General features: G+C 44.1%; 1 protein-coding gene across 2 annotated transcripts; it reads left to right on the top strand.

The window, feature by feature from the left end:
* The first annotated feature begins 35085 nt into the window (after positions 1–35085).
* On the top strand, positions 35086–135188 carry PTGFRN (prostaglandin F2 receptor inhibitor). 2 transcript variants are annotated; one of them, XM_073304627.2, is made up of 9 exons: positions 35086–35252; positions 76981–77346; positions 78461–78880; positions 85584–85967; positions 90785–91210; positions 103627–104046; positions 115716–115823; positions 123958–124263; positions 130185–135188. In XM_073304627.2, the coding sequence occupies exons 1-9, from the start codon at positions 35207–35209 to the stop codon at positions 130349–130351; spliced, it is 2643 nt and encodes an 880-aa protein (XP_073160728.1). In that variant the 5' UTR covers positions 35086–35206; the 3' UTR covers positions 130352–135188. The 2 variants fall into 2 exon arrangements, with proteins under 2 accessions (XP_073160728.1, XP_073160738.1); XM_073304637.2 differs by lacking the exon at positions 115716–115823.
* Positions 135189–144179: the final 8991 nt, after the last annotated feature.

Raw genomic sequence — 144179 nt, 5'->3', positions numbered from 1 at the left:
CTCACTGCAGGATCAGGGCCTATGTTTGTAACTTGAATGCTGTTGTAATGTAGTTATTCGCATTTAGTATTTCCATATTTGCTTCTATAAATATAACGTATCTATGCTTTAAGATTTAGGATGTCAACTAGCATAGGAAAGTTTAACGAAACTAGAAGGTAGAATTTCAAGTCAGCACCATTTAACAAGACAAAATTGATGCTTGTTTTTTTTCTTCCCTACTTAAATGTATCCAGACTAGGCCAATGTTTCCTTCTTGGTCAGGGAATCTCTGAGGTTATGACTACATGGAAAGTTTGACTGGCTTGAGTGTACAGCCAATTTTTAAAGGCAGCATTTGTTGAGAGCTGAGTAATTAGAATATAAATCTGAAATATATACGCTTAGCTGCTTTGATGGGCAGTGACAAAGCGCTGTGTGTGTGTGGGTGTGGGTGTGTGTGCACGTGCGTGCTGAAGTATGCAAGGATTATACCCTTGTTAACGAAAACAAACGGACTTAATGCAAAGTGCTGTATTTTTAAACACCACTTACTTAAGGTCATGTCACAAGTGACAAAAGCCAGGTGAGATTCTGCGAGAAGATTCCCTCTGCTTCCTACACTCTATAATAATAAATCCTTTTATAGGTGCTTTGTATCCTGAAGAATCTTGAAGGGCTTTATAGATTGTATATATGAGGATGGTCTGCCCAGAAGTGAAATGCTGGTTCCTCTAGGGTGGAATGAGCTAGCTACTCTGTACATCTACACTACAGGACAGTTTTGAAAAGAAGTGAAAATAATGCCCCTTATTCTCCGCTCCCTTTGCACAAATGGGTGGGAGCGGAGAGCCGGTTGTGTCTCCCTAATCCAGAGCTGTGTGGCCCTGTTGCAAGTTAAGACAAGGGCAGCTCTAATTTTACACGAGCAGAGGATTGGGTGTGGCAGAGTTCTGCCCTGCCATGCCCCCTCCAGTCCCCTGGAATGCCCCTAACATGCCCCTTTCAACTTCTTAGCTGTGGGAAAGGAGAGGTAGCTGGTGTAGGAGACAGTAGAACCACTTGCAGCAAGCAGCAGCTCTGCTGCACGGGGAGGATTTTTCTCCCGGTATCTCTCGCTAGTTTAAGGCCACTTTCTGCTGCAGATTGAGAATCTAGCCTAAAGTCTCCAATGAAACTGTGTGGGGAATTTTTGGAGGCAGATCCTAATTACCTCATTTTGGAGTTTAGCCAGAAGACCAGAGCTAACGCCCCAGTGCTTGGAGTTACTAAAAGTCTCTGGCACTTTCCACTAGTGGCCAGAAGTTTGGGTTTAGGTTTCTGCTGAAAGAAAAGAACTTATGCTGCTTTATCTGAATACTGCAGTGGCTCATCTGCTGCATGAGATCATGTGTTACACAGAATGAAGGGAGTTAAAGGGGCAGTAAAAGGCTTAGCTCAGTACTCCTCTGTAGGATGGAACTGGCTTGGTGATCTTGCAGTAACCCTACACTGCCAGGTGAAACAGGGGAGAGACATAGACATGCTTCAAACCCTGTATACTCCTGGATTAGATCTGGGACCAGTGAGGAAATAGTTTCAAGGGTAGACCTATGTTGGGAGAGATCCTTTGATGTATGTTTCCCTCCCCTGTCCCACCCATCTCAGGGTCCCAGTTCAGTCATTTTATTCTCTCTAGTATCTTAAAAATCCATTCTCTCTTCTCCCTGTCCTCGATGAATTGCTGAAATCCCTTTCATCACGCTGGCCTTCTCTCACCTTGACTATGTTAGCCTTCTCCTGCCTGGAGCTTCTCACATCTCCCCCGCAAATCTGTCCAAGTGCTGCTGCTGACATTTTCTCCCCCCTGCTCCGACCATGTTCTCACCCTCTTTAAATCCCTCCACGACCTTCCTGATTCTTACTGCACTGGATTCAAGTTCCTCCTCATTTCATAGCCTTACATAATCAGGGTCACTATCTCTGTTCTCAATTCCTCTTCCTGTTCTCGCTCTCCCCCCCAATACTCCCTCCTTATTCCTCCCACTCTTGCCTGGTTGCCTTCTGTTACCTGTGCCTGAAACATTCTCCCTGCCCTCATCCACGAAGGGCCCTCTTTCTCGTCCTTCAAAGTCCTCCTCAGAACTCACCTCTTCAAGCAATCCCTCCTCTCTTTTTCTCATCAGTTATCCCCCCGCACTTCCCTTCTCTTGAGTTCTTACCTTATTCAGAGACTGTAAGCCTTTTGGGGCAGGGAATGTGGCTTATTGGCGACTGCACATTTCTGTGTATATTTATAGTCCTAAATAAATATTTTATAACCATAAAAACTCAACTTTGCCATTTAATGGCTACGATGGGAGCTCTGCCCAGTACTCCTCCATGGGAAAAAGGAGGTTTAGGGGAAGGAAAGGTGGTAGTGTGGTAGTTGGGACTGCAGCTAGTGAAAAATAACACTGAGTTTCCCTGTTGCCCCGTCTGTTTCTAGACATCTTTTTTAAAGCTTTGTGTTTCCACAGAACACAATCTTTAAGGGCATGGGAAGTACAGCCTGCCCTGTACAAACCCATCAATTACATGAATCCTATTATTTGTTTCCCCTTCTCGCCCAATCTGGCCCACCTGTTTGTCTCCACCAACCTGGTAAATCTCACCTTTTAGACTGTAAGCTCTCTGAGGCAGGGGTTGTCATTTATTGTGTGTTGATACAGAGCCTGGCACAACATGGTTGAGGCTTTGAGGTGCTACCAACAATATAAATGTCTGATGATGTACTGCAACCCTGATCCAGAGGGAGTACTTACAATGGAAGGAGGAACTGTGGTCTCCACGGCCTATTCAGTCTTTGGCCTCTGGGCTGTGACCACCCAGAAGTGGTCAGCTGTGATCGCTGGTTCTGTGTTGTGAATCATGTCCACTAGGAATGGGATTGAGATCATCCATCCTCTTCCCCACCAATTCGTGCCACTCAATGACCCACCAGACAGCCAGAAGATGGTAATAGCTCTTGGTTGAGAGGGCTTATGTTTAAAAAGACAAGCAAAACCTGATGTCTTTTACAACTAAAAGCTAATTGATGCAGCCCTAGTGTATCAGTGAATCCTTAGATCACTCTGCTTGATATTCACAACACTTTCTTCATGGGAAAACTGCTATGATTATTCACCAGACACCTAAAAACATTCAATATGCTCTGATTTTTAGAAACATTTTGCTATTTCATTGTCTCTAGTCAGTGAATGCTGCTGGTCCTCTCTGAAACTTTCTAACAGGAGCTCCAGTATGATGTAGAGCAGGACATGGGAAAACCAGCTTCTATGTAAATGCACTACAAAAACAGGAGACGTTCCAAGCTGTTGGAAAGGAAGGTTTTCTACATTCTTTTTAATTGCTCTGTTTAATTTACTACTCATAAAATGACCAAACACACTGTTAAATTAATCCAAATAGGAACAAAATGCGGATGTTAAAAATACTCTATTTTACCAGGTTTCAGAGGAACAGCCGTGTTAGTCTGTATTCGCAAAAAGAAAAGGAGTACTTGTGGCACCTTAGAGACTAACCAATTTATTTGAGCATGAGCTTTCGTGAGCTACAGCTCACTTCATCGTGAGAGTCTTCTGCCTCTTTCATGCCTGTATCTTGCTGAGCCTCATACATGGAGTGCAACTCTACATCATCAGACTGCCACGACGGTGGATTCCAATATCACTGTTAATGTTTTTTTTTTTTAAATGACATGTCAGACACTTTTCAGTAAATCTCAATGGTTTCCAATGCTCCTATATTATGGCAGTGGTGACTTGTCAAGGTGGGTGGTGGTGGTGATGACACTTATTCTAACCACTAATTCCCATTACAAATATCTCTTCTGTTTTACAGGGGGAACACCTGAGCACGCCATACCCAGGACAATAACCCCCTAACAGAAAGTGCTCCGGATGTTTTAGTGACCACAGATAATAAGGCTTCCATTTTAACCAGATGGTTAGTAAGAAGGCACCTCCCAGCACCATACTGAGGTATGAGTTCTGTTAAAATATTCTTTGCCATTATATAAGAATATCTTACAGCAAGGAACAGTTGGCAGGGAGGACCTAACAGATCTTTACCATCTTTAAATTCTCTGATTTTTAATAGAGCATGTTTTGAATGTGGCATTAGATTGCAAGCTCTTTGGCGCAGGGACCACATCTTACACGTTTGTGCAGCACCTAGCGCAACAGTGCTCCGGTGCTGGCTGGGGCTCTGAGCGCGATCTCAGTACAAAAGAATAATGACAATATCTTGGCTGCTTGCAACTTGAAAAGGGAGAGATGACATGCTGAGACCTGTAGTCTCTGTAAGCCACAGATTGTATTAAAATTAATGGTGGCTGCAGTTTGTTCCAATGTATGCAAATTAGCTGCATCTCACAGGCTGTTGGAACGCTGCCAAAGTATGGTGGGTTTTGCTTTGTTTTGTTTATTTTTTGGCTGGACAAAGTTTGGGCATCATTAAAATGGCATTTCCTTTCCCCAGTGCTACACTGAGGGCAGTTTAAGGCTGGCTTTCTCGCAGTATCATTGTACAGGATGCTTACAGTGTATTTGTGATGTGCACTTTGCAGGCAGTTCAGCAGCTTGCTGCTCTCACTCAGAGAGACAGCGGGGAAGGATCTCGGTTGTGTGTCATGTTTCTTGCCGACAGAGACTGTATTTCTTAACCTGTCCAGGCATGCTAAGGTGGCATTTGTGTGATCTGACAAGCCCATCCCACAGGAACATAAGAAAAAAGCAAAAGAGGCAGATGGAAGACAAAACATCCTTTTAGAAAGATCAGAACTTCTAAAAAATTAATCTAGAGAATGTCTCCCTGCCAATGGGATTTCACTAAACCATTGATCTGAATCATGCTGCAGATGGTAATGTCTTTCCAAGTGTTAGGAAAACACAGGCCTCGACCCTTAGTTTCCTTGCATCGCAATTTCTGATCCAGAAACATAATGAGCCCAAAAAGGAAGAGCATGTAAAAGCTGCTCTTCAGCAGCATTGCTATTAGAGATCTGAATAGCTGGCTCGTAGATAGGAAAATTGCCCCCATTTTGTTCAGCACAGCAGTTTGAACACGTTCGCTGAGTAAAATGTACAAGGCACTGCCAACAGAGTGTGAAATCTATAACTCTGCATTTAAGGTTAAGATTCCAATTGACATGTCTCCGCGTAGTGCTAGGGTGACCCAACTGGATAGAAGGTGAGCCCAGTTGTGACGTCGGCAGCAGTAGAGCTCCAACTGTAAATCAGTCTGCAACCAGTTTGAGGCTAAGTTAGATGTTTTCAAGAAGAATTAGAAGTTTTAAAATTGATTTTTAAATATTAAATTAGGTGCTTTACAATGCTATCTATCATCCTTCTATGGTCTCTGAGCACCTCTCATTTAATGTATTTATCCTCCCCAATCCCAGGGCCCGTGTGACATAGGGAAGTGCTATTATCCCCCTTTTACAGTTGGGGAACAAAGGCACAGAGAGACTCCGTGATTTTCTCAAGGTCACACAGGAAGTCTGTGGCAGAGCAGGGACTTGAACCCAGGTCTCCCAACTCCAATGTTAGTCCGTAACCATTGGACCATCCTTCCTCTCTAGAGCACCCATTTGTAATTCCTTAATAAAGATGCTCAACTTAGTAAAAATGTTATACACACAACTACATTAAAAGGACATTGTTAGAGTTGGAAAGTCAAGCACTCCGACATTGGGAAAATGCCAGAATTGAGGTTGCCCATGCAACCTCAGTTCAGCCCCCTTGTGTGTATGCATTATGATAGTCTTTAAATTACATGATTACATGTTTTTCCTCTACAGGACCCCTGCTTTGTTCAGTGCATAGGATTGGCCTGCTCTGGGCATGACTCAGAGTTGTGTGGTGAAGGAGGAGGCTGTCTGGAAGACCCCTACTTTGTTTCTTGCAGAATTTGGAAGGTGTGCACCTGTTGTGGTTGCTGGGAGACAGTGGGCCTAAACCTGTCCATAGCTAAAGCCCATCCTCCCCTCAACTGAGGGGGAGGGACCAGTGGATACTGAGGACAACAAATAAAACAGGGATGGGAGTGAAGGTCATAGGGTCTAAAGGGACACAGAGCAGAGAACCCCTGACAGTGCCCACTGCTCCTTAGAAGCATCTGAGGAATCAGTGGATGCCACCCAGAGGAATCCGCCAGCAGAGGCGATTGAACTAGGGAACAGAAATAGGTCCCACAATTGCAGAGCAACCTCACCATCCAGCTTCTTCCTCCTGGTGTGATGAATGTCTGTCTTGTCCAGCACCAGAAGGAGGAGGTTGATGAGGCGGTCTCGCAACTTTGTGGGGCCAGGAATGGGATGTGTGAATGAGGCAGGGCATTGCAGGAAGAGAAAGGATGGTCTCATGGCTAAGGCAGGTGAATGCTGCCCTGGAGAACTAGATTCTATCCCTTCCTCTGCCACAGAGCTCCTGTGTGATGCTGGACAAATCACTTAAACCAGACTTCTCCTGGATGGTCACTAATTGTGTGTCCCTCGTTTTCTGGGTGCTCAATTTGAGACACTGGGGTCTGATTTGTAGAAGTGCTGAGCATTCATAGTGCAACTGAAATCAATGGGAGCTAAGTTTTGAACCCATATAATCCTAAATACACTGAAAAATGAGGTCTTAAGTGTCTCAAATTGGGCATCCAAAGTTAGTGCATGCTTTTGGCTTTATGTCCTCTGTTCCTCAGTTACCCAACTGTAAAATGGGGATAATATCTCACAGGGGAATGATGGAAAGTAATTCAAGTCTAAGAAGCACTCAGATATTTATAGTGATGAGCACCATAGAAAAGCCCATGTGGAAATTAATAATGCTGTTTCCAGAGCAGAAATAGTGTGCAGTAAACAAGGCCTGGGACCATATATTGAACAATGAGGATTAAACGAACTATTGAATAGTTGATTGTTAGATGAGCACGGTCCATTCTGTGCACTGAAGGAGGCAGGAGTCTTATGGAAAATATAGTGTATGATCAGGTAATTAAAGACAGTATCATAATGCATATGCACAAGAGGGCTGAATTAACGTTGCACAGGCAATCAATTCTGGAATGTCCTAACTTTTGACTGCTTGACTTTGCAATCTTAATAATATTCTTTTATTGTAGGCTGGTGTGTGTGGAATTTTCTAGTGTATTTTTTTTTAAATAAAGGAAGCTGAGAAAATAAATCCAAGTCATGTGGCATCATATTGCCACCTACATAGATCATCACCAGGGTTGGAACCTCTAGGTCCGTTGCACGGACCTCTGCATTTGAGCTAATAGAGTAACTGATAGCAGTAGTAGGTTGTCATCTTCTCTGTGGACCAGCACTAGGGGAGGATGGGGCAGTTTGGGTTCCACAGATATTTGCTGACATCAGAGGAATGCTAAAACTCAGGAACCAAGGGTTACATTTCAGACTCTAGTGTGCTGTAGTGGGGACTGAATCTTCTGCCCATTTCCTCCAAGTATGACCCCTTCTGCTCTGCCTCCTCTAATCTGTCCTTGTCCCAGTACCATTCTCCTCACCTCTCCAGTCCTACTCTCCATTTCTCAGGCTTCTCATCCTAGACCCAGTTTCCTTGCCCAGCCAGTCTCTGTTCCCTCCCATGACTCCCCATCTGATTGGTCTCTCTCCCCCAGCCTGGCCTTCAGTTGCTTCTTTCCCCTGCCCACACTTCCTGTCCTGGCTGGCTCCCAGTCTCACTTTTCCTCCCCAAGATCCTCCTCCAATCTCAGTTCCCCACCTCCTTAGTTCCTTGTCTCAGTCTTTTTTGCCCAGCCAGTGCCAGTTCTCCCTCTGAACCCTGGCAGATCTGTCTCCTCTTCCCCCACCCTAATGGTTCTCAGTCCCAGACTCTTTGCCCAGCCAGTCCCAATCTCTTCTCTCGCCACAACTCCCAATCTCTGTTTCCCTTCCCCTTCCCCTCCACCCCCAGGCTCACTGTCTCAATCTACTCTTCACCCCCCCCCCCCCCACATACACACTTGAAAAGTGGTCTGTGATTTTGGGTGTCTCATCTCAAGTTGAGCACTCCAACTACCTTGGGCATCATTTTCAAAAGTTCCAAGCGCTTCCAGCTCTCGCTGAATTGAACGGGAGCTGCAAGTGTTCAGCACCATTGGAAATCAGGCACTACGTGTCTCAAATAAGGCACCCAGAAAGTGAGAGGCTAAAATCAGTGGCTGCTCTTGAGTTGTTGGGTTTTTTTTTTGCCTCAATGACTTGGCCAAGGCCATAGGCGTCAGTGAGTGCTGCAATTAGAGCTTAGGAGTTCCTGGCTCCAGCTCCCTGTGCACTGACTATTTGACCATGTTCCCCTTTTATGAAACCCTTTCTTGTGACTGTTAAACCAGTCTCTCAAAGCACATGGGAACTCTGGTCCCCAGTCTCTTTCACAGGGCTTGCCTGCTGTCAGCATCTCAAATAACATCAGTTTCCAGCAAGAGGGCTGCTTCTAGACTAAGTGCAGCACTGCCATCAATTGGAATTAAAAACGTTGTAAAGTGCACTTGAGTTTATCATCTAGAATTCGAGCAGAAAAGAAACAATCTGACAACAGACTGAGTGAGTGAGGGGCTGTTTTTAGGAGAGCAGACACCGGAGAAGAGATTACAAATATCATTTCACTTGGAATTTTTATAAAAGTGGCCTGAGGAAAATGCACTTTTCTTCAAACCACATAATACCTGGCCGACTTACAGCATAGAGAAAGTGGATGTTTCTGTTACTGATATCATCCTTGGTCTTACTCAGCTACCAATGATAGAAAAATGCATTAGCTGAGGAAGCGTCCACCTCCATTTACACACAGCATGGCTGTAATTACATTCAAAAAGATCTGATGATAAGTTAGGGCTTGAGCCAACAGCCAACGCCCTTTCAAATCCATTAAAAGACTCCTGTTGACTTTAGTGGGCATTGGCTCAGGCGCCATAACCTACAAAAAAGTATGAATCACCGGAATCCCCTATGGAGTTGCATGAAAGGGCAGATGCTGTTCCCTGTTAAGTATTGGGAGACTTGGCCCTGATGTTGGTGGGAGCAGAATCAAGCCCCAAATGCAGTGAGTAGCAGGAAAAGAGCTCTGTCAAAATCGCACCCTGAAGTTCCTGGTTTACATTGTTTTACTTAATTTGCAGATCGAATGTGTGGTATACATATAGCTATATGACTTACCTACCTACTGCACCTTCGTGTTTCTAAGGCATCCGTCTGCCTGCAAGGGCAGCTGCCATTGGTGTTCAGTTCAGAAGATACCGAATTGTTAATCGCTCACTTTCTTCTTTGGAGACTTCATATTTGTTCTTTTTGGTTGCTGTTTCTTTAATCTGAAAATATGGGCCAGATTGTCAATCATTATTAGTTTGCATAGTTCCCTGGACACCAACGATTGAAACTAGCTAAGGAGCTGGCCCCTTGTCTTTTGCTCTTTGTGTTCAGGAAAAACAACAATCCAAGCTAATTTTTGTAACTGGCAAAGCTGCAAATTTTAATCTAGCTGGGATCTTTCTATCTATTACAGACTGAATGAAATAGAGATTCTGCTCTTGGAATTGAGCTGACAATATTGTTGCACAAACCTGAAGAGACTCCAGTTTTGTGTGTGTGTGTGAACGTGAACTGTGCCGGCTGTGTGGAGCCACAAGGAATTTAAAACATATTGAGTCATTATGAAACTTATCTTATGTCACTGAGCTGTTGTGATTCCAAGACTCACAATTAACAGAAATGCCAAATAAGGAAGGGCCATTATTTTGCAAAGTCACTTTGCTGGCTGTAACCACACTTGAATCTGGGAACACTTTAGGGATTTGAGTATGTAAGAAATTATCATTTTTTAAGAAGTAAGAACTGTTAAAAATAAACAAAACAGCCTAAGGTGCTTTTTGTGTGTGGCATTTGTCTAAGATTTTAGATTTAAAATCTATAATATAGTAAGTGATTAGTCCATAATTTGACAAATTGCTTAGATATGTTGAAAAATATAGATTAAAAATGGTTGTAACCTCCCATTGTCCAGTGCTTCCTTCCTCTTTGTTCCCAAAATGTATCATGCACAGTGACTGTGTGTGAGCAGAAAGTGGGTTGATAGTGCACTTAATCCAAGTAGAAACCCATGAATGGAGGTATATTTCTATCACACTTCAGCATTTACAGATTTGCTAAGCAACCCCATTTTTTGACAAATGCCTAAGTCAACTTTCTCAGCTGACCTCTTTGGAGCACATAGCATGTTATCTGAAGAAGAGGGTACAATCTAGAAAACAGCAGCAAGCTGTCTGCTGGGCAAATAACACAACCTTCTCAATACTAGTTGGCTACTGCAGGTATATAGTAGTGGTGAAAGAGGGGTTGAAGATTTAGTTCCCACAAGTTTGCTGATTAGTCGATAGTTTCTTCAGCTGCATGCAGGGCCTTGGATGACTATCCGAAGTTAACAAAATTAAGGTCCCCCTGGCTCACAATGTGAGGATTTCTTCCTCCTTTAGGTTCTAGGCCTCAGAGTTCACCTGGATCCATAATCTGAACACGAAGCAGTGATGGGTGAAACTCAAAATATTTGAAGCGTCAGTTCAAATAAATAAACTTAACTTTTGGGGTATCTGAATCTGCTGCGTGTGCAAAACTGGACTAGAAATGGCAAGTGAACAACCTGTTTCATGGTATCCTACTACTTTCTCTGTTGGTCCTGGCTAGACCCCAGCAATGCTAAATCAAGTATAATATTGTCAAGCCTCTGAAAAAAGGTCAGATTGGGCTTGGTTTAAGTTTGGGGGAAGATAGAAAGGAGAGAATTTGGAAGACGGATTATTTTATCCACATCAAGTTCCCCATTTGTTATAAAGTATTTGATAACTTTAAATCCAAATTCTACTTAACTTTTGAGCTGAAGTGGCTCCACTGAATCAGAGAGGACATAACCTTTACAGATGTTTTTTGTGCGTGTTTGACACCAGAGCAGGAGGAAGGGCAAACTGATGTCTATTTAACCTGGCTCAGAGTTACTGGATACACTCCTGTGCTTCCAATCTTTGTCACGTCAGGCTTCCTTTTTGGAGATGCAGAAGGCAGTTGCCTGGATTTCAGCTCTTTTGGATTTTTGATTTGCTGAGGTCATTTAGACAGCAGCATTGTGAGCAGGACTGTCAAGCAATTACAAAATTTAATCCCACTGTTAAACAATAATAGAATACCGTTTATATAAATATTTTTGGATGTTTTCTACATTTTCAAATATATTGATTTCAATTACAGCTCAGAGTAAAAAGTGTACAGTGCTCACTTTCTATTTATTTTTAATACAAATATTTGCACTGTAAAAAACAAAAGAAATAGTATTTTTCAATTTACCTAATACAAGTACTGTAGTGCAATCTTTTTATCATGAAAGTTGAACTTACAAATGTTGAATTATATACAAAAAATAACTGCATTCAAAAATAAAACAATATAAAACTTTAGAGCCTACAAGTCCACTCAGTCCTACTTCAGCCAATCGCTCAGACAAACAAATTCGATTACATTTGCAGGAGATAATGGTGCCCACTTCTCGTTTACAATGGAAGTAAGAACAGGCATTCACATGGTACTCTTGTATCCAGCATTGCAAGATATGTACATGCTAGATGCGCTAAAGATTCCTATGTCCCTTCATGCTTAAACCACCATTCCAGAGGACATGCGTCCATTCTGATGATGGGTTCTGCTCGATAACCATCCAAAGCAGAGCGGACTGATGCATGTTCATTTTCATCATCTGAGTAAGATGCCACCAGCAGAAGGTTGATTTTTTTTTTTTTTGGTGGTTTGGGTTCTCTAGTTTCTGCATCGGAGTGTTACTCTTTTAAGTCTTCTGAAAGCATGCTCCATACCTCATCCCTTTCAGATTTTGGAAGGCACTTCAGATTCTTAAATGTTGGGTCAAGTGCTGGAGCTACTTTTAGAAATCTCACATTGGTACCTTCTTTATGTTTTGCCAAATCTGCAGTGACAGTGTTCGTAAGTCAAACAATATGGGCTGGGTCATCACCCGAGACTGCTATAACATGAAATCTATGGCAGAATGTGGGTAAAACGGAGAAGGAGACGTACAATTCTCCCACAAGGGGTACAGTCACAAATGTAATTAGCACACTATATTTTTAACGAACATCATCAGCATGGAAGCATGTCCTCCGGAACGGTGGCTGAAGCATGAACGTTTAGCATATCTGACATGTAAATACCAATGCCGGCTACGAAAGTGCCATGTGAACGCCTGTTCTCACTTTCAGGTGATATTGTAAATAAGAAGCAGGCAGTGAGTTTTTCTTTGCTGTGGAGACATACCCTAAAACAGTTGTTCTCAACCAGGGGTACGTGTACCCCTCAGGGTACGTAGGGGTCTTCGAGGGGGTACATCAACTCATCTAGATATTTGCCTAGTTTTACAACAAGCTACATAAAAAGTACTAGTGAAATCAGTACAAACTAAAATTTCATATAAATAATGACTTGTTTATTCTACTCTATATACAATACACTGAAATGTAAGTACAATATTTGTTTCAATTGATTTATTTTATAACTGTGGTAAAAATGAGAAAGTGAGCAATTTTTCAGTAATAGTTGCTGTGACACTTGTATTTTTAGGACTGATTTTGTAAGCAAATAGTTTAAGTGAGGTGAAACTTGGGGATACACAAGACAAATCAAACTCCTGAAAGGGGTACAGTAGTCTGGAAAGGTTGAGAACCATTGCCCTAAGAGGCCCAACCGAGGATGGGGTCCCATTGTGCTAGGCCCTGTACATACACATGGAGACAGTCCCTGCCTTGAAGAGCTTACTATCTAAGTCAGTGATACTCAGACTGAGGCTCAGGAGCTGCAAGTGGCTCTTTAATATGTCTCCTGCGGCTCTTTGCAGGACATAATATTAAAACACTGTGTGGTTTAATTATTAACCAATCAGGATGCTTTTACTATGTTATTAATCAATTGTAGAATACTTGGTCAGTCATTCTGCTGTGAGAATTATATATAAATACAAAAATAGTAAATGAAACAAGGAATTCACACTATTGTGGCTCTTTGGGGTAATGCTAATCACCAGTTTGGCTCCTGAACCACTGAGGTCTGAGTATCACTGTTGTAAATTGGCAAGGCAGATGAGGAGAAAGGAAGGCGTGTCATCTCCATTTATGGGGAACTGAGGTGCAGAGAGATTAAGTGATCTGGGAAAGGTCACACAGGAAAGGGTCAGGAAATGAACTCGGTCACCTGAGTCTCAGCCCAGTGACTTAACCAGTCCTTCCTGTCCTGCTACAGTGCAGCGGTGGTGGAAAAAACCCAACACACACAGAAAACGGCATTTTAATTTGTTACTAAATAAAACCTGTCTCTACGTTCTCTGCAGTAGTAGGGCAACTGGCCCCTTGGTGGGCTACATATCAATTTACTAGTGTGGCTTCTCCTTAGTAATTCATCACTCAGGCAGAAACACAAAGAAACAAATGAAGGGGGGGAAAACCAAGAGTTCAATATTTCATAATAAGCTCTCTCTGTTGTAGCAGCAGCTGCAGTTTCTCCTCTGAGTTCTCTTCTGTTTTTTTGTCTGAAAGAATCAGCAGCTGCTTAGGAAATATTCCAGAAAGATTCACTGAGAAGTTCCTAGTTGCTCTTCAAATGTGACTTGACAGAATCAAGCTCTTTGGAGGCAGGGACTACCTTCTTTCTTCTACATTATATTCGGACAATATGCTCATCTAAAAGTATGTAATAGGGAGAAGAATAAACCCAGAAGGTTATAGAAGACTCAGAAACCAGTTTTTCATGTTATAAGGGGGGAAATAATTTGTTACTTTAAGGGGCCTATTTAATTTACTGAAAATTCCCTGCTAAACCATGCTGCTTTCCACCTTGGAGTATGCGGGAATGGTGGTACAGGTAACACCAATGGAAGGGTCAGTTTGGAGAGTCAGAATTCAGAATAGTCTAAAAGTCTTACCTTTAGGATGGATTAGCCAATGACATTCAGTTCTGATGAAGGAATACTTCTACTTGGTATTTTATTAGTTGTGTGGTGTCAGCTGATATCCCGTTGGAAAGTTGGAGGGGGAGACTTCTTTGGAAAAACACAGAATCGTCTCTCGCATGCTATTCTATTATTCTCATTCACCTTTGACCCTTCATTATGATTACTACCAAACAGGAATGTCTCTACCGCTACTCAGGGCCCTGGCTGAGAGAGATGCCAGGCCTGACTGCAATGAGAGCGCTTATGAAGAATCTTCCTGTTGTACAGGCCAGAGGAGGAGAAGTTGGCAGTATTTTCAGAGAGCATGATGTCCCCATGGCAGCTTGGAACTGTCAACCTCAAGAGTGAGTTTTACATGGATGGGAGACAGAACTTCTCCGCAACTGGCTGTGGACCTAACTTCCAGAAGCAGAATTCATTTTCCCACTTCTTAGGATCCAATTTATTATAACCATTCATATGCAAACTTAAACCAAAACAAGTCTTCCCCTGCTCCACAATATCTTCAGCCCTTTGCTGGGCTGAACAGTTCTTTCCAAACGCTCAGGTTCTGCTACATGGGATTTCCTAAAGACTCTCTGCTTCAGGTTTCTGCTCCAGTCCATCACTTCAGGTAGCTTTAGCTGGGTTTTTTCACCTTGCTGGTATGGTGAGTCCCTTCTCCAGCTCTCTTTGACCTTGGGCCCCTTCTGGAACCTCTGCGCTAGCGTTCCATAAGTCTCTCTCCTCGGTTACCCTTGTATTAGGGCTTCACCCCCAGCTTGCTTGCTGTTTGCATCCCAGATTCTTCTGAACAGGGGAACTCAGGCCCACTTGACAGTTTTCTGGAAAGCCCTCCCGCAAACTCTTCCTAATCTTTGATCTCTCTCGCTCTCCTATGGAGTAGGCTCCCCCTTCTAGGAAGCCCTACCCTGGGTTACCATCATGTAATTATTGAGTCCATGACCAGTTTCCAGCTGCATCACCTATGACTGGATGACAAGGCATGGGTAAAGCTGAGCCCAATCTCTTAAAGGATCATCACCCTGTGACAACCGCTGTGATGCTGGCAGACCACGTGCCAGCTAACGTCAAGGCTCTGAAGCCTCACTGAACAATGACAAATGCATAGCTGGGAATGAGTTTGACTCATCTGTGTTAGCATTGTTAAAATAGATGTTAAGTGAAAAGAATGTGTTGCATGTTTAGACTTTATGAAATGCTTGTATATTGCCGCATGCATTAATCTCACTTATAATATCTGTATTGTATGTTATAAGATAATAGTTAAGTTTTTGTAACTATAAAAGTGTTTGCTCTAAAACTGTAGATCTCCACTGTCAGGAGAGAAGCATTACCAAGTATGGAGGTAGAAGTTTGCCACACGAGGTATCCCCTCCTGCTCAACAGAAGAAGACCTACAGACACCAGACAAACTATTGTTCGACATCAGTGCATAAAAGGCTTTCATGATTTCTCCCACCACCACCACACATGAAGAGGAGAAATCCTTGTTACATCAGACTGAGCTCTGGGGGAAAGGGATAAAAATCCCTGTAAAGAAAATGTATCGCTATGCTGCTTGGAATTTGGAGAGGGCAATATTTCTGAGCATAAGCCAGTTTAGGTTGGGTTAGCCCCAAAGGACATATAGAGCTTGCGCATTAAAGCAACTTCTGTTACTTTTTGAAACCTCGGACAGTCCTAGGTTTACCTGCTATATCCTTGTAAACCACTCTCATTTCTTTTTCCTAGTTAATATATCTTTAGTATGTTTCTTACTGGACTGGCTACAAGCGTTGTCTTTGGTGAGAGATCTAAGGTACAATTGACCTGGGGTAACTGACTGGTCCTTTGGGACTGGGAGTAACGTGAATATTGTTGTGGATTTTTGGTGTAAAGGACCACCTATCACAAAGGCAGGCTCACCTAGGGGGCATGATAGATGTCTGGAGTGCCAAAGGGGATGGTCTGTGACTCCATGTTAAAGCTGTTAATGTGCTTTAGGAGTTCACACTTGTTACTTGGTTGGTGAAATCCATTAGAGAACATACCACTAGTCTGTGGTTTGTGCCCTGTTCCTTTGACAGTGTACCCTGAGGTTGGCACTCATGGTCATGAGCTACTCTACACAGCTTGACATCCACAAACCTCAGTGTGTTCAGAACTAAATGCATTTCTTCAATATAACTTTCCCTTGATAACCTTGCCAAAATAAGACTTTTCTTTAGATAACAAAAAAGACCCCCCCCCTCCCATTATCCTGTCAAGCCAGAGATGTAGGATGCCAGAGCGCTTTTCATACACCTTTGCTCTGTTTCAGCCAGATATAAGTGAAAATGGACAAGTTGGCAAGTCGCTTGGTTTGTGTTACATGGAAAGAAATCACTGGCTTTTTGGTGCCCAAAACTCCGGAATCTTGTATATTAGGGTATTTAAACTCTAAGGAATGTGACGGCGAGAACTTGGGGATAACAGCTTCTGCTACTGGTGCTCATTTGTAAGCAATGGAAAAATTCTGACTCTTCCTCCGTATTGGAATGTGTCCAACAGGCCTGGAACCTTGTGATTCTGTGCAGATCAGCACAGTTATAATCTGAGAAGGCGTACATATTTGTGCACATGTGGCATGCTTGTGCCAAATTATTTTAACAAAAACAAAATAAGACTGTAAACTAGAATGTTCCCTCAAGAGAAAAGTTGATGAACTTATTCCTTTCCTTTATTTTCTCTTTCTTTTGTTTCATTTTTTTCTGGTTTCATTCATTATCTGCTTAAGTGTTATGTTGCCATTTATATTACTGTACGGAAAATAACACTCTTACTGTATTTTGTCAGCTTTCATTCATGAAGCTTTCTATTATTTTACAGCAATAAAAATAAAATCAACAATAGAATCTCCATCCCCAAATAACACAGTAAGATTCAAAGATTTGCTTGTGTTGGCTTTAATAAGTATGATGGGCGTAATCTAAAAAGATTAGATACATTAACTAATTAAACAGGAGCTCCCTGATATCTAAGATGTTTGTGAGACCTTGTTTTGCCCAGCCTGCGCCTTTCTTTTCTGCCATTTTTTCTTTGAGCCCTTTCATTTCTGAGACCCCAGTGACAAATTGTTCTGAGGATCCATGGATGTAACTTGATAACCTGCTTCTGGATTTATGATGGGTAGAATGTCTGTAGAACCAAATAAATGACACTAGAATTCTTCCTCTCCTGTGCCCTCTTAGCTCACTTGAGCTATAGTTATTCAAAGGGGATGTAGTGGTTTACAGAAAATATAAATGGGAGAGTCACTGCCCCAAATGACAGTCTAGCTCAGACCAGTCATAGCCAGGGAACAGCTGTTCAGGTCTGAAAAGGTGCAGACGTAATCACAGAGGAGATGAACGTAGGAAAGCCTTTCAAAATAAGCTGGTTTTGAGGAAGGATTTGTAAGACAGGGTGCTGGGAAGTGGGAGGCTGTTCCAACTGAAGCGGGGCGGGGGAGAGGGGGTGTGAAAAGAGGTCTGTAGCCAAAAGTGGAGGAAGGAGTTTTAACCTTTGGAACTAGACTCCTCCATTCAGTGAGCTCATTTGTGAAATGCCAACATTTCCAGACCTTTATTCTCGGCATTAGGAGCAACTCTTCCAATGGCCAAGCGTCTATTTTAGTTGTGAGAATTATTATTATGGCCAGGGAAACAGTCATCACCTCTATGTTCGCACTTCCAGATCCAAACATGTCCTTGCAGCAACTCCCTGCTCGTTCTGTGCAGGTTTACAGCCTGGGATGGTCACCATCTGAGCATGCCCTAAAGCAAATCTTCCCAGACAGAGCCTCCTCCTGACTTATTTCACCCCAGCAAGCACAGCACCTGCTTACTGGCTGTTAAGAGAGAGCTAGAAGCCCCTACAATTGCTGTCTGGGAAATCACTGCTGAAAGAAAAGGCCTGCACCTTCCTCTCTACAATGACTATTCCTCATCAAACTTTATTCCAAGAATGGAGAGACTTTCTGTTGCTGATCATCTGGACTTGTCACATGACTCTGTGTAGAGTCTAACTAGAAAGAGCCAGTTTCCTGAAGGCTTTCACACATGCCAGTAATGATCTCAGACTCACATAACTCCTCCAAAAATAGGGCCTGATGCTCTCTCATAGTAACCAAACCCCCATAACAAACCTACATCCCTTGTCTCAGTGGCTGCCCAGCTGGCCTGATCCCCCATGACAAGCTCTGGATGTTCTAAGGTGTCAATCCCTTCCATCTCATGATTTGACAAGTTTCCAGCCCCCTTCCAAGGGGTCAACCCTTCTACTCCCCACCCCATCCCTGTGGCAAACACACTGTTCCCCCTTCCCCTTCTCAGCTAGAGTCAATATTTCAGAACCTCACTTTTGTACAGGATAGAGGAACAACAGCCAATCTAAAGATCCCATGGCCTGAGAGCCTTCCTGGAGGTATGAATTGCAAGAGAATATGGGATAGCAAAAGGTTCCTATATGTTCCAATGATTGAGAGAAAGCTTGGGCCTGATTCTTCTGTCCATTTGTACATTGTAACTTCATTTAACTTGAATGGAGCTCCAAAAACAATGTAAAGGAATAATGATTCCTTGCCTGTAGCTTCTGTGTGCAGACCTGAACTTTACAGCTTTTGTGATACACTCCAAACTGTTCAAAGGGGATTGTTTAAAACAATGTTAACATTATTTATTTATTTGGATTCTACAGACCAATCACCTTCTCTCCTAAAACAAGTAACCCACATCTTGGATTGGTGTGTGCTAACCATTCCACAATGATATTAATTTTGATGCCTGTGATATGTGCATCCCTTTGAGGCTTTTCCTATCGCAGTATAGTCTCTCTTAGAGCTAAATTCTGCCATGGTGTAAGAAGGCCACAGGCAGAGTTGGTTGCTCAACTAACTTGGGCATACAGTATTAAGGCCTTAATGTGCCAAGAGCAAGACCTTGAAATGAATCTCTTTTCTTACTGGCAACTGGTGCAGATCATAGCGTGGGCACTTACTCCTCTGCCAAGCTCACTCACAGTATATTTTATCTTATGATAATGCACCGTCCTTTTTATACCTAATAATTTGGCCTTTTGGACTCTCTCAGTCACCAGACATGCTTAATGTTCTGCCAAATGGCCACATTCGAAACCAGTTGTTGAAGTGGAATACAAGATTTACAAAAAGGCACAGCTGCACTGGCCAGTATCATAAAGTTCTGCAGAATTCCCCAGCAAAAGGCTAATTGGAAGGATTGGTAACGGATATGGCTACAGTGAGAAGTGATCGTGCAAGCTGCCTTTCTGAAAATTCTCCAAGACTCACGCCAGAAATGTTGGATGAGCTGACAAGGCTGCTGCATCGTAGATACCCAAAACAGCTGCAGGGTCAAGAGCAAAATGCCAGACTCTGGAATCAATGAGTCCTTATGCAAACACTCAAGAATGACATGCCAACCAATAGATTTGCAGGGCAGCCTGCAATAGCTGTTATCAAATGCCCCCTGGCAGTGAAGACTGAGACATCTGCAATTCCTGACCCATTTTCCTGCTGGCTTGATAACTAGATAATTGGTCACCCAATAGGGAAGCAAAATCGAGAGAGAGGCACCAAATCACAATGAGCAAGAGATGCCGACGCATGAAGAGGCACCTAGAAAGAATTGAAGGGAAATGCATACACAGGTTGTCTTGTATACTGTTGTTATTTAAGCATCACACTCTCTGGGTTGCTGCTGGAACTGTGTGAAAAATGGAGGTTTCATTTTGCCATGTTGTCTGTGAATCTTTGTTTTTATTTTGCATGCATTTGCATCCTCTGTTTTATGTACTTGAAGTTTCAAGTTAAAATGAACCTAAAAGTACATATCAAAACTCCACCAAAGCTGCCAAGTTTTCCTTAGTTTTCATCTGAAACCAGAAAGCTCTCCTTGGCATCCCCTCCTCTGGTCTCAGCACAGAGGGAAGATCCCCACAATTCTGGTCTCTGGAGCAGCCTTTGTAACAGGATCTCTGCTCTGCAGGGTGCAGGGTTCGTAATGACCCTGAGCTCCACTCCATTTTCTTTTGAGGCAGAAGATGACCAGTGGTCCTCACCTCCCCCTACCCACACTGCAGGGTCAGACAAGATGCCTTTTAGGTTCCTGGCATGCTTTGGGGCCAGCCAGCATCCTGACATTTGTGTCTGTAACCTGCATGTCTTGAGCTATTATGGCTACAATTTATTTAAGAGTCTACATATGGATTTAGCAGTGTAATTTTAGACACCTAGGTTTTAAAATTTACACTGCTAAATCCATGTGTAGACACTTAAATTTAGGTGGCTTGAGTTTTCAGAAATGCTGAACACTAACACATCCCATTTAAGTTTGCATGTTTGAATATCAGGCAATTTATATTGAGCTGTCTACATCTAGATTTAAGAATGGGTATGTCTACACGACAAAATTAGGTCGAATTTATAGAAGTCGGTTTTTTAGAAATCGTTTTTATATAGTCGATTGTGTGCTCTAAAATGCTCTAAGTGCATTAACTCGGCGGAGCGCTTCCACAGTACCGAGGCAAGCGTCGACTTCTGGAGCGTTGCACTGTGGGTAGCTATCCCACAGTTCCCGCAGTCTCCACCGCCCATTGGAATTCTGGGTTGAGATCCCAATGCCTAATGGGGCAAAAAACATTGTCGCGGGTGGTTCTGGGTACATGTCATCAGGCCCTCCCTCCGTGAAAGCAACAGCAGACAATCGTTTCATGCCTTTTTTCCTGGGTTACCTGTGCAGATGCCATACCATGGCAAGGATGGAGCCTGCTCAGCTCACTGTCACCCTACGTCTCCTGGGTGCTGGCAGACGCGGTATTGCATTGCTACACAGCAATAGCTCATTGCCTTGTGGCAGCAGACGGTGCAATAGGCCTGATAACCATCGTCATCATGTCCTTGGTGCTCTTGGCCGCCTTGGTAAGGTCGGTCAGGAGCGCCTGTGCAGACCTGGGTGCAGGGACTGTAATAGGAGTGACTCGACCAGGTCATTCTCTTTAGTCCTGCTAGCAGTCCTATTGCACCATCTTCTGGTGAGCAGCCAGGAGATGAGGCTGGCTAGTAGTCCTGTTGCACCGTCTTCTGCCGAGCAGCCAGGAGATGAGGATGGCTAACAGTCCTACTGCACTGTCTGCTGCCAGCCAAAGATGTAAAAGATCAAAACAAGAAATAGACCAGATTTGTTTTGTATTCATTTGCTCCTCCATCCCTCCTTCCCTCCCTCCGTGAAATCAATGGCTGACAATTGTTTTGGTGAGGTCTATCAGTGGCACCTTGAAAAGTTTAATGGAGATTCAGTCCTGTCTGGAATACCAGGGGGAGGGACAGCTCAGTGGGTTGAGCATTGGCCTGCTAAACCTAGGGTTTTGAGTTCAGTCCTTGAGGGGGCCATTCTGTGTGACAGTTGTTTTTGTTTCTCCTTTATGTAAAGCCACCCCCTTTGTTGATTTTAATCCCCTGTAGGCCATTCCGATAAGCTATGTCATCAGTCACCCCTCCCTCCATCAGAGCAACGGCAGACAATCGTTCCGCGCCTTTTTTCCATGCAGACGCCATACCAAGGCAAGCATGGAGCCCGCTCAGATCACTTTGGCAATTAGGAGCACATTAAACACCACGCGCATTATCCAGCAGTATATGCAGCACCAGAACCTGGCAGAACAATACCGGGAGAGGAGGCGATGTCAGCACGGTCACATGAGTGATCAGGACATGGACACAAATTATTGGACACATTGTTATTGCTGCTTGCTGTGCGCTCCACAATCTCTGTGAGAGTAAGGGTGAGATTTTTATGGCGGGGTGGGAGGTTGAGGGAAATTGCCTGACCATTGGTAACGCGCAGCCAGACACCAGGGCGGTTAGAAGAGCACAAGAGGGCACGGTGCGCATCAGAGAAGCTTTGAAAACCAGTTTCACGACTGGCCAGGCTATGGTGTGAAATTTCTGTTTGTTTCTCCCCGATGAACACCCCCCCAGTTCACTCTACTTCCCTGTAAGCTAACTACCCTCCCTTCCCCTCCCCCCCTTTGATCACCGCTTGCAGAGGCAATAAAGTCATTGTTGCTTCACATTCATGCCTTCTTTATTAATTCATCACACAAATAGGGGGATAACTGCCAAGGTAGCCCGGTAGGGGTGGTGGAGGAGGGAAGGACAAGGCCACACAGCACTTTAAAACTTATTGAATGCAAGCCTTCTGTTGCTTGGGCAATCCTTTGGGGTGGAGTGGCCGAGGCCCCCCCACCGCGTTCTTGGGCGTCTGGGTGTGGAGGCTATGGAACTTGGGGAGGAGGGCGGTTGGTTACACAGGGGCTGTAGTGGCAGTCTGTGCTCCAGCTGCCTTTGCTGCAGGTCAACCATATGCTGGAGCATATTAGTTTGATCCTCCAGCAGCCTCAGCATTGAATCCTGCCTTTTCTCATCACGCTGCTGCCACCTATCGTCTTCACCCCGCTACTTACTCTCTTCAGCCCGCCACTTCTCCTCGCGTTCATTTTGTGTTTTCCTGCACTCTGACATTGTCTACCTCCACCTCCTCGTCTGTGCTCTGTCAGTGTGGGAGGACAGCATGAGGTCAGAGAACATTTCATCGCAAGTGTGTTTTTTTCACCTGCTAATCTTCGCTAGCCTCTGGGAAGGAGAAGACTCTGTGATCCTTGAAACACATGCAGCTGGTGGAGGAGGAAAAAAAAAGGGACAGCGGTATTTAAAAAGACACATTTTATAAAACAGTGGCTACACTCTTTCAGGGTAAACCTTGCTGTTAACATTACATACATAGCACATGTGCTTTCGTTACAAGGTCATATTTTGCCTCCCCGCACCGCGGGGCTAACCCCTCCCCCCCACTGCGTGACTAACAGCGAGGAACATTTCTGTTCAGCCACAGGCAAACGGCCCAGCAGGAACGGGCACCTCTGAATGTCCCCTTAAGAAAAGCACCCTATTTCAACCAGGTGACCATGAATGATGTCATTCTCCTGAGGATAACACAGAGAGATAAAGAATGGATGTTATTTGAATGCCAGCAAACATATGCTGCAATGCTTTGTTTTGCAATGATTCCTGACTACGTTCTACTGGCCTGGCGTGGTAAAGTGTCCTACCATGGTGGATGGAATAAGGCTGCCCTTTCCAGAAAGGCTTTGGGAGTACATCCAGGAGAGCTTTATGGAGATGTCCCTGGAGGATTTCTGCTCCATCCTCAGACACGTTAACAGACTTTTCCAGTAGCTGTACTGGCCATGAATGCCAGGGCAAATTAATCATTAAACCCACTTGCTTTTACACCATGTATACTATTTAAAAAGGTACACTAACCAAAGGTCCCTTCTCCGTCTGGCAGGTCCAGGAGGCAGCCTTGGGTGGGTTTGGGGGTGTACTGGTTCCAGGTCCAGGGTGAGAAACAGTTTCTGGCTGTCGGGAAAACCGGTTTCTCCGCTTGCTTGCTGTGAGCTATCTACAACCTCCTCCTCATCATCTTCCTCGTCCCCAAAACCTGCTTCCGTGTTGCCTCCCTCTCCATTGATGGAGTCAAAGCACACAGTTGGGTAGTGGTGGCTGAACACCCTAAAATGGCATGTAGCTCATCATAGAAGTGGTATGTTTGGGGCTCTGACCCGGCTCTGACCCGTTTGCCTCTCTGGTTTTCTGGTAGTCTTGCCTCAGCTCCTGAAGTTTCACGTGGCACTGCTTCTGGTCCTTGTTATGGCCTCTGTCCTTCATGCCCTGGGAGATTTTGACAAATGTTTTGGCATTTCGAAAACTGGAACGGAGTTCTGATAGCACGGATTCCTCTCCCCATACAGCGATCAGATCCCGTACCTCCCGTTCGGTCCATGCTGGAGCTCTTTTGCGATTCTGGGACTCCTTCATGGTCACCTCTGCTGATGAGCTCTGCACTCACCTGCAGCTTGCCATGCTGGCCAAACAGGAAATTGAAATTCAAAAGTTTGCGGCTTTTTCCTGTCTACCTGACCAGTGCATCTGAGTTTAGAGTACTGTCCAGAGCGGTGTACAATGGAGCACTCTGGGATAGCTCCCAGAGGCCAATACCGTCGAATTGCGTCCACACTATGCCAAATTCGACCAGGCAAGGCCGATTTCAGTGCTAATCCCCTTGTCGGGGTGGCGTAAAGAAATCGATTTTAAGAGCCCTTTAAGTCAAAAAAAAGGGTTTTGTCGTGTGGATGGGTGCAGGGTTAAATTGATTTAACGCTGCTAAATTCGACCTCAACTCCTAGTGTAGACCAGGGCTAACTTTAGGCACCCAGATTTGAAAATTTAGTCTACACGCTGTGTCAAGGAATCTTGTAAGGAGTCTAGCATGTCGTTGGTCATGAAGTCTGAGAAAGAGTTTATGAAGTAATTATTCCTGCAGAAAACGTCTGCCTGCTTTCCAAGGACCAGGGCCGGCTCTACCTTTTCTGCCGCCCCAAGCAGTGAAGCAAAAAAAAAGAAGAAGAAGAAGAAAAAATAAAAAAGCTGGCACCGAAGTGCCACCGACGAAGGAAAAAATAAAAAAAACAAAACGCTGGAGTGCCACCCCAAAAACAGCCGAAGCGTCGCCCCTTCTGATTTGCCACCCCAGGCACCAGCTTCCTTAGCTGGTGCCTAGAGCCGGCCCTGCCAAGGACCCAGACTTCTTCTGAATTCATAATACATTCCTGCCTTGCAGAGCAGCTGGGACACTAAATTCATTAAGTCTGTAAAGTGCTTTGAGAGCCTCAACTGGAAGGCGCTAGAGAAGTAAAAGGTATTCCAAATTATTACAAGTATTATTTTATTACATTGGGCATTTTTTCCAAATATAGAATCTATTCTATGGTTAGTAATAAACAGCACTTAGGCCCCAATTCAGGAAAGCATTTAAGTACAGTATGTACCGGAGCTTATTTTACTGAGAAGGGGAATGTTGGCCAAGTCTAGTGCTGTTTGAATAATATTGTCAAATTGTTTATTTGACCACTTTCTTCTGTAAATTTTCAAATAAATCATTCACAAATATTTTTCTTCATGATTTGGCTAACTACAGATGGTTGAACAATATTTATTAAACAAATTACTCACACATTTTCCCATCAGTCAGCAATAACCTATTCCAAATATTTTTTTTATACACTATCTGGCCAGCTCTAGCCAGGACAAATCAAGGAAATCCCTGTTCTCTTTATCAAATGCCAAGATGACTTTATCATGGACAGCTCAATAGAGACAAGTTTTAATGTGTATTATATAGTGGGAAAACTGAGCTTTTCACAATTTTTTGTGAACTGTCTGCTGTTCCCCATCTTTCTGTTCAGCTACTGAGATCAGAATGTCAACAGGGGTATGCATTTTTCATCCAAATGGATACCAAGCATTTTACAAAACTGATTGTAGAATGTACTATATGTAGGAATCATGTCACCCACTACTGAAATGCAGCAACCTCTGGGGTTGAAGATGGAAGCTGTTTAATATTGCGTGGCAACACTACAGCAGTTTAGGACAAGAAGTGAAGACTACTGTACTCAACTGAAACTACAAGGGGAACTAGAGGAAGAATGCAATCAACTAAAATGGAATTTGGTCAGTACAGTGGAGGTCATCCCTCCAGCTCTTGAGAAAAATGCCAAAGGATGTTTAATGATCAGGCATGGTGTCATAAATATAAAGGGAAGGGTAACCACCTTTCTGTATACAGAACTATAAAATCCCTCCTGGCCAAAGGCAAAACCCTTTCACCTGTAAAGGGTTAAGAAGCTAAGATAACCTCACTGGCACCTGACCCAAAATAACCAATGAGGAGACAAGTTACTTTTAAAGCTGGAGGTGGGGAGAGGGGGAACAAAGGGTCTGTCTGTCTGTGTGATGCTTTTGCCGGGGCCAGAGCAGGAATGCAGTCAGAACTCCTGTAAAGGGTTAATAAGCAATCTAGTTAGATATGCGTTAGATACTGTTTTGTTTAAATGGCTGATAAAATAAGTTGTGCTGAATGTATATTCCTGTTTTTGTGTCTTTTTGTAACTTAAGGTTTTGCCTAGAGGGATTCTCTATGTTTTGAATCTGATTACCCTGTAAGGTATTTCCCTTCCTGATTTTACAGAGGTTTTTCTTTTACTTTTTCTTTAATCAAAATTCTCTTTTAAGAACCTGATTGCTTTTTCATTGTTCTTAAGATCCAAGGGTTTGGGTCTGTGTTCACCTATGCAAATTGGTGAGGATTTTTATCAAGCCTTCCCCAGGAAAGGGGATGTAGTGGTTGGGGGGATATTTTGGGGGGGAGACGTTTCCAAGTGGGCACTTCCCCTGTTATTCTTTGTGTAACACTTTGGTGGTGGCAGCTTTTAACCTAAGCTGGTAAGAATAAGCTTAGGGGGTCTTTCAGGCAGGTCCCCACATCTGTACCCTAGAGTTCAGAGTGGGGAAGGAACCTTGACACATGGTCAAAACCAAGACAGCACTTCTACCTGTAATGTATCTTCCTGTACAATGGTAGGGCCCTGGTTCAGTATGGAGTCAGTGCGAAGAGTGGCAACTAATGAATTGCCATCTCCACTTCCTACAGCACCGTGGATTTGGTGCAGAGGTCTTTGAAAATAAAGACTTTGCCCAGAACAAGAGCAAAATGTAAAAAAAAGCCACAAAATCAACAACAACAAAAAAGAGAAATTTTTCACATGAACAGTTTTCAAGAAAAATTGAGTTTTGGAAGAACTTAAACAGAATTTTTGAGCTGTCTGGCTGGAAGGCTCTTGTCAGTTTCATGGGCTCTCTGCTTCTGCAGCCCCAGACCCGGGATGTGGGGGTAAGAGCCAGGGAGGCTTCTGCAGGCCCAGACTGTGGGGCGCAGGTAAGAGCCAGGGAGGCATCCTCCAGGAACGCTTTTGTCAGTTTCACTGGCAGAAAGTGAAATTGACAGGAGCTTCCCAAACAAGCAGCTGGTGAGCTGTCATTTGGAGTTTTCTGATGGAAAATCGAATTTTTTGGCAAAACTGAAACTTTCATGCAGAAAATTTTGGTTTTTCAACAAGAGCATTTTTTGTTGTAAAATCATTTTGATAAAAAAAAAATGTGACCAGCTCTATAAGATTTGTGCTGAGGTAACAAACTAGAGGGACACTTAGTGAGAGCTATAGCCTCTTCAACTATTTTTTCCCTATGTGCCCTCCATGAACTACTACAGAAAGGGATTTGCTGGGGAACGGAGAGTGAGTTGTTTGAATGTGTATGTGGGGGTTCTTGTTTCACTGAAGATGAATGAGTGCTGTTTTTGCTGTGTGGGAATAAATGGGGCTTGGTTTAAGGCAGGGATCAGCAACCTTTGGCCCGTGGCCCGCCAGGGTTACCCCCCTGAAGGCTGGGCCGGTTTGTTTATCTGCTGCATCTGCAGGTTTGGCCGATCGCGGCTCCCACTGGCCATGGTTCGCTGTCCCAGGCCAATGGGAGCTGCGGGAAGCGGTGCGGGCTGAGGGATGTGCTGGCCACCACTTCCTGCAGCCCCCATTGGCCTGGAGAGGTGAACTGGCGAACTACGGCCAGTGGGAGCCGCGATCGTCTGAACCTGCGGATATGGCAGGTAAACAAACTGGCCTGGCGTGCTAGGGGGCTTACCCTGGTGGGCCGCAGGCCAAAGGTTGCCGCTCCCTGGTTTAAGGTGTGTATATGCAATACTGTGAAGCCCATGCATTCAAACATCATGAGTCAGACCCCAGTTAGGGGACAAGAGCTGAGGAAGCGTTGTTCTAAGTTAGCCATAAAATGTTGGCATACTGTGGGGCCATGCGGGTACCCATAGCAGTGCTGCTGATTTGAAGGTATACATTGTCCCCAAATGTAAAATAGTTATGGGTAAGGACAAAGTCACAAAGTTCAGCCACCAGGTAAGCCGTGACATTATCGGGGATAGTGTTCTTGATGGCTTGTAGTCCATCTTTGTGTGGAATGTTGGTGTAGAGGGCTTCTACATCCATAGTGGCCAGGATGGTGTTATCAGGAAGATCACCGATGGATTGTAGTTTCCTCAGGAAGTCAGTGGTGTCTCGAAGGTAGCTGGGAGTGCTGGTAGTGTAGGGCCTGAGGAGGGAGTCTACATAGCCAGACAATCCTGCTGTCAGGGTGCCAATGCCTGAGATGATGGGGCGCCCAGGATTTCCAGGTTTATGGATCTTGGGTAGTAGATAGAATATCCCAGGTAGAGGTTCCAGGGGTGTGTCTGTGCGGATTTGATCTTGTGCTTTTTCAGGGAGTTTCTTGAGCAAATGCTGTAGTTTCTTTTGGTAACTCACAGTGGGATCAGAGGGTAATGGCTTGTACTGAGGAAACTACAATCCATCGGTGATCTTCCTGATAACACTATCCTGGTCCCACAGTATGCCAACATTTTTATGGCTGACTTAGAACAACGCTTCCTCAGCTCTCGTCCCCTAAACCCCTACTCTACTTGCGCTATATTGATGACATCTTCATCATCTGGACCCATGGAAAAGAAGCCCTTGAGGAATTCCACCATGATTTCAACAATTTCCATCCCACCATCAACCTCAGCCTGGTCCAGTCTACACAAGAGATCCACTTTCTGGACACTACAGTGCTAATAAACGATGGTCACATAAACACCACTCCAAACCGGAAACCTACTGACCACTATTCCTACCTACATGCCTCCAGCTTTCACCCTGACCACACCACACGATCCATTGTCTACAGCCAAGCTCTACGATACAATCGCATTTGCTCCAACCCCTCAGACAGAGACAAACACCTACAAGATCTCTATCAAGCATTCTTACAACTACAATACCCACCTGCGGAAGTGAAGAAACAGATTGATAGAGCCAGAAGAGTTCCCAGAAGTCACCTACGACAGGACAGGCCTAACAAAGAAAATAACAGAACGCCACTAGCCGTCACCTTCAGCCCCCAACTAAAACCCCTCCAATCAAGGATCTACAACCTATCCTGAAGGATGACCCAACACTCTCACAAATCTTGGGAGACAGGCCACTCCTTGCCTACAGACAGCCCCCCAACCTGAAGCAAATACTCACCAGCAACCACATACCACACAACAGAACCACTAACCCAGGAACCTATCCTTGCAATAAAGCCCGTTGCCAACTGTGCCCACATATCTATTCAGGGGACACCATCACAGGGCCTAATCACATCAGCCACATTATCGGAGGCTCATTCACCTGCACATCCACCAATGGGATATGTGCCATCATGTGCCAGCAATGCCCCTCTGCCATGTACATTGGTCAAACTAGACAGTCTCTACGTAAAAGAATAAATGGACACAAATCAGATGTCAAGAATTATAACATTCATAAACCAGTCAGAGAACACTTCAATCTCTCTGGTCACGCGATTACAGACATAAAAGTTGCGATATTACAACAGAAAAACTTCAAATCCAGACTCCAGCGAGAGACTGCTGAATTGGAATTCATTTTCAAATTGGATACAATTAACTTAGGTTACCTTGCATAATGACTTAGCCACTCCCAGTCTCTATTCAAGCCTATTTCCCCTTGTTTTTTCCTACCCTCGCCCCTCCCCGTTCCTCAGACGTTCTTGTTAAACCCTGGATTTGTGCTGGAAATGGCCCACCTTGATTATCATACACATTGTAAGGAGAGTGATCACTTTACATAAGCTATTACCAGCAGGAGAGTGGGGTGGGTGGGGGAGAAAAAACCTTTTGTAGTGATAATCACCCATTTTTTCATGGTTTGTGTGTATAAAAAGTCTTCTGTACTTTCCACAGTATGCATCCGATGAAGTGAGCTGTAGCTCATGAAAGCTTATGCACAAGTAAATTGGTTAGTCTCTAAGGTGCCACAAGTACTCCTTTTCTTTTTGCAAAAAAGTTCAGTGTCGCATGTTTGAGTGGGCAGAGACAGTGAGTTTGTTTCAGGCTCCAGAGAATGTGCATCGAGGCTTTTGAGGGATTGCTTAGGGCTTGGGGGCGAGGCTGCCAAGTGTTAGACATCTCAGAGGACACTCACACTGACAGGGCCCCCTCCCCTGGGATTCTCACGCATCCAGCTGGGAGGCAACAGGTATTCTCCAGAAGCTGCTCCTTCCTGCTATTGGTAGGCACTGTGGTGCCTGCTGAACAGGTGGCTAAGCATCTCTCTGTCTCTGTGGTCCCTGTTCCCCCTCAGAGTTGGTAGCCACCACAGAGCAGCTGCCAGAAGCAAGCTGAGCAGAGCAGATGCAGCAAGACAAAGGGCCAGGCGAGGGATTCCCCTACCCAAGGCTCTCCACCACCTTCTCCTGCATTCCCACCACTACTGTGAACTTCCCCTCCCTTACCCCCCCAAGCTAGGTTTGCTGGATGCTTATGTGCATGGGCCCTTCTGCCACCTGCTTCTAGGGAGTGTTGAGCTTCCACTCACACTTGCTCCCAATGCTCTAGGTGAGTTTGTATGTATCTACACCAGTGGTGGGCAGCCTGCAGGCTGCATGTGGCCCATCAGGGTAATCCACTGGTGGGCCATGAGACAATTTGTTTACATTGACTGTCTGCAGGCATGGCCGCCCGCAGCTCCCAGTGGCTGCAGTTTGCTGTTCCTGGCCAATAGGAGCTGCGGGAAGCGGTGGCCAGCACGTATCTGTGGCCCGCGCCGCTTTCGCAGCTCCCATTGGCCAGGAACAGCGAACCGTGGCCACTGGGAGCTGCGGGTGGTCGTGCAAATGTAAACAAACTGTTTCGTGGCCCCCCAGCGGATTACCCTGATGGGCCATGGGCAGTCCGTGTTTCGCAGGTTGGCCAACACTAATCTACACTGTCCCTGCCCTCTATTACTTAGGTGGTGAGAATAACTGACTCTTGTCCATGCAAAATGTTATGCATGGGGCTTTACCAAACTTGGCAATTGTGGAGTGGTGTGAATGTGGAGCCCTTTGTCTTGCTGCATCTGCTCTGCATGTGTGCATGGTGCTTCAGGATCACTGGATGTGAGTGTGTGCGTGTGTGTGGTGTTTCAGGATCACTGGATGTGAGTGTGTGTGTGTGCCTGTCTGTCTGTCTGTCTATCATTTGCAAATTGGATACTATTAATTTAGGCTTAAATAGAGACTGGGAGTGGCTAAGTCATTATGCAAGGTAGCCTGTGTCCTCTTGTTTTTTCCTACCCCCCCCCCCCCAGATGTTCTGGTTTAACTTGGATTTAAACTTGGAGAGTGGTCAGTTTGGATGAGCTATTACCAGCAGGAGAGTGAGTTTGTGTGTGTATGGGGGTGGGGGGGGATGTGAGAAAACCTGGATTTGTGCAGGAAATAGCCCAACTTGATTGTCATGCACATTGTGTAAAGAGTTGTCACTTTGGATGGGCTATCACCAGCAGGAGAGTGAATTTGTGTGGGGGGGTGGAGGGTGAGAAAACCTGGATTTGTGCTGGAAATGGCCCACCTGATGATCACTTTAGATAAGCTATTACCAGCAGGACAGTGAGGTGGGAGGAGGTATTGTTTCATATTCTCTGTGTATATATAAAGTCTGCTGCAGTTTCCACAGTATGCATCCGATGAAGTGAGCTGTAGCTCACGAAAGCTTATGCTCAAATAAATTGGTTAGTCTCTAAGGTGCCACAAGTACTCCTTTTCTTTTTGCGAATACAGACTAACACGGCTGTTACTCTGAAACCTGTCTGTCTGTCTGTATACTATAACCTAACCCTCAAATCTGGACACTTCCCTAAGATATGGTTGGATAAAATAAGAGATGCCTTCAGCCCAATAATTACAGAGCACTCGGTGTTTGAAGAAATGTCAGTAAACTATTCTGCAACAGCATCAGTGAAAGAATAATACAGTATCTAACCAACAACGTAACGCATGAAAGTCAAATTGGATTCCTTCCTGAGAAACAAACCACTGACCACATATTTACTCCGCATGTCATAAATAAATATGTAGAAACAAACCAACCAACCAGCCAAATATGGGAAGATATTTGTATGCTTTATAGACATTTAAAAAGCTTTTGATTCAATCTGGCTCTCAAGACTGAACCTTAAGATGCTACAAAATAAAATCGGTGAGAAAATTTGACATATTTAAATCCAAGTAACAATCCATCAAAGGTGAGATAAAAATAAACAAGCAAACAATCTTTCAAGCAAAAAAGAAAAGTAAACCTGGGAAACAAACTCAGCCATGCTCTTTGCAACTTATACATCAATAAACTATCAATCTCATGGACAGAGTTCCCAAATTCAGGGTTTCCACGAAATGCAAAGTTAAAGGATCTGCATCTTCAATGCCTTTCACCTTGTGCAGTCATTTACACCTCTGCAAAATGAATGTAATGTACTAACAAATCAGAATGGCAGTGTTTTTCACTTCCTGTGCACTGGTGTAAATGACTACACAAGGGATAGGGCAATTCTGAATTGGGCCTTTGCAGCTGGGCCTTATAATAGATGCCTTTGGAAGTTTCAAACTGGCTATTAAAGTATCACATGGAAAAACTATTCAGGCCTCCTATGACATAATGAAACCACAACTCTGATAAAACTGCTGCTAAAACTATTCAACAGTAGAATTCAGGCTATGAATCAGTGTTCATCAGCTAGAGATGGAAATAGAGACACAAAGCACAGTGAAAACTGAGATCCCGATCCTGCAAATACTGGCACACATGAGCGTAATTTTATGTACATGGCTAATCTCATTGAAATCAGTGGGACTGCACATTCAAGTAAAGTTAAGCACATGGGTAAGTACTTGCTGGACCAGTGCTTGAGAGAGGAACGACTGTTAAACCAATGTGACAGAGGACAGTGGAGGTAGAGAGAGATTTTCTAGTCTGTTTTCCAAAGTACAGGAATCCGCAAATTATCAGATTAAAGTAATTGATTAGGGGGGAAAAACAGCATAACCCCAAGAGAAAGGAAAGCTACAGCAGAGCTAATCAGGAGTAGGCAGTAATGACAGATGAACATGGGATAATATCTTAAACATACTGTGAAGTCCCATCCTGGATAGCCCTTCTTCAGACAGATTTTTGTGGCTTCTGTCTTATTTACACTTTGGAAGCACTGGGTTAGTTTGTCATGTCAACAAATCATTGTTCAATTGAACTGAAAAATTCTCTTACCCAGAAGCAAAGTCTGGAGCCCAACTTTGCCAACCAAATTCACTAAATGGGACTAAAAACCCAACAGAAATTGGACACGTACAGTTCTGCAAACACATTCTACATGTGCGGAGGAACCCAAGGTATACTGGTGGCAGGGCAGAAACAGCATAATTCACCTTCCTAATCAATTTACAAGAAGAATCCATGTCGGCCAAGACAGCAAATGCTCCTTCCACTGCAAAGCACTAAAGGATTAAAAACTAAACCAAACTAAAACAAAATCCATTCCTATAATCACGCCCAGCTCTCAACAATGTCCTGAGCAGAGAAGCAAACCCTTTGGCACCAAACCAAAGAATACTCAAAACCTAAAACACCAATTGATTGTACAAAGCACTGGGAAATAAAAAACAAACCCAACAAGCCAGACTGCTGAAGATCCTTGCACAGTCAAACTTGCAAACCTGAGGCAGGCTCCTTTTACCAAACAATTGATAATCAGTAACCCAGGTGGGGATCAGGAGGCATAAAGCATAATTGGAAGAGAGATGAGAAACAACTTGTAATGTGGCAGAAGAACTGAAACAGAAGATAGTGTCCAAAATACTAGAGTCCAAGAAATATTTCCTCAATCAGGTTTCCTCAATAATCCGAAATGATCAAAGGCTTTCCATTACAAACAAACCAAACCAAAATTTAAAAAAAAATTAACTAACCCAGGGAAAAAGGAGAGAGACAGCAGAGATAGCACTAGGCTGTGCAGAAGTCTGTCACTGAATCTGCAGGGAACCGTCAAAGTACTGATTGAACTCCCAAAAGACTGTAGAAGCTCATGAGGAGATGCTTGGTGTATGGCAGGGGTTCTCAAACTTCATTGCACTACAACCCCCTTTTGACAACAAAAATGAGTACACGATCTCAGAAGGGGAAACCGAAGCCTGAGCCTGCCCGCGCCCCGTGGCCCCAGGCGGGGGAGGGGTCAAAGTCCTAGGACTTCAGCCCCAGGCAGGGGGCCTGTAACCTAAGCCCCGCTACCCAGGCTAACGCCCTCAGGCTTCAGTTTCAGCCCCAAGCAGTGCGGCTCGGGTTTTGGCAAGACTAACGCCAGCCCCGGCGCCCCCATTAAACAGGGTCATGGCCCACTTTGGGTCCCGGCCCACAGTTTGAAAACCGCTGGTGTACGGTGTTGGGGAATAACCCGCAAACACATGGTGAAGTCCTGTCCTGCGGGGGCAGATTCCTGACAGCTGTCACAGGGAGCGGAGGGTCTGTCACGGTGACACTTCTGTGGCTCAAATATTATGGAACGGACCAATGCACTGTTTCAGACGTGGACACGTTTGGTGAGAGGAGGGAGGATGGGGACCCCTCTGCGACTAGGGGGTGTCACTCAGGGTGTGTGTGTGTGGAGGAGGAGGGAAAGTTCTTTGAGATCAGGGAAATTCCTCTGTGTGTGTGTGGGTGGGACGGGATGAGTGTGTATTCAGGCAGGGGGAGGATGTGTGTGTAGGCAGGAGGAGGAGCACTTCCCACTGACCAGGGTACATGTCTGGGACCAAGGGATCCGACTCCCCTGTTGCTGTCCCTTACATGGGAGCTCCCCCATCATGTCCAGGGACGTGGGGAGGAGAGGAGGAGGAGGAATCTCTCAGTGGAGCAGGATTTCCCTTCCCCTCATGTGACCAGGCCTCCCCCCGGGCAGAGGTTACCCCGGCGGGCGGGGAATCTCCTCTGCCGGAGCAGGGCAGCCCCCTCCGGGGTGGGCGGGGATGTGTTGCGAGCGGGGGCTCCAGGGCGGGCCGGGGGCCGGCTCTCTCCTCCCCTTTAAGGGGGCGGGGGCCGGGCCGGACCCCAGCGCCTCCCCCCGATACCTGCGGGAGGGGGAGCGGGGGCGGGGGCTGGCAAAGTTTGTCTCTGTGGTTGGCTGCGCCGCGCGGCCGGGCGGCTCCCGGGCGCTCCCAGCCAGGGCAGCGAGCGAGCGAGCGAGCGAGCGGCTGGTGCGCGGCGCTCTCGGGTCGGCGGCGGGTCCAGCAGCTCCCCAGCGCTGGGGCCGGGCGGGGGGCTCCGAGCCGCATCTTCCGCCCCGCACGCAGCCCGGCCAGCATGGGGCACCGCGTGGGGAGCGCGCCCCTTCTCCTGCTGCTGCTGGGTGAGCCCCGGCGCGGGGGGAGCGGGCAGTGGGGCGGGGTTATTGGAGCAATGTAGGGGCTGAGGGAGGGGGTTATTGGGGCGGGAGCGCTGGCTCCCCATGGGGATATTGCACCCCCCCCCGCCGTGTAGCTGCGGGGGAGGAGGTGCCCCAGCCAGGGGGGCTTCGGGCGAGGTGCCCTCTGGGGAGTCCCGGCTCCTTGCGGTGGCCACAGCAGCGCGGAGTGTCCCCCTCCGCCGTGGGCTCAGCTGTGCGAGGCAGCACATTTGCAGCGCCGAGGCACTTAGCCTGGATTTGCTCTGCAGCTGGAGCTGACCCCCTCCCTTTCCCAGAAAAGCGCACAGCCCCGAGAAGTTAACCCCCCCACCCCCCCGGTTTGTATCGATTCATGTTGCTGAGAGGGCGTCTGGCTTCCTCTCCCGCCTTGCATGTTGGCAGGGCCTGAGGGACGCTCACCTTGAGCCCCTCCCTTTGGGCTAGGGAGCTTGGCACGGCTTGGCCTGTAATCGTTTACCCTGCTTCCCAAAGGTGCGTCTGTGTTTCTTGGAAGGGGTGGGGGTTAGGAAGTCCCTGAATTTCGCAGTCTCTTGTTAGTCTCAGTATTGTGGCTGAAAGTAAAGCTGTTGCTTCAGTGCGTTCATGCCCTGTGCACATGGCTATGATTCAGCCCTCCATAACCTCTGCCAGGTTCCTTTCTCTCATTGTTTGGTTATTGACTCTGCCATGGCAATGTCTCCAGCAGTTGTTTTTACTCCACTTTGCTATGACAGCTAGGCTAACAGAAATGCAGAATCCTTCTACTGGAACCAGCCAAGGTAACAGTAGAAAGGGCTGGCATAGCTCAGGAGGGAATCCAGCTCCCACCCTGGCATTCAAAGGCTCTCTGGCACTAATTTTAGCCTTGTTAGCTACCATTCTGAATGTACCAAACTGATTAACTCTTGACACATCTGTAATTACTTATTAAAGTATAAATCTCCTGAGTAGCTATGCTAGGTATGGGTGACAGTGCTTCTAGACAAGACAGGAGGTGTAATCTGTGCTTGTGCCCTGGTCTCTAAATGCTGTGCTGTGTTTTCTCTGTAGATTTAATGACACCTTTTTAATTGTCAAATAAGGTGTGTGTGAGCAAATAACCCCAGAGCAGTTAATTGGGGTCAGTAATCTCTAGCTGTATTGGCATTTTAAAGACGAGATAAAATGCTCCCTATGACTCTTACAGCTTCAATAAAATAACTGAGACAGGCAAAGTACTGCTTTTTCCTCCTCTTTAAAAAGAGACTGAAATACCACTTCACACAGTGGATAGTCAGCCTGTGGAATTCATTTTCATAGGAGGTCAGGGATAGAGAGTGTAGCTGAATTCATAAGGAAGTGGGATAATGTTGACATTCTAGTAATACTTTTCTATAGCCTAGTAGAATTGGTATTATCTGTTCAAGATAAGGGTAATGAAATCTTATACTTCAGAGTCAGGAAGAGATTTTTCTCGTGTACAAGCGCCGTTGGCAAGATGCATTATAGGAGTGTTTCAAGCTTCCTCTGAAAAGCTGGATATTGGCTACTACCAGAGCCAGAATGCTGGACTCGATAGTCCAATGATTTTGTCTGATACATCAAATGTTATGTTCCTCTGTTCATCTGTAACAACATATGAGCTCCCTGGGAGGTTCGTTAACTTACATTTTGTAGCACTATTTTTTCTTTTCTTTCACAGTCTATCACTAACAGTGGGCTAAAATGAAGATGATTCCTGCCTTGAAGATCATACAATCTAAAAGTATTTTTCTGCAGATTAAATATGTGTTTTGCAGCTGACAATAGTATTGGAGTAGGGGTATATTTAAGTAGAGACCAAAGATTGCTCAAGTAAGAACAGAATTACACACACTATTTAAATGATGCTGCATTATATCCATTTAATTGGATAGCAGTACTAGAGGTGTTGCTGCATTGTTGTTATAGGCAGGGTGTGAATAGTCTATTTCATTAATTGCTAGTAGCAAATGGGTGCTAAGGCATCAATTTTTACAGAATTTAACATTTCGTTTAAACAAAACAAATTTTCTAGCCTTCATGGCTGCTGAGTTAACCTCCTGAATGTAAGCTCTTAGTTTTGCCTTCCTGAGGCTGCGGACAGAGTATGCTCCGCATTACAAGCAGCTGTGGTGTCGGCTGGGCTTCTCAACAGGCTATTGTTTCCGGGCCTCAGAGGGACTCCCTACCCAAAGAGATGGAGTCTGGGTTTACCAAAAATAAATAAATCCCTGAGTGTAACACTGAATTTACATGGTGCTTTAGGAACTAAATCTTAGGTTAAGATAAGCCCCAAAGGCTTTCGAAGGGTAGTGTTACCCTTGTAGGAGATAAAACGTGAATGAAACATCTCCTTAAAGTAGGGGTGGGCAAACTTTTTGGTCCAAGGGCCACATCGGGCTGTGAAACTGTATGGAGGGCCTGGTAGGGAAGGCTGCGTGTCCCCAAACAGCTTGGCCCTGGCCCCCGCCCCTTATCCACCCCCTGACTGCTCTCCTCAGAACCCCCCACCCATCCAACCCCCCCTGCTCCTTGTCCCCTGACTGCCCTCCGGGACCCCACCCCTGATCCTCTCTCCCCCCCCCCCCCGAACCTCTGCCCTATCCAACTGCCCCGGGACCTCCTACCCCACATCCAACCCCCCCAGCCCTGAGTCCCTTACCATGCAGCTCAGAGCAGCATGTCCGGAGCCGCGCTGCTCCACTCTGCTGGAGCCAGGTGCGCTGCCCTGCATGAGCGCACAGCCCCGCTGCCCAGAGTGCTGCCCGTGTGGCTGCGGGGGAGGGGCTGGGGGCTAGCCTCCCCAGCCAGGAGCTCAAGCTGGGCAGGACGGTTCTGCGGGCCGGAGTTTGCCCACCTAATGGCCAGCCAGCAGACTAGAAGGCTGTGTTCGTAGCATGGTTTGCTTGAGTACTCTGGGTGGTTATAGCTGCTTGTTGATTTTTCCCTTATGTTGGGGATTGTTCTATTAAAGCTACAAATGCTGCTGTTACCCAGAAGCTCCTGAGCCTGCCAACATTGCCTGGTGAGAAGGTATAAGTGTTTAGGCTTGGTTTTCTTCTGGTATAAACTACTCAGAGCTGAGGTAACTTAGAGCAGGGGGGGAGCTGGGCTTCACTTGGGGAAGTGCATCTCTTCATACTGGGATGAACAGAGTCTGCTTTCTTTAACCAGTTGTGCATTTTCAAGCAGTTAAATGTGTAACAAATCCAGGTAACTTTCCCCTGCGCCAAACAACTGTCTTTTAAAAACTGTTTTTCTGACATTCAGTTTGTTCAGTGAGAGCTTTTGTGTAAGGGGGATGGGGAAAGGATTTTGGAGTTAAGCAGTGAACAACTTTTCTGATGTGCCCTTCATAGGGGTTTGTACTGTGCTCACTGGGGTAGTGCAGCTCAAGATGTGTGTGGCTGAAGCACTTGTGTGTCAGATTAGGAATAACTCTTATATTCTTAGCAGAGCCAATAGCTATTTAATGAAAACAACCACCATCACAGCTGCCATGGAGTGGCCTATTAGTGCCAGTCTCAGCAGAGAGGCTGTGAGGTCTGAACTCTCCTCTCTCCTGGCTTAGATCTCTCTGGGACAGTGGGAGGGGAAACTTGCTCTGCTGTTGCCAATGTCTTCAATCTGCAGGGCTGTCAGGTGAACACATTTGGTCAGTATGAAAATCACTCAGAAAAAAAACATCCAGGATAGGACTCTGTTTTTAAAAATAATGATCTAGTGATTATTTTATTATTGCTGGCATATGGTGTGTATTTAATCAGCAACCCGAATAACTGCCTTCTTTTTCTTCCTTATTATTTAAAAGTATCATAAGTATTTAAACTTAATTTAAAAAACAAAGCTTGCTCTTATATGAGTGAGAAGGAACTTGGGAGAAGCAGACAGAGACAATAGTCAGGTCCCATTACTGGCACATCTGCTCTGCCTCCAAATGTACAACGTTCTTCATTGGCACAGAAGCCCTTGCAACAGCTTCTCTCCTCTGTAATTCCAGAGATCTGTCCAGCATTACAGATCCTTGCCAGAAACCTTCTGGTATGGACTTCTCGGGTTATTTGTTATGACTTTCCTCTGAAATTGTTTGGTTTCTCAGGTGCTAAACAATTAATATTTTTTGAATCAAGGTTTAATTCAAACTTGGCAATTAAAGGCTTCCAATAATTAGTTGCCTGTATATTGTTGTTGTCAACCTCAAGCCTTTTCTAGTCATTTTCGGCAGCTGCAGTTACACTACGGATAGCATTAGAAAAAACAGAAAATGGTAGAATCTTGAGGTTCTAGGGGATGGGATGGCAGAGGTAAGAGGGATACAGGGCGGGGAGGAAGCTTACCAAACATAGTACAGTGAAACCAGCACTGAGTTCCCTAATCCTCCTCCCCATCACTGGCATGCTTCTGTTGGCAGGCTTTTTATTCTACCACATGGAGTAAGAGAGCGGGAAAGGGCTGTTCCCTCACTGGTGTTTGGAGGGGTGGGAGACATCAGTCCAGGTCCTTTCCTTTTCCCCCCAGAGGTGGATGAAAGTCCCACCAGGAGGGGAGTATCCAGCCCAGTCTTTTGCCATCTTTAGGAAGGGGAAGTATTTTCCATATAATCTTGTCAGTCTGATTTATGTTCTTGGAGGGTGGAGTTAGGGAAGCAGGGGTGGAAGGAAGAGATGGGAGGCACAGCTGTTTTTCTTCATCCCCCTTCCACAATCTGCCCCAACAGGGTTGTAAGATGTTTCTTCCTCTGTACTCCAGGCTGACTTTCACTGGGGCCGGGGGGGGAGTGCTGCTTTCTCCCATATCTGCTTATACCCTCCCACCCCACCTGACAGGCTGGCAAATAGTAGCTTATCCTCATCCTTTCTCCAGCCCTTTCCCATCCTTGGTGTGATGTTTCTCAGAAGTCTATTCAAAACTTCAGCATGAAAGTAGGTAGCACAGGTGTTTGTTTTCTAGAATTCCCCCCTCCCTCCCATGCCACTCTTGATTGCTGCTCTTTGAAGCAGCAGTTTGTTGTCTTCAGGCAGCTACTGCTGTGTTTGACCCAGTGCCCTGCTGTTGATGATGTATATAAGCCTGCCTGAGCAAGAGGTAGGATAAAAAGTGAGGGTCAATTTTAAAAAAATTGCAGCCATGCTCTACAGAAATAAACCCCTTTAAAAATGGTACATGTGCATGTAAAAGTCAATTTTTCTATGATTTGTTTCATGGACTTTACAGAACTCTGTAGATGCTGTTGAAGGGCTATATTTTCTGCAGTACCTCCTTAATGTTCGTAGGCATTCATAGAGTTCCCACAGGTTCCAGGTTTCACCTCTAATAACTCTAAAAATTTTCCACCCAAATCAAATAAAATAGTCCTGGTCCATAGTTCTTGTTAACCACAAATGTGTGAAACAGATTTTGGAAGTTTTCTTTACAGAGATGCAGTTACAAGACCTCATTTTTAGAAAGTGGAAAATTTAATTGTCTTTTCAATATTTGAGAAGTCTTTTAGTGCTTTTGGTAAAGTTGCATATTGGGGGGAAGGGTACAGATTATTCTGATCTGTCTAGACCAATCATTAGAAATTCCAGTCAGAAATAATTTATATATATTAAGCTCGTTGGGTCAGAATCAGGCTTATAATGGAGTATTTCATAATCTTAACAGTTGCTACTTTCTAGCTCAATAATTCCCCCAAACCAAAACAAATGGACAAAAAACCCCTACATTAAAATGGAGTTAAGATTAAAAATATGTATCAGTAATTTAAGAGTAAAAAAAAAAAAGAGGGCTGTTGCAATTATACCCAAACTTATAAGAACCAGGAGGGGTCCACAGGAGAAGGCATGGAGTTTATTGTCGGCACACTTTGTAAGACAAAAATGCTTATGGATGCTGAATGTTTCATTTTGGTAAATTGTATTTCTTGAGCGTTTTTGGTGGCTGGGGTGGTTTAGTGAAGGTTGTCATCTAAACTGCATTAGCACTCCAAGAGTACCAGGCCTTTTGCCAATACATGTGACACAGTTCTGAAGAAAAGTTATAAAAAGACACCCCAAAATCAACTTCTTGGACATCATGATTAGCTTCAACAATGGAGCTCTACAGATAACTATATATAAGAAACCCACAGATCACCACACTTACTTTCACAGGTTTAGTAACCACTCCAGACACAGTAACAAATGTTATCTATGGCAGTGGTTCTCAGCCTTTCCAGACTACTTGTATCCCTTTCAGGAGTCTGATTTGTGTTGCGTACCCCCAAGTTTCACTTCAATTAAAAACTACTTACTTACAAAATCAGATATCAAAATACAAAAGTGTCACAGCACACTGTTACTGAGAAATTGCTTACTTTCTCATTTTTACCATATAATTATAAAATAATTGGAATATAAATATTGTACTTACATTTCAGCATATAGTGTATATATGCAGACAATGACTTGTTTATATTGCTCTGAAATTTTAGTTTGTACTGACTTTGCTAGTGCTTTTTATGTAGCCTGTTGTAAAACTATGCAGATATCTTGATGAGTTGATGTAGCCCCTGGAAGAACTTTGCATACCCTCAGGGGTACACGTACCCCTGGTTGAGAACCACTGATCTACGGCTAGGCACTCGGATACCACAGAATATATTCCAAAGAGAAAGTCTGGGATTCACACTTAAAACCGCCTCACCAAAAAAGGATGCTCCATGGGAGAAGTAGATCACATCATGGAACGGGTCACCCAAATACCCTGAGAGAACCTGCTTCTATACAGAAATAAAATCCCCTCCCACTGCATACCCCTACTTGTCACCTACTGCCCCATCCTGGAACCTATGCGGGGTATCATTAAACAGTTACAACTCAGACTCAATGGGGAGCACATCCAGTAAGAAATCTGTCCCAAACCCTCTTTTCTGGCCTTCAAATAGTCCCTCAACCTCACCAAGCTCATCATCTGAAGCAAGCTCCCCACAGACCAGGACCCACCAATTCAAGCAGCTGCAGGCCCTGCCACAAGAACAGATGCAGAATCTGCAGACATCTCTCTACTGCTATCATGATCAGTACCACCCACAATACACCTTTCGAGATCCATAGGTCCTACACATGCTTATCACAGTATGTGGCGTACCTCATCCAGTGCACTAAATACCCCAGTAACAACTATGTGGGTAAAATGAGACAATCACTATGCTTTCAAATGAACTCTCACAGAAAAATAAGACAAAAGCACCCTCTTTCCTGTGGGCAAACGCTTTTCACAAAATGATCACTCCATATCTGACCTCTCAGTCCTCAGCGTGAAAGGAAACCTGTACAATGCCCTCAAAAGATGAGCCTAGGATCTTAAATTCATAACTCTACTAGACACCAAAAATCATGGTCTTAATAAAGGCAGTGGATTTATAGCTCATTACAACAATCTGTAACCCACTAACTCTCACTTTGTCCTCTGACTGTAGAGGCGTTAACTGACTGCTTCACCTTGAATGGTCTCTTGCAACATGTTAACTCCTTATCTGTCCACCTTTATTACCTCTTCCATCTTGTCTCCCTTATAAAAAGAAAAGGAGGACTTGTGACACCTTAGAGACTAACAAATTTATTTGAGCATAAGCTTTCGTGAGCTGTATACAGGTCACTTCATCGGATCCGATGAAGTGAGCTGTAGCTCACGAAAGCTTATGCTCAAATAAATTTGTTAGTCTCTAAGGTGCCACAAGTCGTCCTTTTTCTTTTTGCAGATACAGACTAACATGGCTGCTACTCTGAAACTTATAAAAAGAGACTGACAAAAGTTTTGGGAAAAGGGATGTTATGTATAAGCGAGTTGGTCAGGATATTGATAGGTGTACATCTTAACTTGTGCTCTGAAGAGCAAAAAAAAAAAAAAAAATCTGCTTTCCCAACCATATTGGTGTTCACTAACAAGTTAATTCAGTCCAAAAGTTCCAAGTTTTCAGACACCTTCTGAAGTTCATATATTTGCAGAGAAGAACTCTAAAAGTAACCAGGTAACTGTAAAGTCCTGATGAATCAGATTACATTGAGGTCAAAAGAATAAAACAAACTTAGTTTCTAGACCAAAATGCTTTTGAGATAGGATTTTCTAGATAACAGTGTGAGGGCACCTAGAGCCTTGGATACGTAACTTTCTTTTCTAAATCTTAATAGATAAAACTTAAGACATTTGGAAAGTGAAAAACTACTAAATTTTAGAAATTCCGTATCTCAAAACTGGCTTATCTAATTCAACTTGGACTTCAATTTTTTTATTTTTTTTATTAATTTTTTTTAAAAGATCTGCTCTGGTCTGAGTAAGCAGGACAAAGCAAACAGGATAGAGTTTTTTCAGCGTTAGATGAGGTTTCAAAAGGTGGGCTTATAATGGAAATTGTCTCACAACCTTAACTATGGAGTCACTACTGTGGTGCTATAATTAAGTTTAATGTCCTTAAAGGAGATTTGAGTAAGAGGTGGGGCAATGTCACTAAACTTCAAGAAGGGGATTTTTTTTTTAAAGTAGTCAGAGCCTGAAAGGGGAAGTTAGTAAATTAGAATCAAATACAGTACAGTGTCATGGAGGCTGCTTAAGACATACTGTAGAGCAGGGGTAGGCAACCTATGGCACGTGCGCCAAAGGCGGCACGCGAGCTGATTTTCAGTGGCACTCTCACTGCCTGGGTCCTGGCCACCGGTCCGGGGGGGCTCTGCATTTTAATTTAATTTTAAATGAAGCTTCTAAAACATTTTAAAAACCTTATTTACTTTATAATATATAACTAAACTATTGTTGTATGTAGACTTATAGAAAGAGACCTTCTAAAAACGTTAAAATGTATTACTGGCACGCAAAACCTTAAATTAGAGTGACTAAACGAAGACTCGGCACACCACCTCTGAAAGGTTGCCGACCCCTGCTGTAGAGCATCATGGAAGACTTTTCTATTCCAGAACATAAAAAGGAAACAAATGGAGGAAGAATCCTAGCATGGTTGTATTAATGAATAGGAGTTTATCGAGGCCCTAAAAAAGTCCTTTAACAGATGGAGATCCAGCCTAAGCAATGCTAATAGAACAGAATAATTGTTCTATGCAGTGTTGTTGTAACCGAGTTGGTCCCACAATATTAGAGAGACTAGCTGGTGACGTGGTATTTTTTTACAAGACCAACTTCTGTTGATGAGAGAGAGAGAGAGAAGCTTTCAAGCTTAAGATGAATTGTGTAAGTTTGAAAGCTTCTCTCTTTCAGCAGTAGAGGCTGGTCCCATAGAAGACGTTACCTCTCCCACCTTGCCCCCCCAGAATAATTGTTGACAGTTAACTGGTGATTAAGAACCTGATCCAAAGTACTTGCCCAGGGAAAAGTGCCATTGAAATTGTTGGTAATTCTGCCCTTGGAGGGGAATACAGGGCTGTATAAGTAGCAAGAGGAAATTTGAAAAAGCAAAGCCAAATATAACCTTTTCAGTTTCGTTTGAAATGGGAAATTTGTGGGAGGTTCAATGGGTTCATAATATCCCCAGGGTATAATCTGAGATTATAAGGAGACTGCATCACGCTTTACCAAAGAGGATGATGAGAAAATAACTACCGGGGAGTTTCTTATTTTCAGGTAGTGAAGGTGAAATACTGTCAGAGAGAAGTATCAAGAAGTGATGAAACAAGTCAAAATTTCACTGGACTTGATGATATTTATGTGGGTCTTCTAAAAGAACTGAAGAATTAACTGAGCTACTAACAAAAATAACTACTAAAGTAGAAGACTGAAAGTTGGCCAATATTGTAATCTACTTTTAAAATGGATCTAAAGATGTTTTTTGGAATTAATTGACCGGTGAAGTTCAGTACCAGGAAAAGCAGCTGAGGAACTACTTAGATTGAATTCTAAGGCACTCTATGACTATCAAAGGGACAAACTACACAGCTGTTGATATGCAGAGCAGCTAGCAATGCCTATACTTCAGGTTGCCTAACACTTTCCAGTATAAGACTGTTTGGAACAGTTTGCCTCCAGAGGTTGTGGAAGCTCCTTTGCTGGAGGTTTTCAAAAGGAGGCTGGATAGCCATCTCTCTTGGACGGTTTGGACACAACAATTGCTGCATCTTGGTAGGGGATTAGACTAGATCAATGGTTCTCAACCAGGGGTGCACAGAGTTCTTCCAGGAGGGGGTACATCAAATCATCTAGATATTTGCTTAGTTTTACAACAGGCTACATAAAAAGCATTAACGAAGTCAGTACAAACTAAAATTTCATACAATGACTTGTTTACACTGCTCTATGTACTGTACACTGAAATGTAAGTACAATATTTATATTCCAATTCATTTATTTTATAATTATATGGTAAAAATGAGAGAGTGCACAATTTTTTCAGTAAGAGTGTGCTGTGACACTTTTGTATTTTTTGTTTGATTTTGTAAGCAAGTAGTTTTTAAGTGAGGTGAAACTTGGGGGTATGCAAGACAAATCAGAAATACAGTAGTCTGGAAAGGTTGAGAGCCACTGGACGAGATGACCCTTGTGGTCTCTTCTATCCCTATGATTCTATGTTTTAGTTGTTTATAATGAAGCTTGGCAGAATTTGATTTTTCAGTTTTTCATAATTTTGATGGCTAATAGCTACAGTTCAAGCATTTCTTTAGCTTTCCATCAATTTAAATGTTCATAGTTATAGGAAATTATGAAGGGGGGGGTCAGACAATCTTTAATGACAGTAAATGTCTGTCATTACTGGCCTGTTCAGTAGTTTGTACTGACACGTTACCCTTCATGATAACCAGTGTATCCTCTAGCTATGGCATTTTTCTTAGTCTAAAAAGGAATTGTTCAGCAGAATCTAAACTCTTGTTTTAAAAATGTTCCTGGCCCATATGTGGGCAAAGAATATCTGCCAGATATGTAGCAAACTTGAACTAATCCAGCACTCTTCCTGGATTTTCAGACAACCCTAAGTTGTTTAGAGAGAAGTGCCTTGTTTCTTCATCTCATTTGGGTGTTAACTCTGAAGCTTAATGATGACCATTTAAATCCCAACACTAACTATATCACTGCTGATCATTAGAATAGCAATATATCCAGCTAACGTACTTATCCACTGTGGTTGAATACAGTGACTGGTATTGAGGGGTGGGTCACTGAGAGAGCCCTTTACTAATGAGAACTGCTGGGATGGACTGAGGTGTTCAAGGTTTCTTCCTGTCTGCTCTAACCCTACCCATAACATGAGGAATGGAGGGTGGAAAGAGATGATGCGTCTCCCTCCCCATTGGCAAAATCTTCTTCTGCCTCCTAGGCACCAAAAAACCATGAATGTCCCCAACCCAGACATCAAAACCTCTAGCTTTTCTCCAAGACAAGAGTTGTATTTTTAGTGCTATATCCCTATGCCACAATGAATATTTGGGGTCAGCATAAAAGAAATGGACCTTAGTGTCAAAGTAGCATAGAGTGCTGCACTGCTAATATTGTGCATTTCTTGTTTAATTCAGTTTTAAAAAAATCATATTTACTTGAATGTGCTGCAGAGTTTCCAGTCTGCTGCAGAAACTAGGCGACTTGCCTCAAACTCCAGGTTTAGATTTGGCCCAAGGCGTGTGGGACCTTAACTTTAGCTTGCTTAAGGCCAATGAGGAGATTTCGTCCATGTGTGTGTTTGCTCCTTTGGTGACCAACTGTTCAGGTGACAAAGCTCTGACCAGTGACATTTCTTGAGCAGATCCTCCTTTTCGGCTTTAAAAAAACAAGCAAGCAAGCCTGACAATTTATTTTGGTAGTTTAGAAACAGTGCTTGTTTGGGGGTGAGGGAGTTTTGGTTGCCTTATATCTTTGGGAGACCTAGCACTAATGGGGGGCTGAATAGTCACTGTCTGGGCTATTGACCAAGTGCTGGGCACAGGAAGCTGTATTGATAGGTGTCTGTCAACAGTACACAGCTACTGACAAATGTGTGTTTGGGAATGCTGGGAGGAACAAAAGGTGTAGCGAGGTGATAGGCTGCTTCAGAAACAAGATGGGGCGGGCGGGGGGTGGGGGGGGAAGGGGAGCGGGCAAAGGTCAGAAAGAAAGGGGAGTTCTGTCTGCAAGTGAAGAATGAGGTAAGAAAACCTTCACCAAGGAACAGTCCTTGCAAAAGATGAGAGAGAGCATGTTCAAGCTTTACTGCTTTAATGCAGTACTAGGAAGGGAGCCTGAAACATCAGATCTTGAAGTCACCTTGCCTATTACTCACCAGTGTTGAGTAGGAAACTTTCCCTAGGAAGTCAGGGATCTAATGGATTTCTTCAGAACATAAGTTTTAACTCAAAACAAGGGCTGAATAGTCCCTGGGGACTGTACTTCTTTCCTGGCTATTAGAGAGAGTCCCTCTTGGCTATGGTTGAGGACAGCATGGGAAAAGCTTGCACTTCTGTTGTCCCTGCTGTCTGTCCTGTGGGTGAATAAAGGACTTTGGTGTCCAAGACTGAGTTGAGCACCTCTTACTAGCACTTCACCTTCCCCTCCTCCCACCAGTTTTATTTTCTATATATTTATACAGTAATTTGAAAGACTAGTGAATTGGCAATTATTTCCATTAAATGCAGCTGAGGGTGACTTTAACAAGCATGTGGGGTAACTGACTCCCAAACCCAAGAACTTCCCTGAGATGTTGGTCATATACCATCATCTTACGATATAAAACTCGCCTGACAATGTTCTTGACTCTGGGGAGAGACTCCAGTAAGCCATTCCAGGTGGCCCATTCTGTGTTTTGTATCCTTACACTTTTTTTCTTCTCTAACTCTGTTTAAAAGCTGCTATTGGCCATGGTAGCACATGTAAGCTATTTAAAGGGAAGGTTCAAGACTTGGTCTCCAAGGTGCATGATTTTATTGGAGATTAATAGCGAGTGTGGAGAATTCCTTTGTGCTCCTAATAATTTCCCATATTGAGAGGTGCCCAAACTCTGCCCGGTAGAAGACTGCAGTGGCAACTTGCAGGAGCTTCACAAATTCTCCAGAGTGGTGTAAAACAGAGCAGATGCAGCTCAGATATATTGTTGTGGTCCATGGAGACTACGGGTTCCTACGCATAATTGTCACTTGTATCAAGGTGGTATGTTACCTGTCGAGATCTCTAGTTTCTCTGTGTCACTCCGTAGTTGTGGAGTCCCAGCAGTCTCTGCAATAAATGTAATACAGTGCAGATCTATTCCAGTCTGGTGGTACTGAAATTGCGTTACTATTTCTGAAAAAGATGACACGAGTGCGCTGAACTTGAGTTTATAAAAAGCTGATAATGCCTGCTGAGAAACTTGAATAGCTTTCTATTTAGAGTGATAATTTTGCTTATCTGGCACATAATTCTGTCTTTCTGAAATTTCATCTGTTTTCTCTTTATTATTAGGCACTTGTAGGAAAATGGCATCTCATCTGGCTTTTTTAGAATTTCTGTTTCTACACTTGAAAACATAATCCTGTCTTCTATTCTTGCTTCCCTTTTCTTCCTCCAGTTGAATCTACTGCTTTTGTCCAAAGTGCTTTCTTCACAGTGTCAGAATTGCAAGCTGATGAGGCTCTTATTGGTCTCTCTTGGGTGCGGCTTCTCCTGGGGAAAGTGCTATGGGCAGCAGCAGAGTGATATTCTGTCTTTAAAATGTGAGAAGTGGGAAGTCATGAGACGGCCATGGGCCTGTGCTGAATTTAAGCTGTTTACTGGATGGAGGATTAGGACCAGGATTACTCCCTGTCTCACTAGACCTAAATTATGCCATAATTATATTATGATTTATTACAATTATGATATTTTTTGCCACATACATGCTGAAATAGGCAGCATGTAGAAGTTTCTGCATAAACTTCAAGTAAACTCAAAACCAGAGGTTTTTAATTTAATTAGCCATGAAAATGGGTAATAGTACAGTATGCCTTGTATTTATTTTGATGTGCAGTTTGCTCAAAATCTCCATTTTTTTTTAGACTATCTCAACTTAATGCCCCTGAGTTTTCAATCTGTGGCATAAATTTGTATTTCTGATATGAACTTCAGAAGCTGCTGACGGGGATGAGGTGAAGGCTTTGGTTGTGGGGGCTGTTGACGTGCAAGAAGGGATTGGGAAATGTATGGCATGTTGCCATGAGGGTTGCCAATGGTCCCTTATTACAAAGGAAGTCCCTTATTTTTTCATTTCTATACATTAAGATCGGGAGTTGCTGAGTGCTGCAAAAAGCAACAAGGAATACCCTTGGCGAATATAGGGGAGTGCTGCTTGTTTATTATTTTATTAATAATAATAATATTGGGAGGAGGGGTGGGGTGGGGGTGCAAAGAAAACAGACCCTTATTTTTGAAATACAGTGTTGGCAACCCTAGTGTCAGTGCCATCCAGATTCAGCTAAGCTCGTGGCACTGGGAGGCTTCTCCTCTTCCCTTCCTCTTTCTGGGCAGGGGTGGAAGTGACCTGGAGTTCCGTTTCCCTTTCAAAACTTTCTGGAGCCCTGTTCCAACAATCCTTGAGCCCTTTCAGCAGCTTCACTCCACCCTCAAATCTGCATCCAACAAAAGCAAATAAGCACATTTGTTGGATATTTCTGCTAAAGCTAGCAATGAAATAATTAATGAGGATACTACATTTGCTGTCTTTAGCTTCAGTGTTCAGACCCACTAGAACTGACTGAGACTGAGCTTGCTGTCTCCGGCTATGTATAGATTCATGACTGCACTGGTTTACATTAAGTCTATATTTGGGAGGGTAGCCTCACTAAGCAGAGGAGCTAAATGTTAACTTTTTAAAAACTAGATTCTGGAGCATGGTTCTGTCAGAGGGTGGATTCTGCAGCTGCATAAACACAGGGCTCTGACTATCACCTCAAGTTGAGAACAAACTGTATAAGTAAAGGTGTTTCATTAAGGCCAAAAGTCTTTTCTTCCAAATTGTTTATATTATAAATACTGTAGTAGCAGCCAGATGCCCAGTCACGATTAGGGCCCTGGTGTTCTAGACACTGCACAAGTGCATAGAAGTATGTAGTTCTTGCCATAAAGAACTCATAAACTTGAGTAGAGAGTGTATATGGTAACTCTCACAAACTTAAACACAGCCTGTTTTGAAGATCTTGTAATCTAACTCTGACTAATGCAGTGTGAGAACAGCTTCATTAGAGACTTATAAAGACATATAATAATGAGAGGGACAGATATACCTGCCAGATAGATCACGAACAGTTAATTCATTACATTTTATAGAGGGGCTTTCCAATGGGATCCCAAAGAACTTTAGAAGCTTTCACTGACTGCAAATTATATATGCTGTATAAGGAAATGAATCTGCCATAAATTAATGCATCCACCAGTAGAGTGAAAAAACAAGTAACATGAAATGAATCAGGACAGGACAGAAAGTGATGAATATCCTAACTGAAACTACAGGTAATTGTACTTGTAAACTGGTTAAATGCAAGATGTATGTCTTGACGGGAAAAAGGGGTGGGGTTTTTTTTTTAATTTTTCAAGCTAACATGATTGGAAAAAAATACTTCCTTTTTGCCTATCAATGCAGGGGTAAGCGTGAGCACTTCTACTCTTTTGGTGCAATGAGCACATACTTTGTGTATAGATTTACAGTTAAACCTACCAATTAGTAGGTTACAAAGTGTACCACTTGCTTAAAATATTTTACAGTATGAAGCCTGTTCTATCTGAGTACTTTGAAATGTCTTAATCTGATGGTGGTATTATCTCCTGGGAAGTGTTGTTCAGATCACTAATTTTTTTTTTAAATTCAGTTCTTGTTGCTGAGAAATTAGGGAAGAAAAAAAACTGACTTGTTAATTAGGACCCCACAAATGTAGCTTTTTGTTAGTTCTCAAGAGGCAAGATAAGTGCCTTAGTTACTTTTTTGATTGCTTTTTATAAGCGTAATAACTGATTTACTGTTTAATAATTAACTAAACAAACTTTAACAGTGGTGCTGTTAACATGACTGATTCCGGAGTATAAACAAAGAGGTAAAATCAAATAACTTTGAGATATAATCGAATAAAAAATCATTTACCAGAGAAAATGAACAGGGATCTTACTTTCAAGCTTCCAAGCAGGAATTGCAAACAATGAAGAATTAATAAATATCTGTTTTAATAGGTTTACATAGGAAGGACCTGTCAGCCTTTTTGTTGTGGCTTTTAAATCTATCAACATGTATCTTGTTGGCTTTAGACATGGCATAGATGCAAAGTTGTTGTTTTGCTTAAAAATAAAGATTTTTTTTTTAAATGTTCAGAAGTCTGTGATAACTTGATAGTTTTTCTGTTGCAGCTGTTTCTAAGAGATAATTAAATCATAGCTCCTTTCCTCCTGCTTACTGGGTTTTGTGGGTGTTAACACCTCAGATACATACTATCATGGGACATGAGTGAGGGGGCCATTTTCTCACATCGTGTGGATTTCAGTGTCTCTTGTTTGTTCATCCTTTATTTTTTGGCTAATGTTTTTGGTCAGAGCTTTCAACTTTTTGTGCATGGGAGGTCAAAGGATCAGAAGCAGCTAGGCAACTCTTGGGTTTAAGTTGGTGCTGGGTAAATGCTATGGCAAATCTGTTTTTGTTTTTCTCTTTTTGCGGCGTGGGAGGTTGTTTGCCTCATGTTTTGAAAGACATAAGTACTCCCTGTTCTCTTTGTCGCAAAGGCCAGAGTGGGAGTCCTTGACTTGGTACGATTGTTACGATATTCTGATAAGGATCAGAAACTAGCCCTGGGTTTGATGGCACAGATGTATGCTTTTGTCGGCTGATCTAATCAAAAACACTTTTCTGAAAATCTGGTTCCAATAGAACTGTGCAACTCCTTTGTAACTGGAGCGCTACTCAGAATCAGATTGGGCAGCTAGGAGAGTTGATTATAATGGCTGTATATTAGTTTTTTATGTAGCATCTTTCATTCAGAAGGGTCTCAAAGAGCTTTACAGAATATATATATTAATAATCTCATAATGGTCCCCCACCCTTATAAAAGATACTAAGAGAAATTTGGGGCCATAGTACATGATGTTCGTTGGGTACCCACCCACTCCCATTTCACTTTATTTTTACAGACTTTTGTGGAGGGCCCTGAGCTCAGGACCCTGGTATAATTGTTCCCCTTTCTGCTTCTCTCATCGGTCCTGGTGTGTTTTTGTGTGTGAGGGGGGTGCTAATCCTGAAGTCTTGATCAAATTCCAGTTTGAATACTGCAGAAAATTACTAACTCAGCCCCCCTCCCCTTGATTTTAAATGGGGTGTTCTTCACTTTCTATCTGCACTGTTAAACAGCTGCCACACTATGGTCAGAAGTGGCTGCTTTTCAGTGATGGGTGAAGTGATTCCTTTGTAGAAATGGATACAGTGATTAGCATAAGGCTGCCAAGATCTGAAGTATTCATAGGCCAAACCTTCATTCTGGTGATGAGGGGGGCTGCTGCTGATTTTGTTGTTAATTTTTAGGCAAATGAGGTGCATCCCCTCTGGCTCCTGAACAGTTGGTAGCATGCTCTGTGGTTGGGTAAAGCTTGGTTCTGGAGCTTTTTGCTCATGAAAGCTCTAGGCATTATGATGTCTTAGACTTTAGGTGACAGATGAACAAGATATATTGGGTCATATCCAGTCGTTCCCCTTCCTTTTCCTCTCTCCGCCCCCGCAGTAAAGTTATTTTTTTTGTTTATTTTTTTGTCTGTAACAAATAGCATTGTTTTGTTACTGTCTTGATTCCTATAAACATATAAGCTGATTCTCAGTGTTAGTTACTAAACAATTTCAGGTACTTACATAATGCAAAAGTTAGGTATATGGGAGTTGCTAATTGTAATAAAAAAAGGTTTCAGAGTAGCAGCCGTGTTAGTCTGTATTCGCAAAAAGAAAAGTGAGCTGTAGCTCACAAAAGCTTATGCTCAAATAAATTTGTTAGTCTCTAAGGTGCCATAAGTACTCCTTTTCTTTTTGTAATAAAGAGAATTCTCTTTCCATTTGCAGGATGGCAAACAAACTAGTACAACCTAGAACAATCCTACAACTATATCAGCAGCCAAACAAAATAACACGATCTCCATCCTAATATTAAACAATTCCTCTGCTGGCCCCAAGGTCCGAGATTCTGTACATTTTTTTTCTGCTCCTTTGGTTCAATCTCTGTCTTCGCCCTGTCTGTCTCCCACATTGTTTGAGATTCTCTATTCCCTTTGTTCTTGAAGGAGTTCTTCTAAAATTCCATGTTCTCTTTTGCTTCCTTTTTCACCCTCCCTGCTGACTCATGCACTGAAAGTGCAGTGTCCTCAGTGCTCCCCTCCCCTCTTGGCCCAGAGAATGCGAATGAGTTGATCCTAATTGATGTGTACTGCATTAGGTTGCTGTTCCAGGTTCCCAAACTTAGACACTATATAGTGTTGGTGGCCATATAAATACCCAGTTAAATGAATTAATTGGGGCATCTGAATGTGAGTTTCTCTTTCCTTCCTCCCTCACTCATTGTCATCTATGTTGAGCATACCGTGTGTTCCCAGAAGAGGCAGGCAGCAGAGAGAAATCCAACTTTAACTTTAAGCAGAACGTTTGTTGCATATTTAAGCTCTAGGGTGACCATAAAGCAAATGTGAAAAATTGGGACAGGGGTGGGGGGATAATAGGAGCCTATGTAAGAGAGAGACAAAAATCGGGACATCTGGTCACGGTATTAAGCACGTTGAAAAATTATTAATTTAAGGGTGAACATCCAACTTCTTCTAAGCCCCTTTGTGACTGTGCCTTATGATGTAGTCTTAAATTACATGGTCACATAATGTTTCTCGAATATATACTTTTTTTCAACAACCATAGCAATACATGTATAATATCTGCAGTACTGTGTGTGTGCCTGGCAGCCCATTAATCCTGTTTGTATGAAATAATACATTTAGTACAGATCAAATATAACCAAGTAATAGTGATTTTGTGTTTCAACTTGACATCTTTAAAGAAGCCTAATTTTTGACAGGTTTCATTCAGAGTGGTAGCCGTGTTAGTCTGTATCAGCAAAAAGAACAGGAGTACTTGTGGCACCTTAGCCCTGGTCTACACTAGGACTTTAGGTCGAATTTAGCAGCGTTAAATCGATGTAAACCTGCACCCGTCCACACGATGAAGCCCTTTATTTCAGCATAAAGGGCTCTTAAAATCGATTTCCTTACTCCACCCCTCACAAGTGGATTAGCGTTTAAATCGGCCTTGCCGGGTCGAAGTTGGGGTACTGTGGACACAATTCGACGGTATTGGCCTCCAGGAGCTATCCCAGAGTGCTCCATTGTGACTGCTCTGGACAGCACTCTCAACTCAGATTCCCGATTGTTTGCCGTTGCTTTGACACAGGGAGGGGCGACTGATGACACGGCTTACAGGGTAGGCTTACAGGGAGTTAAAATCAACAAAGGGGGTGGCTTTACATCAAGGAGTATTTCAGGCAGGACTTCACAGAGGGTTCCAGTAAGAAATGGTGCACCTAAGTTATTGTTCTTATTGGAACAAGGAGATTAGTCTGGCCTCTGATTGATACATGGCTAGATTTACCGCGCTGCGCCTTCTCTGTGAGTGACTGCAGTGTGACCTAGAGGAATGAGTCCCCTAGACGGGGGGGGGGGGGGGGGGGGTTGCAAATGAGTACAAAACAAATCTGGTCTATTTCTTGTTTTGATCCACTCCATCTATCTTTTACATCTTTGGCTGGCAGCAGACGGTGCAGAAGGACTGCATGCCATCCACATCTCATGGCTGCTCAGCAGAAGATGGTACAATAGGACTGCTAGCCATCCTCATCTCTTGTGTGCCCAGCAGAAGATGATGCAATAGGACTGCTAGCAATCCGTATCACCTACCTGCTCACCATAAGATGGTTCAATAGGACTGACTGCAGGACTAAAGAGAATGACTTGATCAAGTCACTCCAAATTTAGTCCCTGTGCCCATGTCTGTCCAGGCACTCCTGATCGACCTCACACAGGTGACCAGGAGCACCTCGGACATGACGATGACGGCTACCAGTCCTATTGCACCGTCTGCTGCCACAAGGCAATGGGTTGCTGCTGCTGTGTAGCAATGCAGTACCGCATCTGCCAGCACCCAGGAGACATACGGTGACAGTGAGCTGAGCGGGCTCCATGCTTGCCGTGGTATGGTGTCTGCACAGGTAACTCAGAAAAAAGGCGCGAAACGATTTTCTGCCCTTGCTTTCACGGAGGGAGGGAGGGAACGGGGGCCTGACGATATGTACCCAGAACCACCCGCGACAATGTTTTAGCCCCATCAGGCATTGGGATCTCAACCCAGAATTCCAATGGGCAGCGGAAACTGTGAGATAGCTACCCATAGTGCAACGCTCCGGAAGTCGATGCTTGCCTCGGTACTGTGGAAGCACTCCGCTGAGTTAATGCACTTAGAGCATTTTCTGTGGGGACACACACACTCAAATATATAAAACCGATTTCTAAAAAAACGACTTCTATAAATTCGACCTAATTTCATAGTGTAGACATACCCTTAGAGACTAACAAATTTATCTGAGCATAAGCTTTTGTGGGCTAAAACCCACTCATCGGATGCATGCAGTGGAAAATACAATAGGAAGATACACACTCACACACAGAGAACGTGAAAAAATGGGTGTTGCCATACACACTATAATGAGAGTGATCAATTAAGGTGAGTTATTATCAGCAGGAGAAAAAAACCTTTTGTAGTGATAATCAGGATGGCCCATTTCCGGGGTGGGCGGGGGGGGGGAGGGAGGGGATAAGCATGGGGAAATAGAAACTATTTCCCTGTGCTTATATCCCCCCCCCCCCCCCCGGCCCCACACACACACACTCTTGTCTCACACACACTCTCACCTTCTTGTCAACTGTTGGAAATGGGCCATCCTGATTATCACTACAAAAGGTTTTTTTTCTCCTGCTGGTAATAGCTCACCTTAATTGATCACTCTCATTATAGTGTGTCTGGCAACACCCATTTTTTCATGTTCTCTGTGTGTGTGTGTGTGTACGTACGTACGTACGTGTATATAATATCTTCCTACTGTATTTTCCACTGCATGCATCCAATGAAGTGGGTTTTAGCCCACGAAAGCTTATGCTCAAATAAATTTGTTAGTCTCTAAGTACTCTTCCTCCTACCAGTACTCCTCGTTCTTTTCCCTGATTTTTGAGAAAGTTAGTGGTCAGCACTTTCTGAAAATCAGGCCTCAAGATGTCTCAAGTTGGGTAGCCTTAAATCACTAGTTGTTTTTGAAACTCTGCTTCAGTGTATACTGTTATTTCTGTCTCTCCAAGACTGAAATAGCAGGGAGCAAGAGTGTGCTTCAGGTAAGGATCATGCATTTAAAGTTTAGCACTCCCTTGCAGGACTTCTGCATTTTCCATGTCTCCCCACACAACTGAAAGACTCTTCTTTCCATCTGTTTTACTAAGTTAGCAGCTCATGGCATGCATTTCTTTTAACCATCAGCACAGCCTTCCATAGGTGCAATTCAGGGATTGCGGCAGTTAACTATACAGCTAACTTGGCTGCAAGCTTTGGAAGCCTTTATATGCCAACACACTTCCCTTTATTCATACAATCTCTTGAGAAGAGAAGACTAATTATACCAAACTACATGGTGAATTTTGTGATGTGGACAGAGAGCCACTGAGGACTAAACTCTCTTTTATGGTATAAGGAGAACTTTTGACATGTAAACCCAGGTTTCTAGAGTTAAAATGTGAGTATGACTCATTAAGCCTCCATAAATTATGCATATGTGACATACTAGTGTATTAAGAGGTAGAACCCTTATACTTTCTGGTCCCATGGTGAAGTAAGGAAGAATACTGTCTTGGGTTATACCTGTTGATTTAAATAGCTTTACCCTCAATCTTTAGTAATCTAACACGAGAATTCTGCTTTACCTCACCAAGTTAATTTTGTGCTCCCAAGTCCCTTGATCACAGTGAAGACTATTGGGGCATAGTCAGCCTAAAACAGGCTGGTTTGCAAAAACATCTGGTAGTACTTTAGAAATGTGCTATGAGGCAGTGGGGTCTGGAGCACAGACTCTTTAAAGCTATTGACTTGTTTCTGTGTATCTTTTTAAAGGTTTTTATGAGCCTGCTCACTTCTGTCCTTCACCTACCCCTTTCACATTGTGTTTAAAATTAAAAATGTCTCTTGCTAAACAGTGAGGTTTCATTGTATCTATTTTGCCAGAGACTGGAATAGGTGCCTATCCTGCAACAAGAGAAGGTTGCTTTTTATCAAGATTATATCAAATAGGAAAGGCTCAGCAGTGATGACTGTAAATACCTTGTGCCCCCACTTTAAGTTACGGAATGGTTATAAAAATCTTTAGATTAAAGAAGGAAGAGCACGTGTGTGTGTGTGTGTGTGTGTGTGTGTGTGTGTGTGTGAGAGAGAGAGAGAGTCTGTCTGTCTGTCTGTCTCTGTCTTGCCTGGAGTTGCGGGAGAAGAGAGTTATCAGTGCTCCTGACATCCAGACTCTGTGGAGATTAGCATACTAAATAGTGCTGCTCTGCTCTGCGTGACCTGAAATTGGCTCTTAAGTATTGATTAGGATCCACTGGTTGTGAGAGAATGGGCCTGAAACCAGTAGTCTTCATTGGTTTTCCAGATTGTCACAGTATACATGAGGTCGCAGTTTGCCTTGCACCAGGAAGATGAACAAATGCCCTTCGATAAGGGCTATTAAATTACAGGAACAACATCTTGTAGGAAATAAACTAAAATTAGTAATCACATATTTGCTTGCTTCTTTGCCAGAGTGCATGGCTTTCAATTTTCTTGACCAGTGAAGAGAGAGCATGATGTGGTGGAATAAACACTGGGCTGAAAACCTGGTTCCTATTCGTGACTGTCACTGATTTATTGCATGAGCTTGGGCAAGTCAGTTAATACCCCTGGATAGCAAAATACCCATATTCTATCAGTCAGTAATGGTGTATCCTGACCTACTTGTGGGGAGATGGCTCAGGAAATTTTATCATCATGCCATGCAAACCATGCTCTGTTTTCATTGTTTGTGCCTTAACTTGGTCCTTAGCATGGTTGTTTTTACAGTGAAAATGGACCCCGAGCTAATATAATGAAGATGGATCCCTAGACAATAAAATCTTCTCTAGGAATTTACAGTCTGAACGCTAGTTCATCACCAGTTTGTCACTGCAGTTTTGCCTCATGGCAAATAGTTTGCAAATGCACTCTCAAACTTGGTACCAGGGTGGTCCTGCACTGTCTGTTTCACTGTTTGTTCAGTACCTCCAGCAACTGCACTGCCCAGTCTCTCATTACCTCCAATCAACAATGCAGATTATGTAAACGGGGAAGAAACGGCTCAAGAGAGTCAGGACCCAAGGCAAAGTGGAGAGGCTAGAGCCTGATATGCATGTTTTGGGTTGGTCAGTGTTGTGGCTGCTGTTACCCATATTCTGGCTCTGCTGGATGGTTCTGTTTTGTTATAATGCCAGTTTTTGTCACCCAAAGTGCGACTTCCCAGAAGATCAGGCTACCCAGGGACTGACTTTGAATGGTTTTTCAAAAGAGGATTGAAAACTTATTGGAGAAGAATAGGGGGAAGGTGAAATTATGGGCATGTCTAGACCAGGAAAAATGATAGTATTTTTTCCCCCCGACATGTTAGCTGACACATTTTAGTTAACATGACTTTACAGTAGTGCCTCAGAATTATGAACATCTCAGGAAAGGAGGTTGTTCATAACTCTGAACAAACATTACGGTTCTTTCAAAAGTTTACTGCTGAACCTTGACTTAATACAGCTTTGAAATTTTACTGTGCAGAAGAAAAATGCTGCTTTCCCTTTATTTTTTTTTAGTTGTTTACATTTAACACAGTACTGTATTTGCTTTCTTTGTCTCTGTTGCTGCCTGATTGCGTACTTTCTGTTCCAAATGAGGTGTGTGATTGACTGGTCAGTTCACAACTCTGAGGTTCTACTGTATGAGACCTTCCACCTAGTATCGATTGGGTGATGGGGGGGAGCCAAGGATTGACAGCTGTTGTGTTTCTAAAAGTGACTTTCCCTGTCTATGCTGGGTGTAAAGTCCTTTGTAAAATCATGTTGGTTAAAATGTGTGAGTCAATGTCTTAATGACCATTTCCTTATCTACACACGCACAGATAAAACCTAACTACAGTGTTTACACTGGCCCAGATGGTCTTTTCCAGTCTCAAAATTGTCCTTTGATGTTAAATAAGGACAATGGCTTAGATTTAGCGCCAAAGCTCTGTGCTGTACAATCCACAAAAATAGTCACTTGCTTCCGAAAGATACACATACATGTCTACATGCATTGGGACTGCTGCTCTCAGGCTCTGTCTACCTACAGACCTTACAGCGGCAAAGCTGTGCCACTGTAAGGTCCCCTATGTAGCTGCTCTGTGCCATTGGGAGAAAGCTCTCCTGCCAGCATAATTAAACCGCCCCCAATAGAGTGGCAGTAGCTACGTCGGCAGGAGAGCGTCTCCCGCTGCCCTAGCGCTGTCCACACTGGCGCTTTTGTTGATGAAACACATGTGGGTCAGGGGTGTGAAAAAACACACCACTGACTCACAAAAGGTTTTACCAACAAAAGTGCTAGTGTAGACATAGCCTCAGTTACACAACTGTTTAGGAGAGAACTGGGATAATAAATACAACAAACTAGATATTCTTGAACAGCTCTGATTTTAATCCTGTAAATTCTAGTTGGCAGACATCTTAATGTCAGAAAAATTTTATACAAATATTTACAGTTTGCTCTGACATTTGTATTTCCCAAGAATTAGGAGTGAGAATTGGAACGAATATTTCCACAAACCTTTTCAGCTTTGCTTCCAACCATGCCAGTTCTTCCACTTGTTCTTTTGTTGGAGCTGCTGTAACAACTTTTCTGCTTATTCTTCCTTAAAATTTAATGTATTAAAACTCTCCTCTTTGAATTCAGTTTCTCAGGCAGAAGAGCAGATAATTTCCCCCCTTCTTAGAGGTCTAAGTATCAATTTTGGAATAACTTAACTTCCTGGAACCAGAGTATAAATCTCTATGGGCAACTCAGCCCATTATCCTTTGGAGGTAGGTAAACTGAGTTCCATGCAGATTGCTATGTGAGGGTCTTTCAGATAGGACCATGGAAGAGCAGAGTTGTTTCTTCCTGGATTTTATAGATTTCTTCACTGCTTTCTGCAGCCTATTATTACCTTTTAACTATCCGTGGCAGTGAAAGGAAATACAGAGCCAGCACTTAATCGAGTTGTGTTTGATGTTCTGAGAAAGCTAACAACACAACATTTAGTGTTGTAAACATCTAGCAATCAATGCTCTGTTTAGAACAAGGGCCGCTTTAACAATTTACAGCAAGTTGTCTTCTCCCTTGTGAATTCATCTTTAATACTAGGTGTACTATCTTCATCTGATTTGCTTTGTGCAGTGATCAAGATGCAGCAGTGCACTTTGGGACCTGTACTCTCAAGCAGGCTGTGATATAAAATACTATCACCATATTTAGTGTTCCATTTTGGAACATCATCTGCTAGTCACTGCTTCTCCACAAACTGCCACTTCGTTTACCAGTCTCTGCATCTTGGGTAATGTAGGGTTCAGCCTGACAGCCAGAAGAAATAGATTGTCAAATTTTTTAGGAGATGAGGAACTACTGTATAGCTGGGTCATTTAAAAGATGGAAGTGGCAGGGGTTACCTTCTCTCTACCAGGGATTGGTGGCTTGGTAGGCTGGAACTCCTGTCCCATAACTCTTCAGCAGAGAAAAGAATCAGGGTAACTGATGATTGCCTTGGGAAGGAGGAGTCGGAGGCATCCTTCCTTCCTCGTTGGCAGGTAGAAGGAACTACTCCAAGGCAGACTTGTGGCCAGTGATCAAACGTGTGGTAAGCAACTATTTTTAGTCTTGCACTGTGAAATTGCTAGCTTATGAGCACAGAGTTTTTCTCATTTCTCTGCTTTGGTCACCCCTGACATAGTCATTGGGCCTTCCTATTGCTGTTCCTGCAGGTCCTGATCTTGCCCATCCACCATATATATCTCAATGGTGGCAGCATACGGGCACTTGTATGGGACAGGTGGAGAGACAGATCTGAATTTTCATCTGACACATCATGCGGAGGCTGGCTGTGCTTCTGCCCTTCCAGCAGAGCTCCTTTGCCTTAGAGCAACTTTTGCAATGTATCAAAATCCTGTGGCTTGGGAGTTTAGCCTCCCTAAGACCCCATCTATACTGCAGCTTAACTGGGAAGTGTGGAACACAGTTTCCTGTGGAAAGGTTTACCCCTTTCTCCAGGTATTAATATTGGGCCCAGTTAGCCCTCCCCATATGAATTTTTTCTCAGGACTTCAGGTCTCCTATTGCCCACTTAAGAAAAGCTGGGTTACAGGTTGCTCAGGTGAGTTGAAACTCCATTCCTGGGAAGGAGAGATGGATGAGATAACAAGCCAATAGTGTATAGAAAGAAATGTGAGGTTTTCACCTTGGTTGCTTTGTATGTGGAGCAGGACGTGAGAGCTTGTGGATGGAGCATGCTATGGAGTGGGATCCAGGAGGTATTCTGCATGGGCTGAGCAGTGGGAACCTGCAGGTCTCTGTTCTGATCTCATTGACATCTGAGTTACTAAAAAATCTAATGGAATTAGTCTCTGATCACGTTTGAGGCTTCACTTAAAATGCAATATGCGTTTCTTCAGCCTGATGGAGATAATGGGTTTTAAGCAATTACACCCTGGCTTAATTCCTTTAGATAAGCACTCTGCATTATCTAAAAAAAGAACCCCAACCAACTGGGAAAGAACAATGTAAATGTCTCTCTCATGCACTCTCCCATTCACTCCTTACTGATGTCTTGGGATGATAATGCTGCAGATCTGTTGAGCCATAACAATCTACAAGTCAGTGCTCTATCTAGAGGGTGCCGCAATAAGAGAGGTATAACAGCACTGTCAGGAGACAGGGTACAGAGCTCTGCATGCTTCAGATACTCCAGTGCTTGTAGGATGATTACAGCTTGGCCACAAAGTCTCAAATTTGGCCTCTCTTCATGAAGCCCTCAGCGCTCTCCCTGTAGTCTCTGATTATGAGATGTCAGATGCTCTGAATGCTGTCGCTGAGCCTATCATTTCATGTAGTATAAACCCCCAAAACCCCGTCCCTTTGTTTGGGTCTGCATTAGGGAGAGGGGTATGGTGTGGGGGTATGGAGGGAAAATGAAAGAGATTTCCCTTAATTAGATTTAAGATGAGTAATGTAATTTATTTAAAGTCGCTAGCTGAATTTCTGACACCCGGAGAAATTCCTTTCAATCTGCTTAACCTACTTCTTGCCAGACTGCAAAGCGCAGTATGAGATAAAGGTTATTATTGGATGGATTTTTTTTTTAAAAGATGTTGGTGTAAACATGTCATTTTTAGGGAGGTTATATTATAAAATATTATTGCTGTTACATACATTTTATCAGAGGGTTTTGACACACAATATGGGTGTATTCATTTTCCCCTTCCCTTCCCAGTGGTGGTTCTGTCACTTACTGCATTTGTTTCTTGGTTGGAGCTGCCTCATGGCAATCCAGCATGAAGGGATCAGAGATGAGGACCAAATTGTCTTTCACTCCCTGGGGAAGGAGAACTGTAGTGCTGCTGAGGAGAGCTACCAGAGGAATGGTAGACTTCCTGTCTCTTCAGTCGCTTTTCTTTCCTCAGATGACAGGCAGGCGAATGGTTTCTGACAGTGGTCTGACCAGTCTTCCTGTGGAAAGAAAGCTGCTCTGATGCACTTGCATGGGTGTTTCCTTGGGAGTGCAAAAAGAGTGTAAGGAACAGGGCTTGTTACCATTCTGTAGAACTACAATGGATACCACAAGTTTAGTGCATTTTCAGTTGCAGCATGGAAGTGGGAGATCTGGCACTTTGCTAGAAATAGGAGACATGTCAGCTAGCTGCCGGTGGAAGCAATTCCTGGATATTTGCAGCTGATGACACACTAAAGGGACTCTTCCCTTTGACACAATACTGCACTGAATCAAAGGCCAGATTGCAACTGTGGTAATGATTCTCCCTTCCTAAATACCTTCATTTATTTTCAAAGTTGGCTGCCGTGTTCTTCTTGTCATAAATTGTTGTACACTGTTTAAACAGATGCTTTGTTTCACCCCAGACATGCCTGCATTTCATTGGCAAATCAAGCATCCATTGTATATCTGCTTGAAAAGCACTTTAGTGTGTTCATCCCTGAAGGATCTCAGACATATATCATTTCATATGGTTGCCTTGGTTGAAAGAATCCACCTGGATGTTTCAACTATCGTTGCCTGCCTGAAGCATAGACATACGGTGCTTATTCTCAGCCAGTTTGCTCGTCTTTCAACCCTTTTTGGATATTGAATGGTTTTTTAATTGGCATTCCACTGCTTATCACATCACACTTACATTTGAGCAGCTGACATGGAGAGTTGACCTAGCTGTTGAAACCATGTTCTCCTTTTATTAGGTGGATGTGTCTAGGCCACAGAAGGAACTTCTTACAAGAGAATGGTCTCCAAAACAGTGGTCTGTTCTGTTGTGACTCTACAGGGGGCATGCTTAGCAAGTCCCAGTAGTGAGACATGAACAGGCTAGCTAGGGTGGTAAGGAAGATTCCCTTATTACCTTTAGTACACACATTTCACCTCCAGAGTAATATAACACATTACAGCAGCTTCATTTTTCTCTGGAAACTAACATTAGTGTGCAGTCCTATGATGCTAACAAACCAGAGCACTCTCCCAATGTAGTCTCCAGGTCTCTTGTGCTCTAGGAATAAATTCACTCTGCCTGTGTCATAAGAAAAAGGGCTGCTGACAGAATTCCAGGTTTTTGGGCCTTGTAGGTGTCTCTACAGATTCTCTACTTTCTTCTCCTATATGTAAAACCTGAGCAATCAAGAAGCATCTAAAATATTTTAGTATCGGATGCTCGTCACTTCCTATCAGCAGTATTCTCATATCGATTGAGGCAAGAGCTGAAAACTGGTATTGCTGGAGGGGATAATTGGGTTGGGAATTTCCTTGTCATTGAGAATACATTTATACAAAACTTAGAGGTGAGATAATTTTTAAACTTCTCTTCATCTGTCCCTCATCATCTAAAAACCATGAGCTGCTCTGCAGATAGTCTGGTTAACTTCAGCCTGTCCAATCAATCTTTCTTCCTCTCCTCACCTCAAACCCACTCACCCACAATCTCTACTCTGGCATTTATTTAATCATTGGATAACACATAAACAGTGCATACCAGTGATTGAGAGAAAAGCCAAGGGGGCAGGTGAATGTGTGTACTGTATAGCAGGTACAGTGAAGAGGGCAATAATGGGACCTACACAACTGTTGATTAAAGGGGAAATAGGCACTAGTCCAGCGGTGGTTGAAGTGTGACCTCCACTACAGAGTGCTTTCAAGCTAACCTCATCTTAAATACAGCAATGAGGCTTGTGGAGACTACAGGTCCCAGTATGCAACATTCTATCTTGATGCAAGCTGCTTGCCACTCTGATCAAGATGAAGCATTTGTATACTGCGACTTGTGGATTCCAGTGGGTATATTAAGAGGTGTGAGCAAGTTAAATGTGCTCCATTTAAATGTTTCTGATAAATGATTAGCATAGCTCTTTGGTTTCCCTACATTCTGGTGGTTCTTGCTTAATCCCCCTAGAGTGCAGACACTAAGCCCTGGTCTACACTAGGACTTTAGGTCGAATTTAGCAGCGTTAAATCGATGTAAACCTGCACCCGTCCACACGATGAAGCCCTTCATTTCGACTTAAAGGGCTCTTAAAATCGATTTCCTTACTCCACCACTGACAAGTGGATTAATGCTTAAATCAGCCTTGCTGGGTCGAATTTGGGGTACTGTGGACACAATTCGATGGTATTGGCCTCCGGGAGCTATCCCAGAGTGCTCCATTGTGACCGCTCTGGACAGCACTCTCAACTCAGATGCACTGGCCAGGTAGACAGGAAAAGAACCGCGAACTTTTGAATCTCATTTCCTGTTTGGCCAGCATGGCAAGCTGCAGGTGACCATGCAGAGCTCATCAGCAGAGGTGACCATGATGGAGTCCCAGAATCGCAAAAGAGCTCCAGCATGGACTGAACGGGAGGTATGGGATCTGATCGCTGTATGGAGAGAGGAATCCATGCTATCAGAACTCCGTTCCCGTTTTCAAAATGCCAAAACCTTTGTCAAAATCTCCCAGGGCATGAAGGACAGAGGCCATAACAGGGACCCGAAGCAGTGCCGCATGAAACTTAAGGAGCTGAGGCAAGCCTACCAGAAAACCAGAGAGGCGAACGGCCGCTCTGGGTCAGAGCCCCAAACATGCCGCTTCTATGATGAGCTGCATGCCATTTTAGGGGGTTCAGCCACCATTACCCCAGCCGTGTTGTTTGACTCCTTCAATGGAGATGGAGGCAACACGGAAGCAGGTTTTGGGGATGATGGTGATGATGATGAGGTTGTAGGTATCTCACAGCAAGCAAGCGGAGAAACCGGTTTTCCCGACAGCCAGGAACTGTTTCTCACCCTGGACCTGGAGCCAGTACCCCCTGAACCCACCCAAGGCTGCCTCCTGGACCCGGCAGGCAGAGAAGGGACCTCTGGTGAGTGTACATTTTAAAATACTATACATAGTTTAAAAGCAAGCATGTGAAAGGATTAATTTGCCCTGGCATTCGCGGCTCTCCTGGATGTACTCCCAAAGCCTTTGAAAAAGTTTCTGGGGACGGCAGCCTTATTGCGTCCTCCATGGTAGGACACTTTACCACTCCAGGCCAGTAACACGTACTCGGGAATCATTGTACAACAAAGCATTGCAGTGTATGTTTGCTGGCGTTCAAACAACATCCGTTCTTTATCTCTCTGTGTTATCCTCAGGAGAGTGAGATATCATTCATGGTCACCTGGTTGAAATAGGGTGCTTTTCTTCAGGGGACACTCAGAGGTGCCCGTTCCTGCTGGGCTGTTTGCCTGTGGCTGAACAGAAATGTTCCTTGCTTTTAGCCACGGGGAGGGAGGAGGGTTGAGGGGGTAGCCACGCGGTGGGGGGAGGCAAAATGCGACCTTGTAACGAAAGCACATGTGCTATGTATGTAATGTTAACAGCAAGGTTTACCCTGAAAGAGTGTAGCCACTGTTTTATAAAATGTGTCTTTTTAAATACCGCTGTCCCTTTTTTTTTCCTCCACCAGCTGCATGTGTTTCAATGATCACAGGATCTTCTCCTTCCCAGAGGCTAGTGAAGCTTAGAAAGAAAAAAAAACACACTCGTGATGAAATGTTCTCCGAGCTCATGCTGTCCTCCCACACTGACAGAGCACAGACGAATGCGTGGAGGCAAATAATGTCAGAGTGCAGGAAAGCACAAAATGACCGGGAGGAGACGTGGCGGGCTGAAGAGAGTAAGTGGCGGGCTGAAGACAGGGCTGAAGCTCAAATGTGGCGGCAGCGTGATGAGAGGAGGCAGGATTCAATGCTGAGGCTACTGGAGGACCAAACCAGTATGCTCCAGTGTATGGTTGAGCTGCAGCAAAGGCAGCTGGAGCCCAGACTGTCACTACAGCCCCTGTGTAACCAACTGCCCTCCTCTCCAACTTCCATAGCCTCCACACCCAGACGCTCAAGAACACGGTGGGGGGGCCTCCGGCCAACCAGCCACTCCACCACAGAGGATTGCCCAAAAACCAGAAGGCTGGCATTCAATAAATTTTAAAGTTGTAAACTTTTAAAGTGCTGTGTGGCATTTTCCTTCCCTCCTCCACCACCCCTCCTGGGCTACCTTGGTAGTCATCCCCCTATTTGTGTGATGAATGAATAAAGAATGCATGAATGTGAAGCAACAATGACTTTATTGCCTCTGCAAGCAGTGATCGAAGGGAGGAGGGGAGGGTGGTTAGCTTACAGGGAAGTAGAGTGAACCAAGGGGCGGGGGGTTTCATCAAGGAGAAACAAACAGAACTTTCACACCATAGCCTGGCCGGTCATGAAACTGTTTTTCAAAGCTTCTCTGAGGCGTACCGCGCCCTCCTGTGCTCTTCTAACTGCCCTGGTGTCTGGCTGCGCGTAACCAGCAGCCAGGCGATTTGCCTCAACCTCCCACCCCACCATAAACGTCTCCCCCTTACTCTCACAGATATTGTGGAGCTCACAGCAAGCAGTAATAACAGTGGGAATATTGGTTTTGCTGAGGTCTAAGCGGGACAGTAACCTGCACCAGCGCGCCTTTAAACGTCCAAATGCACATTCTACCACCATTCTGCACTTGCTTAGCCTGTAGTTGAACAGCTCCTGACTACTGTCCAGGCTGCCTGTGTATGGCTTCATGAGCCATGGCATTAAGGGGTAGGCTGGGTCCCCAAGGATAACTATAGGCATTTCAACATCCCCAACAGTTATTTTCTGGTCTGGGAATAAAGTCCCTTCCTGCAGCTTTTGAAACAGACCAGAGTTCCTGAAGATGCGAGAGTCATGTACCTTTCCCGGCCATCCCACGTTGATGTTGGTGAAACGTCCCTTGTGATCCACCAGAGCTTGCAGCACTATCGAAAAGTACCCCTTGCGGTTTATGTACTCGCCGGCTTCGTGCTCCGGTGCCAAGATAGGGATATGGGTTCCGTCTATGGCCCCACTACAGTTAGGGAATCCCATTGCAGCAAAGCCATCCACTATGACCTGCACATTTCCCAGGGTCACTACCCTTGATATCAGCTGATCTTTGATTGCATGGGCTACTTGCATCACAGCAGCCCCCACAAGTAGATTTGCCCACTCCAAATTGATTCCCAACTGACCGGTAGCTGTCTGGCGTTGCAAGCTTCCACAGGGCTATCGCCACTTGCTTGTGAACTGTGAGGGCTGCTCTCATCTTGGTATTCATGCACTTCAGGGCAGGGGAAAGCAAGTCACAAAGTTCCATGAAAGTGCCCTTATGCATGTGAAAGTTTCTCAGCCACTGGGAATCGTCCCAGACCCACAACACTATGCGGTCCCACCAGTCTGTGCTTGTTTCCCGAGCCCAGAATTGGCGTTCCACTGCATGAACCTGCCCCATTAGCACCATGATGCATGCATTGGCAGGGCCCATGCTTTCAGAGAAATCTGTGTCCATGTCCTGATCACTCACGTGACCGCGCTGACGTCGCCTCCTCGCCCGGTATCGCTCTGCCAGGTTCTGGTGCTGCATATACTGCTGGATAATGTGTGTGGTGTTTAATGTGCTCCTAATTGCCAAAGTGAGCTGAGCGGCCTCCATGCTTGCCTTGGTATGGCGTCCGCACAGAAAAAAGGCGCGGAACGATTGTCTGCCGTTGCTCTGACAGAGGGAGGGGCGACTGACGACACGGCTTACAGGGAATTAAAATCAACAAAGGGGGTGGCTTTACACAATGAGTATTTCAGGCAGAACTTCACGGAGGGTTCCAATAAGAAATGGTGCACCTAAGTAATTGTTCTTATTGGAACAAGCAGGTTGGTCTGGCCTCTGATTGATACATGGCTAGATTTACCTCGCTGCACCTTCTCTGTGAGTGACTGCAGTGTGACCTAGAGGAATGAGTCCCCTAGACGGGGGGAAGCAAATGAGTACAAAACAAATCTGGTCTATTTCTTGTTTTGATCCACTCCATCTATCTTTTACATCTTTGGCTGGCAGCAGACGGTGCAGAAGGACTGCAAGCCATCCACATCTCATGGCTGCTCGGCAGAAGATGGTACAATAGGACTGCTAGCAATCTGTATCGCCTGCCTGCTCACCATAAGATGGTTCAATAGGACTGACTGCAGGACTAAAGAGAATGACCTGGTCAAGTCACTTCTAATGTAGTCCCTGCACCCATGTCTGCCCAGGCGCTCCTGGCCAACGTGGCCAGGAGCATCTCGGACATGACGATGACGGCTACCAGTCCTATTGTACTGTCTGCTGCCACAAGGCAAGGGGTTGCTGCTGCTGTGTAGCAATGCATACCACGTCTGCCAGCACCTAGGAGACATATGGTGACGGTTACCTGAGCGGGCTCCATGCTTGCCATGGTATGGCGTCTGCACAGGTAACTCAAGAAAAAAGGCGCAAAACGATTGTCTGCTGCTGCTTTCACGGAGGGAGGGAGGGAACGGGGGCCTGACGATATGTACCCAGAACCACCTGCGACAATGTTTTAGCCCCATCAGGCATTGGGAGCTCAACCCAGAATTCCATTGGGCAGCGGAGACTGCGGGAACTGTGGGATAGCTACCCACAGTGCAACGCTCCGGAAGCCGACGCTTGCCTCGGTACTGTGGAAGCACTCCGCCGAGTTAATGCACTTAATGCACTTAGAGCATTTTCTGTGGGGACACACACGCTCGAATATATAAAACCGATTTCTAAAAAACCGACTTCTATAAATTCGACCTAATTTCGTAGTGTAGACATACCCTAAGTTACCTAGTCCGTCATTTGTATCACAAGGCTGAGGAATGTTCACTTGTCTATTGTATATGTGTTGGCCTCACTACAGAGATCCTTTTGTTTTTGTTTTTTAAAGTAACTCCAGTTCTTCAGCTGGTGGCCTGGTAGGTCTTTAAAGGAGGTTAGCATTTATGCAGGGTTTCTGTTCAACCAGGTTCAGTGTCTTAATTCTTGTTTGTTATATGAAGACAGTTGTCTTTAAGTCCAAGCTAAATAAACACTGGTGGTCTCTGTAATCGTATAAAATATTAAATTTTAAATATCCTTCTTGCTTTTCTGTCACTAACATATACAGTGTCTTGTCTTCTCCCCCATCTGTTTCTACAGTTAAATGGGATTCCAGTGAATTCATTACGAGCGTGCCACCCTGTATTAACACTGAAATGAATTAGATGCCTTGGGAGATAAATGCTCCCAATAAACCAATAGTTTGGAAACCTTTTGTATATCACAAAAGCTGAACTCTGTCTGCTCTTAGGGATGGGGAAAATATGCGTTTTAAACAATGCATTTTAAAACCAAATATTAATAAATTGTCTCCATGTATCTGCTAACACAAATAGGAGTTGTCCTTCTGCCAAGACCAGAGTTCATAACTGTAGCAGGAGATGCAGAAGCCATGTGCACCACTAACTTCAGTAGAGAACGCAGCACTGTACTTGGTTTTTAGGGATAGCGATGGCATTGACTGCAGCAGGAATAAAAGCAGAACCCTAAATTCCCGGGGTTGGTCAATATCCAGCCTTCCAGGTCACCTGTAACATCATGGAATGTCATCTGTCACAGGAGTCACCCAGTAATGGGTATCTTGAACAACTTGAGCCACATCAAATGCCCCTATCAGGTGAAGCTGTGCTCTTATGTGTTGGCTGATCAGAGAATGAGGTAAAATCTCGGCACTGAGAGAGACCCAGTTTATATTAGCAGCTGCAAATAGTGTTTTCAGAAAATAAAATTTCTTTCCTCCAGTTCACTTCCACCCCCAACATAAGAATGGAACGATCAATCCCATGTTGCTAAAACTGTGCCCTAAGGAGGAGGGGTTAGTCTGTCCTTTACCTGTAGGGGTGTTCAGGATGCATGCCCAACAAATTCACCACAGAGTCCACAGACCTGGTTTTCAGAGGTGCTAAATGCCCATGCCTTCAGTTTAAGTTAATGGGATCTGTAGTGACCTTGAAAGAATAAGGTGCTGAACTAACTCTGTTACTCACAGTGCAAATGTGTCGACCTCACCACATTAGCCATGCCTTTGTCACCTCTAGATTGGGTTAGTGCAGTACGCTGTATGTGGGGCTACACTTGAAGACTAGTGGAAAACATGGTTACCTTCTTATTTAGGCCATGTCTACATTACAAACTTCGATGCATACAAGTTATGGTAGCATACAACCACCAAAGTTTGTATATTGCTCAGGCATGTGCATACTTATCTGCTTGTGTGTTCGCTGCGCGTTCTCGCCAGGAGAGCTTGTGTCGATACAAAGTGCAGTGCACCATGGGTAGGTATCCCTGTATGACAAGTGCTGCTGTCTGGCGCAGTGCCTTTTGGGACACTTTAGCAATGTTTTGTGGGATAGTAATGACTTGCCCAGGGATTGCTGAGAGCCAGAGGTTAACTTCCCAGCGGGCAATTTTCTTCATCCCATAATGCCATCCATATCCCATAATTTTCATGCCTTTTAAAAAAAAAAAAATCCCACAAACCCATGCTGCACTTTGTCTGCAATCTCTAATAGAAGCCTGGAGTCCAAAGAACTCTGTACTGTTTTCATGAAGGTTGCAAATACAGGGCGCACGATTATCCTGAATTTACAGACCCGCAGGAACTACCGCAACAACTGAGGACATGATTTCTTCAAGGACAGTTTGCTGAGGGACAGAGTGGAAAAACAGTTCAAGGTTGTTGGTGGTACTCATGGAGCAGCTATGGGAGGCAGAACACTGCTCTGGTCCCAAGAATGAGCAGACTGGTGGGATTGTGTTGTAATACAGATTTGGGATGATGAGCAGTGGCTGCAGAACTTTCAGATGCAAAAGGTCACGGTCCTGGATCTGTGTCCTGAGCTTGCCCCAGCCCTTCAGCTCAGGAACAACAGAATGAGAGCTGCAGTGACACTGGAGGAGCGAGTGGTAATCATACTCTGGAAACTTGGAACGTTGCATTGCTACCAGTCAGTGGAAAATCCTGTTGAAGTTGAAAAATCCACGGGGCGGGAGAGGGAAGCAGGGGTATGTTGTCATGCAGGTGTGCAGGGCCATTAATTGTCTCCTGCTATGCAGGACTTTGATCCTTGGCCATGCGCTGGGCGTAGTAGATGGCTTTGCAGCAATGAGATTCCCAAACTGTGTGGGTGATAGATGGCATGTACATCCTATTTTGGTACCACCCCACCTTGCCACAGAGTACATCCACAGAAATCTATGGTTATGCAAGTGTTGTTGGATCACTGGGGACACTTCATGGATATCAACATGGAGCTGCTCAGGGAAGGTGCATGACACTTGCTCCTTTAAGAATATAGGACTGTTCAGGAAGCTGCACTTGGACCTTCTTTTCTGACCAGCGGATTACCGTGTATAACCATATAGGGTTAGCTTTTCCATAATTTACTGATGTAAGATGAACCAGTTTAAAAAAAAAAAGTTTTCACCCTTACTTAAAGTTCATCCTATGTTAGGGAGCTTGCACTACCTTAATTAAATCAATTTCGTTAAACCCACGCAGCTTTTCTAGTGTATTCAAGGCCTTCGATATTGCTTTTCCTCATGTTATTTCTCAACAGTTGTGATTGGTAGCCTACAGATTCTAATGTCCGGGGGCTCCTGGCCGAGTGTTGTAGGTGAAGTATCCTGGACTCTGGAATTCACTCCACTCGCTGGTCTGTCGAAGGCTGTTTTGACCTACAGGGCAAATGGCAAAGCTCGTCCTTTGCTTATGAGACTCACCCTTCAGAAAAGAGTAGAGGGTTAGGGAAGGATATGAGTTGAGTCTTACTGGGGTTTAAATGGGCTTGAGTCCTTTAACACTGGGTCAGTTTGTATTACTAACTTAACTTAATTTGTGGTGTGCATGTGTGTAGAGAGAGGAGATAAACATGTTGTAAAGCAATAAACTAGTCCCTCTAGCTTCTGTCTTCAGCAACCTGTAGGAGCACATCTTCATGCTTATTATATTCATCTCCACCCTTACACTGCAGACAGTAAATTCTGCCTCTCGCTGGGTGGGCTCCTGCATTAAAACTGAATTGGAGAAAGTGGAAGAAACATAGCTGGGTGGTGCAGAGAAGTCCAGTTTCCTTACTAGTAAACTAAATGACTTGATCTATCATGTAATTATGTTTTCCTGCTGTTATTTCATTTGGTTTATTATAGTGCTTTGTTTTTCTTAAAGATGTTAAAAGTAAAAAACCTACATTTAATGGAGCACTAAGGTTGGAAACTTAATAGCATGAAAGTTAGGAAATTAGCTAGGCTTACCACAATGTTCTCTTTGCCATATCATGCATATGCCCAGTAGAAATGAATGTACTACAAAATGAAGGGTTGAGTGTGGGCTGTGATTCTGTGGGAAAATGCATTATAGGAGTTAAGAGCAGGGGTGAAGAGGACCACCTATCAATGCTTCATTAATCTTCTTTTAGTTGAATTGCTAGGTCATGCTACCTGTGATCAGAAGATAAACAATCATACCAGATAATTTATTTTAATGTTTGGGCACAAAACTATGTTAAAATTATTGTGGAGGCTTTAATTGTTACAACTAACGTTGCACTGAAGTAAGTACTTATATTTCTGACTGGTGCAGGTTATGGGAAAGAAGTGTGGATGGGCAGGGCATACCCTGTGAGGAGTGACATGGGGCCCCTCCCTGAGAGAGAGGTTCCTATTGATAAATCCTGGCATTCTTACTGGGCTCAAATTCATATGACAACAGCATGACTTTTAACCAATGGGATGTTTTTGTTGGAAATCCTATAGCTAGACTTGGATGTGGCCAGCATCTCGCATTAGTCCCCCTGTATCCTGTGCGTGTCATTGATCTGCAAACAGGGATATCATTGAGTTTAATGGACCTTTTCTTGGACAAATATGTTGTTCTTCCATGTCTATAACGGGTGGTTTCCCTAGTGATGGTGAAGTGGTTAAAAGTTGTTGAACTTTATTTTTTAAAATCTGTGCTCAGAGTTCATGTGAGTGCTCTCCAGAGGACTCTGGATATTAGATCCACTTGACCTTGCTTTGTGGTCCTAGAAGCTGGGGTGGTCTCAGGAGGACAGATCCTTTCAGCATCCTGGCTGCCCCTCGGCACTCCCAAACACTATACCAATATGTCTTGCAATGGATGTGTAGCTAGGGGTGATGGAGCAGGATTACAGGTTTGTGTAAGTGATTTTGTTGAGCGACTGAATCTGAAAAGTTTGCGTCTTTTGCTGAAAAAGTGTTTTTCTTTCGTGGAAAGGCTGGGGTTGTGAATCAAGGCAGCTCTCGTTCTCTCTTGGGGAAGTGAGCTAACCTGCCAAAGCCAGCCTGCAGCTGCAGAGATTATTCTCTGGCTACAGAGCCAAACCCACTGGAAAAGTCTCACTACTGTTTCTTTGCCAGGTCATCTGGCTAAATTAAGTAGTTTGCATTTGGCCATAGTATAATGTATTGCTTCTCCAGTCTTCTGCAGAGAATTAACACTTCCTTTGTGCCTGCATGGTTGTGGGGTTTAAGGAATTCTATATGGGACCATGTCTTTCTTGATCTTCTCTACAGCTCTGTGCATGGTTGGTTTTCCAATAAATATTTGCAATATTATCCAGTCTTGTGGTACAGGAATCCTGATCTACCAACCCTGAGCCTTTGTGCCATGGTCTCCATTGGGGTTTTGGGGTGCCTGGTGGGGAGTGTTTGTCTTTCCTCTCTGTTTTGAGTTTTGTGCTTTTATTTTAAGCTGCTGTTTCTCCTGAACTCTCTAGACTTCCTTTTATTTGTTTTGGAATTTGTTTGTCAGCAATTCAGGCTGGATAGTTTAATCTTGATCAGGCTCTTTCTTCTGGTGTGGAAAGGAAAGACCACATTCTTTACTGAACGGCTCTGTGGCAGAAAAGAGGGAGAGCCCAGGTGACTTTTTGAAATGTGGTGTGCAAGGGGTGAAAGGACCTTGCCCTTTGGAACCTTAAATATCTGTGACTCCTTGGGTAATAGTCCCTTAGCCAGCAAATGATGACGGGTGCTGATTTTCTACAGATTGGATACAGAAACTGAATGTGCACAAAAGACTTGCAAGTGGCAAGATGCACACTTTTCATATTGTATTAGTGACCTTTTACCACAATTACAGTGTTTACCTATCATGGATAGAAACCCTGGCATATCAGGGTTTCTATCAGAAGATTTTAGAGGAGGATTGAGGGTGCAGTCAACAAGTGGTCTCAAAGTGTGCCCTAGAAGTGAGAGAAGTTGGGGATCTTTTAAGTAAATGAAAAGTTTGTTTTGTTTTAATTTTATTGTGGGAGTAAACTGTGGGAGAGGGAATACATAGGATTACAGAAGTGTTTAGAGCCACTAGCCTTTGGAGCAGAGGTTCTGAACTCCATTCTGTGGAGAAGGCTAAATACCATTTTTAATTTTGGTTGTCAAGGCAGAATAAAAATGTAAGACTTCATGGAGGTTTTCAGAGAGATCAGGTTAGAATGTCCTTTGTGTAGAAACAAAACTGTTAACTATTTGTTTAGTACCTTATTGTTGCATTCAGCATTGCCCCCTGCTATTTCCACCCTGGGTTTCTCTTCCTTCCTCATCCTCCTTCCTGTCTTCTCTCTTCTCCTTTCTTCTCTCTGCATATTCTAATGCTAATTTAAACAGTAAAAGAGTAATGCTTAAATTAGTGGGGTTAGGTTTTAGGTTCTTTGTAACCAGAAGGGCTAAAATTCACTTTTAAAAAGCATGAAAACTTAAGTTCTGCAAATTCTGAACATACTGCATAAATAAATTATACACCTAGATCCTGCCTCTAGGTTTTGTTTGACACATCTGCTCTAGAGGCTTTGGGGGAGCCCATGAGTGTTTTGGTCTTTGATCATTATGTCACATGGCAACTAGCCTGAAGGGGAAAGGAGCCCAGTGTGTCCAGGCTTCAGATCCTGTAGTAACTGCAGACTTTCACTTTTGGATGGCTGGCCAATTAGTTGCTTCTCTTGTGTAGTCACCCTACCTTCTACATACAAAGGGCTGTGTTTTAGTTGAAATTCTCTGGAGGCAAAAGGATTATGGCAATAAGATTGGGTGGTAAAGTAGAAGGGTCTAGTTCTTGGTTCAGTTCTTAGTTGTGCTATGTAAAGCCACTTGTGTGTCTAATCCAGCAACATGGAAGAGGGGAAAGGCGGAAATCTAAGTCTGAAGGAAATGGATTTTGTGGGATACCCTCATCTGATCTTAATGAGTGAATCTCAGTTGGCACTCCAGAGGAAGGTGGAAACTCCCTCAATAGACAGTGGGTCACTAAGCAAACAATAATAGAATGAATACAGAATGGGATAGGGAATAATGCTCAGAGTATTACAAAGTGTTTATGTAATCAGTGATGCACACCCACCTGGAATACCGTGTTGTCTTATGACCAACCCATCTCAAATATTTTATCAGGCATTGAAATTGGTGGGTGACAAATGATTAGAGACATGGGAAGACTTCCAGTCTTTTCACACTGTGCTCATATAGAACTGCTTGTTAGAGGAGTGAATATGATAACCGGTACACTCAACTGAGTAGAAAAGGTAGATAAGACACTCCTGTTTACCCTTTCTCATAAAGTTAAGGGGACATTCAAATGCAAATTGAAAGGCAACAAACTTAAAACTGAAAAGAGGAAATAGTTAACATGTGAAACTTATTTTCAGTAATATCTTGTGGTAGCTTAACAGGATTCAAAGGATTAGACGTAGCTATTCATGATCCATAGTTACATTAGACATGAAATGCAGATAGAGGATAAAGCACCTAATGTGTATGACAGCCTGTAATTGACCAAGGTTAGAAGGAAAAACTTGTCAGGTTATTCCATAATTATCCATTCCATAATTATTTGGGCTTCTCACACCCCCCCCGAAGCATCTGATACTTGGCACAGTCCGAAGCCAAATGCTGGACTAGCCGGACATCACATCTGACCCAGCATGATAATTCCTGTGCTAATTGTCTGTTTTCTCTTCTCCCACCCAGCTTTCTGCAAAGGGCGAATTGTGAGGGTGCCCAAAAGCCCACTCATTCGAGTCGAAGGTACAGAGACGGTGATCCCTTGCAATGTTACTGACTATGATGGACCCAGTGAGCAGAACTTTGACTGGGAATTTTCCCAGGGAACTGACTTTGTGCGGATAGTGAGTACCTGGGACTCATCATTCACCTCCCAGCAATACCAGAAGAGGGTTAGCAGCAGGGAAATCGTGCTGAGGCGGAGCAGCAATAATGCTGTGGAACTTCTGATCAGAAGTATCCAGCCAATTGACCAAGGAGAATACAAGTGCATCACCCCCAGCACAGATGCCACTGTTCAGGGAAATTACGATGCTACAGTCCAAGTGAAAGGTATTTCCACAGGGTGAGGGGTGTTTGTAATCAGTACCAGACAAATACGTACTGCTGGGTGTTCTCATCATGTTGCGCATCTATACAGTCCTGAGAATAGGCATAGCCCTGTTTTGTCTAAATTGCTGTTTCCTCTTATCTGTATGTGGTTCCCCCTCCCTCCAGGTCCTTTCCTAAAGCCACCCTTCAAAAATATGCTATTCAAAGGGTGGCAACAGCAGAGGGAAGTAAGATAGAGGTGAAGGAGGAACATTATTGTAAATGGTGCCGAACTTTTTCATATTACCAGCTGCCAAAAACCAATAACACACTAAAGATTGTTTGTTCTTAGAGTCCAGGGTGCTGTAAATTTGCAATTTTTCCCGATTCGTAGATTCCAAGGGACCGTTGTGGCCATCTAGTCTGACCTCCTGTATCAAATGGGCCATAGAACGTCTCCAAAAGAACTCCTAGAGCACAGCTTTTAGAGCAACATCCAATCCTGATTGTAAAATGCTCAGCGGCGGAGAATCCACCGCGACCCGTGGTAAAATATTGGTGGAGGCAGGGAGAATAACTGAGGAGTGGGAGAAGGATGATGTTTTGTAGCTGAGGTACCGTCATCTAGGGGTTTCCCCGTGCGGTAGGAATAGTTTCCCCTTTTTCTAGATAGCATGCTGTGTTCCTTCAGCAGCAGCAGCATCCTGGCGTATCTCCTTTGATGTTAGAAAAGGAGCTTTTTTTGACTTGGTGTTTCTTCTCCGAATACCACAAGAACGGCTAGGCCCTTCCCTGGGGATGTACATTAGGTTGGAATGGTGTTGCCTTGGTCTTGCCCTAGAGAGCAGAACTAGAGGGAAAGGGGTGGTGATAAAATTAAGGACTTCAATCCTGATTCCTAAAGTGGGTGGCTTGCTCTGATAAAATACCTGGGGTTTAATGTGACTTTGTTTTTTGAGGGGGCAGGAAGGTTGTGGGGGAGATGAGTGATTGTCCAAGACCTGCTGTGAGAATTCAGTATAATTGCACAGTTGGGTCAGTCAGCCAACAGCATTTCCCATCCCCTCTCTTTACCGTTTCCATAAACTCACATATATTACTCTGTGTGTTTTATCATGTTTTCTTCTTTAAATAGTGATTGCCGATGGCTTAACTGTGAGTGGAGCCAAAGCTCGGTCCTCGAAACCTCTCAAACTGTCTGAGGGAGACTCATTTGAATTACGCTGCTCAGCTTCCACCACCTCCTCAGAACACACTCACCTGCAAGTTACTTGGGAGCTCAAGAATGGCCCAGCCTGGCAGGAAATCCTCTCTCTGACACACGAGGGCAAGTTCCAGCCCAGCCCGGAGTATGAAGAGCGCTACCTGAGTGGAGATGTGCGCTTGGACACAGTGGCAAATGACATTTACCGACTGTCTGTATCCCAGGCACTGCCTCTGGATGAGGGCCTCTACAGGTGTCTTGTGAGCGAGTGGGTGAAAGGTGCAGATAGTTCCTGGCAGAAGATCCAGGAGAAGAATGTGGAAGTAGCAAGCGTGGTAATCCAACAGACTGGTGAGTTTCAGGTGCATGGGTCTCCTTATGACTTGTAACCATGCCACACCTAAGCCAGGAGAACTTATGAGAGCAGAAGTGAAGCAGGGAAAGCCTGGGTCAGTACTCCTGGGAGAACCTAGATTGCTGCAGGAGGTGATACTGGTGGCTCTCTTCTTTCTGAGTCAGTGCTGGGACAGGGCCTCAGCATAGTGCTGGGGGCGATGTGCTGTTGAGGGCTCTGTCTTCTAAATGAGGTATAAAATCCAGATTCAAATCACTAAGGTATGTCTACACAGCAGTTAAAAACTCGCATCTGGTCTGGGTAAGGTGACTTGGGCTCACCGGGCTGTAAAATTGCTGTGTGGACATTTGGGCTTAGGCTGGAACCTGGGCTCTGGGAGCCTCCCCGCTCTCGGGGTCCCAGACCTCAGGCTCAAATGTCTGCATAGCAATTTCTAGCCATGCATGCTGAGCCCTGTGAGCCTGACTCGAGCCAGCCGTGGCTGTCTTTGTATTCCACTGGAGACGTACCCCTTACGGTCATTTAATTTCCTGTCGCACCTCCCGAGAGCGGGGTTGTTACTGTGTCTTGGTGACATTTCTACTTGGGTACTCGTATTTTTCTGTCCCCGGATTCCTCTCTCCTTTTCCTCTATTTTCTGTCCTCTGGTGTTAAACAGCTGCCTCAGTCCTCCCCAGAGGTGTCTGTGCTTCAGTGGCAGGTGTGTAGTGTTTGCTGTATGTAGCTTTTCAGGGTAAAGACCAATATAATTTCAAAGTATGACTGTTTAGCTCTGCTTGTGTTCATTTTGCTGCCCCCAGCCCATTGGACTGCTTGCTCTGTAATGTTGGCAGCTGTTTAGCAAGGAGTATTTCTGAGCACTGATGTTTAGGCACTGTAAATTACATGTATTTAGGAAACAAAAAGACTCCTGGTGCTGGGTTGAGTATCCAAATATCTCTTTCCCACAGACTTCATGAATAGATACACTGAGCACATAAGTGTGCCAGCCCTGCCAAAGTGTGGGGTTGGGGGAGTTGTAATAGTGCTGATGCATCTTATCATGTAGTTGGTGGAAGAACAGGCATGATGTCCCCTCAGAAATGAGAGTGTGATAGTATTTTAGGAAGTGTGTGTGACAGGCTGACAATATCCTGAATACACCTTATGGAATTAAGACCAACTTTATTGAATGAAGTTAAACCTTATTTAATTGGGTTTGGTGCCTTTGGGGTCTCTTGTATTGAAAATGCAATTGTTCGTGTTACTGTAGAATTGCATGCAACTTTTCTAGGGACTTGTCTAATGTAAACATTGGGAACTTCAAAAGACTTTTTTTTTTTTAGACAATGTGCGTAAAATAGTTTTCCTAGAAAATACGGGCAGGGGGGCGGGCATGGGGAGCGGTGGAGTGAGGAGAATGCAAATTATCCACTTTGTAGCTTCAAAAGGGAGAATTCAACCAGGGGAGGAAAACCCATTGTCCACTAACAGCCTGCTCCTGGAAACTCCAGCTCTAAGACCCCTGAGCTGTATAAAAGATGGACTAAACGTGTTAGGAGGGTCCTGATTGTGAGCTGAAGCTGTGATGAACCTGTGAAATCTGGATGGGGTGTGGAAGGACTACTCTGCTAGAGGCGGCGTTAGGGTTGGGAGATTCTCCGGTGAGCTTACCACTACACATGTAGATTCTTTAGTGTTTTCTCTATAGTGCTTTTTATCTTAAGAATAAAATAGGCTTGCACAGGAAGAACTGTGTAGTCATTTATACCTCTGTTATCAGTCTCTGAAAGGAAAGCAAATAGGTGAGGTTGGGCAGCCTGCTTGTGCTGGGAATAACACAGTGTAGGCAGGGAGCTGGGCCTCCTGGAAATTCCCTGATCAGAAAGAAGTGAGGTGTTTGTCTCCACCCAAGAAAGGCAACAGCTGGGGAGCTGGAAGCCTGAGAGGGGGTGCCCTTGCTGGATTTCTGAGGGGAAATATAGGTGAAGTTCTCCTGAACTGTGACTGTGTGCTCAGGCAGTAGAGGTATCTGCCATGTGAAATCCTTTGCCAGAGAGAGAACCCGGAACTTAGGGTTAGATAGCTAATTTTGGTTGGTGGGGCTTAGTTGTGAGCTCTGCTGGATCAGTCTGCTCCCTCTTCTCTTAGGGTATGTCTGCTAGACAGGAAAGCTCTCAAAGGCTCTCTCCAGAGCCATGGGGTACAGTACTGAGTAAGGGCTCTAATTCTGGCATTGCCTTGTCAAGTCCTTAAATTTCTGAGAAGCTTGCTTATGTAGGTGGGGTTTAATCAGTGATTGAATGAAAGGGGAGGGGGCACTAGGGACCAGCAATGCTGTGCATGATATTTTACTGCATTTTTGCTGATATTTTTTTATTTTGTTATAGGCTTCTAAATTCAGCCTGGTCAATGGCAGCACTAGCCATTTGTCAGGAGCAGGAGGCCTGTCCTAAATTGCATAACGTTGAGTAGATCACATCCTCCTCCTTATATATAAAATGGAGGGTGGTCCGATGTGGCCTGTACATGCTGTATATACCATCATGCAACATGGCCTGACTGCTTGGCTTTGGAGAGCATTTTGTACTGGGTCCTGTAGCCTCTGTAGACTGTACCTCCATATTAAAGACAAAGGTGGATGCAGTGTATTCCAGGCTATTTTGGCCGTCCTGGACACTACAATCTCTTCTGTAAATAAGGAGGTGTGAACCTGCAAAACTGATATAGTACTGTTAATTTGTGCACATAGGCTATGTAACTTCATGAACTTGTTACTGCTAACCTTGTCCTATTGCTACCTTCCATTCTATTGTTTGTCACATTTGCTTGCCTTGTTTTAAATTTGATTCTAAGATCTTGGGCACAGGGACTTGTCTTCTTCCTATGGTTAAGTGCACCATCTAGCATAGTGGGCCTGTAATCCTGAATGGGGCATTCAGGCACTTCAGTGATGATAGAACAAAGGAGGCTCAGGAATGTGGGGTGGGGTGAGATTCTTACGAAAGTATCTCTTGGTTTATAAATGTAGTGTTTGAGTGCCCCTGGCTTGTGTGAAGATACTTAAGTTTCTTGGAGGCTCCCTTCACCTTACAGTGGAGTTGTAATGTTAGTCTATTACAACCCTGAATAATTACTGTGAAGGTTTTACTGTCCTCTCTACTCATATCATGATGATCCTAACAGGAAAAACTAATGACCCCTTAGTTGGCTGTGAGGAGGTACTTGGGGCATGTAGGTGACTGCAAGTCTCCTGTATTGTGGTGTCAGCTTGAGCCTTCTCACTTTTCTGTGCTGTCAGATGCAGTGGTAAGCTGTGAGAGGAGTAATTCTTGGTTTTAAAGACAAGGGCTTTGAAAATTGAGAAAAAACACATAGGGCTTGTCTACTCTACCCGCCGGATCGGCAGGCAGCGATCAATCCAGTGGGGGTTGATTTATCGCATCTCGTATAGACGCGATAAATCAACTGCTGAGCGCTCTCCCATCGACTCTGGTACTCCCACCAGAACGAGGAGCGCAAGTGGGAGTTGACGGGGGAGAGTCACCTGTCGACTTACTGCAGTGGAGAAACCGCGGTGGGTAGATCTAAGTATGTCGACTTCAGCTACACTATTTACGTAGCTGAAGTTGTTGGATCTTAGATCAATCCTGCCCAGTAGTGTAGATAAGCCCATAGGTTCTTGCATTTATATAGTACCATTCCCAAGAATCCCTCAATGCTTTACAAGCTGATAGGCAATATGTACAGGAATGAGCATCTAAGCAGAAATCACTTCACCCACCATAAAAATGCCCAACCACCTTCTGAGGTGAGCACATGGTCACTGTTAAGGAACATGTAACAACTCTGCTTGTACAGGGTCTAGTAGAATTGGGCTCTTAATCCTTGATTCGGGTCCTTGGGATCCTTAGGTCCCTTAGAATGCGAATCAGGGATTAGAGCCAGTTCAACCAGACAGTGTACAAACAATAGCTCAAACAGTCCTTGGACCATGTGCATAAACAAATAGACAAATGAAGGAGAGGGGACAGGGTAACAGACACCTGAAAAGTCTTGCAGCAGGAGGTAAACAGCACTTGTTAACAAAGCATAAGGGATGAAAAGTGTGGAAGTCCCTCCTAATACATGCTTTTCATTATTAAAATAGGGCTGTCAAGTGATTAAAAAAATTAATTGTGATTAATCGCAATTAATTGTATGATTAATCACGCTGTTAAACAATAGAATACTATTTATATAAATATTTTTGGATATTTTCCGCATTTTCAAGTATATTAATTTCAATTACAATGCCGAATACAAAGTGTACAGTGCTCACTTTATATTTTTTTATTATAAATATTTTCACTGTAAAAATAAAAAATAGTATTTTTCAATTCACTTACTACAAGTACTGTAGTGCAATCTCTTTATCATGAAAGTTGAACTTACAAATGTAGAATTATGTACAAAAAATAACTGCACTCAAAAACAAAACAATGTAAAACTTTAGAGACCACAAGTCCACTCAGTCCTACTTCTTGTTCAGCCAATCGCTCAGACAAACAAGTTTGTTTACATTTGCAGGAGATAATGCTGCCCGCTTCTTGTTTACAATGTCACCTGAAACAGGCATTTACATGGCATTGTTGTAGCTGGTGTCGCAAGATATTTACGTGCCAGATGTGATAAAGATTCTTAAGTCCCTTAATGCTTCAACCATTATTCCAGAGGACATGCTTCTGCTCGATAATGATCCAAAGCAGTGCAGACCAACGTATATTCATTTTCATTATCTGAGTCAGATGCCACCAGCAGAAGGTTGATTTTTCTTTTTTGGTGGTTCGAGTTCTGTAGTTTTCGCATTGGAGTGTTGCTCTTTTAAGACTTCTGAAAGCATGTTCCACACCTCATCCCTCTTAGATTTTGGAAAGCACTTAAATCTTGGGTCAAGTGTAGTAGCTATCTTTTAGAAATCTCACATTGGTACCTTCTTTCCGTCTTGTCAAATCTGCAATGAAAGTGTTCTTAAAACTGGGCCGTCATCCAAGACTGCTATAACATGAAATATATGGCAGAATGCAGGTAAAACACAGAGTAGGAGATATACAATTCTCCCCCAAGAAGTTCAGTCACAAATTTAATTAACACATTATTTTTTTAATGAGCATCATCAGCATGGAGACATGTCCTCTGGAATGGTGGCCAAAGCATGAAGGGGCATATGAATGTTTAGCATATCTGGCATGTAAATACCTTGCAATGCTGGCTACAAAAGTGCCATGTGAACGTATGTTCTCACTTTTTGGTGACGTAAATAAGAAGCGGGCAGCATTATCTTCTGTAAGTGTAAACAAATTTGTTTGTCTTAGTAATTGGCTGAACAAGAAGTTGGACTGAGTGGACTTGTAGGTGCTAAAGCTTTACATTTTTTTTGTTTTTGAGTGCAGTTATATAACCAAAAAAATCTACCTTTTGTAATTTGCACTATGGTACTTATAAGAGATGAATTGAAAAATACGATTTCTTTTGTTTATAATTTTTACAGTGCAATTATGTATAACAAAAATAATATAAAATGAGTACTGTACACTTTGTATTCTGTATTTGAATATATTTGAATATGTAGAAACATCCAAAATATTAAATACATTTCAATTGGTATTCTATTGTTTAACAGTGCAATTAAAACAGCGATTAATTGCGATTAATTCTTTTGTTAATCATGTGAGTTAACTGCGAGTAATCAACACCCCTAATTTAAATTAAACTAAATTGATGCTGTCATCAGCTGTGCAGCCTACTGATCACAAAGGTCCTCTCTGAATGCTGCCTGTGACCATGTGTTCTGTGAACTGAGTACAACCACTGGCCTGGAGAGGAGCCTGTTAAATGCTCTGAGTAAGTTTCCCAGAGCTGAAGAAGGGGTCTGTGTAGCTTGAAAGCTTGTCTCTCTCTCCAGCAGAAGTTGGTCCAACAAATGATATTCCCTCACCCACCTTGTCTCTCTAATATCCTGGGACTGATATAGTGACAACAACACTGAGTAGCTATTTGCATTGCTGTAAAATCTGTAGTGTATGTTGGACTCTGTAGTATGTGAAGAAGCAGCAGTCTATGGAACTACCATTGCCCTCTGTGCACTTTCATTTCTGGTCTCAGCAACTCCCTTAAGGTGAGTCAGGAGTTCAAGATTTGGCCATGGCTGCTTACATTAAGTCACGCTTAACTTTCTGTAGCTGTTGCTGCTGCTTTTCTTTTATCTTTTCATTTTTATTTATTTATTTATTCATTCATCCTTTTGATCACAGGAGCTCAAAATTGTTTAGACAGAGACCAAATTCAGCTCTGATATAAATGGGTGCACTTCAGTAGGAGTTCTGCCTTCTGTGAATTAGACCCCAAATGTCTCAGCACCACAGTAAGATAAGGAAATATTATCCGCCTTTTCTTTATGGGAAAGCAAGTGCAGAGGTTGTTCCTTGCCTAAAGACACACCGGAAGTCTGTAGCAAAGCTGGGAATAAAAACTCAAGTCTTGATTTCTCCCTCCCTAACTGCTATACACACTCATAGTTTGCAACTTTTATAGATAGGTACAAACCTGTAGTCAAGTCATCGAGCGCTGAAAGCAGAGAGCTGAAGTTACTTAAGAACTTGCAGTACCAGAGCAGTAGGCACTAAATAGTTTGTGACAAACACTTGAATACTTGTCTTGTCTTGTTTTTTAATATTCAAGCTCTGGATGTGCTTATTGCCACAAGCAACATGTCTGTGACTGAAAGGGATTCCCTGGACCTAACCTGCAACATCACAACAGACCGAAGTGGCATCTTCCAAGCTCAGGTGACGTGGTACTTCAGTGAGTCACTTGATGATACCTTGTTGGATGCCCGGGTTTTGTTGAGTGTGGACCGTGATTCTGTGGTCAGCAACTCTCCCCTCATCAGTCTGAGTCACATGGATAGAAATTCCTATCACCTGCTGGTGCGTGATGTGGGTGTGGAAGACTCTGGCTACTATTTCTGCCAAGCATCTGTCTGGGTGCCACAGCACAATGGGAGCTGGCACAAGGTGGTGGAGAAGACCTCTTCACCAGTCAGCGTGGTGGTGACAGCATTAGGTGAGTGGCTCCATCCTGAGGCTCAACAGATAATGAGCCATTCTTTTCCTGTGTTCAATTCCATTATGGAGTATGCAGAGCAAAGACATTACAGGGTCTGTTCTGGGCACCCCTCTATCCTATTGACCACAGATATGGAAAAATGTTCCTACGCCAGAGTCTTTTTATCCATGCCCCTTGCGATACAGATCCATTCACACCCACTCTTCTGGCCTCTGTTGTCATGTATTTTAGGAGATTTGCCAGGAGCCTAAGGGCTTTGTACTACAACCTACAGGAACTGGTGAACTCTGGAGCTTCCACACCTTTAGTAGCCTGATAAGTCCCTATGGGGGCGGTTATCTTTATTCTTTTATGACCGGTTGTTCCATAAGTGTGACTTAGTAATCTGTTCTGTAAAGGTTTTTATACTGCACTCGCTGAATACCTCAATATTAAGACAGATGGTATTTGTTTGCAGGTGACCATTAATGTAAGTTGACCTGGACTAGCGGAATTTTCTATTCACTGTAAATAAGTTTTAAAATTCTAGAAATGAGTGAATTTTTCTAATTTAACCGTACAAATAAACAAATAATTGTCTGTTTGGCTGTACACGGGACTACCAAGCCAGGCAATCTTCGTACAGTAACTTCTCGTGGCTCCACTCACTAACCACAAGTGTCTAATCTAGTCGTAAATTTACTGACCTTATAGTTACTTTTTAGTGGTCTCCCCTATATTTCTTTATTATAGAGACCCTTAATACCATATGACATCAAGGGACTTGTTTTACAAGTCAAAGGTCATGCCATGTGTCACTTAGGAGTAAGTCATGTCTTCCAGTTCATATGGTATGTTAAAAATCCTTGAATTCTTAAGCTACAAAGATCCTGTTTTTATGCAAATATCCTGAGAAGCGAACAGTCACGCTGGAGTGATCCAGAAAACCAAACCTAAGCAGAATTTCTAAAGAGCTGTATTTTTCAGTTTGCCATGACATGTCAGCCTCTCTCAACAAATGATTAAAACAATTTCTTTATTTGACTTCTGCATTTAGGATCTAAATTACTTCTGACAGCATTTCAAACCTGGAGGAAGTGGGGGGGCATTTCTACCTACTCTCTGTGCTAAAATCCAGAAAGTACTGATTATCTTTGAGTTAACTGAGCCTAGTTAATGCCTAGGCTGGTGTGCAAGGTACCCCAGTTCTGCCAGTGCACTCAGTTGTGGCTTGAAGCCTCCTACTATTCCTGTTCAGAGCCATTCCTGATCAGACACTAGCAGTAATGCCAAACTGTGGTGCTGGTCTGAGGATTAGAATGGAGGCCAACAAGCCTAAATTCGGGTCTGAACCCAGGTACTTGGAAGCGAGTGACCAAGTCACGAGGTTGACCGTCCCACTGAGACCCCTTTGGGTTACTCTTTATTTCCCATATGCATTGTAGGGAGAATAGACACACTTCTGTCTCCATCTCCAAAACAGTAAATAGCCATTAACATTTTAAAAAATGTTCCCAATATGCTTTAGGAGATGGATGCCATTGCTATCCTGTGCTGGCCCCCGTCTTCCTTTCAAACTATCATCTGGCCATTCCCAACTTCCTGTTACGTTTCTGGGCTTCAAAACCTGGCTGCAGCACGTCACTTTGTCTCTGGTCTGAAGCATTCCTTAGGCTGGTAGAAATTTCCTGTCCTATCTCTCACCGGTTGCCTGAGATACAGGAGTGTATAAATGTTACTCCTCATACGATACTGCTGCCTAGCGCTGGGAGGGAGTGGGAGAAGAGTTCTCAGCATGTGAGGTTCTAAACTGCATCCTAAACTCACCACTAACCCCTTCCTCCTTGATTGAAGTTCAGTGCGAATGTGGTATTAAGTCACTGAACTGTCAGTGAGGCTGTTCGTTGACAGCTGACAGAGTGGAGGAATGAGGCTTATCCAGGGAGCCTTTTATTCCTTTTAAATCCTCTGTCTGAGAGTGTCTGTCAGTGTGATGTGCTTAGCCAGAGTGGTGCTGTCAAAGCCAAAACTCTCCCTAGCATTCCTTCCTCCTCCTCAATAATTATTAATTATTATTATTAATAAATAATTAATACTAATATCAAAGTGATTACCTGAAAACTGTTTGTTTCAGCTCTTTTCTCATCCTGTTCCTGGCCTGAGAAGAACTTCAGCCTTCAAACTCTCCCATGTTTGTACCAAGCTGCTAAAGCAGTCACAGGACACAACCTTCTGTAGCTACCACTCTTGAATCATAACCCCTCTGGCTTTGGAGGGGTCAGATTACTGCAGTATGGTTTAAGTAACTTGTCCTTCAGTTTCAAGTCTTGAAGATTATTGCTGTGTGTAAACGGGATGTGAGGAGTGGTATAGTTGTCTAGGATCTGTGGGGATTTAGTTCTCTCAAGGATCGCGGTGTTGAGTCTCTTGGCCTCCCACACAGACCCTGTTGTTTGAAAGTGGAACCAGAATTCTGTGCATTTTTTTTTTAAGGCCTTGTTTATACTGGGAATTTTAGGGAAATTTCCCACTGTTACTGGTGCTAGCAACCATGGAAGCAGTAGTGTAAACTAGCTTCTTTCATTTTTACCCTGGTCATCTAATCCTGTAAAAACCAATGATTAAAACAACTGATGTCTAGTCTACACTAGTGCTCCCATGGTTACTAGCGCTGATGAAACTGCACCAGAGATAGCAACTACGGGAGATTCCCTTAAACTTTCCAGTGTAGATGTAGCCAGATTAAGTGGAATTGTACTATCAAATGCACCCGAAGAGAAAAGGCGCTAGGGCTTACCTCCTCACGTTTCCGCTAATCTAGTGCAGAGGTGGGCAAACTACGGCCTGCGGGCCACATCGGGCCCACTGGACCCTCCTGCCTGGCCCCTGAGCTCCTGGCCCAGGAGGCTCACCCCCGGCCCCTCCTTTGCTGTTCCCCCTTCCCTGCAGCCTCCGCTCACTGTGCCGCTGGCGCAATGCTCTGGGCTGGGGGCTGCGAGCTCCTTGGGCAGCGCAACTGCAGAGCCCGGCCTGACTCAGTGCTCTGTGCTGCGCAGTGTGCGGCTGGCTCCAGCCGGGCGGCACGGCTGTAGCTCTGCCAGCCACCGGCGCTCCAGGTAGCACGGTAAGGGGGCAGGGAGTATGCGGCGGGGGGGAGATGGACAGAGGGTGGGGCGGTCAGAGGGTGGGGAACGGCTGGGTAGAATGGGGGCAGTCAGGAAGAGGGAAGGGTTGGATGGGGCGGCAGGGGGCAGTCAGGGGTAGGGGTCCGGGGGGGGTAGTCAGGAAGGAGAGGAGGGGTTGGATGGGGTGGCAGGGGGCAGTGTGGGGGTTCTGGGGGCGGTCAGGGGACAGGGAGCAGGGGGGTGGGGGGTGAATGGGGCAGGGATCCTAGAGGGGTGGGCCGTCAGGGAATTGGGGGCTTGGATGGGGCAGGAGTCCGCGGGGGGGGTCCATCGGGGATGAGAAGAGGTGGCGGGGGGGAATAGGGGGTGGAAGCCGGGCCACGCTTGGCTGTTTGGGGAGGCACAGCCTCCCCTAACCGGCCCTCCATACAATTTCCAAAACCTGATGCAGCCCTCAGGCCAAAAAGTTTGCTCGCTCCTGTTCTAGTGCCATATTTGAGAGATGGCTACATTTTAGACTTGCATTTCCTTCTTTGTCCCAGTTATAGACAATTACTGTTTCTGAGATTAATACATCAACCACAAGATAAAGGAATAAAGAATAAATTTGTTGAAAACAAAAACAAAATGTTGGGATATTTAGTCAGAAAACAGTAGGAAGTTGTTTTTCAAGTAACATTAAAAAAAGTAATTCAGGAAAAATAAGTCTTATCATTGGTAGAAAAGCACTTATTTCCATAACTAAAATTCAGTGTTGAGAGATTCTTACCATAGTAGCTCAGTTCACAAGCCTGTAGTCTGCTGTCTCTGTAATCTAGTCGAGAACAAAGTCATGCACCCTTGACTCCTCCTTTCCTGGGTCAGGACAACCAGCTATTCCACCTTCGATTCAGCTGCTCAGCTCTTAAACTATGAACCTTGAGAGATTCCAGCTCCATACAGGTCATACCACTTCACAATTCAAACTCAAAATTGCTTTTGGTACGTGCATCCTTGGTTGTCATGTTAACCAGCTAAACATTCTAGGATGCTTGCTGGAGTTAACCTTGACAAGGTGATGGTATGGGGGATCTGTGGGGCATGGGACTGTAAGTGGGAAGTGGTGATTTCTGGGGATGGCCTTTTTATCCTGGAGAGGGAGAGGAGATGGGGTGTCATTTACTAGAGTCTCAACTGATCAGTTTGCAACTTGAGAATGAAGAGTCCCAAGTCATACATTCATCCTGAACTCTCTGAGGAAACACAAAAGGTGATTTAAAATCTGAGACTGAAACTTGCACACTTGGATGTCGGAGAACAGGCCAGGGAAGGAAACATTATTTCTCAGAGGCCACATCACCTTGAGAGGCTTTGGACCTGATTTTCTGAAGTACTGGACTCTGGCAACTCCCGCTAAAGTCCATGAGAGCTGAAAATCAAGCTCAACGAGTAAGTTGGATGCCTAAAATAAAAGGCCACTTATGAAAATTTTGACCTCTGGGACTTGCTGATGGTCTCACAAATCTATGGCAGAGCCTGAGTCCAGGTTCCCAGTCCCTTGATTTTACAAGTCTTCTATATTTAGCCCACATGCTTTTTCTGTGTCGTGTTTGATAGCTCCAGATCTCAGGACGGCACTTGGTTTTCACTGTTACCTGGGTGTTTGCTTTTTACTTGCTACTTTTAACATGTTCTCTTGGCTTTCTTCCCGCTTTTCCAATTCCCTTGCAGAGCTGGACTACCAGATAGTTCTGAATGCTTCTAAAACGCCTAAATTTTCAGACGACCCCACAGAATTGGAGTGCAGGATTGTGAATGCGCAGAACACAGAAGCAAACGTACGTTTTACCGTCTCTTGGTATTACAGAATGCGCCTGCGCAATGACGCTGTTGTGACGGATGAACTTCTTGCCACTATGGATGCAGACTGGACGTTGCTGGTTGGGGATAAGAGCAGACAGAGGACCCAGAATGGGGAAATAATTTTCTCTAAACAGGCCATGGGTACTTTCAGTTTACGAATCCAATGGACCTCTGAAGCAGACCGAGGGGATTATTACTGTGTCGTCTCTGCCTGGAGCAAGCACCACAACAACAGCTGGGTAAAGAGCAAGGATGTGACGTCCGCACTGGTCAGTGTTTTCTGGGCTACCCAAGGTAGGTACTTCACACTTACTGGTTTAAATCTCTTGCTGCTGATAGCTGCTGATTTCACAGCTTTCTCTTACGTAGCCCCTCTCAGCCAGAAGCATTCCAGTGGGCTTTGGAAGCTCGCTCTCTCTCTCTCTCTCTCTCTCTCTCTCTCTCTCTATATATATATATAATATAAAATATTGGATTTGTTTAATCCACTACAGAATTGTAGCCCCTTCTGAAGTGAAAGGTAGCAACTACTTAATGGTACTAACAGTATCATGCAATGTTTTGGAAAGGAAGTGAAGAATAACCGTGTATCCATCAAACTGCAGTGGGAATTTAGGGAGGCAGAATGTAACTTTCAGAACTGGAATCAGGCCAGGGTGCTGAGGTTATTGTGCCTTCTATTAAGAAAAATGTCATGGTACACAAAGCCCAAGCGGTCAGGATCTCTGTCTCCCATGTAAGGATTTTTCCAGGATGCATCTCGTTGCCAACAAGTGGGACATTCTCTCTGCCTCTGTAATGCCTTTACTGTTAAGCAGGTAACCTGTGCTTGGTACTTTGTAAGGCCCAAAATGAAGACAGTCCATGCCTGGACAAGCCTACAACCCAGAAGCTATAGTCTTCTCCCTCCCATCCTTTCTTTACCTGTAGGTGCTGGCTTTAAGAAGGCGCCACAGAGAAACTTGCAGGCATGCAAGGAATTGGCTTTTGAAAAATTAATGGCCAAGTGTGAGAGCCATACAGTGCTGAAATCCCATTTAGAGCTGGTTTGCTGGAAAGAGCAAGACTTCGACCGTTCATCACCCCATCTACGCAGGGGCTAAAAAAATTACCTCAACCAATTCTAAAAACTAGTTTAAAATGGATTCAGGCTGACTCTGTCTAGCTGGGTACTTTTGGGTCGCTCCAAAATATGTTTAAAACAGAGTTTAACAGTGTTACAATTTAGATGTAGGGTCACTGAATGGGGGATTAGACTAGAACATAGCATTTAGGCAAAAGGCTTTATAAACTTTCTCTTTGTTTAATGTGTGCATCTTCCAAAATATATTTGTTTAAACAGTCTGATCCCCTCCACCCTTGGTTGACAAAGCCATGTCTAAAACCCAGCTAGCTTGAACCAGTGTAAAACTGCTCAGGTCACAGCCTCAGCCTAGAGAGGGACCAAAGGGAATCCCTACAGTAATTCAGCTCCAGCAAAGAGAAGATCTGTAAGAATCATGCATAACTTCAAAGCACGATTTGTAACTTGGCCTGGGAATGGAGAGGTTTAATCCCTGCAAGATCAAATGAGTTACTATGTTTCTCTGAAGTTTGCTTCTCCAGCAGTGATGTGATCTCATTCATAGGAAAGACCTCACATGGCAGTCAGTCCAATCACTAATATGGCTGGCACTTGCTCTGATCACAAGCAGGTGCAAACAGAATTACCAAGCACCATGTTAATGGAAACATCTGATGAAGATGGAAACATCTGCTTTTGTGATACAAGGGATGTTGCTGTATGCCACAACATGCAGCGTGCATGTGTGCATGTATAACGGTCTTCCGTTCAGCTGGGGCAACGTGGAGCTATGAGATGTCTTTGCCCATGTTAATTTCTGTGGAAAAAATTGTGACAGGTGTAAATATTCCTGATTCTGGTACTCTTCCAAAATTTCTGCTTGTTTCCACAGTATTCACTGATGGGCTACAATATTTACACTTGCACAAGTGCCCGAGGGTTTTCTGAAAAAGACATTTACTGGAAAGAAGTGGAGCACTTGCTGACATGAAAGGCAACTCTGCATGCACGCGCACACGCGCACACACACACGCACACACACACACAAAAAACACCTTTGTGATGAGAAACTTGGTGTGAACATATTAGGACTGACTTACTCCATCTCCACTTATTTTTCAGCAATTTGACTAAAACCTTCTTATCCTTCTCCCCCACCCAGTCAGTTTTGCAAGTGGCAAGGTTCTCCCCTCCTCTTTACCCCAAAGCTCCAGGACCTGGTGTGCACCAACATTGTCGCCAGCAGCCATGAAAGAGTTAAGCTGCCACATGCTTTTCTGTTCCTTGTGATGATTGGTTTAACAAGAATCTTTGGTGATTTTGAGTTCCTGGCTGCTCCCAAGCCTAATAAAAAGAACGCAGCCTGCTTCCTGTGTGCTTGTCTAAGGAGAGAAGCTTTTGCATGTCCCCTTCGAAGCCAAAAGTTGGCCTGTTCTAAATACAGCTTGTGCCTACACTGCGTTTTTTCTGAGATTCTCTCACGGTTAGCAATGCCACACTGGTGTTAGTGCAACATTGAGAGAATTTGAGAAAAACCACAGTTTAGGCAAGGCCAGCGTCCAACCATGCTTTACAGAAAGGAGGGAAGACTTTGTACTGCATTCATTGATCTGTTGGGATACATAGGTGTTCAGTTTCTTGCTTGAAATGTAAAAGCCACATGTAGAGATTGAGGAGTCGTCTTTTGGCTTGTATTATGCGGTAACTGTATTGTTTGTCCATTAATTTGAGATTGTTAATCTATTTTGTTCGTTCTCAGGAGACCGATATAGCTTAAAGGCTTTTCTGCTTGCTCAGCTTTGCAAATACAGCTAGTCATTAAGATATGTCGTGACTGGTTTCTGACGTAGTCTGTGTAAAGTTCTTCTGTTTGTTTTTGAAGGCATCTTGGCTAGATCTAACTTTGCTTCACTTTTGTTTATTTTTTTTACTTCAACACCAAACATAACTCTTGTGTAAAAAAAAAAAAAAAAAAAAAAAAAAAATAAGTGCTACTAATGGTACCTGAGGTTATTTAATATCAAAGAAATCTGACCGTCTGATTTACTACTTTCATCACTGATGCTTGCATATAAAACAAAGTTGTCTGCTTGCGTAGAGATTCCATGCTGGTCTGGGTCTCATGCCTGACCCAGTGCTGTTGCATTTGGGTTTGCAGCACTGTCTGGGAATGTTCATATAAGAGAAAACTTCTCCTTTCAATTATATTGTTCTTTAGACATCCACACATTTTTCAAACGCTATCAGGCTTTGTAAAACTCTCCATTTCTTATACAGTATCTAAATATTTGGCCTAAAGTTAGTTTAGTTTCGTTTGGCCTGAAGTCCCATGTAGCGATTACCCTGGTTTACATTGTGCGCAGAAGCTGCATGATTCTTGTGCTTCAGAAATAACTGAAAATAGAAGTGAAAAGAAATTGTGACCCTTTTTCACAACTCTTCTTGACCCTTGCTAGTGTAGGACAGATTCATGAGAATTAAGAGTTGATACTCTTCACTTGGAGACTCTGCATTGGAGATGCTGGTATAGTGATTTCCCTTACTCTTAAACTTCCAATTTGCCTTAAATAAGAGTACCTTGGTGTTTGCAGCACTACCAGCAGGGGATAGTGCAGATATTGAGGTAGTGTTACTTAAGGTAACTGTATTAAATGCCGATCCTGTCAGAATATCTGTTCTAGCCACAATTTCCCTTTTTTCTGTTTTGTCAGGGTGGGAATTGGTGGAAAAGTGCATTTCCCCCCATTTGTTTCTAAACTCTTCCTCCGTTATAACCATCTCTTTTTTTCAGTGATTTGTCATGGCCACGTTTTGAATTGGTGATTTTCTTTGAAAACTTGTCTTCAGTCATTACCCAGAAGTATATTCTGTACTGATTGCTAAGGCCTTGAAAAAGTGTACATTAAATAGTAGGAGCAACAGAGGAATACTGTAACTTATAGAATTGAAACAGCCAGTCATACAAGTCAGGAAGTACTGCAAGACCAAAAGGAATAATTTGGCCAGGATTTCTTTTGTCTTTGGCCTTGGTCTATTTGGAGTAACACCCAGACTAACGGTAAGCTGGGGGTGTATTCTTGTGGTTTCCTTCCGGGATCTTATCTGTTTTGTTTTTTTTCTGCTGCCAACATTGTGCCCTTTTGTATATGTAGGTATTGGGTGGATTTCTGTTGCACTTTTGACCCTTTTTATTAATTGGAGGTTCCAGGAGTCTGTCTCCGAAGATGACTTTGTGGGACTACTGCAGATGGGAGGAGATGCATACCCTAGAAGGATTCAGGTTACATTCTTTGAGGAAAGCGCCTCTTTTTTTAACCTTTCTGGCCAGTCTTTCTTTAAAGTTTAATAAGTTGCACTGTTGCTTAGTATTAGGAAATGTGAAGAAACGTTTTCCCCATTTCATTCTTTACTTAACTTCTGAAGCATTCTCTTTCTAAGTATCAAATCTTGGATTTTTCTGTTATCTGCACAACTACCACTGGCTGGCCTGTCCAGAGGGAAATGTTGATGATGGTGGTGCTGCTCTGTAGCTTGTGTGCTGTGTGCAATGAGAGAGAAAAGGCATATTTCACAGATCACATTAAGAAGGCCCCCTGTTCTTTAACCAGTAGCAACTGATGGAGTGTAGTTTTGGGGAGAGCTTTCTGTTTTGATCACTAAAGACATAAGAACGGCCATGCTGGGTCAAACCAATGGTCCATCCAGCCCAGTATCCTGTCTTCTGACAGTGGCCAGGGCCAGATGCTTCAGAGGGAATGAACAGAACGGGGCAGTTTTTCAGTGATCCAGCTTCTGTCAGTTAGAATAGGGCCATCTGAGCCCTATTTTAGCCTAAATCCATACCTTGCTACATGGATGATCCCAGCTATGGTAGTGTGTGAGGTACAGTTGCATAAATTAGTGCCAAAAATATTGATGTTGTGTATTAGAGATGCAGAAATGCCCACTCTTTTTCCTTATGTGACTTTTCCTCACTCTTGTTCAGCAATAACTGTCTAAGCCAGTGGTGGGCAACCTGTGGCCCATCAGAGTAACCTGCTGGCAGACGTGCTGGCTGCTGCTTCCCACAGCTCCCATTGGGCAGGAATGGTGAACCGCTGCCACTGGGAGCTGTGGGTGACCGTGCATGTGAATGGTCAATGTAAACACTGTCTCGCGGCCTTCCAGCAGATTACCCTGATGGGTCGCAGGTTGCCCACCACTGGTCTAAGCACATGTATGTTTCCTGGTGATCCTTGCTGTGCTTTCTTTTCCTCTTTCTTCTGAAGCAGTCCCCTTTTGATCCTTAGGCTTGGATGAATCAGAAGGTGGAAAAACTTGGCTAGATTGAAAATACTGGCTTCGTGCCCCCGTCTACAGCAGCAAGGTAACAAAGGCTATGAAGTGGGATGTAGATAAAGGCAGGCCGGGATGCCCTATAGAACAGAACAGTGCTACCTTAATGTGAAATCTAAATAGGACATTTCCTGGGAGGGGAAATGACTCTCTTGGAGTCCTGGGGATGACTGGGTCATTCCAATTGGAGAGGTTGTTCTCTACCCTTTTGTCAAGGTTCCTTTCCCACTCTGAACTCTAGGGTACAGATGTGGGGACCTGCATGAAAGACCCCCTAAGCTTATTCTTACTAGCTTAGGTTAAAAACTTTCCCAAGGTACAAACTTTGCCTTGTCGTTGAACCGTATGCTGCCACCACCAAATGTTTTAAACAAAGAACAGGGAAAGAGCCCACTTGGAGACATCTTCCCCCAAGCACTACACCCCCTTTCCTGGGGAAGGCTGGATAAGAATCCTCACCAATTTGTACAGGTGAACACAGACCCAAACCCTTGGATCTTAAGAACAATGAAAAATCAATCAGGTTCTTAAAAAAAGAATTTTAATTAAAGAAAAGGTAAAAGAATCACCTCTGTAAAATCAGGATGGTAAATACTTTACAGGGTAATCAGATTCAAAACATAGAGAATCCCTCTAGGCAAAACCTTAAGTTACAAAAAGACACAAAAACAGGAATATACCTTCCCTCCAGCACAGCTTATTTTATCAGCCATTTAAACAAAACAGAATCTAATGCATATCTAACTAGATTGCTTACTAACTCTCTTTACAGGATTCCTGTATTCCTTTACAGGATTCCTGTATTCCTGCTCTGGTCCCAGCAAAAGCATCACACAGACAGACAGACCCCTCCCCCCCCCTCCCCAGCTTTGAAAGTAACTTGTCCTCTCATTGGTCATTTTGGGTCAGGTGCCAGCGAGGTTATCTTAGCTTCTTAACCCTTTACAGGTGAAAGGGTTTTGCCTCTAGCCAGGATGGATTTTATAGCACTGTATACAGAAAGGTGGTTACCCTTCCCTTTATATGTATGACACCTTTCCTTGTCACTTCTGGGATCAGAGCATCATTGTAAGAACTGGTTTTATAGTGGTCTTGTTCTAGGAGGGTCAGATGTTCTCATGAAGGGGATTGTTCATAGACAAAGTGGGGTTGCATGTTAAATCACCATGGCCCTCCGATTTATATTACAAATATATATTGTACCTACTGGCATCTTAGGCATGTTTATGAAAAATCCCTCTGTGTATTAGGTCCTAGAATTGACACGTCAGACTCTCCAAAAGCAAAACAAAAAGCTTCCCACCCATCCTTGAAAATCAATTCCTCCCACTCTATCCCATGTGTGCAAAAGCCTGATTGAAGATATGGGATTTGCAGCATGTCCGGTCTGTCAGCCCACTCCAGCTCCATCAGATGAGTCGGAGAAGTGAATCTGAGTAAGGCCTTTTGCTGAAAATGCTTTTCCACAGTAAGCCCTCAAGACATAAACTGTGGATTGTCAACTTGAGTCTTTCATGCTGGGAACTGAAATCAGTGGAAGCATTTATAAAACAGCTAGGACCCAAAACATACTAGGCTTTGTAGTTTAAACCTAAAATCTTGAATTGTACCCCAAAACAACTTGAAAGCTAGCACAGTTTGTGAAGCACAAGTGTAATATGCTCCATGCATGAAACACTAGTGTAGCCCCAAGAATAGCTCGCTGCAGTAATCTAATATGAAAGGGAGAAAGGTGTGGATAGCTGTAGCAATGTGTTTGTAAAGTGCAGATGGATCAGAGCATGCTCAGATACTACTGGTTCCTGGAATTCCAGAGGTAACTCAAGGTTCACTAGGATCAGCAGGCTGTGAACATTAATAAAAAGCAGATGTATCCCTTCTCTCATGAGAACCAATATTGCCTCTGCCATCTGACTGCTTCCCTCCTCCAGTCAGCATCACTCCTGTCTTATCTGGACTGAGCCACAGCCAGTTATCTCTGATTCAGGTCGTGGTCTCAGACAGGCATTGGGAAACTCAAGAGAGCACCATTTGGGGGCAGTGAAAAGGAGATACGGAGCTGAGTGGTATCCACATGCAACAGTAACTCGACCGCCTTGTGTGTATGCATCATGATAATCCCCTAATTACACAATCACAAGTGATAGTATTTCTCAAATGAAATATAAAACATGAAACCGCTTTTTTCTATATACATTGCAGACCCATTTGGGCCAGCTTTCAATACTCTGTTCTCTTCGGAGTATGCCAGCTATGCCAGGTTGGCCATGAAAATTGGGAACAAGAAGTAATACGCCACTCCTATTACAGAGTAAATATAAAATAGCAAAAATTTCCGGCCAAGCCCCGCCCTCCCCCGCAATAGGTAAGGTGGAAGGCAAAAATATTTCAAATATGTATAAACTTTCAAGAATGTTAGTGTTAAACAAATAAGAAATTCAGAATTAAAAATATAAGTCTAGAGTTAACCACAGCCACTTAAAACATCCATCACAATCTTAATTCTGTCCCATTTGGCCAACAAATGCCAAAACTCCGACTGGGGAGGTTGAGGGGCAGGGGTGGAGGCATTCAGGTACTATGGCAATGAACCATATGAACCACTATGGTAAAGAACCTCAAAGGAACAGAACATTCCATTACTGTAACCAGTCCTCAGGAGGTGCTAATAAGTTAGCTGTAATACTGCAGTAGGAACTGGCTTATTTCAAAATGCTCTGCATTGTAGACATTGAAATTACTAGGTTTATCTATTCTGCTTTTCACTACATAGCGAACAAGAGTAATTTTAAATTCAAAAATGTGCTCAGTTCCTCTCTCAAGAGCTAGGAGTTAAAATGGGGACATATAGCATATACTTAATTAAATTAGGTACACTTTATATAACGTATCTGAAGATACCTTACATTATTAAAGCCATTTTCAGAGCATGTGGTTTGAGTACATAAATGCTTGGGTAAAGCTATACATCAAGATGGAAATAGACGAAGGTGCTATTCCTCTGTTTATTACATACATGGACCGCAGACTTTATTGTGCTTGTATTTATCAATGGAAAACTACTTAAAAATAACCTTCCAGGCAAGATGTTCATGAGCAAGAGTTGGACAGTTGGTCCATAAATCAAGCTGTGAGTTGTTACCAGCACTCTTAACTGACTTCTTAACTGAAAAAATTCAGTTGAATGCATAATTTCTGGAAATGAACTGTTTTGAAAGCCAAAAAACTCCCAACCCTGTAACTAAATTAACCTGCAAATACAGAATAGTTGCAACTCCACTGGGACAGCCTTGACTCTGTGGTTTTGTCACGCCTGTTCTTGATGTATGCAGTCAGTCAAAATCCTGATATGTACCGGCCACCTCATCTTCAGTAAAAAGATATTTGGAATGCTAGTTTCTATTTTCTAGGCCCCAAGTTCCGTTAGACAGGAGCCCTGTCTCTGTAATTCCTAGAATCTTTACAAGAGAGGAGCCCTGATCAAGCAGTCCTTAAAAGGAGGTCATTGCCAGCATATGTGAAACCATCAGTAACTGGTCATAAATCATCTGCTAACCACAGTCCTTATGCACCATCCTTTGGAAAGGAGTCCTGATGCTATAAGCCTGTGGCCTGCCAAAAGGAGTCCCATTTCTATGAACCCCCTGTAGGCCCTAAGGATCAGGGGCCCCTCTCCTAAAGAGCCTAGGAGGAGAGCCACAGTCCTGTCAACTTCCTACGGTCCACAGGCCTGGGGCTGTCCTAAGGTCTGCAGGAAAGGGAGATGTATGGAGTTTGCAGGAGACTCAAAGGTGATCAGAATCCAGTGGGAGAACTTTCCCCTACCTTGCCTCTTGCTGTTGTCTGGTTTCTCTGGAGCAGGTCATGTGAAGAACTTCTTCCTCATCCTCCATGGTGCCTTCTAATCCTCCACAGAGTTGGTGGGCTGTCTTCCATTTCTCTGTTGTTCTCCTCACCTGACAATCCCCAGGAAGCACATCGTGGTTGAGGAGCCTAAGAAGGCTCATTGGATGGGCTCAGTAAGGGTTTTTAGGGTGGAGATTGTGGTCCCAGGGAATGAAGAACCTCTTCCCTGCTGTCCCCGCTCTGTTCTCTGGACCCTGTGGAAGGGTGGGGGAAGCAGAACTGGGACCAGGAGGACAAGGTGAGGGCTGGAGCAGGAAGGGAGGCAAGGAAAGAGATCATTCAGGCTCCCTGCATGAGGCCCAGGTGGTAGCAGGGAGGTGATAGTCCCCTTCTGTGCTGCTTCCCCTTCCTCCTCGGATGTCCCAAAGCCCCCTCAGTAGACCTTATAGTAGTGATGCTCAGACCTCAGTGGTAAAAGCATCCTGATTGGTTAATAACTTAAACTGGTTATTAATTAAATCACATATTGTTTTAATATGTGCTGCAAAGTGTGCCATGAGACACATTAAAGAGCCACTTGTGTCTTGTGAGCCACAGTGTGAGTATCACTGCCTTATAGGAGGGGACTGGGCAAGCACGGAGAGCCTGGGGGACAGCCTACCTCAGGGACAGTCCCCATGCCCAATCTTGCTTGCCTTCTTACTTGCAGGAGAGCCAGGAAGTGGGCAAACCCTTATCCTACTCTTTCCCCTAGCCTGACTCTTGCTGCTTTCAGGCTTGATCTGTTGAACTTCTGCTGAGCACTATCACAGCAGAGTTGATATGCCATCTACCATTATTACTTGTTGTTTAACCAGGTCCTGGTCACTAGATCTCAACTAGGCGAGTCCAGCAAACTAGGTTTTCTCTTCTTTCTATTTTCTGGCTACAGAGTGATGAAATAGTTAATGATTCTAATTCATCCTCAACTCCTAATGTATCAACCCCTTGTCTGATTTACTTAAATTTGATAGAATAATTCTACCCATTTCAGACTTAACCTGTCAAAATTGGTCTTATAATGGAAACTTGGTTCCAACTTAAACTGTGGCATGCCCACTGCTGCCTACTAGAGGCATTCAGAATCCAGTTGCACTGGTAACTATTTTAATAACTACATTACTGTCCATTGGATTTCATTATATTCCCTCTGACTGTTTGTTAAACTGTTACTGCTTAATGTGCACAAGGGGGCAGAGACTTGGTTGTGCATGCAACCACAATTTTGGGATCTCCTGACTTTTGAGCACCTAACTGCAATCCTAATATTCTCAAATTTTGTTATATGGAATATCTAATTCCATGCTCACCCAGACCACTGCTAATACCATATTCCTTTTCTGTTCCTGCTGATGCTTTATGTAGCATTGCATAGTGATCTACTTTGTACAGTGCTGATTTTAACGTTGTCATACCCAGTTTCTCATTTCGTGCACTGTTTAGTCATTGGACAAACTGCTGCTTAAAGGCAAAACACTGCAAAATGTAATCATGACTAGTATCTTGTTGCTCTCCTGGGGAAGGCAGAAGTATTTATTTCAATGTGGGGGGTATGTGTTGCAGTCTTACTCTAGCTTATTTCCCTGTTGCCCTGTAAAGTTTTGCCTTGCACAGCGTGGCTGGGTTTGTGTTTAATATGCAGTCATTTTCATTACTGGAAGAAAATTCACTGTCGCAAAATCAGTACTGAACACTGAGCTGACTCCAGTCTACTGTTTGCACTTCTGTGTTTTCTTGCCATAATAACCAATAGATACCTTGACTCGTGTGGGTTGACTGACAAGTTAAATATACTGGCATTGTGTGGCGCAGGCAAAGGTTAGACAGAAAGCATGCTCACGCAGACCAGGTTAATATGGTCTCCCAAATGGCTCAGGGGGTTATGCTTTAGGGATCTATCTTGCTTTGTTTAGAAGGGATGGGCAATGCCAATCCAGAGGCTTTTTCAGCTTATAATGCGTGGGTGGGTATGTTGTACTCTCTCCACTGGAAGGAGCCATAGCTCATGAGATAAATGGAGGATCAATCCCAGCAATGAGAGCTGGAAAGATGATATTGGGGTCATCTTTTCCCACCCACTTCCGCCAAACTAGGACACTGTTGGAAGTTAACAGAACCCTGTATTCCTTATGGAAGGGATATGAATTGGAGCCCTAGTTGCTCTTTGTCTCATAGATTGGCCACAAGGCCTTCATATAACTTCTTTTGTTCTATGAAATGTAACTAGTGCAAAGTTCTTATCTAAACATGGAAATGTCACCTTGTTTGTAAAATGTGCTGGTGGAAGCTAAACTGAGAGTTGTAAATTGATGCATCTGTACAACTATTTAACTGACTTTTATAAATTGACTTTAGTGAAACCAGTGCAATTTCTGTGTGCAGACCAGGACATAGATATTATGGCATTTGGTGTCTTAAGTGCCTCAAAAAGTAGGACCCTTCTCAAGTGTGTGATCTTTCCCAGTAGTGAACAATATACTTAAGTTTGCAACTCCGCTACCTTTATCTACCTCTGGTCTTTGGTTTTTGTTGGTTTTTATTTTTGTTTTTTGCCTATAACTTTTTTGATTCTTTGCTCTTAAGCTCAAATTTTCCATGTCTGGGGGCTCTGCTCCCCTCCTACATGCAGAACTTTTGAAAATCCTGTAAATAAGGGATATTTAGGATTCAGGCTCCCAGAGATTGGGAAGGAGCAGGGAAATGTAGGGCAAGTCCTCTGCTCTTTTTTTATTGTAGTTAATTATGTCAAATATGCAACTTCTAACATTCCAATATTAGTTATTGACTGATTTAGACAAATAAGTAGAGTACAGGTGAGAAGTCCAGCGGTGGAGGAAGATCTATCCTGGATTTTTTTCCTATATGTAGAAGTGTGAGGGGGACTTTTTTGTTTTTGTAACCAACCCTCCTTATTCTCTGATCCCAGCTGATCTTGCAAGGGTAGGACACTACTTGAATGGATCTTCAAGGCAAACCCACAGTGCTGCAGGAATTGGTGTTGATCCAAAAGGCTGTAATTTTCATTTTGAATCACTGGTGCTGAACCAATGCCCCAGCACTTTGATCTGAAATGGCACTTCCTATAGCAACATAAAACTGAGGCCCTGATCCCTTTAGGGATTTATTCAAATGTAGGGGTACTATCCTTGATATTCTGGCCACATCTGACTTGAGTAATTAAGTTCCACCTGTCACAGTTTCTCTGCGGTGTCTGTCAGGAATAATGTTCTTCGTGTCCTATCCTAAGCTGTTTATGTAACCGTGTAGGTTGATAAATAGCAAGCTGCACACTACACCAGCAATAGGCAAAGTGTTCTAGGACTGTGTCTACTTTGTTCGTGAAGCATTTTGAAAATCTGCTGGGTTGTAAGGTGCTACATAAATGCAGACTGCTATTTATTGCTTCTGATTTCCTTCCCTCTTTCAGATTATACACTAACAGTGGAGGCTGTGAAACTGAAGCCGTTCTTCATGGCAGGACACACCTTTGAGATGATATGCAAAGTGTCTTCCCAAAACATCAAGACACCGCGTTACTCTGTTCTCATTACAGCAGAAAAGCCACTGACTGATCAGTCAAACCCTAATGGAACCACTCGCATAATCTCCTTGAACCAGGATTCGGTGGTAAGATTGGAAGACTGGACAGACCAGGCCCGAGTGGATGGTGTGGTCCTGGAGAAGGTTCAGGAGAATGAGTTCCGCTATAGGATGTACCAAACGCAGATGTCTGACGCTGGTCTGTATCGCTGCGTGGTGACCGCCTGGTCCCCAGGCGGCAGTGGCATGTGGCGAGAGGCAGTGAACGGCTTATCCAATCCCATCCAGATAGATTTCCAAACCTCAGGTCAGTACAGAATTCAGTGTATACATGTATGTGCTTTGGGAGGGAGCTGAGTGCTGCATGGTGCTTGTGGCAGTGTCCCTAATCTCTGGGGTCATTGCTGCTATTCCTTAGCTTGATCTGAGAGCATCTCCATGCTGAGATGGGTATGGTCGCTAGAATGTTGCGTATCTGCACTCCCCTGGCACTTCTCTGCTGTTCATTGTGCCTAGTTATATCTTGGAATACTTTAAATGAACTGTGTCTGACCTTGGAGTCCTGGCCCACATTCCTTCCTTCGCTAATACAGGCTTGAAAGTCTCCCGTGGCATGACCTATCTCTGAGTGGAGAATGGCTACTACTACGCTTGCCAGTTCAGTCACTATATTGCTGGTATATAACGATTGCTTTGGGAGAGCTTTAACGCTAAAAAGCCATGGAGAATCCTATTTCTGTTCTAAAGCAAACTTAATTAGTTTGGAATAAAATTGCCCAAGTGCATTTCCTATCAATATAATTGCAAAAAAATCCAGGAAATTGCCAGTTAAGCCAACTTTTACATTGCAGCAGCCTCTGCTTGCATGCACCACTACCCAAACATCTTAAAACCCAATCATACTTGGACTCCAAAGTGTGACTTGGTATTTTGAATTTCAGCAAATACACAACTGCAGTGCATGCATCTGTTCCTCAGAATTACACTCAAACTCACAACCTTAGCTGCTAGATTAAACTATTTCCGTGGATGTTGTCTGTCCATGGGTATGATGTCTGTGTGCACTTGAGTGTGACTGAGGCATCAGATAGGTGCATTTCTGATTTGTTATACGTTGCATTGTTACATTTTTATGGTGCTGAACCGTCTGGGAGGGTTTTGAGTGATTATACAAGAGCTGAGGCTGCTCTAGATGTTGATGTTGGTTTAACTGGCAATTTACTGAATTTTTAGTGATTACATATTTCAGATTCCCCAAGAGCATTTCCATCAAAGTTAACGGCTCCGTGGGCAAATTGACCCTGGTTTTTTTTAATGTATCAATGCAGGTAGCAACTTTGTTTTTATCTCTGTTCCCCATGTGTTCCTTCCCCTTGCACCATCTCACTCCTTCTCTGTGGTCCCACGCACGGCCCAGAGTCACATTAGGTGCACAGTATCTGAAGCTTTGGGGAAGAGGAATTCTGGGTTTGGTGAGAGGACAAACATTTGCACAAACTAGGATCTGTTCATTTCCAGTTGTCCAAATAATAATGAAATGATCCTCAACCAGCCGGTATTTAAATCTGAAACATCTTATGGCAAGGACCACAGGCTAAGCCTTAAGCAGTCATCATAAAACGATGTCCTCCACTGCAACTGTGCAGGGCTCAGAAACTAGCACTGCTAGGCATTACTCTTTACTCCCTCTTCCCTTTTTGCTTCTAACCATAAAACAATCATTCTAAAAGCAGACATTACCCATGCTCTGGTCCCATTCAGAGTACCACGGCTCGTGGCTTATCGCTCCAGCAGGATGCGTGTTACCTGAATGCTTGTGTTGCCAGTGTACAACGAGTACTACAAGAAGCCTGAAAAGGCGAGCCTTTTTCCCCTACCCAGAGCCTCCCTCTCCCCCCGAGAAGGGGGGGGGGTGTCACTAATACGACTCTTTTGAATGTGTTCATATGTGTCACTTTGTATTCATGCCAAACAGTTTGACAAAAAAGGCACTCCATTAATCTCCACAGTATGGAGGAAAACCTGTGAGCTTGTAAGGGATGGGTCTGTTTGTTGCATTGCATTTTCCTGGCCAAAAGAGAATCTTATTTCCCTTTTCAGTTCTTCCAAGAGAAGAAAAAGCTGTTTCCCAAAATAAATCTGGCAAATAGCAAAGGCTGATTTAAAATTTTCACATTGGCAATTCAAGTTTCATGGCACATGAACAAATTTCACAGTCTTATCTGGTTCTGATTGTAATATCGTCTGCACTGGCCTTCCCAGTCCCTCCGAGTAGTAGCTTTTCTAAAAGCTCTCTTGCATCTCGACCTGTTGCCTCACTTTGACTGAGTGATTAGCTGACATTTTAAAATCCTATTTGTCTGCAGGTTATTTATTTGGGACCTTTTCTTGAACTGTCTGAATACAGTTTGGATGGGAAATGCTGGTGTTGCCAGACTGAAGCATCTGTGGAGAAAAAGGAACTAGTCAAGCTCAGTTAGAAGGGACGTTGGCAAACATGCCAAACCAAAAAGACGTCCTGCTTATCATTAGGAATAGGGGCACACATGAGAGTGCATACCACACCTGCCTTCCTCTAGCTCCATTCCTATCTCCTGTGCCTTTTTGTTCTGTTCTTGGATTCAGACAGGCGAGTGAAATTTAGAGGAATGATTACAGGCAGATACAATACACCTAGCTTTCTAGGGGGAATGAATATCTATGGTTGGCTTACGTGAAAGATGGGTTAAAATACAACTTAAATTCAGGATACAGTATGGATTGAAGTAATAGTTACATAGATGAATAACAAAGGTAGGGAGACATTAAAAAGCATAGTTCGAGGAGAAATGTTTCTACTCAGATTTGAAGATATCTCACCGGCCTCAGACAGTGCCCAATAACGGTAAAGGTGCTTATGCAAATTAATTTACCCTTATATCTCCTCCATGTCAGACGAGGTGGTATGCCTGTTTTACTGATGAGAAAATGGGCACAGAGTCAGGGGTGCTGGAACAATTTGTATAGTGGGGGTGCAGAGAGCCACTGAACTAACTGTAAACCCGTTATATAATGGAAACCACTTCACGCCAGGGAGTGCGGCAGCATCCCTAGTTCCAGCGCCTATGCACAGAGTTTGACTTGATCGAGGTCAAAGTCAAAGAGGCAGAAAGGTAAGGTAGGCTATTCCACATGGCAGACTCTGCAGAAAGGAAGGCACTCATGAAGACGGTGTGAAGGGAACAAAAGCCAATGGGTGGGGAGTAGTGAGATGAGGTCCTTGACATGAGTTGGAAGAAGTCCATGGAGGATTGAAAAAGCTAGAAAGTGCCACTTTGCAGTAAATCCTGAACTAAGTGGAGGCCTGATGGGGGTGAACTCTGACTCGCTCCGAAGGATGCTTCCATCTTCTGTTCGGTAATAGTGCTGCCTCACCATCTGGAATTCCTGACCATTTAGAACCGTCACTGCTGACCAGCAAGGCATTTTAACTGCTGGTGGTGGTTTACAATCAGGTTATTTATCTAAACAATTAACAACTGTAGTGTTCCAATCTTCTCCAATTTGACAAGCTCAAACTATGACCATATCCTGAGTCCATGCTTTGGGGGTGGGGGGAGGGGAATAAATAAGAAAATAGAGAAACTCTCTCAGCAAAGGAAGTCCTTAATGAGTGTTACATGAAAGCTTTTAGTGGTTGTAGGACTATCCTTCTGTGTCTTTATTGATTTCTGTTTGGAGCTGGGGGACTTGTTGGATTGGAAGTCCTTTCCTGTAACCTGGCTTCCTCCCAGATCTGTTTTGTCTGAGCTTGGCTGTGTTTCAAGGAAAACTTTTTTTTTTATTGCACGTATACACCTTGTGAAATGTGAAGGAGGCCTGTAAGATTTTTATATACGAGCTGGAGACTGCACACACAAACTCCACCAATAATGATCTTGAAATGTGGCATTGTTATGAAAAGTTTTTCCATGAATATCTATGGGAAAATGTCTCCCTCCAGATTCTGTCCAGTGGTGGCACGACTTGCTGGCTGCAGGCAGAGGCAATCTTGTTTCTTTGCTCAGTGCTGCATAAAAATGAATTTACTACAGTAAATTCGTGGTCTGAAACTTAAAGGGAAAAACCTACTTGAAATTTCATTAATTGAAAGACGTGATACAATCTATATTTCAGAATCCCATAAATTAGAAGTTTGTGGGGGAGAAGCGGAAGGGAACTATTAGGTATAGTCTATGTACTCCCAAAACCTGAGTCGATTGGAGATTGTTCCCTAGTGGATAGCTTCATAGATTTTTTTTTTTTTTTTAATGGCCAAAAAGGACCATTGTGATCATCTAATTTAACCTCCTGCATAACCTGCCACAGGACTTGTTTTAATTCCTGCTCCAAGTCCGATAGCTGCGATTGATTTAAAGCATGTCTTCTAGAAAAACGTCCAGTCTTGATTTAAAGATTTCCAGTGATTATCCAATGCTCTTTTTTAGTCTACTTTGAAAAGTATCCTGAAATTTCCTTTGGGAGATTATTCTGCAGTCTAATAGTTCTCACTGTTGACAAATGTTTGATATCCAGCCTGAAATCTCCTTCTCTTAATTTCATGCCACCACTCCTAGTGACATCTCCTGGCACAACCCTAAGCAGTTCTTCTCCCTCCTTAGTGCGTGCACTCTTCAAATATGTGTACATGTGTCCTCTCAATCTGGCCAAACTGTGTATCTGTTTAGTTCTTTTAACTCCTCACAAGGTAGTCCCTGTCATAGAGCATACTCCTCCAACCCAAAGCTCATGATTCTTCCTAGCCCTCCTTCAGACCAGGCTTCTTAAACATTAGAACTACTTGTAACATGTTGAATACTTTCCATCTCAGGGTATAAACCATGCATTTTAGGTGATGTTAGAGCTGCTCCTTGATACAGTGCAACACCCAGGCTGCCTCTTGCTAGACCAGTGCCTCAGTTCTCTCTGGCCTAAAGGACCTGTTGTTAGCCCACTTGGAGAAATTCTCCGAGTCCTTTGAGGGCAAAGGTCTATTTGGCAACTGAAAGGTGCTAAATCAACCGCCCTGGAGACTGGCGATTACTAAGACTCTGAGCAGTGCTAACTTCTTATTCCACAATATGTCTTTTCACTGCACTCACACGGGATCACCATTAAAAGAGAGGAGTGTTCACTTTCTCATAGTCCTTTTCATCCTCTTGCTGAGCTGGGTAACAAAGGTCTAATTAGCACTTAACTGCATGTATGGTTTTTGTGAAGCAGATCCCTATCTGCTAGGCCTCAGACTGGGACTAAAACATTCATTTCACACAGGTCGTTGTACAGCCATCAGATAGTAATAGGTTCATTTTCTTCCCAGCTGGACCGCAGTTGAGCCAGTGACCTTGACATGAAAAGCCTCCTACTCTTGTACTCAGAGGCACACAGTCAGCCTGCAATTCAGATGGCTTATCCCATAGCGTTAAATTCTTTGCCATCATCCTCCCAGATAGTATTTAGAATGGCTTCTCCCACAGCATGGTTACACAGAGATCCAGTACAGTTTTTCTGTTCCACAGAAGTGCTTTGGTGGGGGTTGGGGGGGGGGGGGGGCGTGCGTGTCTGATAATGTGCTTCTCTAAAATAAGATGTATGAGAGAGAAGAATCGAGCTCGGCTTCATTCTGCTGGCTGCCTCCAGAGAAACCCCAGCAAAGGCTGAAAGCTGGTGAAAGTCAGAAACAAAAGGGAATTTAAGAAGCTTCTTGGTTGTAATCTTCAACTCTGGATGATATCTGTGTATGAGCTCATTACACAGCAATGTTTTATCACTTGTTTTGGAAGGAGCAAAGATAAACCAAGAAATGTTGAAATGTGAGCTGAATATTTGTTGTTAAACTTCAGATTAAAATAAAACCGTGCCCCCTGCTGACCTGGAGATCTGATTTCTCCCTTGCCTTCTCTTCCTGCGTCACTCACTCACTTGATCAAATATATTTGTCTTAATCAGGGAAGTGAATGAAGAGCAATACAGCAGAAACTCCCTGGCAAGAAAGCCCTGTATTTTCTACCCTTAATTAGTGGATAGAAATATGCTTAGTCATCATAGTTTTTTCCTCTCGTCAATTTGTAGTTGGAAATATAAACCACAGATTAAAGTACAGAGGGTTCTTTCCAGGAACAACTATTATGAAACTTGGGATGGTGCTGGTTAGGGAAATCTATATAGAAAGAATAAAGGCGGTGGGGGAGGTTGAGAGAAGGAGTTTATTACTTGGAGAAGAGCAGATTATGGTCTCTTCAGTGCAATAGTGGATGGCTTGGTGCCAGGGCAGTTATGAGTAATATTTTTGAATAGAGAGAATTTGCAGATTGCATCAATTTTTCCTCACATGGTTTATGGCACTGCTTGATTTCAAGTAGAAAAGGCACACTACAATGATTGCTGTCTGGCTGTTGAGGAAGAGAGTATATGACAGAATTCCTTGTTTGTACTTCTGATTCTGAGTCACTGTTACCTTGGGCAAGTTACTTAACTTCTCCATCCCCCACTTTTCCCATCTATAAAATAGGCATAATACTTGTCTACATGAAACTAAAATTTGATTTTTGTATAGTGCTTTGAGAACACAGTCTAAAATGCAGTAATGGAGGCCAGAAGTTAAGGTTGCCATCTTCCATTATAAATCCTTTTCCCCATTAATTCTAACTTTCTGAAATGTTTATTTTGGGAATGAAATTTTCCGCGCTTTACTTGGTCTTGATCCAGTGATCTAGAAAGATTGATTGCTATCAATTCAGCTGTTTTTATTTTAAATTCTCTGTATGAGTCTTTAAAAATAAAAGGAAAACAATCCTTAAACTCTGAGTTATACTTGCACAAAACCTCTATCAACCAAGCCAATTTTGTTCAAGCCTGGCTTCTTGTGTAGATGTCTGAGGTATAAGGAATAAATCAAGCTTGATGTTGTTTGAACCATTAGCTTTTTTCAGTGTATCCACAGAAGAAATTGCTGTAACTTTTTTTTTTAAAATCTAAAGCTAAGTTACTTCAAACTGCTAGGCACTGAGTTGTACTCTATTTTTTGGATGGAACTAAACTCTGGCCCAGAATTTGGGCCTGGAGAGTTAACCAATAGCTGCATTCAGAAGGAATTAAACCAGTAAATCCTGGTTCTGGAATTTACAAATTCCCATTTAGCAACTTTTACTCTTGGTTGTTTTTAAAATTGTGCTTAACCTCATTCCTCCCTAACCCCCCACTCCCAAAATCAAGGTGGTGTAATGTTGGACTTGAGTAATCAGTCTTTCAAAAATGAAGAGATGAAGAGCTGTGGTTGAAAGATCTATTTTACCTTTGCCATTATTATGTTTATAGCTTTTTAATATAACAACTTTTTAACCTTTACAACCATAATACAGGTTTCAGAGTAGTAGCCGTGTTAGTCTGTGTTCGCAGAAAGAAAAGGAGGACTTGTGGCACCTTAGAGACTAACCAGTTTATTTGAGCATAAGCTTTCGTGAGCTACAGCTCACTTCATTGGATGCATAATATAGTAGAATAAAAACAGGTATTTCTTATTACCTGTGTACGTATGACAGCTTACTGTCTGACTTCGATCTTGGTTTGATTTTTAAGTTTCAATGAGATTTACAAAATGTCAACTTAATTTCAAAACTAGGAAATCAGTTTTCCTTTAATAATGCTTGTCTGTAAAGTTTATGTTCAAGCTTTTTCATTGGATTTCTTAGCTTGAGTCAAAGCTACATTGGAAAAAATCAAGGTCTAAGCCAAACTCGAGGTCATTCAGCTTTAAATGTTCCAGATTTTAAACCTACTGAATAATATTTTCAAACTTGGCTTGATTTAGGTCTCAATGAGATCTGTAAAACAAGTCATGTGATTTGTCAGTACTGTAACTGAAATTTCTTTTTGTAGTTTATAATAGTGACTGTCCATATTTTGAAGTATTAAGTACAGGGACCTGGATTAAGATGGAGCTATGAGCGTGAGGGAAAACCAACCTGATTTGCATAAATGTCCCAGAAGTCTTTACTGTTGCTCATTTAATTTGGGTGCCCTGTGCTAAGAGGCATGCCTGAAAGCTGCATGCTATTGCACTGATACCAGTGCTTGCCAAGATGCTTTTCTTAGAGCCCTCAGAAATAAAATGCCTAGCTAGCAGGTTTTTTGCTATGTATGCTTTCGCTGACAGATCACAATGTTGTTTTTCTGTGGTAATGGTTCACTGCTCATTCCTGCTCATCTCTTCCTATTAGCTTTAGCTGAAGTCAGGGCAACTGGTTTAAACAGAAAGAAAAGGAGTACTTGTGGCACCTTAGAGACTAACCAATTTATTTGAGCATAAACTTTCGTGAGCTGTAGCTGTAGCTCACGAAAGCTTATGCTCAAATAAATTGGTTAGTCTCGAAGGTGCCACAAGTACTCCTTTTCTTTTTGCGGATACAGACTAACACGGCTGTTACTCTGAAACCTGGTTTAAACAGGGAGATCTAAATCAAGGCAAATAGCACTCTGAATGAAATAAAGATTACTTTCACCTGCCTTTTTTTTTTTTTTTTAAAGGAATGGGGAGTTGGTGGCTGCAGGGGCTTTTAGTGAGTTATGGAGCACTTCACAGCTAGGTCACTAGTACAAATCCTGCCCAGGTGGCAAGTGATCAAAACTTGTTACTTTTTGGTTGCGTTTCAGTGGCGTGTGTGAAATACAGTCCAGTTCCTGGTTAAGTGCCCACATCACAAACAATCATAACCATGAGTATTGATTGTCCTCAGGTACTTGCAACTTCTGCAGAGGGACAAAGAATTGAATGAGCCATGAGCTTATCTCTGAAGATGGTCTCTTCAGGCCGGGGTGAGGCACTTTGGTGTGAGAAGTGGAATGGTGCCTCACTGGGAAACTGCTCTCCTCGAAGCCATAATTGTGTGGATAGAGTTTCCCAGATTGTCAGCCTAGCAGCATTTACTAGAACAAAGCTTTGTTTAAAACATTGTTTAAAAGAGGAAGCCCAAGATTTTTAGTCTGTTGGATGAAGGGAGAGGATGGTGACCCCGGAAATGTTTCAGGGCTTTCTGTTGAAGTCCAGCACTTCTGACGTAGGATGATGGTATTCTTCTCTCCTTCTAACTTTCTTTGTGCTTCAGGGACACTTTTCCCCAGCGTGGAGATGATTTGCAGGAGTTGTGTACTCTGGAAGGGAACTAATGATTTTCCGCTGGTTACTGTGGTTTACCCAGGGGAAGTGTGATCATTAAATGATGGACATAGGGAAGCAGCTGCTCTAGTTGTTGCATCAGTATTGCCCTAGAAACTTGGGCATGCTGATGACAAGCCGGGAGATGCAGCTGATGGTCTGAAAGCAGAAATTCTCTTTTATAAGAGATGAAGAAATTTGATCTGATAATAACCGAAGCACATTGACTTCTGCTTTTAAGGTCTTTTATGGTAAAGGGTGCTCAGATTCTGCCCAGATGAGAAGCTACACTGGCAACTTGCTGGGGCCTTGATGGCTACAATCAATGTCTATAAAATGGAGTAAATCACAGATGACCTCATCTTTAATATAGAGACATGACCTGTAGAAACTACAGGTCACAGTGTGCAATGTTCTGCATTGATAACTCTCCCCTCTCCTCCTTCTCCTTCTTCTTCCCCCCCCCCCCCCCCCCCCCCCCCCCCCCCCCCCACACACACACACACACAGTATCCAGGCTGTGCTTCTGAAACACTCAGCAGGGCAAAGTGACATTGACAAGGATCAGACAATTCTTCTCTCACTCTGTCTGTCCATGGCCTCTAGGGAGGTATGTACAGGAACGCAAGCTTGATTCTCTTCTCCCTACCAGTATAGTGGCAGGATCTGTGGGAATGCAGTGATTCTCTCCTCACCTGATGTGAGAGTTCACTCATTGATTCTGAAACGCTGCAGTTACTTACGGTAAAATGGGGTGCATGTAAAACAGGAGTCAGTGATGACGGTGCCATTCACATTCAGTCTACACTGCAACACATTAGACTCTGGGAGGGCAGTGGCACTGCAAGCAAACATGACAATCTCATGCATTGAGACTGATGTTTTATAAATCTAAATAAAATCAAATGAAGGGATGCTGGCCTGAACGTGATGGTTAACATTGACTTTGTAACAAGTGTGTTAGCATCTTTAATTTCTAGCTGCACAACTCACTGAAGACTCACAGGAAGAGCTTAATTTGTTTTATTTGAAGGATAAACTTTATAACAACACCTCTAATGAAAGTGAGGTTGCTGGCTATCTTTGGAAACAAATTGAATGTTCATAGGAAGATCTTGGACAGAGTCTGAGGAAGTGGTCATGCTAATATTCCTTCCCCTTTGCTTGCAGGGGACCGAGGGGGAGGGCTCAACTTTTAAATGTGTGCCAATTTTAATGCATTTATAAGACACCCATCACCATAGCATCTGAACTTCATAATATTCTAGGTCTCTTATTTCCGTAAATATGTTCTAGCAGACTCTTCAAGTCTAAACCAATAGTTCATACAACTTCTAAGGCATCTTTGGTATTCATTTATCTCCATGTTTTCAGGGACATCTTACACTTTTATATAATGCCTTTCATGTGACAGTGATTTTATAAACTTACATAGGTAGACCTTGCTTCATCACTGCCAAAATGCAGCCATGGGGGAGTGTGGGGGGGGGGGGGAATGGAAGATTTAACTGCAACAAGAATGTTGCACTACAGTTTAACAGAAAGTAAAGAAAATTATGCCCATTTGAAATCATCATACGAATTTAGGAAGCCACAAAGTAATTGCTTCCTCTTAATTGGAATTTTGGCTCTTGTAAAAAGTGCTCTGTAATCTCCGTGGACCACAAATAGTCATCCCCCTGCGGTCTTCAATATCTCAACCAGTAAGTTACAACTAGTGGCACAATACCCTAATTCCATTCCAGAACATTGGTTCAGTAGTGACTTGAAGAAAAAGTACAATCTACTCAGTCACTAGTACAGCTTCCTACAGAAACCTGGATTTTCCTTGGAGGTTTCCCGTCAAAAGCCTGGTGGGACTCTGCAAGAGTTATGAAGATTCTTGGATTTAAAGTAGGGCCTAGACCTCAGAATGATGGAGACAACCATAAACAGTGCTGTCTTGTTTCTCACCTCTCTGGTAGGTGAATCCTTATTTTAGTGGAGGACTCAGATTATGGGATATTCAGATATCTGTCCTTCAGTCTTCTGCCTACAAAAGAGGTACAGTTCTAGCCATGTAAACCTATGTGAAGTACCATCACTCTGTCATTAATTTTGCACCATGGATTTGGTACTGGTCAAAAGTGGGTGTCTTGATCTAAAGGCTTTTCTGTGATGCACATCACCATAGTAGCTGAGCACCTCACCACACCCCTGTGAGGGTATATCCATATTATAACCATTGTATAGGTGGAGGAATTCAGACACAGATATTTTGACTTGCCTAGGATCATAGAAGAAGTTGTATGGGGTAGAGCCAGGACCCATATGAAAACCATATGGAATTGTGGCCATATAATAAAGGTTACATGTTCTAAGAGGTGAGTTGGTCTTTGTTCAGCTCCTAATAGAAATGTCCACATCACACACATCAGTGGCTCCGCAATCAAAGTGGGGGGGTTCCCAAGACTGAACTGGTGAAAGACACCCATAGGGGCCTCCTCCAGGGCAAGTGGATGGCATATTGGCAGAGGACAGTGTGTGGTAAACTCCTCCTGCCATACTGTGCCTGTTCTATGAATCAGTAGAGGACTTCAGAGCTGGTGATTGGTACTTTCCACCAGCATGAAATTTAGTGTCTTAAAGAATATGCAGGTGGTTCCATAAATCTTCACTTTGAGAGCAGAGGCAATATATTAGTCATCTGACATCAAAGTGCTTCACAAACTAACCTAGATTGTTTTAAGCACTGGTTAAAAGCTTTTGGGTAACACAAAGAAGGAACCTTGAATGAATAATGGGATTAAATTGCTATCTTTTAGGTCCCGTGTTTAATGTCTCAGTGCATTCGGACAACCCGACGGTTTACCAGGGCGAGCTGGCAGATCTGCTCTGCATTGTCACCATCGACAGAGTGGTACTTGAGCCAGGTACTCCACTGAACTTTATTTCATTTTTTGTTTTTTGGAAATAACTCCGTTACCTTCACTGTACTGTACAACACGGGCAACTGGGACACTATTTGAATAGGTCTAGAAATCAAGAACCACCACAAAGCCCCATAATACTAGTCAAAGCAATGGAGAATATAGGAAAATATAGGCCAAAAGGTTATATGTGTATATATAAAACAAACTGGTAGGTTCTCATTTCATATCCTAGTGAAGAGGTGTTCTCATCACAAACCTCCATTACTGTTCACACTAACAGTCCCCATTGCTGGCAGTCTGAGCAAAGAGCCAAAGATTGAATGCGCTGTGGGCCCAGTCACCCTTAGTTAGGAATGAGATTCATTGTCAGGGCAGTGCGGGGGAAAAGCTGTGTATCTTCTGTGGATAGTCATTAAATCTCCACGTGTCAGCTTAGCACTGTTTGTCCAACACTAAACTTACTTTATATCTTGTTTTTACAATTTTAAAATTTAGCCAAGATGCCAACAGTCCTTTCTCATTGCTGATCTCTTTAGTAATGAGCCTGTTTCTAGATTCAGGAGCTTTTGTATGAAATACCAAGAAGAAATGTTGCATTCTGTTCATTGCTAACATGGTAGGATGCACACTGAATGCAAACCTTAAAAGGTTATGAGGTTCAGAGACGCACCAAAAGTTCAGATGCCTGCTTGACACTAGCTTGGCTGATCCTGACTTGGGGTAAAAAAACCATGAAATAGCTTTAAATGATATATTTATGCTTTGAGAACTCAAAAACAAACAAAAAAAACCCTAGGCTTGATATGAGTTTTGGATGAAGGTTTAGTTTGGTTTATATTCTCTTTAATTTGTCCCTATTTGTTATGTAAATTAGTACATGTGGCACTTATGACCTCTGTAAGCATGATGCTTCTCCAAAAAAGATTACATCTTTTATTATAGAAGCGTATAACATGACATACCAAGAGTTAGTCAAGCAGTTTGTGCTGCAGAGGCAAATGCAGTAGGGAAGTAGTCTGCTAAATTACTGCTCTGTGCTGTCTGTGAAAATATGAGTGAAGACTGTAGTAAGAATGGTGAAAACCTGGTTTGAGTGTCTTATTTGAATTGGTAGGTGGGGAGAAAGTTGAGGAATCTTTAATGTTGACAAGATTCATAACCCTGGAGAATGGGCATGATCTGCAGCAATATAATTGTGTTCTTTGTGCCCCAATCTGCCCTTAGTGTGCTTTGCACAAGAGCCCTTTAGAAATCATCAGACAATTTAGTCTCCGTGGCCCATTTTCAGCTCTTGATGCCTCTGAGATTTCCAACAAGGAGGCCACTCAGTGTACATTGTAGTGAGGTTTATTATATGACTGTTCTGGGGGGTATGCGGAGAACAAGAGATTGGAGGTATTCAGACAAGGGGTGGAAGGATGATAGAGAACAGAGTTTTACACTGGAACGGTGACCTCTCCAGAAAACTGCCAATCCCTATGGCCAAGGTGTGAATAGTGCAGTCTCACTGGGGTTGAGATGCTTATTGAAAGCATTGATACTGCTGAGAATTAGAAATGTCCTTGTCACCCAGAGCAATCAGTGCAGAGTTTCCATTATCATAGCACTGAAGATTTTTGTAATCGATTCTGCTTCTGGGAATTGTCTCATTGTGTTTGGCAGAGCTCTGCTCCCACAGTTCCTTAAGTCTGTAACAGCTGGGCAAACAGACCCGTGTTCAGCTTGTACAGTGGACGTGCGCAGCAGGGAATGACTAAGTGTGGAATTGTGACAGGTGTCCAAGTAACTTAGTCAGTGGTCTGTGCAAACATTGTTTAACAAGATTTGAGATTCAAACCAGCCCCATCTGTGTCCTCATGGAGAAGCTGCATCTGGGCCCTTCAGGCATGCCAGAGAAACTGGCACGTCTCCAGCCCTCTGTTGGACCCCTGTGGATGGGAGTCTGATATCTTTCTCTCCTGTTGGTGGCTTGGCCTGTTTTTAGTGAGACATCTCTCCATATTGCAAAACTTAATTCACAACTGGAATTAATAACCCAAACTTAGCAGAGACGCCAAGGAAATGAACAGACCATGGGAACTCCCCCCAAATTGGAACTGACACCCAATACTGGGGAAAGCTTGCACCAACTGTATACATACAGCAAGAGTTGATGTACTTTCTGGGTTGACTGAGCAATGTAGTGCTGGTCTCCGTCTGCCCCCGGGATGTGGGAAGTTAAGTGAAGGCAGAGCAGACATCACTGCTCTGCCAACTGTCTGCTTAACTTGCACAGAGAGGTAGCACCACCCCTGGCCCACTTGCATCTTCTGGAATATCATAGAAGTCAAGTCTCCATATTAAATCCTTGCTGTTTTGGTCTCTGATGTTCCAGAATTGTTCATTCTAGGTTATCTCTCATGAACACAGACGAGCCAGTGGATTTGAGAGGATCTTTTATTTTAAAGTCCGCAGACGTGTTGCTGAGGGCATTAAGCCCAGATTTGTGCTGAACTATTTTCATCTAAGCTTTGCAGCTCTCCTTCACAAGTGTGCAATTCTAATAGATGTTTATATTTCATGGAGTAAGGTAGGGAAACATCTGGGGTGATCTGTTTACACGCTCCTTAATTTTCATAACCATCTGTGCAAAGTACTTATAGGAAGATTTTGAAATATTTGCTGTGCTTGAGAGAAGACAATGTCTTTCTCTTTATCAGTCAGCTTATCCTCCTTCTGTTACACCCAGAATCAATTTAGAGTACTTATAATAGTACTGGTTCTAGGTCAGACTTAGGTGGGGCAAAGTAACTTGTCTTAGCTAGCTGTACATTTATCCATCACTGAAGGCACTTTTGGATGTCTCCCGCAGTGCTCTGCTCTGGCCGCAACACTATGCAAAGGAGTGCCGTTGCTGCTCTGAGCCCCGAATGGAGTGTGCGTTATGGAGGGTTGGGACACTGGAACATCTGTCCCTTATAGATTCTTCATCTGGGAGAGCCAGTCTGTTAGTTTTACAGCTGTGATTAGTGTGCTGAATTCAAATGAAATTTTTTTAATTCTTTGAGTAAGGTAGTGTCTCCATTGCCTCAAGGGCAGAGTCTCTTCTATTAGTTCTGTAAAAATTCTTCTTCGAACAGATAACAATGTCTCCCAAATGACCCCTTCATAGGCCTGTATTCTCAGGTCCTTGAGAGTATTACAGTGTCTCTCTCTGAAAAAGTAGTTTTATGTGCTCCAGACAGACCCAGTGAGTGCCCTGGAAAATTAACAAAGCCAGCTTCTTTACACTGTCTTGAAGAGTGGTACTCTCAGCTCTCTAGGAAGCCCTGTTCAACCTCATATCAATTTAGCAAACAAAAAGGGGTTTCAAAATTGTGATTCAGCACAATCACAAGATGCTAAAAGAGCTCCATTCTGTTGAGTGGAAGTGCATGGTGTCTAGTAGGTGGGCTGGGAATAGAATTCACTATCTTGAGGACTGAGTAGCCAGGAAAGTAGCTAAAACCCAGACAGCTTAGTCCTGTGTGTCAAATTGGAATATGCATAAAGATGTGCCTTACATGTTGATGATTCTAGCCAGCCTGGAGGGAGAAAGCAGGACACCACCACGTTAGTCTGCATGTAGAGAGGACCTGAGAGTTTCATCACCCAAAGGGATCAGCAACCCCCTGGATTTGTCACTGGGATGTTATATTTCTCCCTCATAATATCCCAGGGAGCATTTAGCCTCTCTTTTCCTGGTGCCTGATATTGACTAATATAAGACTGTATGGTAGGGGCAGGGAAGAATAGCAATGAATTTGTGGTGACAATGATCTGTTCCAGTGATCCAAAAATGGAGACTTTATTTTTGTTCCCTAATTAAAATTGATACTTAGTATGAACAACGGGGATGGAGGAAAGATTTTTTTTTCTTGCTTTTGGGGATACCAGTGGATAACCAAATATTTAAATATGCTGTTTTTAATTGATCAGATTCTGGGAGCAGCTGGACGTATTTGCTACTAATCTTTATAGAGCACCAAATTCATGTCCTGCTGTTGCTAAATTTCTAATATTTTGTAATGTGAAAAATCACACAAAACTCAGGAATAAAGCAAATGACTTTGGCACACAGCCCCTTCAAGGGATATAATAACGAGGAAATCTTTCAGGCAGACAAAATCTCCCTCTGATTCTCTGTGTGTCGGTACTGAGTCACTAATTGCGCACTGTGTATACTGATTAATAAGATATGTTGGCATAATACTATTATGCCATGGTGTAATTACAAAAGATAGATTTGGCATTCTCAAAATGACAGCAAGATCTTATAACTTTCAACTCATTATCGCTGTATGAAGGAAAAAGAGAACCTCAAATTAACAGTATAATTTTAAACAGAAAACAATTCTTCAAAGGTATGAATTTGCCTGAGACGTTAAAAGGACTTGTTTGTTAAAATTTTATTCTGCAAGTGTAACTGTGTGTGACTGGGGATTTGGGGGAGGCAATGGGTCAGAGCTGTGTCATCATTGATGTCATTTATCCTGGAGAATGTCCAAGTGTTCTTACTATAACTGGATCGAGCTTGTCTGAAGTAGAATATGCGGAAGTAAGAGGAATTTATGGGCAATGTATGTCTTCAGAGATTGGGTGTAGCCAGGGTGTGTGGACCTGTTACCTCGGGTCACGGTTTCAAACTCAACCCAGCTTGGTGGAGACAAAAAAGCTAATGGCTGTCTTAATGATCTTTGAAATGAGTGGGTGGTTTTCAATCTGGCTTCTTGTGGACTGGTGTCCGCTACCACATAACAGGCCACCTTTTTAGCAGTCTCCACAGAAGTCAAGAACTGACTGGGCTATGGAGATGGAACTCTTCCCCTAGAAGTGGTTGGTCCAGGTGCAGAATGAGGGACACTGGTGGTGAAGGGAGCAGGCAAGATAGAGGGTGAAATTCTGGCTGTGTTGAAACAAATGGGAATTTTTCCCTTGACTTTAGGGGGGCCAGGATGTCACCCTGAGTAACTAAAAGTAGCCTCTGCAGTTACAGGCAGTAGGAATGATCTACAAGGACTATCTGTCAACAAATGTGCTTCAGGGCATTAACTGATCCCCAGGTGGGGTTGGGTAATGTTTCCCTTCTCCAGAACTGCAAAATACACCAGGTACTTTTATGGAGGTTCTGTGGCATCTTCTGGTACTGGCCATTGTTGCAGTCAGGATAGTGAACTTTCTGGGTGAATGGACTATTTGGAGATGCCAGTGTCTCTGTTGCTATATAGTGTGCCCCTATCTGCTGTCTTTCCCTCTTTTCATTACAGAAGACGTACATGAAAATAGGACATTTTATCCCATAGCGTTTATCTGCTCCTGCTACGTATTTCAATCCTGTTTATGGGTACTTCCAGGTCAATTAATGATATTACAAACAGAATTATCCCCTCCAGTAGGGGAATAAGTAACAGAATTTGAAATGCAATACATAGCTATTAGAGAGACAAGGTAGGTGAGGTAATATCTTTCATTTTAGACAGAGTTTTTCTTCAGGTCCTTCCTGAAACATGAAGAGCTCTGTGTAGCTCGATCACTTCTCTCTCTCATCAGCAGAATTTGGTCCAGTAAAAGATATTATCGCATCCACCTTGCCTTTCTAATCTCCTGGAACCATCACGGCTACAGCTCAGCATACGTACGTAGATGTGGCACCTGCTAACTACAGATAAGCCGAGGAGATACCCCCTGCAAGTGTAGGGTAGGGCTAGCTACTGAGTTTGAAGCTCAATTCAGGACTGGCAGTGCTGATATCCTGCAAAATGTTAGTGTTATTTTGGTTGGACCTTACTCAGAACTGGAAAACATAAACCCTTTCCAGTTTTAGATCTGATGTGGATCCAAAATTGTAGAGGCTGGCTTGGATATGGGAACTCAACTAATTCATATTCAGTATCCTATCCTCCCTCCCCCCTCACTCCCCGCCAACACCAATCTGTATCCAAAATTCATAAGGATGTGAGCGTCAGTTGTGGCCCATCTGTGTGCTTAATGTGTAGGGGAATCAGAGATGCAGATAATGTATAGAAGCAGCAGAATTGTCTAAGGCTGTGTCCTCATTACACTCAAAGCCATGCTAGCCCCTACTACATCTGAGGCACTTGTGTGGTAAGAAGAGCTCAACACAGTTTTCCTTGGACAGTGTGGGCCACTGATTATTTAGTTAAGAACAGTATTATATGTGTGCTGTGTATTATTAGAGCCCATTGACTACAGTGTGGTCAGTCTAGCACACCTCAGGATAAAGTCCCCAGCTCTGGTGATCAAGGAGATAGTGTTAGGTCCCTCCTGCTTAGCTTCCTGACATTGTGGATAGGTCAGATTGAGAATGGTCCATCCCACCCCTATCATCCCTACACACAGATTATGAGAATATTTCATTATTGCTCTCAGATGGAATCCATCTTCAGCTGGAGTTTAGACAAGTTTGTTAAAGAGACCATAAAAAACAATGACTTCTTTAGCAGCTTTCTGTATATTACTCATATATAATAGCATCCATGTTGGTTTTCTAACCCGCTGTGCGGTGAATTGGGGTATTAACACAGAGGATGTTGCAGTGATTAAACTGCATCCTCAGCTGCCAGCCTAATAGGGTTAAAAGTGCAGATCTGCTAAATGGATCAATATGATCTTGTATGAGCACGGAAAGGGACGGTAGTACTGATGGACTCTGACTATCTGTCAACTGGTGTTAGAGGTGGAAGTCACTACAAAGGCACTTGGTAGATTATCTCCTTGCAAGTGCAATGTGTGTGAGGCATAGTTCCTTCTGACACATAATTAAAGAAAAACTATGGCAGAAAGGTAGGCTGTTTCATGGGCAGGATGTGAAGGCAAATATTTAGTGATATCATTATGTGTGTGGTGTTTTATGAGCAATTCTAGCATGTTCATCGCTGTACTACCTGGGGGCCTGCCTTTTTATGTTGAGAACACAGCACGCTAACTACAGCTGGGAGGCTGTCTTTTTAAAGGAGAGACTTCTCTGAAAGCATGAGAGACTAGACAAGGTCAAGGATGTTGTTTGGAAACTGTTGCCCGCTAGCAAACTTCTAGCATTCTGCTCCTCATGCCTTGCGCTTTAGTTTAATCATGTGGGAATTACAACAGTCTTACCCAGCTTCTAGGCTTGCTTAGCAAAGACTCACCTATGAAATTAAATTTGAGATTTCAGTCTAAAATAGTAGGAAAAAGACACAATAGAAGATCTTCTGCTGTCCCCAGTAGGAAACCCTGTCCCTCTCCCAACTATCCATAGCCTTCCTACTGTTGTACCCCAGCCCAACTTCATGACACACTTACCCTCCCAACAAGTACCTGCACGATTTACCCACTGTCCCCTAGTTGCTAAACCTGTGTTTTGACAAGATCTTAATCCCATTCCTCTTCAGCTGCTAAACACTTATGTGCTGCCCTCTACAAGGGCTCCAGCAGTGGGGCTCTGGCGGCAATTTAAAGGGCCTGGGGCTCCAGCCGCTGCTGGGAGCCCCAGGCCCTTTAAATTGCCACCTGCGAAAGCCAGGTCACCCCGGTACGGCGCACCGGCTTACTTTCACCTCTGCTCACTACCCTTCCTATGCTCCCACTGACAGCCCTTCCCAGGTGCTAAAAATCCCTTGCTACCATCCCTGAAAAAAAGACCCAACCACCCCACTAAGTGTCCTAGCCCTGACTCTTCCCTTTCTGCTTCCTCTGCTTTAGCAAGTGCCCACGACTCCCAACATCTCTGTCATAATTAGGTAGCATTCCAAGGGTTAATGCCAAATACTGATCCAGCCTACTTAGTTTCCTGCAGTCATAATCTTCTTTGTGTGTCTGGTCAATTCAGAAATGAGGTTAACTGCCTAAGAGTTCATATTTTCATGATACCACCTGCATTGTAATCCTTCTGTGATTTACCTGGTTTGTGCTGGAAAGCTGAGTTGTCAAAGAACAGGGTGTTTTTGGTTTGTTTTGTTTTTTGTTTTTAAATCTATGCTGTATTTTCAGTCATTTGGTTATAATGCTCCTGTATGTTCCGAGACACCAGACTCTGCCCATTTGCTGACTAAGTGACACTGTAAATATCCTTCAGAGCTCACTGTCCTTGCCAAATTCTGTTTGCCTTCAAACTCAGATGATATGTCCTTCGACGTCTCCTGGTTTGCTGTGCATTCCTTTGCACTGGACAGAGCCCCTGTCTTGCTAGCTTCCTTGGATCGGAAAGGGATCGTGACCCAGGCCAGGAGGAACTGGAGCAGCGATGTCAGCCTGGAGAGGATCAGCCCCATGGAGTTCCGGCTGCGGGTGCATGGCTGTGAGGGCCAGGATTTCGGCAACCATTACTGCTCAATAACCCCTTGGGTGCGATCAGCCACGGGTGTCTGGCAGCGGGAACCGGAGATCAAATCCAAGCCCATATTCATATCTGTGAAAATGGATGGTAAGGGTTTTAGATACTTTTCTTGTTGAGGCTGGGGAATGTACTTGCCACACCCCTGTTGGAGCCCTCAGGTACCAACTATTCCCCATTCTGCACGCGCCCCTCCCTCCAGCCCACCCCCACTTTTAGAGGCCCCTGCATTGTAGCTGCCTCCTTTCTTCCGAAGGTGACTGCACAGGGTACTTCATAGCCCATCTGTACACCTGCTGTATTCTGCCAGTGGGGATGCTAAGGCTCAGGAATACCAGTGATGACACTTTACCCCATGTTGATGATAAGAACACGTGTAATGCTATGGGTCTAATGTGTGCTGTCGTAGAACTAGAAAAGCTTTTTAAGTACTCTGCAACTGCCTCTAAATATGAAAAGTGCTAGTTCTATCTGCAGTTAAACTTTGCATTTTCTCTTGCATGTTAAACTTTTAATTCCTGATCATACAATGTGCCCAGCAATGTATCGTGCTTACAAAAGCAAAGCTTTCCCCTTTCCCAACCCGTTGAGTGGCCTGATACTTCTCACACCTATAGCATCTTTTAACCAAGACTCTCCACATGATATACATTGTAAAGTAACCCTGATGCTGACCACACAAGGGAAGTATTAAGCCATGTCTACATTACAAACTCTGGTAAATGTAAGTTCTATCGGTGTAAAGCCACAGCAGTTACTGCATCACTTGTGCGTACATGACTGCTTGTGTTGGTGCTGCATGTACACACCAGCAGAGCTTGTGTCAATGTAAAATGCGGTGCACCATAGGTAGGTATCTCAGTGCGTCATGCGCTGCCCTCTGGTGCAATACCTTTTGGGAAATTTTTGGAACGTGCTTGCACACACACGAGTCACGGGGAAGGGGGAGCAAGGGGTCATGTTCCCACCAGGCAATTTTCTCATCCCATAATGCTATCTCTATCCTATCACGTTTTTGTGTCTTTTTTAAAAACCCTACAAACCCACACTTGTTAGTGTCTGCCATCTCTGACAGAAGCATGGAGCCTGCACAGCTGTGTACTGTTGTCATGAACATTACAAACTCAGGGAGAATGGTGCTCCGGTATTTGCAGAGCTGCAGGAAGTACCGCAACAACGGGGGACATGATGATTTCTTTGAGGACAGATTACTAGGGAACACAGTGGGGAAAAAAATAAAAATTAAAAAAATGCAAGGTTGTTGGTGTTCACAGAGCAGCTGCAGACGGTGGAGTGCCCCTTCTGGGCCTGAAAGCTGAGCACTGACTAGTGGGATCACATCATAACGAAGGTTTGGGATGATGAGCGGTGGCTGCAGAACTTTTGGGTGGGAAAGACTACGTTCCTGGATCTGTGTGCCAAGCTGGCACCCGCAATCCAGTGCAGGGACACCAGAATGAGAGCTGCATTGATGGTTGAGAAGTGAGTGATGATAGCACCATGGAAACTTGCAATGCCAGGTTGCTGCCGGTTAGTGGAAAATAATTTTGGAATTGGAAAATCCACAGTAGGGGGCTGCTTTCATGCGAGTGTGTAGGACCATTAACTGTATCCTGGTACACAGGACTGTGACTCTAGGCAATGTGCAGGACGATATGGATGGATTTTCAGCTGTGGGTTTCCAGAACTGTGGCACGCATATCCCTATTTTGGCGCCAGCCCTTCTTGGCACATGAACAGAAAGGGCTACTTTTCTATGGTTATGCAAGAGTTGGTGGATCACTGGAGATGCTTCACTGAGATCAATGTGGGCTGGTCCGGGAACATACATTGTGCTTCCATCTTTAAGAACACAGGGCTGTTCAGAAATCTGCATCAGGGACACTTGTTCTAGACAGGTGGATTACTATTTGGCAATGCTGAAATGCCAAGTGATCTTGGGTGACCACACCTATCCTTTGCTCCCCTGGTTTATGAAGCTGTACACTGTCCACTTTGACAGCTCCAAGGAAAGATTCAATTACCGGCTCAGCAGGTGCAGAATGGCAGCTGAATGTGCTTTCGGCAGATGGAAGGGATTTCGGCAGTGTTTACTCACTAGATTAGATCTCTGTGAGAAAAACATCTCAATGGTTATAGTTTCCTGCTGTGTACCGCATAATATCTATGAGGCAAAGAAGGAAAAGTTGCTGAGGGGTAGGATGGAGGTGGAACAGCTGTTGGCTGACATTGACACGAGCACCATTAGAAGAGCTCAGTGTGGAGCTGTGCAGCTGAGGGACACCTTGAAAGATCATTTTAACCATCAGCCACAGCAGTGTGGTGTGGTAGGCTGTACTCTACCTGGCCCTGACCTTTGGGTGACTGTCAAGAATCGTGTAGTGCTTGGTGTACATTTATGTTCGTCTTTTAATGAACCAATGAATTGTGCAGTGCTTATTGTACATTTATAATTATTACACTGGGTTTTTCACTCAACCTATGAATTCTGTATCTCTGGTCTCTTATGAATAATCTAGTGGCACTCGAAGCACAGACATACCGCAGAATGTAATGAAGTAATAAAGATGAATTTGTCCAAAAAATAAAAATGTATTGCATACCTAAACCAGTGCCAAACATTAATGTGCAAAGAAAAACCAAGATAGTGCAAAATTTTAATTGTAAATTAACAGAACAGAACTTTAAAATTAGAATGGTGGAAAACATTCATGTCCATGCCAGTCCATTTCTGCCAAACATGCACCAATGCTGGCTCTCACAGGTCAGTGTATGTGAAGCTGTGGTTTTTCTCACTGTCCGTTGCTGTGGGGGGATAGGGATGTGGCCCCTGATGCAAGATGTAAGAAGCTGCTGAAGTGGAAGTCTTGGTTGACTGTAAGGGGAGGTGAGCCCGTGACTGTTGGAGCTGTAGGTCTACAAGAGTCTGCAGCATTTGTATTTGCTGCCTGGGAAACCCCATTGTCCTGGTGCATCTTCCTCTCCTTTTCCTGCTGGGACTCCTGTGTCTTTCTCCTGCCCGTTCCTTCCTTCTCCAGGCTGTCTGCTGTGTTCACCCTCCTGGCCCTCTGTTCATGGTCTGATGCGCCACTGACTTTCATTATCTCGATGAACATGTCCTCTTTCTCTTCCTCATCAGGGGATGGGTGTGGAGGGGGCACCCCTCAAGACTGCAGTGGCAGCAGCCACAGATAAAACAGACAGATGTATCCTATTTACAGTCAAGACAGAAAGCAGAAGATCTTAGGATTCCCTTCCCTTATTCCCCTACAAGTTTTAAACAAGACCTGCTTGTTGACCCTCTGGAGTGCCTCTCCACAGCACCGCTCTTCAGCAGCAGCCACAGTCACTATGGCCACTAGGGGCAAGGTGGGGAATCAGGAGGGAATTGTTTGGTTGCGTAAAACAATAAAATTTCAGCACTTATTTCCGTGGGCATGAGGACAGGACAATGGCACTGAGTACTGGCACTATTTACCACGGGCACAAATGATTTTAGCTGATACCTTGCTCTTGAGGGTCACGAAGGCCCAGAGAACACAGTGACTTCTGGCATCCTGAAGCCATCTGGGCCCATATGCCATTAGCCTGTTTACTGCAACGGTGCCTGCCAAAGTCATCATGGAGTGACGTGGGGAAAGTGTCCAACCATGGAAGCAGAAATAAGGCAGCCATTCCTAAAAACCTTCGGAAGAGGATTGAAGAGTACCTCCATGGGCATTTCATCAAGATCTCTCAGGACAATACAAGGGATGTCCCTGTGTACATAAACTAAGTGCTCCACATCATGCGTGCCCCCCACTGCCTAAATCTACAGGAGACTGAAATGCAGAAAACACTACCTGTGTGTGTGTGTGTGGTACCTTTACCTCTTCTTGTTGAGTAAAACAGTGAAGCGTAGATACCGGTGTCCTGCTAACTTGTGGTTGGGCCAGGCGCCATCTCCACATCTAAACACGTGAAGGGAGAATGCATGCCCACGTTTACCCTGAGGTTCCTTCTACTGGATCGGGCTCATTTGTGCTTGGCTGGCGGAACTGGCTAGATGGTTATGGAGTCTCCAAGTTCCCGGCTTGTGGCCTAGCTTGACCTCCTGCTGCATATCCCTCCTCCTCATTGCTCCAGGCAAGAGTCTCTGTCTGGGTATCCATGGTGATGTGCAGGGTCCAAGTATGGCCTGCAGCTCATTGTAAAAGTAGCAGGTCTGCAGCTCAGCACCAGGTAGATGGTTGGCCTCCCTGGCCTCCTGATATGCCTACCATAGTTCCTTCACTTTCATGCGGCACTGCTGCTGATCCCTGTCATACCCCTTCACCCACATCCCCTGTGCAATCTTTTCATAGATGTCCATGTTTCTATGACTGGTCCATAGCTGTGTCTGCACAGCCTCTTCTCCCCAGATGCCCAGGAGATCCAATACCTCCTGTCTGCTCCAGGCAGGAGCATGTCTATAGTATGTAGCTGCCATGGTTGGTTGGGCAGTTTTACGCAACAGTGAAGAGCTGTTGGGTGCACTTGTCAAAGCTGAACAATCGGGAAAAGACATTCCAAAAGTATGTGTGGGTTTTAAAGGGAAGTGGGTGGCTTCCAGCGTCTGAGCAGTGGAGTCACTGTCTAGCATTGTGGGACAGCTACTGGAGGATTGTTAGGATTGATACAGGTCACAGTGTCTGCACACGCACTGACCTCGGTGTGTAGACCATGGTGCAACGCCACTAGGAGAGGTGGCATCACTGTCAACAAAGGTTGACATAAGTCGTCTTAACTTCGTAGTGTAGACCAGGCCTTAGCTGCATTTCTCAGACAGGGGACTTGAGGCATGGTGAATTGTGGTGCAATTAGTATCTCAATCGATAACAGAACCCAGGAGTCTGACTCCTAATCCCCTGTTGTAAACACAATGAATACACTGCTCCCTGTGCTCATGGTTCTTGACCTATGTTTCAGCCCTTTCTGCATGTTACACGCAACCCTTAAATCTCCTGCAGTATAAGAAACTAATTTTCATAACTGCTGCATGTACTTAACATTAGTTGTATACATCCAGCAGATAGTTAAAACTGTGATTTAGTGATAATCTAGGGGGCATGTCAGGCCAAGTACTTACCAAAGTACTTCCCAGAAATTCAAGGAATGGCCTCACTGGGAGCCCCAAAGAAGATGAAATGAAACATAAGTCTTTGTTCTGCTTTCTGTGCAGCTAGTGAGTTACCTCAGGGACGAAATGTCCCTAATTTTCTAATGCTCTGCTCCCATCCCTGGTGGAGCTAATCCTACAATTAATATTGCTTGTCCATACCAGTCATAGAGAGAGCTGCAGTTGATTCAAACTCTGCATGAGCCTCCTGGAGCAGTGTGCCTCTTGAGTTGATTTACCTAATCCCCTGAATGGGTCCTCATTCCAGACCCTCCATTTCACTGAACTGCAGGATGTTCAGCACTTCTGAAAAGCAGGCCACTTCTTTGGGCACCTAAATATGGACTTGACTGGAAACTGCTAGGTGGCTAGAATGAATTTGCTTCCTAACGAGCTCTAAATCTACGTATACAGTCCTTCAAAAAGTCAGAGCCCTTGACTCGTCACTTGGAAGCTGTGTTGTAAAAGGAATGGGTTTCCATCCATCTTTGTTTAAATTGTTGGTGGATTAATCTGGTTTGGATAAGAACCCAAAATGTGGATGCTCCTCAGGACTAGCTTAACCTTTGGAGTCTGTCAGATTGGAGCTGGGAATCTCACAATGAGACATTTTCTTATGAGATTTTGCATCCTGTCCTTCTTGTTTCTATATGGGCTTGAGAATTATGGAAGCAAAACAGAGGGGAGTGAGAGCTGAATTTTTTCAGAACCTTCGAAATGGGGAGGGGGAACTAGAATTTCTTTCTGAATGGTTTCATCTGTCCCTGGCTGATGTGTATTTTCCCTTTCTTAGACAGAGTGAGCAAGTTTGGCATTTCTCTATACGCTGTATTTAATCATTTTGCTTTTGCTTTTTTTTTCTCCCCCTTCCTAGTGCTGAACGCTTTGAAATATCCACTGTTGATAGGCATTGGTCTAGCCACCATCATCGGACTCTTATCCTGCCTCATTGGCTACTGCAGTTCCCGCTGGTGTTGCAAGAAGGAAGTACAAGAAACCAGACGGGAGCGACGCCGGCTAATGTCAATGGAGATGGACTGAGTGTGGGAATGAGACTATGCACGTTTTGGGAGAGATTTGGGCAGTTGGCCCGAGACTGAGATGTGTGTGTGTGCGAGACACACAAATGCCCAATGGACAGTATCTTTCTCTCTGATCTAAGCCAGGACCTAGAGCTTCTCCTCTCCACATGCTAAGTACTGAGAGCGCAGGCCATGTGTACCAGCACAGAGCTCTTCTTCCAGGGACACTTACTGTGGGGATATTTTCTTCTGACACGCAAACTGTTCAGCAGCCTTCAGACAAGATTCACTGTTAAATCCTTTTGTCTTGTTTTTAGGATCTCTCTTTGTGTGTGAACATCGTTGGGCGGGAGGGAGGGTTATTGTGGTGGGCAGGGCTTGGGAGAAACATTTTGCCTTTTATAAAATTAGCTGACCTGTTCTCTCTCTCTTTTACCTCCCCTCCCCCCCCCCCGGGTTTTGTTCCTATCTCCAGTGCTGGGAAGGAAGCAGCCGTATGAGGTGCTCTAGTACTTGTTTGGTAAAGATGCAATGGTCAAGGTGGGTTTATGGTTGTCAGGGTGCCCTCTCTTCCCCTATTTTCAGGGGTTTGGAGTTCACTCCACAATACAGCATGTATGGACGTGTCTGTGACAATTTTCTTAAATATATTTTTTTTAAAGTTGGTCTTTGTTCTGGTGACAAGTGCTACCTTGGCAACCCTAGAGGCTGAATGCTCAGACCAAGTACTTCACAGTGCAGGCCTTCCTTCCCACCATAGCCCCTCCCACTGTGCCTCTACCCTGACCCACAGGGGGTGCTACTCTTCCTGAGTGGAGAGTGTCTCCCTGGCCTCTCTGCTGAGACCACCAGCAAGGCGCCAGTTACCAGTCATGGCGGTGGTGATGTGTTCGTCAGAGGAACACCCGTCCTTTTAGGAAGAGGATGGAGACCACCAGCTCTTTTCAGGTATATGGTCAACTGGCCGTTGGCTGGAAATGGTGTGGGAACCAGCTATTACCTATACACAGAGCAGGTTCTAAAGTAATTTCCATTTTGTTTCCTTGCAGCCACCTAACACACATCTCTGCAATCTCTAATTTGGCAGCAGTGTGTCCACAATCAACAGCAGCCAAATTGTGGCTGTGTGGGTGCAAAATCAGGCCATCATAGAAGGGAGTTTGATTTTTGATATTTTTTTTTTAAAGCAGGTCTCTGTCTCTTTGTACCTGCAGTGACCCCTGTCTTTTCAAGGGGTCCTCTCCATTGCTGGACACTACATGGGCAGATCTCTCCAGGGGGTTTGAGGCATATTCATAGGTGCTATCGTATGAAAGCCCGGCTCTGGTCTTCCACACTCCCTTGGCATGGCTCCTAAGGAGCTGCTCTCAGTTATCCGGGCAGCTCTGTCTTCTAGCACAGCTGGTGTTTTTAAGCAATAAAAGTCAGACATTGTGTACAAAAGAAGTACACTGATATCGCATGTTGGGTTTGGCTAAAATCAACAAAGATAGGAAATTGAGTTACCACCAGTGGTCCATCCTTCTCCATTATGCTTTAGGAATAAAGGACCAATGACAGATGAGACCATCTGCAAAAGTTAGAGGCCCTGCTGTATTGTTAACTGTCTCGAGACTTTCATTACATTCTAGGCCTTCTCTGTGACTAGTAGTCCATTCGCACGTACCCTCCGGGGTACTGCAGGATCTAACCTCCTTTTATTAACATGACTTCATTTCACAGCTGAGTGAAGTCTTTAACGCCATTGTATTGTAACCGCTACAGACGGCATTTATTTGAGATGCTCAGTGTTCAGTTACTTTTGTCCTGATATTTTCCCCAGCACTGGCACAAGACTTTGTCCCTGAAAGGGAACTGGGGCTAAGATTTTTCGCGTGACTATTTTGGATGTGTGCATTTCAAAAGCAGCCTGATTTTTCAGAGGGGGTGCTCAGCATCATTTTTTGTACTTTGGCCCCTTTAAGGTGTCTCATGTGGGCCATCCAGAAATGGAGGCACCCAAAATCACTCGTCACAGCTGGAAAATCTTGACCTGCGTCTTCTCGGCAGCCTCCCCCTATTGCTAGCTTTTTCTGAAGCCGAGCCTCGTGTTTCAGTGCCCTTCCTGAATCTGCATGTGGACACAGCAAGAAGCTGGTGGGGGAGGAATGCATAGCCATCATGGCACACCTGAGTTCCCTGTGTTAAAATGAAAGAACTTGCATCTATATACTCTCCAAAAAGAGGAAAGCATAGGAGTTGATTTGCTAGAGCAGGATGTCATCCTCTTCCAGAACCAGCACAGAATGTTTGTTGTCCTCTCCTGCGCTGCCTTACCACACTGAGGCACTCGCTTGCTGGTCTTGCGGGGCACTGAGTTTGTATTGATGTCCTCTTTCCCACACACAGCTAAACGACTCTTCTCTTTCCTGCTTTAATATTTGCTTTCCTCACATCATTGATGTTCTTTTAAAAATGTTCCTAGCATGTCTCTCTGTTGGGTGGGGTGGGGATTAGTTATCCAAAGCACAAGTCACTCGCTTTCCTTGCAGGTTTAACCCTCATCTCTGTTGCTGTCCGTTACGTTTGGGGGAAACAGAACCAAGCTTGGAATGCAGTAATATGGAATGAACAAGCATGGAATGGCAGCTCTTCCTAAGCACACACTGCATGCTGGCATTTTCTCCCTGCAGAAAGAAACTCAGGGATATTTTGGCTGTGGGGGTTCCTTACCCATTAGTGAAGGGTCCCCATGCCCTTAGCTAACATCAACCTTATTTTTCGAGTAGTGTCCCTCTGGGTGCGTGTGCGCCCCACATGCCCTCAATCGGAGATTTTCATTAGCAATGTCTGTTCAACCCACACTTGCGCCGTTGGTATCCTTGTGCCCCGGCCGAGGCTATATCAGGCTGCATCGGCACAATGGAGTTAGCATGTCCGCCTCTTGCCTACCTCGGTAGTTACAGAGTTTCTCCTAGTTAGCTAGTTTAGTTTAGTTGTTAGTAGTTAGATTAGTATTTGTTTAAAAGAAAAAGCATTTTTTTTATTATAGAGGGTGGAGTCCAGTCTTAGATCAAAGACTTTTCTGTTTGCTCACCCCACACCCATGTGATTCATGAAAGGCCTGGGGACCCTCTTCTCCCATACAAAGACCTTCCTACAGGTCATTGTGTAGGACCTGAACCTAGTTCCCAAAAGCCTCACAAAGCTCCCTTTTGAACCAATGGCGACCTGCTCCTTATTGACTTTATTACTATTGCCTCAGCCTGCAGAGTCAGAGAGATCAGGGTCTTAATGGCTGACCCTCCTTTCACAACACTCCACAAGGATAAGGTGCCCTTACGGCTACGTCTCCGGTTTCTCCTAAAGTAGCATACGAATTTCACCTGAATCAGAGCATATACCGACCAGTTTTCTTTCCGAAGCCACATTCTTCTAACCTGGGGACTGCTCTCCATGCTCTGGATGTCAGGAGGGCATTCTCTTTTCATCTGGACAGAGCTAAGCCATTTTATAAATCCACTAGAACGTTTTTGACCTGTCTGCAACTGAAACAGAGTTCTGCCATTTCTACCTAGAGACACGCTATAAATGCGTGTCCGGGTATTTTATAGCCTGCTACTAGGCTGTTGACATTCCACCACCATCAGTGTTTTGGTGCACTCAGCTAGATCACAATCTACATCTGTGGCTCTCCTTAATGTTCCCTTTCCAGAAATCTGCAGAGCTGTCACATAATCTTCAATACATAGCTTCTCTAGGCACAGATGCGGCTGATGGCAATGCAGTTCTGTCTTCTGTGATGGACTCCAATCCTAAGCTCCCTGCTCGTATGGGGGGATAGTGCTCAGGAGTCTCCAAGAGTGGAGTACCCATACAGACACTACTTGAAGAAGAAGAGGTTACTTACCCTGTGTAGTAACTGTGTGGTTCTTCAAGATGTGTGTCCCTGTAGGTGCTCCGTTACCCACGCTCCTTCCCCTCTGTTTCAGTTTCCTCTGAGACTCAGTGGTGCAGAAGGCACTGGGGGGACAGTTCACCCATGTAGCCTGATACAGCCTTGGCGCCGGGCACAAGGATAACCATGATGCATGCAAGGGCTGAACGGACATTGCTCCTGAAAATCTCCAAGGGCCTCTGGGGCACACGTGCACCTTGGTGGAGCACCTGTAAGGGCACAAATCTCAAAGAACCACAGTTACTGCAGAGGGTGAGTAACCACTTCTTCCATCATAGCCCATAACACATCTCCTTCCTGTTCCAAATGAAAGGAGATGGCCACTACATCGCACAGCTGCTAGCCCTTTGGGAGATGGTGCTCCCTCCCCCTTACTCCCTGGTGTTGCTGTATTTTCAAAGGCTGAAATTCTTGGGGCAGTAGTTCCCCAGCAGGTCTTCCAAGTGTGCCAATTTTGTATTATCCTCTTTTTATACAATGGGAATCTCGTCTCTAACTAAAGAACCTGTGTCTCTTAGTCACTCCTTTTCCCATGATTTTTTTTTTACTCCCTGTGCCCACTTGTGTGTGTTAGGAGTGGTTGGTATCTGAGGAGATTAAGGATTAAGCTGCATGAGGTGCGATGCAAGGGTTCAGTACCATCTAAACTGCAACTCCTGGGATTGAAACCAATAGCCAAGTATGCTAAGGGCTCCTGTTGATCTTACTCTGTTCACTTTGCCATGTGATTTCTACTCGGTTACAGCTGGGAAATTCCTCTCTACTTGGACTCTGAACCAGGCATTGCTTGAAAATGACTTTAGGAAATAGACAGGAATTGGTGTTTGGCACAATTCTGGAATGCCGGAATTGAACGGTTCTAATGATGCTATGTAATGTTTCTTTTTATGTTCAAAATAAAGAGCAAGTCTTTTGGTAACCGTTCTCTGGTCAGAATGTTCACACTGCAGGCGGCACTTCCCATCGACTTGGCACTCAGAGCTCCTCTCAAACAGACATCAGATTTGAGCCTCCAGCCCTCTTTTCTCTTCCCCCCCCCCTCCAATTCAGTAAGTATTCTCCTGGTTTTATGGAAAGGTTAAATGACTGGACTATGGTTATATGGTGTATCCTTGTCAGAGGTAGGTCTAAACTTTGATTCCAGGCTCTGCCCGCTATACAACAGGCACTCTTGATAGCAGCAACTTTCTCCTCCTGCCCACCCTGACCCAGTCTGTTGGTTGCACAAGGGCCATGAGTTAATGCCTATTGTATCCTCTGAAACCAGTGCATCAGGCCTACTGGCTGGCTCTCCTGACTCTGCCAAACAGCCATCAGGAAAGTCAGTGGTGCTGGAGCGGAAAATCTGTGTGTTTCGCCTACTGTATCTGCCGGCGTCTGAGGGCTTGTCCACACTGGCAATTTACAGCCCTGCAACTTTCTCGCTCAGGGGTGTGAAAAAACACCCTTCTGAGCACAGCAAGTTTCAGCGCTATAAAGCACCAGTGTAGACCGTGCCCCAGAGCCACGCCTCTTGTGGAGGTGATTTTTTACAGCGCTGGAAGAGCTCTTTCCCAGTGCTCTGCCACGACCACTCAAGCCATGTTAAAGCCCTGCCAGTGAAGACGTGCCCCCAGACTGGGATTTTTTTTTTCTTCCTGTCACAGCTGGTAACATCACCAACCCCTACAGCAGGGTAAAGAATGCACTTCCCTGCTCTGATGCGGGAAGGGTGGTAATTTGTCCTCCTGGAGGTATTTAAGTCTGCTGGTGCAAAAGCCTCTGGGAACTCCTGTACTCGTTCTTTGGCAAGGTCAGTCTTTCAGGTCACTCATGCTATCCTGCTTGATCGCAATACCAAAGCCACCTCACGGTAGCATGTAGAACTGCTGAGTGGTGGCTTGTGTGGCAGCTCCCACTGAAGTGTGTGCCTTGGTTTCTTTCCCTCCCCAGCTCAGGTCTGGCAGCCATGACTGAAAGAAAAGATCATGACAATCAGTATGGCGTTTTCATGATTTCCCAGATTCCAAGTTATGAGATCTTTGGGGGCAGGGTCTCTTTTGAAATAAATGTTAGTAGTGTCTGAGCGCAGTGAGGTTGAGAAGTGCTGTCCTGTCCTGTTAAACTGTCACCACTCAAATGGGAGCTGCATTTCCCTAGGGGAAGGTGTTTCCCTTGGGTATGTACAATAGGCGTAGTGCTTGGGGTCCTTTGGATGAAAGGTGCTGTGTCAATGTAGGATCGGTCTCACCATGTTGTAGTGCTGGTCCTGATGGCTCATTTATCAAGGTACTTTTCAAATCATTTCTTCTTCTAGAACCATTTGCACCCCTTGGAATAACAAAGGGGCGACTGCTTCCTCTGTGCGACAGGAGAGGCGAGGTAGAACATGGTTTATCCAGCACCCGCACGAATGTATCTGTGTCACAAAAACGGCATGTCTAAGAAGGTCCCTTTACTTAGCCCCACCTGCTTTTAAGAAACAAAGTCTGACTTGGCATAACGAGGGTTTCTTTTCAAGTAAATGTAGTAACGGTGAAAGATGCTGGAGCAGCCTCTCGCCAGAGCATTGGCGGCAGCCGGACAGGTGTTACCTACCCTTGTCCTGCAATCTGATCTCCTGGGACCAGCTCTTCAGGGGAGAACAGGTCAGCCTACATAGTAGCCTGTTTAGTCTGTGGCTGTTTTGCTGAGACTGTCAAAGGGCTGGGAGGGCAGCAATTGTATTGATATGAAGAGCTGTCTGCTAGCAGGTGAGCAGAGACCACCTGCGCCCTGCCCGCAGAATAGCCATCAGTTGGTATCTCTTCAGTTACTGCCAAACAGTGCTGTATTTAAACTGGAAGTGAAAGGTTCTGCCCCCACCCCACGCTCTGCTGAGCCATGCATGATCCCGAGTTTGCAGATTATATTCATTTCAGAGGAGCTATAAATCACTATGAAGCAGGTTGGAAGCTTTAGGAGCCTGCGGTAAGCTAGAGTTTGCAGCTCCAGGCTTTCAGCTGGACCCACTTTGACTCTGTTAATGGACCTTGTGAAATCTGAGCAGCTTCTGTGGATGCTGCCTGTCTGACATACACAATTTCAAGGGTGGGGGAGGGGGAGGAGAGAGAGAATCGGTTTCTGTTTAGAGTGGAGTGTCACTGGCCATGCCCAAAGACATTGCTGGTGGGTATGTTGTACGTGTTATGGTGACAAGAGTGAGGCGCTACAGGACTGGGTAGTGTCAGACCCAGCTGGGGGTTCAGGAGCTGTGAGCTCTCCAGAGCTCTGCCAGTACCTCTGGGTGAGGAAGTGCAATCCCCTGATAGTCCAGTGCTGAACCCTTGGTTCTTAGCAGGGTGTTTTCATTGCAGTCCATTTCAGCATGTCTGTACAGCACCCCAATCCCTCCACGGAGCCAGGGCGCTTTATAAATACAGTGGCCCAGCAGCTGTCTCCCTGCAGCCTGGTTGCTTAGCCCTGCAGCATGATTGCTCCTCACCCAGTGTCAGAGCTGCTCAGCCAGTGCCTGCTAACAAGCCACCTTTTGTGGTTACAAGCCGGGCTCTCTTGACAACAAAGCTCAGGGCTTTGGGTGACTAGGCTGGCAGTAGAGAGCAAGAGCCCACTTTTAGGCAGCCAAGTTTGAAAATGTGTGGTTTGAGTCAACATTTATCCCAGTAACTGGTGTCAGCTAAGTCACTCACAGCACAATAAGGCCCAGCACTCCATGCTGTGATTGCAGTTGGCCTGTCTGGCTTTCGGCACCTGCAGCAAAAATTAGTGGTGAATTCACTCCAAGACTTCCCGCTTCCTCGAGCCTTTCACTGAAATGTTTCAGCAGAACCCACATGTTTCCTCTGGGAGGATTCAGCTCTCACACACCAAGAGGAGCAGAGGAAATATAATCCTGAGTTCAAATCCTAGCAATTTGGGAGGGGAGGAGGGGAAAAATGCAGCGCTACCATGATTATCTCAGAGTCTTGGGGGACACCAGCAGCCTTCAGATAATCAGGCGAGCTGGCGCAGCAGACTTTGAAGTCTGCTGTCAGGTTTTCTCAGCCCTGATCGCAGACTTCAAAGCCTGCCAGTTAGTTCTAATTACAGAGAGCGAGCTGACTGGCTGACTGCCCTAAGGCCGGCCAGATCAGCTACACTCCCACGTGCATGTATTCGTGTGCTGAAAGCTCACTCTGGAGCGCAAAGATCTGAATCCTCCAGTCCTTGCGTGGCCCAAACTCCCCATTAACTTCAATAGAGCGGCTGGCCTGTAGTCGCTTAAGCTCTTTCCTGCTGTTTTAATGGAGTCAAGTCAGATTTCAGTGGATAAAGGCTTGTGCAGCGAATGCCACTGAGCCAGCCAGCCTTAGGGAAGCCATCTGCCCCTAACTTGATGTGGCGGGGGGAAGGTACCAAGCAAGGGAAATGAAACTGCCATTCCTCCTACAGGAAGTAGCTGCCTAGGGAGCTCTGAGTGCAGCCACTGTTATCTGAGCCTCACTTGTCTAATGCCCCCCTGGGCTTTTGTGACCTGGTTTCAGATAAGAGGAAGGGTTCAGTTAAGGGAGGTGTAGTGATGAACCACCTGGGTAGCTTTGAAAGCAGAAAGGTGTGTGTGAGGGTTAGGTTTGTGCAGCAAGGAGGCTATTGATTCCCGAGCTTAAAAACCCATGGTTTTTAAACTAAAATTAAAGTCGTCGGGGGAGGGGGCGGGGATGCTGTCACTTCCTTGGACCTAGACTGCAAGCTGTGATAGCCAAAATAAATAGAGCTACTCAGCTGTTAGTCAATGAATCGTGTTCACAGTTTTGCTGTTATTCTTTGAGTAAGTTATTTAGGGAATAGTGTGCATCAAGTCAATCGCTGTTCAAATCAGACTGGACCCATGGTGAATAATGGCACCATCAGGCCCCTGCTTTATTGATCTCTGGATCATAAGCTGTTTCAGAAAGGAGGTTAAGTATCATTATGCCAGTTTTACATATGGGGAAGCACAGGCATGGGGAGATTAAGTGACTTGCCTAAGGTCACACTGTATGTGACTAAGGCAAAAATAGAGCCCATGTCTCCTCGCCCTGTGCCCTGTCCCACTAACCAAGTCTCTCAACCCTTTTGTCTGCCACTGATGAAATGGCTGGGGCCTGGGAGGAAATCCTGTCCCATGACTCTGTGTATCCTAAAGGACTATGGGATTTGGATCACAGTTCTTTTTGGATATATTGTGGGTTGAGGGACTTGTGGAGAATGGACCTAGTGGTGCGGGGGGCCATCTCCCTTTCCTCTCCCCTTCCTGCCTGCACATCCTTCAGCTCTGGGACTTCCTTGTTCCAGAGAACCATGAATCCAACCCCGTGGCCCTTTGAAGCACGCTTCTGCTGCCCGGGATGGGCAGAGAAGGGAAGAGCAAAAGCATCAGCAGGGAGGGCAGAAAGAAAGCTCCTGCTTCTCTTCCCTGCTGGAACACGTGGAGTATGGGATTGGTCTGCTGTCTCAGCCAAGAAGGTGCAATCCCGCAGATGGCCCTTCACAACTCCGTTCCTGGCCATGCCCCATAGGAAGAGCAGCCCGGCCCCGGACAATGCAGCCTAATTTCTTTTAAATAGGAATGTGACCCCTATTCCAGCACAGATGGGACCTACTCATTTACTAAACAGCTGAAAAAAGCAGGTGATAGCCTCGGTCTCATTGGTTGCTGGTCCTGCTGAGCTAGGCTACAGCAGGGCATTGTAAACTGTTACATAACCTGGTTAAACCTTGTCTGCGCTGGGATGTGAAGGCACACGAGCCTCTGTAGCAATAGTGATGCACGGTTCAAAATGCCTGATGGACAGAATGGCAGAGGTGATGCACATCGCGCCTCACCTGCCTTCCAGCTTCCTGACCCAAGCTCTTAAGGCAAATGCCGGGAGTTGGTGGGGGGGACCCAAGAGGGGAATGGAAATAAAAATTTCAGCTGACTATTGTTTCATGAGGCTTCTGTTTTGGAATTTAAAAGAAATAAGCAGTAAATGTTTGGGAAAGAAGCTGGGTTTTAATATTAAGCTGCTTATTTAGGTCTCCAAGTGCTGGAGATACAGTATTTCAAAACTAATTAGATTGACAGAGGCTTGGATTCGATTACAGGATTTCCAGCGGCCGAGGGTTTTTTAAATTAAATGGTTACATTTGAAACGGTAGAGAGAATTAAACAGCCACTGCTGCAGCCAATTATTAAATACCTCTAAGAGCTGCTAAACGTGATAATGCTGTCAACCGAAAAGCCTTCACTGCCCCTTTCAGCCCAAACTGCACCAAGCCCTGAGATGCAGGAGATGGGACCTACTTGCCGGACCATCTTGCCTAACAAAAACACATTAGATGGGGTTTGCTGCTGTCCAAGAAACAAAGTGGGAGTGGGGCACTTCCCTCACTCCTCTCTTCACGCTGGAGACCCCAACTTCAAGTCATCTGCATTCTTCACTCCTCAGCAGAACAGCAAGAAGGGCATCTGAACAGGGTGGTGGTTCATTGGGGGAGCTGTGTGAAGGCAGGACTGGAAGGAGAAAGGTGCTGCAGGTCAGGATTAAGGGTTCGCTGCTATAGCAGCTACAGCGCCCACCATAATCAATCCAGGTACTACTCAGCAAGGTCATTAGTTATGCTGCATACACAAGGCAAGAGGGTTAGAAGCATGATTTTTAAAGGGGTGAGTCCTATGTAGGGAGTCCCCTGAATTGAAGCTGAAAACACTTCTTGGGAAAAGTTGGATTTGCCCATGGTTTTTAAAAGCTGGGAGGAACAGGCTGTGCTAGATGTTTGAGAAGGAGTGGAGACCACCCCAGCAAAAGCTCTGTCAGCTGTTGGCAAGGAAGAATGGCAGTACTCTGAATAGGCAGGTGCTGTCAATTACAGATCCTCACCTGGCCAAGGGCTTCTCTAATGTAACAAGAAAAGGAGTACTTGTGGCACCTTAGAGACTAACCAATTTATTAGAGCATAAGCTTTCGTGAGCTACAGCTCACTTCATCAGATGCATATCGTGGAAACTGCAGCAGACTTTATATATACACAGAGAATATGAAACAATACCTCCTCCCACCCCACTGTCCTGCTGGTAATAGCTTATCTAAAGTGATCATCAGGTGGGCCATTTCCAGCACAAATCCAGGTTTTCTCACCCTCCACCCCCCCCACACAAATTCACTCTCCTGCTGGTGATAGCCCATCCAAAGTGACAACTCTTTACACAATGTGCATGACAATCAACTTGGGCTATTTCCTGCACAAATCCAGGTTTTCTCACATCCCCCCCCACCCCCATACACACACAAACTCACTCTCCTGCTGGTAATAGCTCATTCAAACTGACCACTCTTCAAGTTTAAATCCAAGTTAAACCAGAACATCTGGGGGGGGGGTAAGAAAAAACAAGAGGAAACAGGCTACCTTGCATAATGACTTAGCCACTCCCAATCTCTATTTAAGCCTAAATTAATAGTATCCAATTTGCAAATGAATTCCAATTCAGCAGTTTCTCGCTGGAGTCTGGATTTGAAGTTTTTTTGTTTTAAGATAGCGACCTTCATGTCTGTGATTGCGTGACCAGAGAGATTGAAGTGTTCTCCTACTGGTTTATGAATGTTATAATTCTTGACATCTGATTTGTGTCCATTTATTCTTTTACGTAGAAACTGTCCAGTTTGACCAATGTACATGGCAGAGGGGCATTGCTGGCACATGATGGCATATATCACATTGGTGGATGTGCAGGTGAACGAGCCTCTGATAGTGTGGCTGATGTTATTAGGCCCTGTGATGGTGTCCCCTGAATAGATATGTGGGCACAATTGGCAACGGGCTTTGTTGCAAGGATAAGTTCCTGGGTTAGTGGTTCTGTTGTGTGGTATGTGATTGTTGGTGAGTATTTGCTTCAGGTTGCGGGGCTGCCTGTAGGCAAGGACTGGCCTGTCTCCCAAGATTGTGGGGGGGGGTGGAGGGTGAGAAAACCTGGATTTGTGCTGGAAATGGCCCACCTGATGATCACTTTAGATAAGCTATTACCAGCAGGACAGTGGGGTGGGAGGAGGTATTGTTTCATATTCTCTGTGTATATATAAAGTCTGCTGCAGTTTCCACGATATGCATCTGATGAAGTGAGCTGTAGCTCACGAAAGCTTATGCTCTAATAAATTGGTTAGTCTCTAAGGTGCCACAAGTACTCCTTTTCTTTTTGCGAATACAGACTAACACGGCTGTTACTCTGAAATCTAATGTAACAGGGAGCCTATACCAGGCAAGGGGATGGAAATCAATGACTCAACTTTAAAACTCAATCTGCCCCCTTAAAACAGTGACCGAACACAGATCCTCTTGCCTCGGCTTGAATGGCTTCTTCTTCACCCTTTGAAAGATGTAGCCCTGCTTTTCCTATTTCTCAAACACTGCCTCACCCGGTGCAGTCATGGTGGAATGGGCTCATCTTGCTTGGCCACCCATAGCACCACACATGCGAGGCCCCTGTTCTCTCAGGCCAATTAAGGCATCCGCTTGGATGAGTGTCCCAAAGTGCTTTTAAAATGTTGATCCTAAATGGAGCGTTGTAAGAGTTGTCCTCTGGAAAGTTTAACATTTATAGGCACACCTGGTAGCACCACATATTAAGGTGGCCCTGATGCATCTCATTATCAGACCCTACTTTCAGTTGCTTGTCACTTTACCAAGCTTTAACTGTTCGGGTTGAACTTTCTCTCCGGCTCATTTTTTCTGGAAAATTTCAGCCAAAATGGTTCGGCCATGTCCAAGAAGGAGAATAAGGAAGAGGCATTGGCAGGGAGCCTAGAGGAGGAGGGAAAAGAGAGTGTGATCATGTGATTAAAACTGTATCATAATGCATGTGCGCAAGGGGGCTGAATGAAGATTGTAGCGGCAGCTTTTACTGTGTCAAAGTCAAGCACTCAAGTTAGAATAGGAAACCTTAATGTTGTTTTAACATAGTGTGTGTGTTACACGGGTATTTATAGATTTTAAAAAGTCTCCACTATTCCAATTCTTACATTGATCGAGCTTCCCCTGAGAAAGCGATGAGAGGTAACAACATCTGCCCCCAGAGGGTGCTAGAGTAACACTCGTAACACATCATTCAAGGTACAAGTGAGTGTCTATTTGTGCCCTAATTTTTTTTCCAGCTCTAATTTCATATCTAATCAATTCCCTGTGAGCTAGTGCATAGCTGGTCTATATATTATCCTGGTCTTAGTTGATTTTTTTTCATTTTCCTCTTTCTCTTCCCGCTCCCCATCCCTCCTTTTTTTGTCCAGGTACCTGAAAGATAGAATTGGTAAACCTCTAGCCACTGATCTGGCTTTGCTGATATGGTTTTTAACAGAATTGGCAACTTTTAACCAGCTTTGTAAAGGACTCTGATCCTTTCCCTTCTTTCTGCTTTCTGCCTTTGCTAGCCCTCCCCTATGTTTGTTTTAACATTTTCCCTCTGAGGAGGAGTGTTTTTAAAGACTGCAAATTCCTCCAGGCTGGGAGTTGTTGTTTCTCTTTGTTTAGAGAGCTCTATACACACACCTGTGGGGCTGGGTAAAGCAAGTGTATCCTTTTCAGAGGAGCCGCCGTGTTAGTCTGTATCCGCAAAAAGAACAGGAGGACTTGTGGCATTTTCCACTACACGCATCCGATGAAGTGAGCTGTAGCTCACAAAAGCTTATGCTCTAATAAATTGGTTAGTCTCTAAGGTGCCACAAGTACTCCTCCTTTTTTCAAGTGTATCCAGTTTTTCTTTTGCAAATGCAAAGGTCAGTTAACACATCATTTGACTTAGACTCAAAGCCAAATTGTCCCAGTGTTATTGTTTCTACACTGACTGTAGGAAACTCAGTGAGTCTGACCTCTGTGTTTCCTTTCCATTGCTCTGTTGGGGTAGCAATGGCAGTTTGCTCTCCCATGGACCTGGTAGGGGGAT

The sequence above is a fragment of the Lepidochelys kempii genome, chromosome 1 (assembly GCF_965140285.1).
Source record: "Lepidochelys kempii isolate rLepKem1 chromosome 1, rLepKem1.hap1, whole genome shotgun sequence".
In the NCBI taxonomy this organism is placed as follows: domain Eukaryota; kingdom Metazoa; phylum Chordata; order Testudines; family Cheloniidae; genus Lepidochelys; species Lepidochelys kempii.
The sequence above is the reverse complement of the archived record's forward strand: the minus strand, read 5'-3'. Positions and strand labels throughout refer to the sequence as shown.

Coding starts and splice junctions, on each gene's coding strand:
- PTGFRN (XM_073304627.2), top strand. CDS start 35,207: ATGGGGCACCGCGTGGGGAGCGCGCCCCTTCTCCTGCTGCTGCTGG. Junction 35,253..76,980: donor CCTTCTCCTGCTGCTGCTGG/GTGAGCCCCGGC, acceptor TCTCCCACCCAG/CTTTCTGCAAAGGGCGAATT. Junction 124,264..130,184: donor CATATCTGTGAAAATGGATG/GTAAGGGTTTTA, acceptor CCCCCTTCCTAG/TGCTGAACGCTTTGAAATAT.